Below are 144,179 nucleotides of genomic sequence, written 5' to 3'. Positions count from 1 at the left end.
GACAGTCCTACCAGAAGGCAGGGGCTAATATCTAGTTATGTCTTTGATTGTATGGTAACTTAGAGAAAATGTAACAATGTCTTAACATAACATTGTCTACTTGTAGCAATTTTTTTTTATATTCTTCAGTGTTTTTGCACAGGTATGACCTTGACAGAGTTCAGATGAACCTGCATAAAAATATTGGAGTGTGTAACTCTGTCTTATCAGACATTGTATATTATGCTGCCTGCACAAAAAAGAGTGCGAGAAATTTCACTGGAGCGTATCTGCAAGTTATAATAACTTGGTGTCCAAATATTGTGTGTCTAAAAATGTAAGTTAGCTGGTAATATTCAGATTTTCCCATTTTTCATCCCACAAATCCAAACCTCTCCTTGGAAACTGCAGGTTTTCCATGAATCGATAGTATGGTGCCTTTATAGTGCTACTGTGTGTGAGGTAATGTAAGTAATGTAAGTAATGCATCTGAAGTGATACATCTATCCATATATGACTTGAACATTTATATTGTAATACAGCCACTGTCCAGTTTGATTCAGGAGCGGGAAGCCTGACATTTGAAATGGATCTGCACTCCATTTATGTATGAAAAGAAAACTGGTCTCAGTAAATATAAATAAATCTCAGGGTTTCTCACTCCACTGCAGAGCCGTCTGCTCCAGGGAGGGTGAGGGTGCAGGAGGTGAGGAGCAGATCAGTGAGGCTGCGCTGGGACACGGCCACTGAGATGGAGGGAGTCTCTTACACATTCAGCATCAGCTACAGCTGTGATGGAGAGGAACCCAAAGAAGTGACGACTGTATCCAACAGCAACACAGCAGTCCTGTCTGATCTGAGACCAGGGGTGGAGTACAGCTTCAGCGTCTCCACAGTGCTTCATAACGGCAGCAGGAGCAGGCCCAGTTCAGCAAAAGAGTGCACAAGTAAGATTATATGGCTACCTTTCTTTGCACTTATTTACATAAAACCACTCACCAGTACACACCATAGCTTGTGTTTATCTAGTGGCTAAATGTGTTTACATAAGCTAAGTTAATAAAGGTAATATATGTGCAACAATGTTATTCAGATTTTTTCTGGCTTCTGTTTGATTGTTGAGTTGCTCCTCCCTCCTCTTCCTGCCATCCATTTGTAGATTTAACCCTGAAATAAGGGACACTGATGCATTTCCTGCTCTAAGAACCTGCCTGGTTTATTCCTCATTTATTATTACCTGAAATATGAGATTTCTTTGCATATGGCTAGTATGTATTTCTTTTCATTTTGGTGTGGATTAGCTACAACCAGTTATAGAGGTTCTTGTGTTTTTCTTGATTGGTTCATGATTTTTCACATTTTTAAAGCTGCTCTGCACTGAGTGAGTACAGGTTAGAGTACACAGTGTTTTCCAGAGAAACTAAAAAAACTAAAGCCCAGATCAAACAGTTGAAAATCTGGAAATGAATTCCTTCGTCCTATAAAGGTAACCCTATTTTGGCAGCCTTTAGCTACTATTAATTTATCTTTAGCTGATTTCACTGACATATAGAATTGTGAAGCATTTGTTTATCTGAATGCATGTAGTTACCTCAGATTAGTGCCCTGTGTAATGAATGCACTAAAGCCCCTATGGTTGAACCAAGCTGAATGACGTACTTAACTTAAGAGAGGATGGAAGAGTCCTCACTTAGCTGAACAAATTGAAATCTAGAAATGCACTATCCTCATTTAGCTCATGTTTATTTAATAATTAATGTGATTTAAATGAAGATAGAGTATGTCTCTTTTTAGGCCACCAGCTTTTTCAAAAGGGTGATTCGTCTGTCAAAGGTGGCACTGAAGTAAAGAAGCACTAGTTCACAGAGGCTGCTGGAGCAGACAGAAATGTCATTAACATTAACAAGTGCTGCCTCTATAACAAGGTCTGACATCTGACTTGGAGATAGAAATTGAATTCAGGAAAGCTAAAAGCTGTTGATTTACAGTTTTCTACAGAATTTCTGATAAAATACAGAGTTGGCATCGTCTTTAAGATAATTTATGACTCGATTGAGTTTCTTTGAAAGTGGCTTTACTACTATTAATTTCAGGGTACCAGGACATATCCAGGTGCACTGACAATATTTAGCATGGGCTGACAAAGCATTACATTACATTCATTTAGCAGTCGTTCTTAACCAGAGCGACTTCCAGTACAAAAGAAATAGGAGATGTTTCTTTGGTAGAAAATCGATGATGACATGACAAGTTGATGACATGGTCTTCTATGTGAGAAGATATGGCTCTGAATTCATTAAGATTCCCACTCCATTTTATGACAGACTTTTTTACAGCCTATGATCCAGTTTCCATGGAGGAGGGTTTTTTTTACTGACTCAGGGGAGGATAAATTACTGTAATGGTAGCCAACCTCCAGATCTGTCTGTATAAGTAAGAGTGCCTCCTACAGGATGTATTTTAATGTTGACAAAAACTCTGGTACCCCAGAACAATTTTTGGGAAACTGGACTTTTCCAAGGGAATAATAAAGTAAGAAGGACAACAGTAGCTAGCTGTGTATGAAAAATATCTGAGAAAAAGGTAAAGTAAAATCTTACCAGATTAGTGTTTTTCCATCCAGCGGTCCTCTGCATTTCCTCCAAATTGCCCATCCCAAGCCAGCCATATTTTGCCAGGCTTAAATGAAGAGGACAAACAGGACAAGCAGGGGGGGACTGTGGCAGCATTACATTTTTGTTACAATTGACATTAATATTAATATTAACATTATAAGAGCTGACTTAATTTATTCACCACATTCTTGTAAAAACAACTCAATGGGGGATGCTTCCACATGGCATGAAAGTAGCTATTAACATCTGCGTTGCAAATATGGATTTGTTAAAATGTTTCATTTTAAATAGGTTAGTTATGGGGTGTACCCTTTGAATTGTTTCGTACTATATTCATTGAATTTTAGGGTTGGATTATGTAAAAAAAAAAAACACTGAAATTGTTTTCCATGATTAATGATCTGTTTGATTTCCATGATTCATGATCTGTATGATCCATGATTTCCATCTGTAATTTTTAAGTTATTTTTCTCTTGGGTAGAGGTTAATTCAGGCAAGTCCAGTGTAGCTATACTGCTGTGTATAATTATATTTGGAGATTTTCCATATTTTATGACATGTTTGTGGAAATGTGGTCAGGTCTATATGTTACAGATTCATGACTGGTTAAAACAGAGTAGTATTCTGATGTCCTGCTTCAGTCTCTTGTGCATCGTTAATGAACCTTTGTCTTTATCACAGAAATCACTGCTCCAGTGGAACTGGCAGTGGAGTCAGTGGATACAACATCATTGACTCTGAGCTGGAGAGAGCCGCATGGACTGGACCAAACTCCACACAGTTTCCTGGTGTCCTACAGCAGCCCTGGGACAGAGCTGCAGTTCATCTCCACAGCCTCCCACAGCACTGTCCTCTCGAACCTGCAGCCTGGCACCGAGTACACTGTCAGTGTCTGCACTGTGCTGGAAAATGGGAGACAGAGTGAGGCCGTCTCCAAATCCATCTGTACAAGTAAGAGCGCCTCCTTCAGGATGTAATTCATTGTGTTTTCTCTCATTTCAGAAAGCTATAAATCACAGAAAAGGTGCACATAGAAACCAGCTTTCTGAGGGCAGTCATTGTTAATGCATCTGTACTTCTAGACCTCTGTCCTTGTAATTCAGTCTCAATGTTCACCACAATTTCAGCAGAACTTGCCACCTTAAGTTTTATACTGCTGTGCACCTGAGTAATGCTAAAGGAAATGGACTGTAGTTATCATCCTGTGAAGACAGTTATGTTGTGTAATTTCTCTGAGAATCCATGCATCTGAGTAAGGTGCCTCCAGGGTCTGACATCATGTAATTAGAATATAAATACAGCTCAAAGTGTTGTGTTTCAGCACTCGTGGATATTCTCAAACCTATGATACGTTTCATTGACACTGCCATGACACCTGACGTTGATATGGTAACAGTTCATCTATAGACATCTATTTATGTGTATGTGGTGTCATGAAACAGTCAGATACAGGCTTCCCATTAGTCTACTGTTTCAAGTGTGATGACACAGCCAGTCATTCATTAATTTAAATGTATCCACATGTTTGTACCACTGCTGTCATTGTTCTGGAGTAATGTGTGATAATAGCCCCAGAATGATGCAGAGAACACCCTCACCACTCTCTGTGTCACTTGAAGCATCTGCTATTGCATGCGGTTTTTTACTCTTTCCAGTGTAAATGTGAATATCATGTTCCACACACAATTCTGTTTATAATGCAGGAGTCTGTAATTTCACTGAAATTGCATTTTGTTACTAAAGTTCTCAGTTAAGATTAGTAATTGTCTAGACTGTCTTCTTGGCCTTGACCATATATGAAAAAGTTATCTGTTTCATTTTTATTTGAGTCACAAACATATTTGGCTTTATGTGAGTTATCCTTCATTGTAAAGTCAATTAAATTCTGCTTTCCATCTCTTCCAGTAAATAATGAGTTATAATCATCAAAATCAATTTCCATGGTGATTCAGTTGCATTAGTTCACCATGCAATGGAAAAAGAAGACATACATCATTCATATTCTTTACAGTTCTGTTTCCTCGATGGCACTACCTTAGAACATTGGCTATTCTAGATGGCTCACTTGCAGGCTACTCAATGTGTCCTCCTGCTCATAAAAGGAGAAAATGGAAGTGAATTCTGATAGAAATTTAATGTAAATTTATATTTATAAAGAGCATTTTGCACAGTAGTAAAGCCTGCATTTTACCTAATTGGTTAATGTTCCTTATTGCAGTTTTACAGAGTAAACTCTATGGTAAGCCTTACATGGGGTGGCCTTGATTCACACATTACTGTAGGTATGATGTGCACGAAAGGGCTTTGGTCCAACACATTCCATGAGTCAGCAGTTTACAGAATGAATTATGTGTCATGAAATCGCACAGGAATAATTCCATACACTAAAGCAAATGCTGGTTGAACTTTTGTAGACAGAACTGTTTGTTACATTCATTTGGTCACTTATGAAATACATGCAGTGTCATAACAGCTATCTTGCTCATGATAGTTTTCTTTCTCAACTGTTAGCTGACTCACGGAATGTATTGGACCAAAGCCCTTTCATGCACATCATACCTTCAGTAATATAGCCTATGAACATAATTAATTTTATACTTTATTAATTTTGTTTAGCAAAACACTGATATCTACAAAGGTTCAAGCAGCCTTTGCTTTCGTGGACGGAATGCCTTTTGTAACTGGGGAGTCACGGAATATATTGTGCTAAATCCCTTTCGTACACATCATACTTTCAGTAATATACAGTAGCACAACAGTTAAGTGGACAAAATGAACATTCGATGGCATGGAATGATGATAGTACAGCACATTCTGCATTTTGTGCCACAACAGCATAAATGCTGGCCTAGCACATCTATTACGTGGACAGAATTACTTTTGTCTACAAAATGAGTTTCTTTTGTCCACATAGTGCGAAGTGCATTCCTCCTTTTGTCCACAAAATGAAAAGCACAACAGTCAATTCAGTGCACGACAGGAATCATCAGTTTTGTTTTCTGTGCACGAAAGTATGTACTCTCTAAACGCGTTATGGTGTTACATGGTTTTGTAATGAATGCATGCGTTTCATAGCACAGAAGGCATTCTGTCTATGAAAAAAGGTCTGTTACACTTGGCGCCCCATAAGAAACAGCCACTGAGCCTCTTGCAGCATTGTTTGTAACAGAAAATCAGTGAGGTTTCAATTAGACTGTAGCCATGTGCTCTCAGTGAGCCTCACAAAAGGAATTTGGTTAATACAGGTGTTGAACAATTTTCATTATTAAATTTCTGTATTTGCAGATTTTTTGCTTAAAAACACATCCCCAGTGCAAAGTGAGGGTCTTCTCTATTACAGCTTATTATATTACTTGATGTTAGTCAGGCTATCAGGCAGTGTGAAACTTTACATTTCTTGTTCAGGCATAGCTATCCCTTTTGTATTACAGTCAATTTGTTATATATCAGACCATAACTTTTGCAGCTACAGCATGTATCTACCATTTAGGCGAGGCTTCATGCAACAGCAAAAATTCAAAATTCTAATATTTTAAAACTTGTCAGGGTTTGCCGGGAAAGGACTCAGACAATACAGGGAGTTCGAGAAGATATCCTTTAATTATGGGTCCAAACGCACAGGCAAAAATCATAGTCAAAAGAACACTCCAAATCGGTAGCCAAAAAAATCCAGAGCAAAAAACAGTTAGTATGAAAAAACCGCAGGCAAAAGAGTAAATCTGGGACAGGCAAAGAAAAAGGATCAGAAGAAGAAACTTATGAAAGACAAAAATGACACAGGAACAAAACTGAGACAATCCAGCAAAGAACAAGGGAAACAGCAGAGTATATATACATGGGCTGGTGATGAGAGAACAGGGACCAGGTGTGCAGGATGGGCTTCAGGTGGTGGGCGTGGCAGCAGGGCAGATAGGCGGGACAGGGGGTGGGGCGATGGGCTTCAGGTGGTGGGCTTGGCAGCAGGGCAGATAGGCGGGACAGGGGGTGGGGCGATGGGCTTCAGGTGGTGGGCGTGGCAGCAGGGCAGATAGGCGGGACAGGGGGTGGGGCGATGGGCTTCAGGTGGTGGGTGTGGCAGCAGGGCAGATAGGCGGGACAGGGGGTGGGGCGATGGGCTTCAGGTGGTGGGCGTGGCAGCAGGGCAGATAGGCGGGACAGGGGGTGGGGCGATGGGCTTCAGGTGGTGGGTGTGGCAGCAGGGCAGATAGGCGGGACAGGGGGTGGGGCGATGGGCTTCAGGTGGTGGGCGTGGCAGCAGGGCAGATAGGCGGGACAGGGGGTGGGGCGATGGGCTTCAGGTGGTGGGCGTGGCAGCAGGGCAGATAGGCGGGACAGGAGGTGGGGCGATGGGCTTCAGGTGGTGGGCGTGGCAGCAGGGCAGATAGTTGGGACAGGGGGTGGGGCGATGGCTGAAAACAAAACAAAAGCACATGCATGGAAAAAAAACACAAACAAAAGACACACCCACACTGACAGACAGGGGGAAGCAAGCAGCTCAAGCTGGAGTGCTGACATAAAACAATTTATCATTCATGTAGAAATCCCTGCTCCAGTGGGACTGGCAGAGGTGTCAGTGGATACAACATCACTCACTCTGAGCTGGAGAGAGCCGCATGGACTGGACCAAACTCCCCATTTCCTGGTGTCCTACAGCAGCCCTGGGACAGAGCCACAGTTCATCTCCACAGCCTCACACAGCACTGTCCTCTCGAACCTGCAGCCAGGCACCGAGTACACTGTCAGTGTCTGCACTGTGCTGGAAAATGGGAGACAGAGTGAGGCCGTCTCCAAATCCATCTGTACAAGTAAGAGCGTCTCCTACAGGATGTAACTCATTTCAGAAAGCTATAAATCACAGAAAAGGTGCACATATTGGAAACCTTTATATACCTAATAAGAAAGAATTAAATACTTTAGTGGTGACATTATTGCACAGAGCTAGTTCATATACATAACAAACTATTTTATTTTGAATCAGAATCAGAATAGACTTTATTGTCATTGCACGGTGGGGGCACAACAAAATTGTGGGTGGTCTGCAACAACAGTGCACTGTGGAACATTTATATAAACACAATACAAATAAGGCACATGACAGAACCTCAAGAAACAGTGTCATCCATACAAGGGAGGATCTAAAAAAATCCTAAATACAGGGGTGTGAATAATGGGACCCTTCTGGATTAAAATTCATTCTTTGTAAACATTTATTATCATCAAAGGTTTATCATTATTTGTATACTTTGCTCATGACTGCAGAGCAATAGAAATTTAAGTGTACCATTTTTATATGTATGTCCTTTCCTGTTGTTTTTTCTGAATTTTATGGTAATTCAAAGCAGTGGCAAGCAGAGCACATATGATAAAGCATGTCTTCAATCTGAAAGTGAACAAAAAGTAAAATCTGTTGAATGTGTATTGACTGTTAGTTCAACATCTCATTACATTATAATACAGCTTTCTATATTTTAATCGTCAGAAAATTAAATTGAATTTTTAATTACAGAAACTTGCTTGGAGGAACTGGTGTGTGAGTTGGAACTGCAGCATCACCTGAAGGAGAAACTAACCCTGAGTGAAGTGCTGGAGATCAGTGATGAGAGCCTAACAGACCCACCCATCCAGTCTTTAGCATCCCTGCCATGGTGCTTCCTGAGGAGGCTGATGATGATGAATGTGACAGCCAGGAGTGTCAGATGTGCTGGACCTCAGGATGTGGACAGCTTGCTGTGTGGTGATGATGATGATGATGATGATGATGATGACACTGTGGGTGAAAATGAGGTGAACCCCCTGGACCTCGTAACTGCTCTGTTCCTGTGCTCAGACAGCTTCCTTCAGCAGGAGATGGCTTTGAAAATGTCCATGTGCCAGTTCTCTGTTCCTCTGCTGCTGCCCAACTGTGACACCCAACAGCCCACTCTGATGCTGTGGGCCATGAGGGACATTGTGAAGAAGTTCAGTCCACATTCGTTAGCAGAACAAAAAGGGTTTGTAGAAGGAAGTATCACACACACTAAACTCCCCATAGTCTCTTTTGTCAAACTGGGCAAAACCAGCTTGTCCAAGTCACACATTTTAAACCAATTGCTGAAATACAACAGCTTTATTCACCACAACATGGAATGTGGACATGTTCCAAGGAGGATTTCTGATGGGCTGGTGGAAGTCAGCTGGTATCTGCCCTCTGGGAACATTAACAGTGACATCTTTCCTGAGCCAGTGGCAGTAGCTAATCTCCGTGGAGACATCAGTGCTTTTGAGACCCAGTTCTCTTTTCTCTGTCAAACATCAGCTGCTGTGTTTGTGTTCTGTGATGACTTGGCGTCTAACAGCAGGTTTCTGAAGGCCCAGAATGTCAGTGACAGGTTGTATTTAGTTTGCAATTCTGCGGGCACAAATTTCAAAATGGACAATGTCAAAAGGTATGCTAGTGAACTGCTGATCCAACCTGGTCACATCCTAAAGAAAGACAGGAAGGTGAACGATGCAGAATTTGTCAGAAGAATACGTGTCACGGTGAATAATGTTATGAAAGGGAACTGTAAAAAAACCAGCATTGAGCAGATGTCTAGCACTGCACATGGAATAGGAATACCTGTGGATGAGGACAGTGTCCACTGTAAGGAGGCCAAGCAGAAGGCTGATGAGATCACAGCTGGAATTACTGACATTCTGCAGTACAAAGAGAGCCAGCTGCCGCTGCAGGGGGAGACCTGCAAACAGCTGGCCAAACTGGAGAAGGAGGAGTGCAGGCTGAAAGAGGCAGGGGATACGGATATCGAGCTGTACAAGAGTGAACTCTGTAAGAAGAAGGATGAACTCAGGGAGGAGCAGAGGGCTCATGGCATGTCAGACGCCATGTCCCGTTTCACCTCTGCATTATCGAGTCCCAGAGAGGAGCGCTCCTATTTCCTCAAGTGGCTGAAGTTCAACCTGGACACCCTGTCCCTGACGCACCTGTCAGGCCTCCGGCAGAGGTACATGGAGCTCTGTCTGAATTCCTCAGAAAATAGAGGACTCATCACTGACTTGGACAGACAGATCTCCAGCAGCTCCTTGGGGGTAGAGCACTTCCTGAGGGAAATGGGGCAGCTCTATGAGGCGACCAGCTCACTGCCTGAAAACCATCCCTCCAGGCAGCAGATGCAGAACCTGCCCAGACTCTGTGCTCAGCTGCTGCTGGATGGGTTTCCAGTGGAGCTGGTAGATGGTGATGCTTCTAACATCCCTCTGCAGTGGATGAAGGCAGTCTTGACTGAGCTCCACAGTCTGACTCAGTCTAACAGTAAGATCCGTGTGGTCACTGTGCTGGGGGTCCAGAGCAGTGGGAAGTCCACTCTGCTCAACACCATGTTCGGGGTGCAGTTTGCTGTCAGCAGTGGCAGGTGCACAAGAGGTGCCTTCATGCTGCTCATTAGACTGAAGAAGAATTTTAGAGAGCAGCTTGGCTGTGACTTTCTCATGGTCATTGACACAGAAGGGTTAAAGTCACCAGAACTGGCCCAGCTGGCTGACAGTTATGAGCACGATAATGAACTGGCCACTCTGGTGGTGGGACTGAGTGACATCACAATCATCAACATCGCCATGGAGAACTTCACAGAGATGAAGGACATTTTGCAGATTGTGGTGCATGCCTTCCTGCGCATGAAGGAGGTGGGGAAGAAACTCTGCTGTCATTTTGTGCATCAGAACGTGGCAGATGTTTCTGCCCATGAAAAGAACCTGAGGGACAGACAGCTTCTCCTGAAGCAGCTGGATGAGATGACCCAAGCAGCTGCCAGGATGGAGAAGGGAGAAACCATGAAATTTACAGATGTGATGGATTATGACCCAGAGAGGAACACCTGGTACATCCCTGGCCTTTGGCATGGTAACCCTCCAATGGCACCGGTCAGTTCAGGTTACAGTGAGGCTGTGAAGGAGTTCAAGAGCAGCATGACTGAGGCATTAAAAGAGCTCAAAGGCACAAGACCTGCACACACAATTCCTGAGTTCCTAGAATGGACCAGGAGCTTGTGGAAGGCAGTGAAGTACGAGAACTTCATCTTCAGCTTCCAGAACAGTCTAGTGGCTGATGCTTACACCAAGCTCTGTACAGAATTTAACAAGTGGGAGTGGGATTTCAGAAAACAGATGCACTACTGGGTGACAAAGGCTGAAACTAGAGTGTCAAACTTTGGTGCAGTAACCCTAACTGCTCAGCACAATTCCAGCCTGGATGGCCTGTTGACCGATCTGAAAAAGGAGGCTACTGTTGAACTGGACAAAGAGGAGAAACAGATTTTAGGCAAGATAACTGAATATTTCAAGAGACAGGAGGGCCATATATACCTAGTGGAGAGGTACAGGGAGGAGTTCATGAACAGTGCCAAGAGCCTGAAGAGAGAGATGCAGCCTGTAGTGGTGATGAAGCTTGAGTTAGCTGTGGACCTTAAAAAGGCAATGGCCATTGTGGAAGACATCAAGAAACAACACAAAACCATCATGGAGGAGAACGTGCTGAAGTTACTAGGTGTGTGCAGGGAGGCTAAGACTCAGATGTCAGACCAGCAGCTGGAGCAGGAGTTTGAGCAGATGTGGAAGGAGATGATGGAGGCGCTGTCTTTCAGAGGCCTTCACAGACAAAATGTTGGTCAAGAAATTTACAGCCTGTTAAGATTCAACTTGAAGACAAAAAGAGGCTCTGTCCATGAAATGCTGTCTGAAGTCAGTCGTTTGGATGAATGTGGAGAAGAAACATTTATTGTTAGTGATGGACATTTTGCAGTGAAATTTCAAAGTGACTTTAATAAAAATGACCATACCAGGAAAATACAAGTAATGGCTGACCGCTTGATAACGCTAAGCAGGCAGTTCATTGCAGACAGTGTTGGAACAAAAACAGACTTCCACAGAACATACATCATGAGGCTTTTGGAAATGATAGATGAGCACCTGGAGACCCACAGAAACCTGCAGCTCACTGCTGACTTTGAGGCCTCTCTGAAGATCCACATCTGTGGGCATGCAGCCAGGGAATTCCAGCGAATGCATGATGCTTTCATCAGGGACAATGACCCACAGCAGTGCCTGGAGAAATTCAAACAGCAGCACTCCTCAGACTTTATGGACCATTTTCATGAAAGACAGCAGTGTGAAAGAACAGCTGAAGAGTTCACAATAAAATGTCTGGAACCTGCAGTGAGGGAATATGTCACTAGAGCTCTGGGACCAGATATAATGGATGAACTTCTGACAGGAAATAAAGCCATTAAATTCAGCACTCGCTCCTTTTTCCAGTTCTCTATTCTGAATCAGCTGCTTACAGAGAACAATTTTGACAAGCTTGTTCAATACATCTGGCACTATGAGGACTTTGTTAAGGAGTGGATATTTAGTCAGATATTGGATAACTTCTCCAGAGAAGAATGCAGCATTACGAACATTGAATCCAGACACCTGAGGGAGGCCATCACGAAGATTAAGGCAGCAGTTGAGAGTAAAGCAACAAGAAAGAGTGAAGAGGACATGAATATCTGTCACTTCATCCAGGATATCTGCAGTAATCTGAGTGACATCCTGATCATCCCCAATGATGCACTGGATGCAGTTACAATCCTAAACAGTGCTAAGACCGAGCAGTTTTCTGATTGGCTGCTGTGTTTCATAGAGAATATGGAACAGTCCCTGAGTGCAGAGTTTCACAGTAATAAGGATGTGAGAACCAGGCTGACCACACTGCCCTTCAAACCCCAGCATGAGCTCTTCAGGAGGCTGTTTGGTTGTGGGAAGCAGTGTCCATTTTGCATGGCCCCTTGTGAGGCTGGCGGGGAGAGTCACACAGAGCACTTCACCTCAATGCACCGTCCACAAGGGCTTGGAAGATTCAAGCAGACACTCCCACAGGAATTAGTCCTTGCTTTCTGCTCTTCTTGTGTAGCTAGTGAAATGACATTCTGCAGCAGTGAAACAAAGGGAGAGTATCATCCATATAAGGACTATCGGAAATTTTACCCTGACTGGCGCATCCCGCCTGACACCAGCACCCAGGCCTCAGCCTACTGGAAATACGTCTTTGCCAAGTTCAACACACGGTTTGCAAAGGAGTATGAAGCAGAGCCTGCTGCCCTGCCAGCAGAGTGGAAATCTATAACCAAAGAGCAAGCCATGGAGAGTCTGGAGGAGACATTCAAGAGGAAAAGACAGGAGAAAAAATGAAACAGTTAATATCTTTCCATCAATGACCACAGGGTGTAACCTCACGTGATCACTTTGTACTGTTAGTTACAATCAAAGAAAAGCTGAAACATGGACAGAGTACAATATTCTTAAAAAATGGATATAATTCTTATTCTAATATTATAATTAAGCTCATGAGTGGAAGTCTCAACAAATTCACCTGTGAGTTCTCTGCAATTTTGAAGTTCAATCAAATATTCAAAATTTTATTTTGTTGGTGGATTAAAATCTAAAAAAATCTCATGTATCAGCAGTTTGAGAAATAAAAAAAGAAAGCAAGAAACAATAAAGAGTTTTTTATACCTTTGCCACGCAAGTTTTTGTACAGCTGTATGAAAATCTTTTTTTTCCTCATTTTTTTGCAGATCATATTCTAGTTTTGTATATCTTTATAGTAATAACTACTGCTATAGTACTAATTACTGCTTGAAAATGTATGAGTTCATTACTGATATTAATTTGCATATTTTACTTTGCTACATCTAATGAGGCTATCAAATCTGATGCTTAAGAAAGGAAAATCTGCACTTCTGCTGAATGAGACCAGTTGCTATCATTCTGAAAAGGAATGAGGAAGATGAGTGATGATGGGTAGAAGAAATCTTTCTTCACAAAGAACTGAAAGATGGAATGAAAAAGAGGAGTGAAAGACAGTGATGGGGAAGACTGATGTAAAGTATTTTATGCAGTGTGGCGTGTGAAATTCCTGTTTTTGTGACTTCATACACAATCACTGTATTCAAATGAAAAAATAAATGGGATTAAGATTAAAAATGTTTCTTTCTGCATAATTAAAATGGTCTTGAAATTGATATGTGCTTCATGTATTAATTCACGCGTGTTGTAATGGATTTGAATTTTCGACTGTTCAATAAAAGTGGTTGAACCACAATAATTTTTCCCTCACTGGAAAAATGTCTTCCTCTGAAAAGCGCTTTGCTATCTCCTACCGCACCAGCTTTACACAGGACTCGAAAGCTGGACCCGAATATTCGACTGTTCAGATATTCGTCCGTTGGATAGGTATTCGGTTTTCAATTTTGGGATTCAGATATTCGGATTTTTTTTAATGCTAAATGTAGGCTATCAATAAAGGTGAACTGCAAAATACATTTTGTCAGCACATTCTTGTACTATATTTATACTTTTTAAGTGCACTGTTAAAATGTGGAAATATATAGGCTACCATCTCAGCTTGACATCCCTCTCACTCACAGCAGCGAACGTCACAGTGATGGGAAAGTAGCCGGCGATCGCCGAGCTCGAGCTTTGGGACTCGAACGGAGGGTCTTATTGTTTCGACCGCCCCCTAGCTAAATTAGTCACCCTGGGAGGATGCTAGCTGCAGCGATGCCATGCTTCTCTCTGCTTCCGGAAGGGCGTGAGACCATTTTTAAATACCGCGGCTCCATCAGCAGATGGCGATGGGAAATAAAAAGTAGCCAGCGATCGCCTTGTTCCAACTTTGGGACTCGAACAGAGGGCGTAATGGTTTCGACCCACCCCTAGCTAAGTTACTCACCCTGGAAGGATGCTAGCTGCAGCGATGCCATGCTTCTCTCTGCTTCCAGTGGGGCGTGAGACCATTTTTAAATACCGCGGCTCCGTAAGCAATGACGGCGATGAGTGTATAGGATGGGTTAAATACAGAGGACAGATTTCGTTTCAATGTATACGAATACTGAGAAATGATAAATAAATATAAATCTTATGAATATATATCTCAAATTCACGGAGATATAGCTGTTTAAGAAACGTATTTATCAAACGCAGAAGTGAAGTCCTGAATATCAAGCTTGCTGTCTCCCTCTCCCCCTCCCTCTCAGAGCAGTGACTTCATGAGAACTGTCTCTTATTGGCTCCATTGACATTGTAAATGTCTGAATGCGAGCAGGAATGTCAACATTTAACTTATGGCGGAGAGTGAACTTGTATGCCTCATAATTCAAAAAAACCGCTCATCACGGCACTGAACCAAAGACATGGTTAGAATTGCACAAGCAGTTTTGATGTAGGCCTATAATTTATGCGTGTAGAGCCAGTGTTCACAGAGATGCGGTAGTTTCACAAGTTTGTAACAAAAGAGTGTGGGTCAAAGGCTGAATAATTGTATATCAGAGAGAAACAAAAACAGATTTGACGAATGTGAAAGAGGTCTGCAGCTCTGTGAGTGAGCTCCAAATCCCTGTTCTCATTGCACAGCCTGACTCTAATGACCAAAATCGTTACCAGTGATGCTAAAGGCAGCGTGCCACTAGCTCCCACAGGCAATGATGCTAACCGGAGTCTTACAGAGTGACATCACTGCTTAAAATGCTCTGCTACCTGCTACTGTACCGGCTTTAAACAGGACTCACACAAGCTGCTACTATCAGCTCTGCTACATGTGCATGTATCTGAACTTGCTGTTGTATGATTCTGCATCATACTATTGTAACTGATGCGTGTCATTAATTTGGAAGGTTTCACAATGCCCTGTTAAAGCATGTTGTGTGCATGATCCTACATGAGTGTGTGTGCTTTGATAGTGTTCCACCCTGTTGTGCGTGTGCATGTACTGTGTACGTCTGTGTCTGCACACTGTGTAAGTGTGTATGTGTGTGTGCCCCTTGCATCGCAGCCAATTCCACCACCACGGTTAACTGTGGTTTTAAACTATTCTTTAGGGTCAGAACATGACAAACACTTGCCAAACAGTGGAACATTTCACAAATCTGAGGTAGAACATTCAAAACAATAATAATGATAAAATCTTTTTTCAACACTAAAATATGCATGAGTAAAATTAAGTAAAATCCTTTTCAGTCCTTTTTCCTCAACAAAATAAATATCTCAATAGAAAAATTACGTGCTGCAGTGTGATACAGCACACATGTAAGATGGCTCAGACTGCAAAGTTTAAAAGTGTTTTAAAGGATAATGTCAATAAATAAATAGACAAAGAAATCTTAATTCTGGACAGCATGCCAAACCCTTTGTACAGACGGGTTGAAACATTTTGTAAATGTTTTAGCTGACAATGTCAACAAAATAAATAGGCAAAAGAAAAATCTCAACTGTGGTCAGTATCTTCTGTACAAGTTTTAAACAAGCAAAGCCATTACCCTACAAGTTATGAGCAAGAAAGACAAGTCTGTCTACAGTCTCAGGTTTTAAAGTTGCCCTGTGACAGCTGATAAGCTTCTCGAATCCCTCATTTTCAACAGCGCTAATGGGAAGCATGTATTTTGCAATGCAATATGCAATCATATTTGTGATGTGATGATTTACCCTGGTAGTTTTAACGATATTGTGGCATGGGCGTCTCGCATAGAAGAATAGAAATGCAGAAACACCTCTGCTTCACGTCCTGTTGCCGCTGTGTCTGTCAACACTCCCAAATCTAAAGTAGTTTCATGTGGGAATGCAGGACATTATGATTGTGCTTGTTACAATGGTAGGCGTGATTCTGACCACCAGCAAGGGGATCAGCGTGTATGTCGGCGCTGTGGGGGTCAGGGACACTGGGCAGCTAAATGTCTCACCCCTACACCAAAGGTACAGCCTTCCAATGATGGTTACTCACACCTGAACAGAGAACAGCTTATCGCCATGTTGGAAAATTTAAAACAATCTCAATAGTCCCACACTCTTTCATTGTGCAATAGCTGAGGTTCTTTTCAACAGTTTCATGGTCTCAGTATGGAGGGACACAGTGCCTCCAATATGTTGATGACATTCTGCTGGCATCTTCTGACTCTGACTCTCATTTTCAGGCTCTACAAGCAATTGGCAGAAGAAAGCTCAAATTGTGCAGGAGACTGTTCGGTACTTGGGCTTTGCTGTTTCTGAAGGGTCAGGGTGGCTCCCTGTTGGTGTGGGAGCTGCCGTTGCCACTGCTCCGCACCCCTGTGCTGTGCATGGTGTCCAGGGGAATCTGGGTCTTTTCAATTTTTGCAGGAGCCATATTCCTGACTTTTCTGATACTGCTGCGCCAGTCAGTGCACACTTGGGGTGCCCGCGTCGCCCCCTGGAGGAAGTTGACTGGTCGCCTGGATGTGGTGTTGCGTTTGCTGCTCTGGAGGTGGCCCTTGCTTCTGCCCCTGCTTTGGGGATGCCTTGCTCTGACCTGCCATTCATTCTGTGGTCAGTTGGACAGGGCCATGCTGCAGCCGTTCTTGCTCGTCCTCATGGAGGTGTGCAACACCCTGTTGCATATTGTTCTTGGCTGGGCCCTGTGGTCTCTGGTCTTTCTCCCTGCTTGTGGGGGGTGCTGGCTGCTGATGCTGCTGCAGTGGCAGTCTCTGCTCCGCTGGTCTTGGTGGCATCACTCTCTGCTGCTGTGCCACATGCTGTTCACAACGTCCTGGCCCATCCCCGGTTTTCCCGCGTCTCAGGAGCTAGGTGGACTCGATGGGAAGCCATCTTACTGGTCCCACATATCACACTCATTCACTCCCCTGCTGTGAGTCCGGCCAATCTCTTACCTGTTGAGGGTGATGGTGAATGATGTGGTTCATGATTTCACGCTTAACTGGTCTTCTCTGGGTTTCCTGTCTTCATCAGGCACCCTGATAAAAAATGGGGGGGTGGTTCAAAATCTCATAAATGCCTCAAATCACTCACTACCCACCTACCAAATGACTACTAAAGTGTCGGGCCCGACTGAATTGGACATTGCCAAATTACAGAATGACTGTACCAGAGCAGAAAAATGGAATTGGACTGAAAATGCAACCACTCATGCTGTGTCATTACAGGATCTGAAGGACAAACAACAGGAGGGTGAACAACATGAGCAGGAGTATGAATCCGGACAATGGGATATGATAAAAGCCCATCATCCGAAGTCCTTCCAACCCCGATGGCAAGGATCATACCAAGTGCTTTTAACCTCTGAGTCTGCCCTTCAAGTTGCAGGTATTCCAGTCCAGTCCACCACTCTCGTGCCAAGCCATGTCCATTGCTTGAAGACACCTGCGCTGAAGGACATCTGATACCTGACTGACATCTGCTGCTGCTCTGGACACACCTGACATCTGCTTCAGAAGATCTCCACCGCCGACGCAGTCTGGCACCCTAAGTGTGGAACCATCTACCACACCAACGCCTTCTTTTATTTTACACTATAAGTAGAGGTGCCTATACTCAGTATTAGGCTGTGTATATCCCAAAAAAAACAGTACCCACCCCCCTCACTACAGGAGTCCCACAGGGTTCAGTACTGGGACCCCTACTCTTCTCAATTTATATTAACTCTCTTGGCTCAGTTATCAAATCGCATGGTTTCTCCTATCACTGCTATGCTGACGACATCCAACTCTTTTTCTCTTTCCCTCCCTCTACCCCCCAGGTCAACGAAAGAATCTCTGCATGCCTGGCTGACATCTCCAAATGGATGACATCCCACCACCTGAAGCTGAACCTCAGTAAAACGGATCTCCTCTTCATCCCAGCCGGCCCTTCCCCCCTGCATGACCTTTCCATCATCTTCGATGGCACCACAATACCATCCTCTCGGACAGCAAAGAGCTTGGGCATCACCCTCGACAGTAACCTGGACTTCAAGGAGTACATTGCTCGCACGTCACGGACCTGCCGATTCCTCCTCCACAACATCAGGAGGATTCGCCCGTTCCTAACCACATACGCGACGCAGCTCCTTATCCAGGCCACAGTTCTCCCTCGACTGGACTACTGCAACGCTCTCCTTGCAGGCCTCCCAGCATGCACCACCCACCCTCTCCAGCTCATCCAGAATGCAGCTGCCCGACTGATCTTCAACCTCCCCAAATTCTCCCATGTTACTCCCCTGCTGAAATCCCTCCACTGGCTTCCTGTCGCTGCCAGGATCAGATTCAAGACCCTGACCCTCGCCTTCTCTGCAGTCAACAGGACAGCCCCTGCCTACCTCCAAGAACTCATCCAGCCCTACACACCAGCCCGACCCCTACGCTCAGCAGCAACTGGACGCCTTGCTCCCTGCATGGTCAAGGCAGGAGGTGCTCGTTCTGCCAGACATCGGCGTTTCGCATACATCGCTCCCCAGTGGTGGAACGAACTCCCGGTCTCGCTACGGACAGCTCCTTCACCCCAGTCCTTCAGACGGGGCCTGAAGACGCACCTCTTCAGACTCTACCTGGACTGACCCAGCACACATTTGCTGCCCCCCCCCCCCGCCCATCAGTGCTGTCGTAAATTGCTGTGCTTTTTAAATTGTGCTTTTAAATTTTGTCTCTTGTTGCCGCCTTTACCCTGACGCTCATTGTGCCGTTTGAAGTTGTTGAAGTTTGCCGCTCGAAAGTATATCGTACTAGTTGCCCTTTAGGCTGTAATTGTAAAAATCTGATAGTACTGCGTCCTCAAACAGACCTTGCTCTCAGCTGAGAACTGTCTCATTGTGGAACTGTACACATCCTGTCCCCGTACTGTCGCTGTACCTACTGTATGCACTTTTGTAAGTCGCTTTGGATAAAAGCGTCTGCTAAATAAATAAATGTAAATGTAAATGTATATGATTAATATCGACATATTTAGAAGACTTCCGTTTTCCTTTCTTGTTTTTCCTTGTATCACTGTTTTTTTTGTTTTTCCCCATTCATGTAATGGAACTCCTACTTATGCACAGTTGGTCACAGTTTTTACATTGGACTATTCCACTCATAGTCTGCCCAATGCCGGCCAGAAGCAGATGGGCTTCCCCTCTGAGCCGGGTTCTGCTCAAGGTTTCTTACTATTAGTCAGGAAGATTTTCCTTGCCACTGTCGCCTATAAGCTTGCTCTGAGGGGGTCTCAGGCCTGGGATCTATGTAAAGCTATTTTCCTACACACAACCACTGGTCAACTTATACTGCCTCTACATGTCCCCTTTTCATTCTGTTAAAGGTTAATCATAAGGTTGACCTCATCATTTGTTGTATGTTGGGTCAAACAGGAGGGACTGTTAGGAGACAGTTTTGTGGAATGGCATGGCGTTTGACCCGGAGGCACGCGATGTGTATTAGAATACAAATTGGTGCCTCTACATGCGACCGGAGCCAAAAGCCGCCTCTTGATGGTAACAGTCTGCGGAACACGGGGTTCCCCATGACCATATATGGACCTCACTTCCGAAGTTTGAACCCTACAGAGCCAATTAGGTTACGAGGTTCAGGAAAGACCCAATTAGAGAGGTAGCTGTTTAGCTATGCACAGCTCCACAAAACCAATCAAACAATCAGCACCCCCTCTGGTCATTGCAACTCACACATACCTACTGTAACAAAAAAAAAAAACTATATCCTATACCTGTTGAACTTCTGCTCCATGCTGATGTTCCCACGGCCGGCTGTGCAAATAAACCTTCCTGTCTTTCACTACGAACATCGGATCTGCCGCTTTGTCGGAATAAAACTTATTTTGATCCTCTGGGAGTTGACTAACAGTAGCTAGCTAGATAGTTGTTCATATTAGACTAGCAAGAAAACGTTGTTCACAATTGCAGCATTGCTACTGGCAGTCAGCTACATTTTGTCAGTCATTGTAGCTACCTTACAAACCAGCTTTCCCTGAGCTAACTAATGCAAACACACTGCTGCTTCGTGTCATTAATATAGGCAATGATACAGGTTGGTTTTGTTTTTAAGGAACTGTACCCATGTGTTCCTCAAATAAAAACATTTTGGTATACAAGCCTTTGGCTTTTTCTTTAGTGGTTTTCACAATTTGTTTCCAGTGACTCTGCATTTGTAAATTTGTGTTCCCTTTAGAGCTTTTTAAACATCTCTCCAAATATGGAAAGCTGCTATATAGTATTTCATATCTCATTCCTATCGAATCGGTATCAAATCGAAATCAAATCGGATTGAATCGAATCGTTAGCATGTGAATTGTAATCGAATCGAATCGGGGCATCTGTGCCAGTACCCAGCCCTAGTTGTGACCCATTCCTAACAATGGTTGCATGTTAGTTCAGAATGTAATTTAAAATTAGAGACCATGTTTAGCTTAGAACCTGCTCCCTCAAATCACAGAGAGACGTGACGGAGGTCATGTTTAGCTAACAGCTTGCTCCCTCAAGCCACAGAAAGACGTGACAGAGTTCATGTGTAGCATCTCCCAACCGTGAACGAACTCTTCAATAAACACTGCATCCGGTGTGCAACCTGCATTGCCACAGACCCCTCCCACCCCTCCCATGGACTGTTCACCCCCTTGTTGTGTGGCAGAAGGTACCGGAGCATCCGCACTGTCACTGCCAGACACTGCAACTCCCTCAGGCGGTCAGGCTCCTTGCAGCCCCCTCCTCCCCTCCTGCACCTGTACAAGAACGGAGCCACCCCCTTGGACTGAGCACCCCAAAATTTAAATGCACAGAGCCACTTTAAAAAGGTGTAATTCTGTTTACAATTTACTTGCACACTTCTGCCTGCCACTTTTCCATTAAAAGTCTTGATATTTTGTTTGTTTATTGTGTTGTAATTTTGTCTATTTATTGTCTTGTGTATTCATTCACTGTCTGAATGTTGCACCACGGGTCCCAGGGAAACGTTATTTCAACCCTGCTGTATTATTGTGTAAGGATGAGCCAACAATAAAATCTCTCTTGATTCTTGAACTTGCTCCCTCTAACCGCAGAGAGACGTGACAGAGTTCATGTTTGTTGCCATGGTGAAAAAGAAAGTAAAACTGCTTTTCTCAAACCACAGAGAGACGTGACGGAGGTCATGTTTAGCTAACAGCTTGCTCTCTCACACCACAGAGAGACGTGACAGAGTTCATGTTTGCTACGATAGTCAAAGAGAAAGCAAAATGGCTTTTCTCAAACCACAGGGAGACGTGTCTGTACGCACAGCATCGGTGGCCTGCTTCTGGGGTGAAAGCCTCTGTGTGAAATGGCAGTTATATGGCGCTGCTGTAGCAGCAGTTGCACTGATGTTGTTTTCAGTTTGTAAGGATGATTCATGCCTTCTCCATTTTCTGCACAGGTCATGGCTGGAGATGCCGCCACCATGGCAGCTCAGTCTACCAGAAACTCTAAGGTCTCTGTCAGTGTGGCAAGCTTATTAGCCGACATGTCAACTTCCAAAAACTTTTTCCAACTGAATAATACAGTTTTTTTACAACCATTTTCACACTTAGGTCAATACCATGGCCACTTTGTCAAAACTCTTAATAAAGTGTGCTTAACAACCATGCATATGAGCACATCAGTTAATCTTTAGTGCAAAATGCACTACAACCACCAAAACACTTCACAATTCACCCAAAAGTGACTCATGCTGCCATAACTATAGCAAATGCTCTCTCCCAGCAGACTACTTTGTCACTCAAAGTACAATGGACTGAAAAACAGAAACAACTTGAAGCATTGCAAAATGCATATTATGTGTTGCCATATCCTCTGTTTTTGCATAGATTAGTGCTGCATTGCAAAAAAGTAAAGTTTACAGTACATATTGTAATACAAAACAAATAAATCTGAAATGCTGCAATATGCCTCATGACAACTCTGTGCTACAATTTCTGAGGTATACTACAGTACAACAAAAAGTCTGCAGATGCTTTTCATTTCTAGTACAGTAAGTGAAACAACAACACATGATACTGCCACTAGAAGTCTGCTGTAGCCCTCATGCTGATCCATGGTGTCCTCTGTGTTTTGAATCAATTTTTTATGAATTTCACATTTACTGCAACATTCTTCCTTGCCTTGAACCTTAAGAAAAAAATGTTTAGCATATCTTATCCGCCCCTACAATCCCCCACGCCCCATAAATCGAATCAGGGCATCTTTGCCTATATACATGCACACTTCAATGCAAATAATAATAACCTTTCTGCTAAAATGAGAATAATCTGTCTTATTTCAAGCGTATAGTTTCATTTGTCTGTCAAAATGCAGCATATTTCCATCTACAGTGTGTCCTAACACGCAAAATGCCAAACTACTCGCTCACTAGACCTTCATTCCTGTCTGTAGTGGAAGTGCTAATTCTGCTAAAGTGGCGTCCTGTTTCTGTCCTCAGTCTTAACTCTACATGATCTCCCTGTAGCGTCTAATACAGGTAACCATCAGGACTTTCAGTAACCCTGCCAGAACTGAGAATCTCACACAATGCAAATCCTATCAAATAGCCAGGAATTTCTGCATCTCACACTCCTGTTTTAAAGAATTTCCTTAACTAACTGTAAATGTAATTTGTAAATTAACTGTAAAGTGTAATTTAAAGCAATCTAATGTAAACCAGTGGGGAGGGTATCTGGATAATAATTAGATTAGATTAGCTGTAACAGTATGGATCTCTTTTCCACAGTGTCCAGTCCCACCAGCACTGGGCACCCCAGTCAGGACTTCCCTGGGTACATTCTTCTTGTAGATGGTTATGCTTACTGAGACAGACATTTTCCAGTCTGTAAACATGAGTCACTGAAAGAGCATAATGGCAGCATTAAATGAACAGTGAAGATGCCTCAGTTTGAGTGTTAAAGTGACAGCAATGTGTGAATTATATAAGAAAAATATTCAATTAAAATCCACATGGAAAAAAATTTCTTTACATGTACACTTGTGCTAGATAATCTTAATGATTATAGGCAGATGGAATTTGATTTGGTTCTTTAAAATAATGTCTTAGAGGTCCAATGCAGCTGATAATGACATTTGTTTCTTGGTCTTTGTTGACTATATGCCTTCCCCTAACTGGAGTCCTGTGTAACCACTGTTATATCTGTAATACATTTTGAGATCCTGGAATATGTATGTAGAATATTTTTCTGGCTCTGCGAACAAATTAATTTCTTAATTAATAATAGTATTATTGTGGTTATATAGAAACTCCCAATTGTACTACCACACTGAAGGCACAGCAGAACTTCGCTCTGTTCTGCTTCAAAGGGGAACTGAGCTCCAAACAGTTACGATACATTAGGGGAATTTTTTTTTTAATAAATTTGTTTTATTGGGACATCATATTGTACACAGTATCTGAGAGACCAAACATGTCCAGTTTTATATTTGTTCAAACAGAGACAGAAACATACATACAAATGAACAAGGGAAGAGAAAAATAAAATAAAATAAAAATAAAAACCCCCCACCCTCTCACCCCCAAGTTGGTCCACTTTTTACAAGATGAACTAGTGTTTCACAGCATATATAGTATATAGCTAGCATACATAAAGAATGTACTGAACAAATATTGTTTATTGTTTATTGTCAAGGCAGTGATAATTATAATATTATGATACACATACATGTATAGAAGTGAGTGTGTGCACTTATATACACATTCAAAGAGAAAAACATGGACAATATGGAGCAAATTACATTGATGTATCCATACTGGAAGGTGGTAAATTCTGAAACTGGGGTCAAAGCTACCACAGAAGCCAGCCCCCCCCTTCTGTACGGTGCAGACTGAGATCTTGTACTCAGCCCCAGGTCTCAGGCGGGGCACGGCTATGCACAGCTATCTCTGCTCTCTGGAGTTACCCGATGCCACCCTGAATGTGTGGGGGACTCCCTCCATGCCTGTGATTCTGTCCCAGGACACAGAGACTGATGTCTCATCCACAGAAGAGATGTGCAGCTTCCCTGGAGGGGAGGGATCTGGGGGATATCAGCATAGTTAGCTTAGTGTTGACATCTGGCATCATTTCCAGTGTATTTTCAATATATTTAGATAGTAGTGGTGATACCAGAGTCTGGGAGTGAGAAGACTAGTACCTGAGAATGAAATGGTTATATCAAGTGTAGAGGAACAGCCTGTGAACACCTTTATGTGCACACTGTAACATAAGAGAAAATTCCTGAGCACACTTTCATTTACACTCACTCTAGCTGATGGAAATGACCTGAGACTGAAAAACTCTGAAGAGTAAACCTGCTGATATTCCTCACTCATGTTGTTGTCCCTTGTAAGCATACAGTCCAGATATAACTACAGACAACAAAGTAGGTGCAAATGGATTTCGGTTTGTATTCATTACTGCCATTTTTCCCATCCATTACATTTGTTTGCTTTGTATGGTTAATTTTCTGTCCTCATCACACACCTCAGCAACTCTACCTCCAATCACAGAAAGTTTCCACAAAACATTACAGGAACTAAGACCACAGTAATGTAACAAATAATCAGGGGAATGTGGATAATTTATTAAAGTAGGCATAGCAGAAGTTTGTAAATTCTACTGAAAAAAGTGATGAGCATTGAGACTGAATTACATGGAATGGAGGCCTAGAAGTTGAGTTCCACTAATAATTAATAACTTTCTGATATATGAAAAACACACAAAATCACATCCTGAAGGAGGCGCTCTTACTTGTAGAGATGGATTTGGAGACGGCCTCACTCTGTCTCCTGTTTTCCAGCACAGTGCAGACTCTGACAGTGTACTCAGTGCCTGGCTGCAGGTTCGAGAGGACAGTGCTGTGGGAGGCTGTGGAGATGGACTGTGGCTCTGTCCCAGGGCTGCTGTAGGACACCAGGAAACTGTGTAGAGTTTGGTCCAGTCCATGCGGCTCTCTCCAGCTCAGAGTGAGTGATGTTGTATCCACTGACACATCTGCCAGTCCCACTGGAGCAGGGATTTCTACATGAAAGATACATTGTTTTCATTGTTTTTGTATCTTGCCAACTGTTTTCTTGATTGTATTTGACAGTTCGTCTAAGATATTTTAACAATGCTTGATGAAGTATTGCTCCTCATTGTGCAATCTCATCCCAAAAGCACAAATAAATTCATTTTGATCATTTAAATAACCAAGAAAACAAGTCAATGTAACCAATGTTGAATCTTTCACCACTTTATCTTAAAAGGACAATAATTCTCATTTGATTTTGCATGAACCTGGCTGAGACTTTAAAAGGGTACTTCAGACAGCCGCACCAATTACTGGACACCCCTGGCATGCTAGCAAGTAAGCTTAGGTGGCTGAGTGTTAGTTACATGTCCTACTGGCATGTACCTAATGTTAGCAATGGAGGTAACATTTCTAAGCCAGATAGTTTGAGACACATATTGTGAGTGACATTTTATTTTTTAAATATGTTGTAATATGTAAATACAGAGCTAAAGCTGACATCAGCACTAATCTATTGCAGCGGGATGCTCACTGATCAGAAATGTCAGACAAGTTGGTTCAGGCAGTGACTCTGTTTTCAGATGAACGGAGTGAACACAGTTGCACCTCACTGGAAACTGTATCAGGTGCCTCAGTGAGCAGTGCCTCAGAACCCAGACTCTGGCGGTACGTGAATCCAAGTCAGTTAAACTATACTTGCTGAAAGTGACCTTCTGTGATATAAAATAAGCTGCTACCTGGTCTGACCATTACACACAGCCTGCTAGCAGGCTGGCTATTTATCAGCTGCCTAACGATATAATAATTAGCTGCCTGGCCAGCTGGCTGGTTAGCCAGTGAACTATCTGGCAAGCTAAGTTATGATAAGGAATTACCTCGAAAACTAACTTAGGGCTCATCACACCTGTAACTTTCTGTAAGTCAATCAGCCTCAACAGGTTCAACAAGTTACTCCTATGACAACAGTAGATATCACTGCTGGTTGGTTGCTTACCGTACCTGCAGAATAACAGCCTATGAAGGTAGCATATAAGGCCAACTGAAGGCATTCAGTGAGTGTAGTTGCTTTGTGCTCATTCACATGCGCACACAACTACATCCATATGAGATTCCTTTATAACAGAAACATCTGTGTGTGATTTATGCAACTCAAATTACCCAGCCTGATCATACATTCAGGTTTAGTATGAAATCTACACAGTCTGTAAATGAGGGCCCTAAATGCTCAGAAGTGGTTCAGTCAATAAAAGCGCTTGACATCTCAACCAAAAGGCTGAGCTGTACAGAGGGAAAAACTGGCTTAGTTCTGTCAGGGATATAAGAGCGGGTAGGTCAGTCAGGTCCCTGTCATCCTGTAGCTCATGAGTGACGCCTGCTGGTTAGTTAGATGCCTACAGTCTGCCTGATCAAAGCTGTACACAAAGTGTCCGCAAAAGACATAGAGACTGTGGTGTGTGAGGAAGCAGTGGCTGACATCACGTGTTTGGGAGGAAGGCATGGGTATGTCTGACCCTCCCGGACTGTCAGCGGGGCTGCAGAGGGGCTCACTGTAACTGATAAAGCTTGCCATAAAAGACCAACTAGCTGCGATTAAGCAATAATTCATTACTTAAGCAGACTGTAGTTTGATGTGATCCATTATATTGTTGTGTAAGGCTGTTTTTGCACCGGTACTTGGCCTACTTGCAGCTTGGCAAACAGTATTTATTCTGGGACTTAATTTTTAATGTGTCCTCTTAATGAATGAATTAATTATCTGTATACATAAAACACTGTATGGGTAGTTCATCATAGAGATAATATTCTTATTCACCCACAGAAAAGTACATATCAGAAGAAACACGTAAAGAAAATAAAGTATTACAGTTATGGTATACAAAGAGACTTACCTACCTAGACTTACCTACCTTTTTAATGATAGAATCAACAAAAAGCCTGCACTGTAAAATCCCTTTGAAGTTAAGCAATGATAATAATACAAGAAAAACATCTGAAAGAAATGCTTATGGGGGAAGTTTCTCTGCCAAGAGATATAACATGGATTTCACAGAAATATGGCAAAACACCGACACAATTAAATGCTGATATTTGCACAACAGTACAAAATCCCCTCTTTCCATGTCCCCTTTCTTAGTTTCTCTTTGCTGTCTGGCCTTCTCCACACTCCTCAGTATTTTCTGAATGTTTACATCTGTGACCGTTAAAACTGGATAATCCGTCCCTTTCAAATATGATTAAAAGTTGTGTGACTGTTGATCAAGTCAAACAAACAAAAACAGGTGAAATAATCAGCTTCCTGCCCTGTAGTGTAAGCTGTCTCTCTGTCCTGCTCCACACAGACTGTGGAAAATGCAAACACACCCACACTAAAACATTCTTGGGCAAGCAGCATGTAGGAGGCGCTCTTACTTGTGCAGATGGATTTGGAGACGGCCTCACTCTGTCTCCCATTTTCCAGCTCAGTGCAGACTCTGACAGTGTACTCAGTGCCGGGCTGCAGGTTCGAGAGGACAGTGCTGTGTGAGGCTGTGGAGATGAACTGCGGCTCTGTCCCAGGGCTGCTGTAGGACACCAGGAAACTGTGTGGAGTTTGGTCCAGTCCATGCGGCTCTCTCCAGCTCAGAGTCAATGATGATGTATCCACTGACTCCACTGCCAGTTCCACTGGAGCAGTGATTTCTGTGATAAAGACAAAGATTTATTAATGATGCACAAGAGATGGAAGCAGGACATCAAAAATATACTTTTACCGTTTATGAGTCTGTAGTATATAAACATGACTACTTTTTATTACATTTCCTTAATTTGCGTGAAAAAAAAAATAAATTTTACAGTTGTTTATCTGTTCAGAGAAGGATAATAAGTCTGCTCATTGGCACAGAGATGTCAGACACATGATAGAGATTTTATGGAAAGCATGCTGTCTCACCTGTGCACACAGGTGCTGAAACACACTTGCTTTGACTGCCATTTTCTCTGACTGTAGCCACACCGAACAGGTACAGTCACTCAGACCAGGGAAAGAGTATGTCCATGTGAGTCACGCCTTTCACTCTGAGGCAGCGCCGCTCTGTGCCACTGACCCAGGTCACTTCATAGCTGAGAGTCTGACTGTCCATCCCCTCCGGAGCCCCCCAGCTCAGCGACACCGAGTCCGATCTCACTGCGAGGAACTGGATCTCCCCTGGAGGAGGGGAGGCTGAGAGAGATGGGGGGGAGAGTTTTGGGATACGGATCTGACACCAATACAAAGACAGAAGTATGAATTTCTGAATATTGTTGGTATCATAATTGGATACTGCCAGGAAACAGCTGCCTCTTTACTACTTAAAGATGGGTATAATCTGAGGATACTGCCATATCAACGAAAACATGATAGTACCTCGCAGGAACAGCAACATGGGTTAATGGGGGAGAAACAAAACATATAAGCATACTCGTTACATGTATATTAAACACTTGGTTTACAGAGGTAAGAAAACTGCATGTTTTCGAAATAGAATAAACTCAATAACATTGCATGCATGCTTTTGAGAGATTTTTAAACCATTTTAAATGTATATTTCTGTGAGCTGAAATGAAAAATTGAAATGCTTGAGAATGTAAGCCTGCAATTCCACCTTGGTCTCCATCGGCCTCCACCAGAGTGTGTCTCTGCAGCGCTGCCACCGTGTAGTGCTGTCTGACGTGCGTCTCGCAGTAGGAGGCAGTGCAGGTCTGACAGTACTTCATAGCTTTGCGCCTCTTCCCAATGCATAAGTCACAGGCAGGGCTAGCGCAGAAATAATGTTAGAAATAAGAGAACTGACCAGGGACACAGAAGGATTGAGCAGTGACAAGTTTCAGATGGGAAACTTTAACCAAATCTATCTTTGTGTCAGTACGGCGGCTTCTTAGCTGGTTTGTTTTAGTTTTCCCTGTCCATGTGCTCTTGTTTACTGTTTTTCCCTGTGTTCCAGCCCTGTCCTGCTCTCCGCCCTATCTCCACCCACCTGATTACCTGACCAGCTCCACCCGCCTGCCTGCACACCTGCATCCCATCTCCTCATTAGCCTCGCCCTATATCTTCCCTGCTTGTTTCTTGTATTGTCGCTAGTTCGTCTCAGCTCATCTGTGTCACTACAAGCTGTTTCCCCCCCCGTTCTACCTGCCAGCCTGTTTTGCCGATCTTGCCTGTTTCTCTCGACTGTGTTTTTGGATCTGTTTTTTGGTATTGTTCGCTGTGCTTTCCTGGTTTTGACTTCGCCTGTTTTGACTTCGTTTTATGGATACCGTTTTGGAGTTGTTAAACATCTTTGTGCATCCTGTCACCCTGTCTGCGCCTTGAGTCCCTGCCTGAGTCGTGACACTTTGATCAGACACTTATTTTTGTAGAAACCTACATATGCAAATGAAGCCTGTTATTAATGCAACAACACCAAAAGCAGTTAGTCAGTTACATTAATGATGCCCCCTCCCCCCCTTTAAATGAAGAAACAAACGTAATATCTTGGGAAGGACATCCTCCTTTGAAAACAATTGGTTGATCCATTGACCAGTCACTCTTCACAGACTGACAGCTGGGTGCTGGTGACGCTGCTCCCCTGTGAACAGCACATGGAGACACAGCTTCCAGTTAACCTCATCCTCTTACTGCGGCTAACACTCACAGCACAGAGACACAGCTTCCAGTTAGCCTCATCCTCCTACTGCAGCTCTAACTCACAGCACAGAGACACAGCTTCCAGTTAACCTCATCCTCTTACTGCAGCTCTAACTCACAGCACAAAAGAACTCTGTGTGAATATCATGCTCTACATGAGTTATTTGTCATTTGTTGCATTCTTGATGCACAGGAAGTGTGCTGTGCTGGGAGTCGCTCTGGATAAGAGTGTCTGCTAAATGAATGCAATATAAGGTTATGTAACAGGGCGGAAAGTTAGTTTAGAATGAAAAGAAAACAGAAATAGAACACAATGAACTGACCGTGGATCACAGGTAAAGCCTTCCCTGGGGTTGGGTGGTTTCTCCATGGCTTTTTCTTTTCTCCAAGGGGCTGGATGTATATGAAGGTGGACTCTGGCTGGAGTCTATAGATCACATGCAGATGTAGGTGTCTTGTATCCTGATGGACACTGGGTTCAGAAACAAAATGACTCCAAAAGGTAAGCATAAACGTTCAATGAATGAGCTTTCTTCAATATCACCTCTACTCTGCACAAATTGGGGGTGAAGAAGGAAGCTAATCTTTTGTAGTCAGGGCGGATTACATCATGCCTAAGCTTTTTATATTACAACATTTTGAGATCCTTAACCTAAGTTATATTTTTTCTTTAGTCTCATTACACAACATTCCTATACATGTTGGTATTTTCTCTTTTTGTTTCAACCTGTTACATCATCTTATTGTTTTCCAGTGTAACTTATTTTTAAGTAAGTAACAATTACAAGTCTAAGTGCCCTCCTTAGGTGATCAGGTCTGGTGATAATTTTGGAGGGAATTTCCTCATAGGCTGGTCCTCGTGCCACCGCTGGTATCTGTCCTGTGCCTTAGGTTCATACCTGGCACAGTCTCTGGTAAAGTGTCTGCAACATCACTCCCTGACACGCATTCTGCACTTACGCTTGCAGCTTGTAATGCTCCCTCCACATTTCCATGGTGTGTTACAGTACCTCACCACCTTCCAGCTGTCAGTCCCTCCCTGCCGGAAATGTTTCGCCAGCACCCTCTGGCTATGTTCAAATGCACACAGCTGCACTTGTCATTTTATAAGAGGCTTTTATATGAACATTATTGTCATTTAGCAGACACTGTTATCCAGAGTGACATACATAGGTAACGTTATTCATTTATACAGCTGGATATTTACAGAGGCAATTGTGGGCTAAGTACCTTGCACAAAGGTTAAAGCAGCAGTGTCCCAACAGGGAATGAAACCAGCAACCTTTTGGTTACCAGCCTGCTCCTTACTGCCCCACACTGCCGCTCCTTACTGCCCCACACTGCTGCCCTGCTCCTTACTGCCCCACACTGCTGCCCTGCTCCTTACTGCCCCACACTGCTGCCCTGCTCCTTACTGCCCCACACTGCCGCTCCTTACTGCCCCACACTGCTGCTCCTTTCTGCCCCACACTGCTGCCCTGCTCCTTACTGCCCCACACTGCTGCCCTGCTCCTTACTGCCCCACACTGCCGCTCCTTACTGCCCCACACTGCTGCTCCTTACTGCCCCACTCTGCTGCCCTGCTCCTTACTGCCCCACACTGCTGCCCTGCTCCTTACTGCCCCACACTGCTGCTCCTTTCTGCCCCACACTGCTGCCCTGCTCCTTACTGCCCCACACTGCTGCCCTGCTCCTTACTGCCCCACACTGCTGCTCCTTACTGCCCCACACTGCTGCCCTGCACTCTCTGTCCTTTTGCTTCTCCAGTGACTGCTGTTTACACAAGTTCTTCTGTTAACCCAATGGAGCCTGAACCTCCAGGTGTTTTACTCCCCTCGTGTATAAGAAGGTTTCAAACTCTCTTGACACAGGTTGTGGGTCATTTGAAGCTATCCCCCTGTGCAAAACCATAACTTGCAAAAATGCTTCTCAGAGCTTCAGCTGTGGAGGCAGTGTGTTTGGGACTGGCTTTGTGCGTGGCCATTGTGAGCAAACATCAGCCACCCGGAGGTTTTGCCGGTTGTAATGAGGTACACAGTGCCAAAGCAGATACATTATCCGCTGCATATTGCTTATTGCATATTGTCCCACTTATATCATTTTTGTTCCTGTACGATCATTGGTATTAATAAGTAGTGAATGCACTTCAAACATATGAACATAGTGAATTCGGATTCAGTTTCTAGTGACTGTGGCGGTGATTGTATCTATCTGCAAGTGGAGCTGCGCGCACCTGTACTCAACGCGTTCAGATTTCGCGCATGAGGAGCAGAACCCAATATGAGGCCATGCGTTTGACAAAGAGATGAGCAAACAAATTAAACAAATGAATCACCAAAATATCCAACGACCACGCCATACTCGCCATGGCAGACGCTAGCATAAAATTACTATTTGCATCACGCGTGGCGCAGGCGCGCGTCAGGTGACATGATCCTGTTCTGGATGAGTGGCCGCCATCGTTGCGCACATTTCATTCATTGATTTGCGCGCGGATTTTTAAAATTATTATTATTATTATTTCGTTCATTGCACTGCTACAGAAATGCCATTCTGTCCCAATTCATAAATCACACTTTTATCCGCAGACTGCCTGTGTTCTAGGGTGTCTTATATGGAGAATACAAACCGCTGGCGAGGCACGTAAACTTTCCTCGCGTTTTGCTCTGTATGGTACTCATCAATATAATGAGTTGAAGCTGTTCTGGAGAACAGCTAAGCAGCTGGAGTGGTGCCATTATTTCACAGCCAGTACACAACAATACGTACAGTTAACTTGTGCCAAGATTTACGCTATCGTCCAGAAATGCTTACCGGGATACTATTCGGAATACTTCCATTACAAGTGAATAGGGATATTAAAGCAAAACCCGATCTGGCGATACATGAAAGTTACTTCTAAATATAAATACATGTTTAAGTGTGAATAATACCCGGAGTACTGGTTGCATGTGCACATGGTACATTATGTCATTCTTTTGCAAGTCCGTCGTAACATCAAATGTGGACCAGGCCGACATAAAATGTAGTTAATTAAAACAAAGTTTGGCTAGAACAAATATGGTTGTCCCATTTGCTTCGCTGTATCGACTATGTGATGCGCCATGTTTTTGCAGACTACATTCTACTGTATGTAGTTCCTTGGAATGGATGAAAAAGCTAGGAGATGGGTGGCTTGAAAGCCGAATTTACGAGTGATGCCGCACGTCCTGGCATGAAGAAATCGCTTGTTTTAATCTGCTTATTTTGTATTTTAACCACACAGTCTAGTTCATATCATCTCTACTCGAATACATCGCTTACCGCCACCGAACGTCTTTCGCTTTCACCAGCCTTCAGGACATGTTACACAATAACACATGCCCTAACAGGCTAATCATCATAAGTGGGCATTGTGTTAGGTAAATATTTTGGTCGAAATCTGATCCAGGCGCGGTCTTAATCTCGCTTTATATTTGGTTATCAGCAGCATATTTCACTTTAAAAGGAGTTTCTTTTTCCAGTGTTCAGAGTATCCTAATATTAAGAATTCAATATTAGGATGAGCCAGCTCAACTAACAATTTTAGTGCGTTGTTTTTTTCTGTACGTTTTTATAATTGTGTGAAAGTCATGTTCAGATAGTTATAGACTGTTATAGACGATAATTTTTAGAAATCTTAGTAAAAGTAAAGAAAAAAGTTTCACATAGCTATCCGAACAGTGCTGGTACGATCCGCAGTCGTGGACAGAGATCATACACCACCCCCTACCCCCTTTTTATATGAACTGTACCATGTTTATGACAAAACATTTTTACGCAATAAAACTTCAGAAAAATATGCACCATCTCAGCAACTTAGGAGGTGAGAATACTAAAGTCAACAGTAGAATCCGAAGTATTATACGAACAGCGAAAGTAACGTTTATAGTTGAAATAATCCTTGAACTTACTTTTGGCACGGCAGTCCTCTTGTACATTTGTACAGCGCCTTTGTCCGGGCTGCGGTCGCCAGTACACCGCATGACCACCCAGTCAAAGAATAGAAACCGGATGAACAGTCGTTCTAGATACGAATATGAAAGCTTGAATACAAATATTGCAACATTTTTCTTGTTCAAATAGGGTCTTCATTGAAAATAACGTGTGGTTGCAAACAATATCGTGTAATGCAAGTTATTGCATGCAATTAAGCATGTGATTTGGCATTTTAGATTTTTTATTTCTTTAAGTTTTATAATACTGCAAGACTGTTAGGGTTGCACATGAGTCCCTAACGTAATAACTAAGCATTTCCCCATATTCATTTATACTTTCTTTAAAAAACCTCACAAAGAAAGAAAGAAAGAAAGAAATTATCACAAATCAGCAGTGATATAACACATGGAAACAGGTTTGTGTAAAATCTCAAACATAAGTAACGTTCATATTGGAATATTACAATCACTCTTCTGTGAAAGATCTCTGAGTATTGAGAGTTTAGTGTCCTGCTCTGCTCCATTAGCCTGGACCGAGCTGCAGGGACTTTCCCAGGTTACTCTCCCTTCTCACTCACAGACACGCCTTGGAGATGACTCATCACATCATTAAAAATTACTTCAGGTATGTGGTCAAACAGCTGCGATACGAAGGCATGCCAACACTTCTTATACTCAGAAGTCTGTTTTACACATTTCATATTTTCATATATTCAGGTTTTTTTTAGAACCCAAAACACTACACTGAGAAGGTTGTGACATGACCCCTCCTGGCTGAATGGGATGCTGCTCTTACCAGAAGCACTGTGTGAAGCTGCTGCAGTCAGAGAGGGAGGAAATGCTGTGTGACAGAGAGAGGCCTGAGGTCTGCACAGTTTCTGCTCTGATGGCACAGGGGGAAAGGAACTGCTCTGTTTGGGACAGTCACAGGGGGAAAGGAACTGCACTGTTTGGGACAGTCACAGGGGGAAAGGAACTGCTCTGTTTAGGACAGTCACACGGGGAAAGGAACTGCTCTGTTTGGGACAGTCACACCTGACTGTGTCTCTGCCACACAGAACCACATCTCCCACTATAGCATGAAAACCTCAATGCCTGTGGCCGAACAGAATTTGTATCTATTCATGTTTAAATCCAAAGTGAGGCTGAGATGGCTGCCCTTGAGGTCAAGAAGGAAAGTAAGAAAGACCCTGTCTGAAGTGAAAGTCACAGTGAGTGTCCAAAGAGGGATTTTCAGACCCTGGCATGAAATACAGGGGTTTTCCCTGTTTTTTCTTTCAGGTTTTTTTCCCCTGCAGAAGCCGGAAGTGATCAGACTGATGCTCAATGCAGGACCCTGAGCAGAGCAATCAAACAGGTTTGACTGCTACAAGCAGAGTCATTCTGTTGAGCAAACAGGCAAATAAAATGTTTGACATAAATAGAAAGATGATTCTTCAGATGGAAATAAACACAACCCATTAGGAGCAACTTCAACACAAATGACACCCACTGCTTTACAGCATACACATGTGTGTATACATGATTATATACCTGGGGGTATGCGGGTATATTGATACCATATGCATAAGTGCATGCACACATCTGTATTAAACGCATATCTTGTTGACATTTTGCTGCCGTTGGCACAGAGCACTGGCTTAGCCTGCTGCACAAGGCTCTTCTCCTTAAGCAGCATGGCACCCACCCATTTTTAACTCAAAATAGGTTTTAGCCAACGTATGAAATCGGTTTCAACAGATGCACCAGGCTCCAGGAGAAAATACAGGCGGGGGCACAAAAAGTCAAATATTATGTAGACATGGGGGTATGAAGAGCCACCGGGGGGTGCAAAGCACTTCTAAGAACAGCCATAGCACCCCCTCAGCCTGCATCTCAGCTCCCCGGCTGTCTTACAACACAAAGTATTCCATTTTTATGTATTTCACTGTAAGGTATTTTTGAATTTGGCATCATTATTATTTTTATTGTAGTCCTGTGTCCAGGGTGGCAGATAATTTCAGGTCATTTCACTCAGGCAGAAATGTGCTGTAGTGAAGCTTAAATATTTGGTACAATCCCCTTTCATTTCCGCTTTCCCCAAACAGATGTCTGTAATTCAGCCGCTACGCCCGCAGGACCACAGCGGGGCATCCAACCAGTAACAACATAACGACATCAGCGCGGTAATCTAACCCTCCTACGCTTTGTTACTAAGAGCTCACGAATATCTGAAACACGGAACACACACCTGGATTAGCTGTGACTTCTCTAATATATTAATAATGAGTTATTCCGTACTCCAAGTAGCGCAAACAACCTACTACCGCTATGAGTACATTCTCCTGCCAATCACGTAGTAGGACCCGCCTTCTAGCAGACGCGCTTCCATTCCCGGGAAAAGAGGACGCAGCCGCTCATGATTGGCCCCTGCAGTGTTTAGACAATCTATTTGCCGGAAGAGGCGTCAGTCAGCTTTCGAGTTCCAATCGATATATCCAATCGGGAAGGTCGGAACTCCGATGGCAATGTAATGCAATTGATTGCAAAGCAAAGCGATTGTCGAGTGCTCCGGGAAAAGAAATGTCATCTTAGCAGTTCAGTGGTGCAGTTACCCAGTGGAAAATAGCCCGTTAGCGCAGGCGGTTGGTTAAAACGAGGAAACAAGTGCGGATCCGATTGTATTCATAGTAGCCTACACCTCGTTGTTTACAAATCGGCAGCTATCAGTTTGGGTTTTCCAGGAGCAGCAGGGAAACTCCACCTTTAAACACAATCCGTAAGTCGCACGTTAAACCTCCGAAATCCAACATTTAACATTCACACCCTAGTCTGCTATTATAAAACAACGGAGGGCCGTTACTGGTAGCTTTGTGTACAGAATCAGCGGTGTAACTTCGATAAGCAGGACAGGGAACTCGCTGGCTACAGCATCTTAAAAGAGGGATTAGCAGCAATGTGACGAAGGAGGGGGTGTCGCCGGACGTACACACACAATCGCCATTTCCCCTCTACCGCACCCTTTTACAAAGGAAAATATTCGACACATTCCCACCAGTCATGATTTTTATTGCAGCTGGACTTTTATTATATTTTCTTTATTTGATTTAATTGACAATTAACTCTGACTTCTTAGATGTCGGTGAAATGGGGTAATTGCTAGGCTTCTAGCGCCAGGGTGCTGAAATGTAAAGACCAATACAAATAATCAGCTTGTCAGCTTTATTGACCGTCATTTATGCGTTTTTGAGTTAATGCAGTCAGGCCTTATTCTGAAGCGCATGCACGCTGTCTCCAAAGCTGCCTTGTAGACAGGGCGTCGGACCGCGGGTAATGGTGGACCTGACTAACCAGGGCCCTGCCTAGATGGGGGGGGGGGGGGGGGGGGTGCTCCAAAAGCCTCGGAAAATAAATTAATTTTGGTTTCTAATTTTGATACTTTCTGTTATTGCAGAAATAAATTATAATTGCCATGACAAGTTCTGCTTATCTGCCTGCTGTTTCCTTTATCTGCTTATCTGCCTGCTTCCTGCCCCCACGCTACCCCCCCCCCCCCCCCCCCCCCCCCCCACCTCAAAAGCAAAAGTGGTTTGATCCACCGGTGCGCAAATCTCTGTCGTGTAGGCTAAATAACGTGGCTAAAGAGAGCAGTCAGTGGCTTTGGCCAATTCTGTAACCAAAATGAAATCAAGATCAAAATCAGTATTTCAAAAGCGCAAGCAGCGCAGAGAGCGAGAGAGAAAGCTTAAAGAGTGCAGGCAACTGCGGACGAGTTTCTTTCAGAAAACAGGTGAGCCTTAAGTGCCAAATAGTAAGTATGTTGCGGTAATGTAATATAGCTTGCTAACAAGCTATTCGCTAGTTAGCAGTCACTCATGACAAGCAGAAGCTGATAAAGAAGCAGGATTTGATTCAGTGCAGCTAGTATGCATTTTATTAATAGTTAATGTAACAGTGTTTTTGTGATCATAACCCAGCGAAGTTAGCCTCAGCCCAGCAGCTAACCTGTAAAACGCACACAGAGGATTTAACATTAGAGTTTCAAAATGAAATCTTGCGGTGGTCCCTCCTTATCCGCGGTTTCAGTTACCCGCCGTCCGAAAATATGAAATGGAAAATTCCGGAAATAAAGAGTAAGTTTTGAATTGCGCGCCGTCCTGAGCGGCGTGATGAGATGTCGCGCCGTCCCGCCCGGGGCGTCAATCCTCTTTGTCCAGCGCGTCCACGCTGCGTGCGCGGCGCCGTCTCCGTTATCTGATCGACTGCCGCGGGATCGCAGTGCTTGTGTTCAGTTGCTCTATTTTATTGTTAGTTGTTGTTGTTAACCTCCTTTTTTTGTTTTACTAATTTATAAGTTAAACTTATCGCAGGTATATAAGAGTGTGTGTATATATAGGGTTCGGTACTACCCGCGGTTTCAGGCATCTGCTGGGGGTCTTGGAACATATGCCAAGACTACTGGTATTGTGCAGCGTTTCCACTTGGTCTTCCCACACTTGAATTCTCAATGCCATCTACAGCATGCAGCTAAAGAGTATTTTTGGAGAGGTGTGCACTGCCTTGAGAATTTTTTGTACATTACCTGTAACAGTTGCTGGAGGTGAACGGGCTTTTAGCAAATTGAGATTTGTGGAAAAACTGCTTAAGATCAACAATATCCCAGGAAAGACAGCCTGGCACTCCTCTCAGTTGAAAGCCAGTTAGCAAAAAAAAGTTGGACTTCAACGATCTTATACATGACTTTGCCAACAAGAAGACCCGACAGTGGGCTTTAACTTGAGAATCAAATGCCTAATAAATGCAGACAGCTGGCACTGTTTGAACAGATATCAAAATTTGAACAGATAGCAACTGTAAAATTCTCATTTAACCACGATCTGATTGATGAAGCATGCTTACTTTGTTGATTATTAGCTGTTTATATTGTACTTTATTTTTTTGTTTTTCTTTTTTGAATTTCCCTAATTACATTGTTGCGAACAGAGACTAAGTTGAAGTCTAATCCTCACTGAAATAAAGCAAGATATATGATTCAAAGCACATTTACCTTATTGATTGATTGTTTAAGCCTTAAATGCATACCAACCAACCTAAATAAATATAACATAATAAATACATTATATATTTTTTCCGTCCCTTTATTTTCTTGGGAAGGGGATGGGGGGAGGTAGGGGGGGGGGTCAGTCTACAGCAGAGTAAAAACATTAAATGGTAAAGGTACGAATGGGTCATCCAGCCCATATTAACCCTTTATTTGCCTGTAATCTAGAGTGAATATCCATCACTGTTTGACTTTCAAGCATCCCAGTCTCTAGCTACAATTCAAATCCTAGCAAGTTATTTTGCATTTCTAAAAGTCTGCAAGGAGTGATCTATAGTTTTAATCTGAAATGTACTTTAACATTTCTAATATCAATCAATCTGTGCTCTCTGGGTCTGAACGAAGAGCTTAACTTGAAGTTTAACCTGATTGGTCCGTAATATCAGTAAAGTATTTAGAGTTTAACCTGATTGGTCCGTTATATCAGTAGAGTATTTAGAGTTTAACCTGATTGGTCCCTTATATCAGTAAAGTATTTAGACTGAGTCATTCACTGGAAAAGGTAAAAAGATTCTCTCATCTTGGCAACCAGCCAGTTGCAGTGGAGGCTGTAATTCTGACACCTGCAAGTCTCTGCAGTGCTGTGGGAATTTCAGGTTGCTGCTGAAGGCTGTGTCTGATTGGTCCATCTCTTATGTTTCTTAGAAGGGAAGATGCAAGCTGTGGAGGACAAGCGTCTGTGTGAGTATCCCATCATGCCGTGCGGTAGGAATGGGGCTGTTGGCTGGTGAAAGCATGGTGGTGTCTGTCTGCAGTCTCACTCTGTCACTCAGTGTCTCTCAGCAAAGCAGGATGCTTCTGTTCAGGGCTGATTGCAGTTTTGCAGGGTAAGTATCGGAGCAGCTGGGAGTGGTGTAGCAGTCACCTCAGGGTGGGCCCTCAGGTGTGAGGATTTCAGTTCCAGAGTGCAGAATGCTAACTGCCCTCAGGCCCAGCACTCTAACCCCTGCTGCATCACTATATCACCACTCCAAGGCCCTCTAACTCCTACCCTCTGTCTCTCCCTCTCTCTCTCTCAGTCTGTGAGCAGTGCCGGCTGTATTTCAGTGACTCCTGCCCCGCCCACGGCCCCCCGCACTTTGTGAGAGACAGCGCGGTGTCGGAGGGGGCAGGGCAGGTGGACGGGGCCTCCCGGGCGGTGTGCAGTCTGCCGCAGTGCCTGGTGCTGGTGGAGCACTCGCAGGACCCCGCGGGGGAGCTGGGCGTGTTTGCACAGACTCTGCTGCCTCAGGGCTGGATCTTCGGCCCGTATGAAGGAGAGAGGCTCCTGACCCCGCAGGCCTGCACCAGGTACTCCTGGGCGGTGAGTACCACACCCACACCGGAGGACCGGAACGACCCACAATGCACTGCAGTGAATACCTCAGCAGCGTGCACACAGAGATGACAGCTCAGTTCTCTCCTCTTTGTCCCCAGGTGAAAGATAAGAGTTTCTTTTCCTATGTGGATGCTTCCGATGAATCTAAATCCAACTGGATGAGGTGAGAATGTTGTGTGTGTTATAGTTATGTTTATTGCTCAGTTGATTGCTGCAGCCTGATTTTCAGATGTGTTTTATAGTGTAGTGCTGGAGGTGGAGCTCTGCGCTCAAAGCCTGTGAGCTTTGGATTCTGAATCCAGGGCTGTAATCAATAAATGACTGCAGAGCCAAATGTCCAAAACCAGTTTCTCTTCAGGCCTCTGTTTCTGTGGATCCTCTGAGTAATTGTTACATAAAACTCTGAAAATTCTGCATAAAAGGTACTTGGCCCCCCACTCACTTTTACTATGAACAGAGTGAAAGACAGGGTTTATCTTTCACATCTTGGAAAAATAAAAAATAATAAAAAATCTGTCAGCATAATAGTTTTGTAGCCAAAGCATGTTGGGGCCGTCCTCTCCCTTCTCCTCTCCCTTCTCCTCTGAGGCTTTGTGATTCAGGGTTTGGGTTAGGCAAGCCACTGCGTGATTCAGGGTTAGGGTTAGGCAAGCCACTGCGTGATTCAGGGTTTGGGTTAGGCAAGCCACTGCGTGATTCAGGGTTTGGGTTAGGCAAGCCACTGCGTGATTCAGGGTTAGGGTTAGGCAAGCCGCTGCGTGATTCAGGAAGCCTGGGGGTGCTCTCTGGTGTTTTGCTAAAGGTGTGTACAATGTGCCACTGTCTGCCTCAGGTGTCCGACATTACCTGAAATTTAGTGGAGTCCCAGTAAAAGAGCCTAAAATACAAAAACGCAAAAACACAGTGTTGCATGGATGTGGTTTTGCACATGTTGGAGGATATGTACAGCTTTGCGGTACTGTCAGCATGCAGGTTTGTCGTAATGTCAGTGTCGGGGGGGTTCAGCCTGTTTTCACTGTCCACCCACAACACAGCCAGAGAGCATTAGAGTCTCTGACCGCACACAGCCAGAGAGCGTTAGTCTCTGACCGCACACAGCCAGAGAGCGTTAGTCTCTGACCGCACCTCCCTGTCTCCATACAGGTACGTGTCATGCGCCTCCTCGGAGGAGGAGCAGAACCTGACCGTGTTCCAGTACCGCGGTCGAATCTACTACCGCGTGTGCAGGCCCATCCCAGCCGGCACCGAGCTGCGGGTGTGGATCGGGCGAGAGTACGCCACCATGCTGGGGCTGCAGCTGGGTGAGTGCGGGAGCGGGGGTCGGGGGTCAGGGGTCGGAGGTCAGGGGGCAGGGGTCGGAGGTCAGGGGGCGGGGGTCAGGGGTCGGGGGTCAGAGGGAACCACATTTTCAGTTCTTTGAAATGATGGAGACGAGCAAGATGTGTCTGTGATGATTTGCTTTTTTAGTATTATGATGATGATGATGGCTTTTGCTGCTTATATTTTTTGGATGTTTGGCCAGTTGTGGCATTTAGTAGATGCATTTGCATCTGGGGCAGCACAGAATGCCCTCAGTACTGAAAGCGAAGACTTTCACACACTCTGGCTCTGCCCCCTGTTTGTAGGACTTCAGTGAGCGCAGGACTCTTAAGGCAAACGGGCAGAAGTCACAGGAAAGCTTTCCTACACCTGCACACGCAGGGTCAGCTTCCACTTCTGTTAATGAACTTTCGCATAAACAGTAACATGGTAACAGGAAGGACTGAGAACAGTGTATGTGATGAATGTGTGTAATGTTGGCTGATTTTCTTCTGAAGTTGTTCTAAGGATAAAGCATGTTACTGTAATGTAAGTGCCCATAACAAGGAGATACCCAAAACAGTCTTGGGATGGTAGCTGTGTGAACCCCGCGGTTATCCTACCAAAGCGATTCTGCAAGGCTTTATCTCTCTCCAGAGAGGAGAGAGAGGCCTTAAGGCAGGCCGGATTGATTTGCATTATGGGCTGTTTGCTCACTATGACCGCTTTTGCTCTGTTGCAGGTGACCACATCAAGTTTGAGTACGGGGAGAAGGAAATCCTGATGAAGCTCTTCCAGGACATACAGGTGGTTTCGGTGAGCGAGGGCAGCCAGCCGGCCGCGGCTGACGGCAAGGACGACTCCGGGGGCTCCCCCAGCGAGCCCCAGCCTGGGGGCACCCCGATCCTGATCAGCGAGGTGCACAGCAAGGCCCCTCAGGGTGACAGGCGCTCTCCTCAGGGCCAGGTGACCCCGCCCGTGTCCTCCACGGCCTCAGGGGTGAACCCGGCCCCCCCCCAGCAGCACCCGGACTCCTCCGTCACCCCCAGCCGGGTCGCCCTCAAGTTCAACTTCGTGAAGGGCGCCGAGAGCCTGGTGAGCCTGAGCCGAGCCCAGAGCCGCTACTGGACCTTCTTCGGGTTCGAGTCCAACCGCTTCGGTCAGTTCTTGGACAAGACCAAGATCATCTGCAAGCTGTGCGGGGGGCGTCTGGCCTACAGCGGGAACACCACCAACCTGCGCCAGCACCTCATCTACAAGCACCGGCAAGAGTTCAACCAGCTGATGGAGTCCGGCGTCGCCTCGGCCAGTCAGGCGTCCTCGCTCCCCGCGGGCGTCACCTTCAGCTCCGGCAGCCCGAGGGTCACGCAGAGGTCACCCCAGCAGCCCACTCCCCCCGGGGAGAGCAGCGGGAGCGTGAGCAGCAGCGTGGTGAGCAAGGCCCCGCCCCTCACCACCGCGGCGGAACCGGTGAAGCCGCCCCCCGTGTCCTCGCTCCAGATCACCAACGGCATCGCGGACTTCCTCATCCGGGACTTGCTTCCTCCAGAAACTGTGGATGGAGAGGGCTTCAGGCAGCTGATGTCCACCCTTCTGCCCTCCTATGAGGTTCCCTCCGGGGAGTTCCTCGTGCAGACCGTGCTGAGTGAGACCTACCGGCAGGGCAAGGCCAGGTGGGGCAGGCTTCTGCAGGAAGCCTTGGGGGCAGCAGCCGACCATTCCTCCGAGAAGTCTGAGGACGCTACGCTTTCCCCTGAGGCGAATGCGGACTCTGCGCGCGGTCGGTCCGGCTCGGTTTCGGACTCGAGCAGCGCCTTCCCCGCTGACGCGCTCTCTCTCTCCTCTCCTGGCCTGTCGGAGGTCCCCGCCCGCTGCCGGGTGGCTGTCAGCGGTGACGTTTGGTGCCACGGTTGGCGCAGCGAGGCCTGTTACGTCACCCTCTCTGCGCACTTTGTGGATGAGGACTTTACCCAGCACACCCTGACGCTGGCGTCAGAGCGACTGAGAGAGGAAGCGGAGGAGACCGATGGAGAGGGAGGAAGAGCCAGGGCTGCTGAGGCCAGAGTGAGAGCCATGGCCAGGGAGTGGGGCATCGCCGAGCCCAGCTTCCTCCTGCTGGGGGGCGAGAGGGGGGTGTGGGAGGGGCAGGAGAAGAGGCGGGGCACAGGGGACGAGGGCATCAGCACCCTGCACTCTAACGCTGCAGCCGCTTCAGACGACTCTGCGGGCTGGGAGGAGAGCTGCGATCTGGGCTCTGAAAGCTTCCTCAGCGGAGATCACCACAGCTCCCGTGTTCCCGGGCCAGATTCCAAACCGCGGTCATGTGCAGAGGGACGGGGTGTTTCTGCCCAGCGGCCGCCCGTGTCCTGCGTGTTCACGGTCCTGCGGGAGTGCGCAGAGGAGCTCCTGCAGCGTCCCGACGTCTCCGGGGCCTTGAGGAGGTGCAAAGCTATGCTGGCACAGCTCCTCACCATCACCCTCCCGGAGAAAAACGCCTCTTTCCCCTGCTCCTCCTCCCCCTCCCTGCCCCCGCGGCTCAGGGAGCTGCTCGCAGACCCCGCCACAAAGTCTCTGCTGAAATCCTGGAGCGATGGGGGGCTGCTCTGGAACACACTTTACTCTGTAATACAAACGCTGTGTGACAACCAGCATGTGTTCACTCAGACGCTGGAGGGGGTGGCTGATGGGACCAGCGGCAGGGTGAGGGCTGGGAGGCCGCAGGTTAGCTCACACACTAACACACCTGCCGCACCTGAGCAAGAGGACAGCCTCAACGCCACACCTGCCTGTGGGAGTGGCGCTGACGCTCGAGCTTCCCCGCCCACCCTCCCGGAGCCCTCTGATTGGTCGTTGCTGCGGGAGCTTTGCGCCTTGCTGCGGCCCCTGGGCGTGGCCTGCAGCACCCTGGCCGGAGAGCGCTTCCCCCGCCTCTCATTGGTCAAGCCTGTGCTTACCAGTCTGCTCTCCCGCCATTTTGCCGTTCACCCGGACGACTCCGCCTTCCGCCGGGCCGCCAAACGGGCCGTGCGAGACCGCCTGGCGGGCCGATACAGTGACCCGGAGGTCCAGCGGGCCCTCAATCTGGTGTGCGCCCTGGATCCCCGCTTCCAGGGCCTTGAGTTTCTGGAGGCGGAGGAGCGGGTGGAGACCTTCAGCTGGCTGAAGAAGGAGGCGGTTAGGCTGGCAGAGAGGCAGAGGCCTGGGGCGGGGGACGGGGGCGGGAGGCGGAAGGAGACGCTTAAGAGGGCGAGTCCCAGCCCCTCGTTCGGAGAAGCGCAGTCGTCAAGGAAAAAGACGAGACAAGCTGGGGGGGCCAGCCGAGACCCTGGAGGCCAGACGGGAAGGGGTAGTCCTCAGCTGGATCTGAAGGGAGACTCTGACCTGCAGCAGAAGCAGTCTGAGGCCACCATCATCCTAGACGACGATGATGACACTGAGAGCAACAGGGAGGCGTCCCGCACCGCGCCGTCCTCGGGTCCCTCCACCCAGGAGAAAAGCCTCTCTGACATGGAGTTCCTGCTGGGGGGTCTGTGCACCTCCCGGCCCCAGGCCTCCCACTTCTCCCTCATTCAGCAGGTGGAGCGCGAGGTGGCCATCTTCCGGGCGGAGCCGGGGGCGGAGCTGGGGGAGGAGCCCTTACTGTGGTGGAGAGCGAGGGCGGCCCAGTTACCCCTCCTCGCCCGGGTGGCCCGCATCTATCTGGCAGCTCCTGCCACCGCGGGCCACGCCCCCAGGCTGTTCTCGCAGGGCGGGGGCGAGGGGGGGGCCATGTTCAGGAAGAGGGCCAACATCCCCCCAGAATTCCTCAACCAGCTGCTGTTCCTGCATGACAACCGTCTGAGTGTCGCATCGCCAGAGAGCATGGGTCCCCTGAAAAAGTGACAAGAACCAGCAGCGCCCCTTCAGGAGAAAAAACTTTCATAGAAATAATATTAAACTCATCTGCTTTTGCAGTCTTACTACTGGTGGATGAAGTTCTGTTTCACATACAGTCAGTACCTCTGCTTTGTGATGACCTCTGCTGATGATCTCTGCTGATGATCTCTGCCTGCTCTGACTCATTTCGGATGTGTGTAAATTTTGATATATGTAGGTGTTTGTCTGCATATGTGCCCCCTATATTCATATATACACACATCGCTGGCATGCATGTGGGCCTGTACTCATACATGCAGTGAGTGGCAACACTTTGAGGGCGAAGAGCCAGTGAGGTCTGAGCTCAGGTAAAGCTCGGGTGGTGTCTCCCCTCGTACCCTGAACCCGTGGTGATTCTGGCCCTCATCCGGTTCGCCCTGTGGCTCAGTGATCGGGGAGTTTCCCTGCCACAACACAGACACAGGAGGCAAACACTGAGATCCTGTGTGCCCACTTTCACCGTTCTTTTTTTAATAGCCTTGTTAGCGTTTCACCCAACAAGTATACATGTGAAAATCTGTTAGAAAATTCTCACAGCACTACTTCCCCAAGCACTGACCCGTGAACATGTTTTTGTCGGGTTTTTCCCGACAGGCAAGGCTTGTGTTGGTTTAGGGTAATCTGCTCCTAGATCAGCTGGTTTATAAAATGGTTTCAGTCCCGCTAGGCTATGGCTTTGCAGTAAACTAGCAGTGTTCAGATGTGTTGAATGCATGCATTTGCGCTGTTGTGAATTTCTTACAGAAATAACCATTTAAGCTTCACAAAATATCTACACAAAAAGGACTACTGGAAAGCCTGTAAATGGCCCTGTAATTACCCTCACAGTGTTGTTTGTATATTTACAAAAGCATATATACAAAAGGGAATTGTTTGTAAGGTAAAGCATTTTTTTGAAAATTGTGAGTTTATGACCACAAATTGATTTGTTGTAGTGTGATTTGTGTTTGAGTACATATAGTTTTCAACTTTAAACCCCATGATGAAATGAGCCAGCTTGTTTCATTTAATCATTAAACCAAAAATAAATATTTTTTCTAGAAACTGACTCCTTATCAAAATAGTCAAGTGTTACGGACCAGATAATCATCTATTTCACGATGTATGTCTAATTTAATTCTCACTGCTTCGACAATAAGCAGTAATCTTTGAATATAGCAAACATCCGCATTCTACTGATGACAATCTCCTTCACTACAGATTTGACACCATGTGCAATCACGCCATCATGTGGTAATTCTCAGTATTGACCTGTGTGGCAGCCAGATGGAAATAGGCGACATTGAAGGTCAGACTTACTTTCATATCTGTTCTGTACTGCAGAAGCAACATGGGTTGCAATGTGCTTTGCTTTAGCTGTTTTCCTCTCAATTTTCATAATTTGAGTTTTCATAATTACGTTTTTTCTGGGGGATCATGAAAGACCCCCTCCGATGGTGTTCTTAAGAGCATCAAATATCTAAATACACCATTGCCACATTCCACACATTTACTTTAAAAGAGGTCAGTGTTCTTTTGAAGTAAATGTGCGGTTGTCTGATGGGGTGTAAGATCTCGTGAGATGAAACGGCCAGAAGAAAAGGTGAACGGCTAAGAAAAGGATTTTCCTTTTACATGAATAAACCCCACTGGGCTGCAGAAGACTGTGTGTCTCCGGGCTGCACCTCCCTGCCTCCGGGCTGCACCTCCGTGCAGCACCTCCCTGCCTCCGGGCTGCACCTCCGTGCAGCACCTCCCTGCCTCCGCGCATGCACCTCCGGGCTGCACCTCCCTGCCTCCGCGCATGCACCTCCCTGCCTCCGCGCATGCACCTCCCTGCCTCCGCGCATGCACCTCCCTGCCTCCGGGCTGCACCTCCCTGCCTCCGGGCATGCACCTCCCTGCCTCCGCGCATGCACCTCCCTGCCTCCGGGCTGCACCTCCGTGCAGCACCTCCCTGCCTCCGGGCTGCTTGCGTCGCATCGTTGCATTATTCAGGGAAACTGCCACAGTGCGCATCTGGCGTTTCGGTTTCCCAGCCTTTTGTTATTTTGAAAGGTTTGCTGTTTTGGTCGGGCTATTTCTGGGGGGCCAGTTTTCTCTCCACCAAGGGGTATGTCACTTTCACAACAGGTCTGTGCTGTTTTTCCAGTGAGCACATATGCATGAGCAGCTCTCTTCCTTCACCGCTCTGGGTCAGGGGTCAAACTTAGGATTCCCGACCGATAATATCCAAAAAGGTGAATATAAATATACTGTGTGTGTGTATGTGTACGTGTGTATAAGATGTGTATTCTTAAAGATTCTTTGCTTTGAAATGAAAGGCACAAATTTCTAACAAATGTAAAGATAAAAATTGTTTATTTACAGGTCTTCATTTGGCAGACGCTCCCTTTCAGAGAGAGTTCTAAAAAACACATTCAGTATGTTGCCGTAGGGCAATCAGGTACTGCTACTGCCCTTTTCCAGCTCGATGTTTTAATCTAATCTGACAATGAGAACAAATTCAAAACAATCCTCAGCAATATTCAAATCTAAGGAGGAGGGCTTGTAACCAAAAGGTTGCCAGCTCGACTCCCAGCTGGGCCACTGTTGCTGAAACCCTGGGTATCCCACCACGTAGATGGGTAACACATTTAAAAATGATTCCTGTAAGCTGTGGTAGCCATTGTGGCTAAATGTAGCTGGTGAAGAAACGTCGTGAGCAAAAAAATCACAGTGACAGCCGCGAGTCAGCCGGGGAAACTGCGCAGAGCCGGGGAAATTGCGCAGAGGCGCGTCCATGCGCACCAGATGGACCGTTTCCTGTCTGCAGGACGCACTGGCTGGAGCGTGCGCGTGTGACGCTGCCAGGGTGCTACAGTTTGGGCTCCTCCTCGGAGGTGTGGGCGCGGTCCTCCCCAGCAGGACTCCTCCCAGCGGCCAGCTGTCGGCAGTGCAGGTACACATAGAGCGGGTGGGCAAAGGCCAGCACACTCAGCAGGGTCAGAGCCACGTTCACCTGCAGAGAGAGAGCAGTGGGGGGTGTGTACGGCCTGCACAAACACACACACACACTGCAGAGAGAGCAGCGGGGGGTGTGTACGGCCTGCACACACACACACACACACACACACTGCAGAGAGAGCAGCGGGGAGTGTGTACGACCTGCACAAACACACACACACACACACACTGCAGAGAGAGCAGTGGGGAGTGTGTACGACCTGCACACACACACACACACTGCAGAGAGAGCAGCGGAGGGTGTGTATGGCCTGCACACACACACACACTGCAGAGAGAGCAGCGGAGGGTGTGTATGGCCTGCACACACACACACACTGCAGAGAGAGCAGCGGAGGGTGTGTATGGCCTGCACACACACACACACACTGCAGAGAGAGCAGCGGGGGGTGTGTACGGCCTGCACACACACACACACACACACACACTGCAGAGAGAGCAGTGGGGAGTGTGTACGACCTGCACAAACACACACACACACTGCAGAGAGAGCAGTGGGGAGTGTGTACGACCTGCACACACACACACACACACACACTGCAGAGAGAGCAGTGGGGAGTGTGTACGACCTGCACAAACACACACACACACTGCAGAGAGAGCAGCGGAGGGTGTGTATGGCCTGCACACACACACACACACTGCAGAGAGAGCAGCGGAGGGTGTGTATGGCCTGCACACACACACACACTGCAGAGAGAGCAGCGGAGGGTGTGTATGGCCTGCACACACACACACACACACATACACACACTGATTCCCGACGCATCATTTACATTTACACAGCAGATGCTCTCATCCAGAGAGCAGTAAAGAAGAGCAGGCATGAAGGCTATGCTAACAGCTGAGCAGATACTGAGTCACACTTTTCACAGTGACAGTGGGAGTCATGACACATCTCATATTCTGCTATGTGCCACAGCAGGTGCAAGAGGATGTTTGAGAATATAAAAAATGTGTTTGAGGGTATAGCATGAATGAGGGTATTACACTGTTGATTTATTCTGTCATCATCTTATTCTTCAATGTGATTGGCTGGGTGGCTGTGACTTAAAACAGCCAAGGTCTCATCACAACAAATTAAATTTCAGCTATTCATTATTTCCTGTTGCTAGCTGTGTGATTATTGACAGAGTAGCCAGCTGAAATTAAAGTAAGTCTGGGTTGTGTGATTATTGACAGAGTAGCTGAAATTAAAGTCTGGTTAGAAAATTACAGCTTGCCATACTGTCCCAGGACAGGTTCAAAATTAAATTTGGATGAATAAAACACTGTTTTAATGGCCCTCTTTGCAGGGCCGGGATTTTCTGTCCCTCCCAGAGATCATATTCATGGCTGGACGTCTCAGGAATAGTTGCGTTAAGAAGCTATTTAGGCAGATCCATTCAGCTGGTGTCAGACTCACGTAAAGGGGGTTCCCCCTCAGAAGCCCCTTGACCAGGGTGAAGCAGGGGTACTGCAACAGAGACACCACTGCGGACAGCGCCATCACCAGGCCGTACAGCTTCCCGAAATGGCAGGCAGGGAAACTGCGGAGAGAGGAAAGGGAAAAGGCGACCATCGCATCCAGCACCCTCATGTAGTGTATAAAACACACCAGCGCCCTTATGTAACAGTCCACTCGATTTGGGGTGCACGATGCAAGCTGAGCAGCACTTACGCGATGCTGATGAAGGCGGCGTTGCCTCCGTACAGGAAGGAGCGATTGAGGACCTGCAGGACGAAGGTGAGGTACTGCAGAGGCAGGACTGGAATGGCAGCACAGATGTTGAAGAGGAGGCACTGGAGAGCAGTGAGGAAGAGGGAGAGAGCGGAGGAACGCAGGTCTGCCTCCTTCTCTGTCTCTCCTAGGACAGAGAGAGAGGGACACTTCATACATTAGTTGATGCTTTATTGCCAGTGTTTTAAAATTGCTGCAAATATTATCATACTGATTATTGCTATTATCTCTTCATGCTGATTACTCGTAATACCTGTACTTACCTGGGGCCAGCGGCTTCCCTTTATTACGGTCCATAATGAGTCCATTCCAGGGGGCACAGAAAACTCCACACAACTGGGTGAAGGCAAAGGCATTGGTGTAGCTACTCACTGAAAGAGAGAGGGGGTTACAGTACCATAAAGATACAGTGACTGACTGCATGCTACAGTACATTAGCACTGCACTGAGAGAGAGGGCTAACACAGCACAGTATAGATACAGAGACTGGTAGATACAGTATAATACAGTAACTCTGCACTGACAGAGAGAATATGAATGCGGGTGTTGTTATTACCCAGGGTGGGGTCTCCCTCAGTCAGGCGGTTGAGCGTGGGGTTCAGGGTGCCGATAAAGAAGTAATGTCTCAGCTGCATCACAGAGAGCCACAGCAGGTGCCATGCAAAGAACCAGGACAGGACGCAGCTCCTAAAACTGGCTACAGGGGGCGCTGCAGAGAGAGAACACCGAAAATAGTGAGGAAAGTGAGGTTTAACAAAATATCACAAGTTGACAGTTAAATAATCAGAGTCTGGATCAGTGGTTGGCCTGAAAAACGTGCATGATACATAAGTGAGTCAGGCAGGATGAGAATGATCATAGGTTCTTCACGCTGTGCAGGAGTTAAACATTTTGATCAGGCAGTAAGAATTTGTCTCAAGACTCAAGCTTATGTGTTCCAGGATGTTGCTGTATTGAAAAACAAAGTCTGACACTTGTAGCTGTCCAGTATAAAGTTAGTGGCTAGAAACTCCAAGTGCCCCAAAACATGAAAAAAATAATTATGCTCAGAATGTATTTCATCCCATATTTTGTCAACATCACCCCCACATAAAGGGGGTTCCCCAACATCACCCCCACAGAAAGGGGGTTCCCTAACATCACCCTCACAGAAAGGGGGGTTCCACCATCTTAAACCTCTCAGGATCCTCTTTACCTTCACTTTTGCACATGTCTATTTGAGGTTGCAGTAGTTATTTAATAAGCCTTCGATGAGGTTGGTGGGGTTTGGGTTGTATTTCTCAGGGCTGCAGCCGTAACTCTGAGCCTCAGCCACGGCAGACACTGGCCAGGCAGAAGCCCCTGAGTTCAGGTCAGGGAGGAGCCCTAAGAGAAGGACATGGCTGCCTCACCTGGCCCCTCTGCACTCTGCGGTTTATCTTCTGGCTGAAGCGGCACGCTCTCTCTCCCTCCATCACCTTCCCTCCTGGCTCCCTCCAGATTGTGGCTCTTGGATTTCCCACAGCTCATCCTATCAGAGTGCAGCAGATGGACAATGACCAGATGTACTAAAAAAAAGACTCTTTCCTAGGGCATTGTGGGAATTGTAGTCTTCTTTACCCATAAGTGTAGCCCTCAGGCAGTGGGTAGGGGATGTGAGTCTTGGGCATGAGGAGGAAAGTTCGGAGGAGGTGGATGATGCTGCAGACGGACATGAAGAGGAAAGACGAGCGCAGAGAGACCCCTCTCTCATACAGCACCTGGAACGAGAGAAGACATGAAGATACAATCTTGTGCAGAGAGGGATGATGATGCTACAATCAGAAAATCTTGTGCAAGTGCAGAGCTGCCCTGTGAAAGCGCACAGCACTGTGCCCGTACAAGAGCAAAGGGAGGAGGTCTCAGCGCTCTCACCTTGATGATGAGGAAGACGGCGGAGGAAGAGTCGAAGGCTCCGTTATAGAGAGTGATGATGGTGGAGCGGCGAGAGCCGAACAGGTTCCCCACCTGCAGGGCAACAGGAGAGTTTCACCTGCACGCTCACACATATATCCATCATCACCTGGAAGGCCTTCTGCTACGACAATGAAGATTACAGTTTATTACAGTTTCCAAAATAAACATGATGCCAACGACTGTGCAAGATACATACAGTACACAACATTACAGTGGAGTTATGACGATCATGGCAGATCATTATCATCTGCTGCTAAGAATGTCCACAGGCTTTGCAGCGTTAGTTATGTGTTCATTTAGCTCAGAATTCTCCTTATATTAACACTTTTTTTTCAGAACAGATTTGCCTTTGTGTTATTTTGCAGCCAGAGGAAACAGCAACCGCTGTGGTGGACTGCTTCCAAAAGCAGAGCTGTCGAGCTCGGCTTCCTTCACTACATCACAAGACAGCAGCCCTGAGTGAATCAGCCAGCGCTCGGGATTCAAGGAAGCAGAGGATGCTTCGGAGAAACCACACCCTCGTACGTCACATCAAAACAGCGCTGTGTTCAGCCTGGTAAACTGTAGCATACCGGAGAGGAGAGGACAGAAAGTCCCAGCACTCAGCAACGGGAACGTCCCGCAGAGAGAAACGTGTGTTTGGCAGAGCTGGAGTCAAAGTGCCCCATTGACGTTACCCTGAAATTTGAATTACAGTTCAGATAAGCAGGACCAAGCAGCGGGAAGCTGCAGTCACGCTCGTTTCGAATGCCCTCTAAACTCCCAAGCAAACAGGCGTCTGCCAGCTTCAGACGGTTGTCTTTACTGGGTGCAGGTGTTTATTGACTTGGTAGATGCCCGTATTCAGAGTGATTTCTGTATCTTGCATTTCACATTTTACAAATCCAGCCATTCAGGTGGATATTCATCAAAGCAATTCAGGTGAAGCATCTTGCTTAAGGGTAATAATAATAATAATAATAATAATAATAATAATAATATAATATAATAATCAGAGAAAGGAGGAGGAGGCAAAAAAGTATAAAAACGGTGAAAGCAAGAATAATTTATTTCCCTCTGATGACGGGGGTAGAGAGAAGGGTCTCATTTGCAGATCTGAGAGTCAGCTCTGGAACGTAGGTGGTAGAAAGTGTAATTTACAGGTTTCTTAACCAGCGCGTGTGAAACAAAGGCAGGAGGCACACCTGTATGTTGGTGATGAGGAATAACATGCCTCCCACTGTAATGAACGACAGCGCCGGGAAGAGCAGCATGGATATCACTGTGAGAGAGAGAGGGGGGGGGGGGGGGGGGGGGGGGGGGGTGGGGGGGGGGGGGGGGGGGAAACAGACAGGAATCACTGAACTGAGATCAGGGCTGGGTCTCAAACCCTCCCCACAGCCTGGCCGTGCCACTTGCTGTGACACACCTTTGCTGCGTAATTCCACACAGGTGAGTGTCGAACATGGACTTACCTGCACCGGAGAAAGCAACCATCAGAGTGCCAGTGGTGTAGAGTGATCTGGTGGAGAGAACACATGGAACCTCATCAGTGTTTTAGCCAGATCCTTTCTCTCTGAGCCCTGCTCAGCAATGATCTACTCACAGGGTGACCACGCTGAGGCCTGGCCAGTACACTCTGTAATAACAGCAGGCTTTGTGTAATACCCAACACGTTTAATATACCGTCTTTTTATGCCAAGAGCCATCTCAGAAAAAAAATTCGAGCCAAGATTTTGAGAACGTCGCTGATTTTATTGTTAGTGGGAGGGAAGGTGGTTATAATGGTTTTCGATCCAACCAACAAATGGTTGACCTCATTCAGAAATTTAGGAGCAATCAGCGCACAAGAGCGCCCTCAAGGAACTAAGCCTGACGTCCCCGTCCTCAGCTTCTCTGTCTCCACGTCACTCTCAGACCCAGCTACTGCCAGCTGCCTCCTCCCCCCTGAAATACCTATCGCAGAATACCATAAAAACATCGACAGCATATCAGGAGGAGGTCACAGCAGGTAAATCACTGCATTTCCGACACGACTGGAACACGACTGTTGAGGAAATTAATGGTGGAAGCAAGGGAAAAGTGGAGCCTATGTGGTTTGCTGGTTGGCAAGCAGTTGCTAGGGAAGTGATGTCACAGGCTGCCAGCTCATCTTCTCCCATCTGTGGTGTCACGCGTTGGTAGTTCCCCCTCTCACTTCCCCCCACTGCTGCCCTGCCCGCCTGACTCAGTTCCTCAGTCAAACACTCGCTCATGCTTTCAGCCTGTACCCGCCTAATGGCACAGAGCAGCCAGCCTCTTTCCCCTCCGCCCTGTCAGTCTGTAGCTCTCCTTTAACCTCTTTCAGCTCTAAATGTACCCTGCAGATATGGAGCTGCCTGACCGCTGTGCTCTGCTACCGAACGGCGTCTGGTGTTCCCGACACATCTCGGCACAAAATCACTATCTAGAACCTTCTCTGCCATTGTCCCTCGATGGTGGAATGACCTTCCACACTTAATCTGTTCTGCCGGATACCTCACTATCTTCAAGAAACATCTGAAGACACAGCTCTTCTGAGCTCACCTTACCACCTGAGTCACTACCATCTAAAGTAATTTCTTATGCCCTAAACTCTGTTTTCCTTGAAAAAAATAATAAATAAATAAACATAAAAATAGAATTTTAATGGTTTAATGCACTTGTGTCTCTACCAGCTAGCTTGTACCTTGTCTGGCCAATTATTGAAACTTACACTGTGTCATGCATACCTCTAATATTGTGTACTCCTTGTATGGCTTTTGCTTGTGTTGTACTCTGCCTCACTTGTAAGCGGCTTTGGATAAAAGCGTCTGCCAAGTGCAGAAGTGTAAATGTAAATGAGAGGCAAAGCTTACACTTCAGAAAAGGAACATAGCATCTCGCTGGATGAAAGTGATCCTTTCAGACTGTCTTTGGCCTGACTCCCCTGAACACTGACGATTTGTGCATTTAAATCTGCAGCGTTTCCATGGCAGCAGGGCCGGGACATTGTTTGACTCACATCGCCAGGATCCTCGCTGCCATGGTGCCGAAGCGGTCGTATAAGAATCCGTTGGGAAGGGTGAGGAAGTTGTTCATGAAGGAGGCGATGGTGAAGACCAGGGAGAACTGCTCGTCCTGTCCACTGCAGTCTGGGAGCAGGAGAGAGAGGAAGGCCTCACAGAAACCACACATAAAGCAGGAAGCACTGGAATTACAGGCCTGAAGCTTTGCCAGGACTTAAAAACATCCGTGGGAATGTCAGGGACAGAAGCCGTGCCAGGATTCAAAAACATTGGTGGTCTATGTAAATGAGCACTTAGCTGTAGCTGGAAAAGGCCTTCTGGTACAGCTAAGCTTAACACTGAAACTTTAAGTGCAAGGTTTTACATACACCACAGATGATTTTAAGTCATGGCACAGCCTCTGTCCCTGATAAGGCCTAAGTGCTGTACAGCAGACTAAGACACTGGTAGCACCGACCATGGTTGTGTAACACACTCACCTGTGTACACAGCGCTGCTGGCTGTAGGGGTGTAACACGCTCACCTGTGTACCTGTAGGGGTGTAACACACTCACCTGTGTACACAGCGCTGCTGGCTGTAGGGGTGTAACACGCTCACCTGTGTACCTGTAGGGGTGTAACACGCTCACCTGTGTACACAGTGCTGCTGGCTGTAGGGGTGTAACACGCTCACCTGTGTACCTGTAGGGGTGTAACACGCTCACCTGTGCCGGTTTCGTTGGCTCTGTTGGTGCTGACACAGGAGCTGCTGAAGTAGCCCTCTGTCTTCAGGACAAACACCAGCGAGGCCCAGCCGAACACGACGCCTGCGAAGCACAGACACTCCACCAGCCCTGAGGCGAGCGTCAGCCAGCTGCGAACTCTGGCTCCGCCCTGACATCCCAGCATCCTCTCTGCTGCCCAGTGGTCTGTCGGCAGGACCCTGTGTCTCTGTCTATCTCAGAGATGCTCTTTGCCTGCCTCCCTGTGTCTGCCTGTCTGCCTCACTCTCTCTGCGTCCTCCTGTCTGTCCTCTCTCTCTCAGCCCACCTGTTTATATGGACACACTGACTGTCTAAGTCCACCTGTCTGTCAGCCTCTCTGCGTCCCTGTGTCCGTCCATACGCCTGTCTCAGTGCTTTCCTCTTTATTACAGAAATGGCAGAAGATGTTTGGGGAGGAGGTATGGGGACTGAGCTTGTTGAGCTTGAAAACAAACAGCCAGTTTGTATGCAGGTGGTGTGCGTGTGTGTGTGCGCGTGTGTGTGTGCGCGCGTGTGTGTGTGTGCGTGCGTGTGTGTGTGTGCGCGCGTGTGTGTGTGTGCCAGGAAAGAAGAAGAGTTATTGAATCATGGCAGAGAGCTGTCTGTGAGGGCTTGTCTCCCTGGTTTTCTCTTGTCTCTTCTTTCCCTGCCTGTCCCTGTGAATTTTCTTCTCTTTGCCTCTTGTCCTGAAAAAGAGAGAGAGTCCAAACAGTCAGAATATAGCTCTGTTTATTAGACATATTAATAGAAATCATTAGAAATATTATCAGTTATTAGAAATTTTTTGGAAATACATTTCACAGAAGTAATAACTTCTTGGAAATGAGTGAGCTGTGCAGAATAAGTGAGATCATGGGAGGAGCAGAGATCCTGACAGACAGAAGCACAGTAGTGAATAAACGTCAGTGCAAGCAATTCAAACAGCACTGAAGCTGTTACACAGATACCACTGCTACCAACTGCAGCATGTACCTGCTACCACACAATTCATTTCTCACGTCATCCATTCACTTTAATTTCTTTCTTTCACCGTTAAATACAGTTGCAGTGGTGAAACAAGCGCACTTGACACTGCTACAGATGTACCCTGCAAGTGTTTTTAGATAAAACAAAATATATACTGTTGCACATACTGTAACACATACTGTCACATATACTGTAACACATACTGTCACATATACTGTCACACCTACTGGCCCGTGTATAAATGAGTCCATGCATCTGAATCAAACAAGGATGACTCAATCAAAAACTCCAGTCTCCAAAATGTGACGTTGACATAAACCATGACTCATGAACAAACGTTCACACTGACAGATGACCTCTTTACCGCTGCATAGACCTGTGGCTCCCTCCCCTGCCTCGGGCACATGGCTTCACTTTTAACACTGCTGTTCCCTTCATAGAGAGTTAAAAATGCTCTGTCTCACCGGGACTGGTCAGAACCGCTCAGAAGCAGGACCGGTCTGCTCAGCACACTCTGAGCGTTCAGGACCAGGCTTGGCACAGCTCTGTGCTCGTTCCGCTCGAGACACAACGACGAGGCTGCAGTTCCTTCTTGTGTTTATACAGCGCTCCTCCTCACGACAGCTCACTTCCTATACAGCGCTCCTCCTCACGACAGCTCACTTCCTACCATAAGAGGAAGTGGAATTTGCATGTGTGCACGTGTTTGCTTGCTTAATCGCGCACGCATTTAAGGTTCTGAGCTATGCGGGTGCCAGACTCTTGTTTGCACACGCATACTGTTGTATGACCTCTTGTTTTTTCTTTTCCAAACTACCTGAAAAACTACTGAAATACCAAGTGATTCAGCTGGTGCAGAACAGCATGTTAGCTGCTGCACAAATAACGTTTCATGCAAACATCTGCCAGGTTAAAGGCTCTTTTCCCCAGAGGAACAGGTTCACTGGCCTTCAGATTAGCACCTCACCGGCTCTTCTGCTTGTGATGCTGTATCTGAAGAGGGGGCAGCCAAGGGGGTCCGCTTCTGGAGGGGTGTGGCCAGCGCATTTAAATTTAGGGCAGCTCAGTCCAGGGGGGAGGGAGGATAATCTGAGGGGGGTAGCGGAAAAACCAGGACAGTTCCTCATTAAATAAGAGGAGTGCAGATCCGCAGTGATGTCAGGTGCCATTGGCACAGTAATGGCAAAGGAGACAGTGTGAATCTGGTTAGAGGAGGCTGGTCACTGGGCAATGGTCACACTCACCTGCAGTTAACCTATTTTACACACCACAGATCCCACAATGCACTGCAGAAGAGCCAACACCTGTTGGAGGATTTGACACTTCTCTCACTGACATCATCAGCTCAGCAGCTAAAAGGCAGCTGATGATAGGACCGCTCTGACGGTTGGCCAATGAATGCGCTGGAGCAGGAAGGCATCACAGCGCAGAAAGCTTAATGCTCAAGCTGTAATTCCAAAGTCACGGATAAAAATGATTAAAATAGAAATATGAGTAATACTTTTTTACTCTTAAAACATTACTGTCATTATTAAAAACATTATTAAAACATTTCTGTCATTTAGCAGAAGCTGTTATCCAGAGTGACTTAGATAAGTCCCAGTTTTTACATGTTATCCATTTATACAGCTAGATATTCCTTAAGGCAATTGTGGGTGAAGTACCTTGCCAAAGGGTACAGCAGCAGTGCCCCAGCAGGGAATCAAACCAAGCCTTTCAGTTAAGTCCTGCTCCTTAGCACTATGCTACCCTGCCTTCGAAAAAGAAAAAACTTCCCTTATATTTGAGCCATCACTGCACGTACGATTGGCTTAACCAGGCAAGCCTGCATTGTTTGTCAGTGACCTGCACCTATACCCCTGGACCCTGTCCTTTTCTGTTACACACCTTCAGTTAATATGCTGCCTTCTGTCTCTCGTAAGGGTCATATGGGCCATGTGAGTCTCTTTATAGATTCTTGCAAGTTAACCTGGTGTCTCAGGATGGCTCATTTACACGTCTGCAGGACCGTCTGTCTACAGGAAACCACATGAGCCGTGTGTAGACTAACATTCACCCTGTTCTTGCATTAGGAGAGAGACTGGGCTTATCAGCCTCTCTGTTCGTGGGCCGTGGGCAAACCTTCATGGTGAGTCCTGTGAGGAGTAAAGCCATTCACTCTGTAGCATTTCTGGGTATTCGCTCTAGCTGGTGGTAGCTGGTCCACTTGTACCCTCACGTTCATTGTTTACGCTCTTAAACAAGCCGTAGTTATTTGGAAACTTGAACTTTGAACGTGGACATATCTCACACACTCTGCTACCTTTGAACCTGCAGCCCAGAAAAACAGCCTTCAGAGGCACCATTACCTGATAATTAGATGGCAGAGAGGAACTGACCCCCAGGCTCTACGGTTCCTCCCTTATCTCCCTGCTGGAGGGGGGCTTCGGTTGCCCCGTCCAAGTTGCACTTGGCTTGCTTTTCTGTGCCTTCACTGCATTGCATCACCAGATTTAGCTTTCATTTCTCTTTCAGTCTTCTTTAATCTATGGATCCTGATGCTAATTCTTTCTCTGATAAACTGACACAGTTCCTGAATTATAATCCGTTTCATCACATGTTGCCTTCACAATGTGATACTCTGTGTATTTTTTTTATGTGTGTGTGATTGTTTTTATACAAATCACTATGTGATGAACTGATAAAAAAACACAATCCATCAAATAAAATGTGATTGACTGAGAGCCAGAGAGCAACATAATTTTTACGGGTTATTTGGGAAAAAGAATTTTCAGATAAAACTGACAACATTTGAAGGACAGACACACCATGCACCACTGGAAGGACTGGACTTTGCTGTGCTGGAGGAACAGGGGCACCAGGCACCATCGGAGTTTGGCTTCTGGGGTGAAGGTTGCTGAGGGAACCCTTTCTGGGGCGAAGGTTGCTGAGGGAACCCTTTCTGGGGTGAAGGTTGCTGAGGGAAGCTGTTAAATCTGTTATGCTCTGTTGCTTTCATGCAATTCCATAAAAAAGACAGACCCACAATGCAAAATATAGTTTAGTCACAGTGGTCAGAAAACATAAAATTTCTATAAAATGTAAAACATCCCCTATGATTAGGGAGGCTGACTGCAGGGCACCCGCTACAGCAACACCGCCCTGGGGCCTCTCTGCTGTGGGACTGCAGCTGGTACACCCATGAGATGGACCTGCAATTTCCTCTCCTCCACCCTTTCAATTATGCATGATATATTACATTACATTATGCTAAATAATGTAATGTAATGTAATGTAATGTGTGATATAGGCTGACACATGCTCTGAGCCAGCGACCTTCCAGCTAACGTACACACAGATACGCGCGCGCACACACACGCATGTACACACACGCACGCACCAAAAATATATTTTGTTTTCAAGACAACATTATGGTTTCCTTTGTGAACCCTCGCGTGTCAGTAATCCAGGTTATCTGACATTAGACCTGTCACCCTCGCGCATCTACCCCGCATGCATGCACGCGGATAGTGTATTTAACATGATCAGATCACATGTTAAATGATCAATAAAGTGACGATATTTTTTTCCACATAACCAGTTTTATCAGATAATAATGTGATGTTTTTCCTGAACCTAATCTATGTCATAAAAATGATCACGTTAACTGGGAAAAATTAGGGGTAAAGTGAAATACGAAATACGAATCACCCTAGCAGTGTGTTGAAGTGTGTATGTGCGTGCGCTTTTCAGAAACGCGTTTTCTGCATGTTTGCATACAGATGAAATCGGTGATGTGGGTCGTGCATATTGAAAAGCACAGGAGTACAGATAGCATTGCCATACACCTACAGAACAGATTAAACTAATCCAGATTAGCGTTCGGATCGGACCGTACAATGGAACACAACCTTTGCAACACACAGACGAGCTCCCTCCTGCTACGATGTACTGGTGCATAGAAATAAAACAAAAGCACCGTATAATAACTGCACATTTGAGCGGTACAAACACTAACCTTCCATGTCCCATAAAATAAAAATAAATATGATGAACTTCTCATCTACGACGTACAGCAGACCGTAATTCCCGTCTATCGCTTCTCGCCGGTAGAGGAGAGTATTTATATTTATGTGAATATCCTTATATCGTACGTGTTGAATCGTATTCAATGTCTCTCAAAGATAACAGCTGCCATTCTGAACGTGAACATATAAACGCTCCTTGGAAAATTAGAAACATATCGCAAATACCCACCTGCGCTTCTTTTTACTTCTTTTCCCTCCTTTTGGCCCGTTTAGCACATTGGAAGCCCACAGCGCCTCTGACGCGCACACAGGCTCGCTCACGCTATGTCTCACAGGCACGCACGCTGTCTGGCCCGCCGATGCGTCCCGGGAGAATCTCCGGACTGCCCGCCTATACCGGCCACAAGCTCGCCAATGCGCTGTCTTCTTAACGCCTCCAGATTCATGGCAGCTTCCCGATAATGACTGCAGCGTCAGACAATGTGACGTACATACTGTGCTCTACAGAAGGGTATTTTGCGTTTATTTTTTTATTTGAGTTGTACCCAAAGTTTACTATTGCATTTCTGAATTAACAAAAAAGGTTCATAAAACCCTTTTTATTATTAAAATTATTTTATTCTTTTATCCTTTTTTCATTTAATCACGAACTTCGTTGTATTAAATGCCTCAACCAAAAGAAAGCAGTAACTTTATTCTCATCCCATCTTTCATTATTTTAACTGGTAGTAGTACCACTTCTAGCTTCAGTAGCAGTACCCAAATAATCATCATACAATTCATGCATAAACAGTCCAGATATCTTACTCACTATAGTCTATCTGACAACAAAGGATCACCCGAAGAAAACATGTTTCAAATTACACTAAAAAAGAAAACAAGAAAAACCCGAACGACACCTATTACTTGGAAAAAAAGAGTGTTTATTTGGGAAAATACAGTACTCTGGAATCTGGAATTTGATTGGTTTAAAGCAACCTTACTCTCCGATGTGGTGGCTATAACAAGTTTACAGTAATGTTTACGCACGTTTCGGTTGAAAATGTAAAGATATGCATGCGGATCAGTTAGTGTAAACGCGTTCCAGCGATAGCAGCTGTCAGGGAGTGGCACGGCGGTTATTCTTGTCTGCATCCCGGCGCTAAAGGTCAAATAAGGACTGCAATCAATCCTTCCTTTGAGAGGAGAAAGAGTGTGAATGAATATGAAATTATATATCAAAACTACTTTACATAAACACTGCACTGAGAGAGAGGGGTAATACAGTACAGTATAGATACAGAGACTGACTGGACACTACAGTACATTAACACTGCACTGAGAGAGGAAGTTAATACAATACAGCACATTAACACTGCACTGAGAGAGAGGGTTATTACAGCACAGTATAGACACAGAGACTCACTGGACACTACAGTACATTAGCACTGCACTGACAGTATAGATACTGGACACTGTGATATAAAATGTCTGCTTTTGTAGCATGTCATGTTGCATTAGAAATATGAACATTTCTCATAATATATAAATTCTAGCTAATATGCTGTCCATAACCTCACATAAGTCCCACTCTGCCTTACCCAGCTGGCCACAGACCACCCAGTTAGCGTAAGGAAAAGACACACAGACACTGTAAGCGGATTATGCATGCATACAAGGTGGGTAACAGCAATGGGCTTTCAGGATGGCACCACCCAGGTGAGCCGGAAGTGACTGAGTTAGCATATGGAGGGGAAACTCATCAGTTTCCTTCACACCTAGGACTGAACAACAGTGTTTCATCGTAGACTGATTATTTTATACTGATGGTCATAGCTGTGGGAATAAATTTAGGTGATATTAGCTAGCTATCTATTCTGTTAAAAATGCTGAGTGTTTTTCTCTCCCTGTTGTAAGTATGTAGCAAACTAGCTAATTAAACTATATGGAAACATCAGAAAGGGGGTGACAGGGAATTTGCATAATTTATTAATGTATTGGGAATATTGTGAAATTATAGCTAACAAACTAGCAAAATTGTAGACTAACCATGATTACAAATAAGTGTCTCTCTCTCCATCATTCTTTAAATGAGCAGTTAACCAGCCTTACAGCCAGAGACCAGTTTTTTTTCTCGCTAATGTAAACTGCTTCAGTGATCACTCCACAGTTCACTGCCTCTGAAAAACCAAAGATAATTAAGATCTAAGAATCAGACAAAGTAAAAGTGAAAATATTGAAGACTTTGTTAGAGATGTAGTATCTCTGAACCAGGACAGATTCCAAACCCACCATTCAAAATGCCTGGGAATATCATTGATGAGGATTTATGAGAATCTGCAATACCCATGGAGAAAGGTTCAAGTAAAAAAGCACATACTCACCCTGCGTTATTGCAGATGTCCCAGCACAGGCTTCAGCTAAACGTGAAAAGACTAGGAGTCCTGTACACTGGGAAATTTACAGGTGCCTAAGAAATAATAGCACGACAACGACCAGGAATACAAAGAATGTAAACTATGCCAATATCTCACCAAAAATTCTAACAATCCAAGATTATTGCAGAGATGTGGAAACAACCTGTTGAGCAACGCCTGTCAATCATCCACCAAACCATACAAGCACCATCACATCCTGCAGATGGCTTTACCCAACACTTCTCCCCCACCTCAGGACACTTACCCAAGAGCATCATGGGAACACAAACTCAGCACAGGAAAATATGGTGGTAACAAAGAGGAAGATTACCTGTAGATTACAGGTAACATTTTACCTGTAACCTCATCATATATTATGAGGATAGCACTCAGCCCTAAAGTATTGAACATTTGAAATATCTGGGGTTATGGACTGACAATGAATTGTCCTGCAAAAAGTGTATTTACCATCTTCAGAAAACAATTAATGGCAGATTGAAGTTTTCATACAGATCTGGGAACAGTTGTAAAACAAAGGTTAGAAAGAGGTTGGTTACACAGATACTGCTGCTGTCAGTGCTAGATTATGGTGCTGTCATCATGACACATCAAAAAACCTGCACACATGCATAACATTGTTTATAACAATACATTCGTTCATTCATTCATTATTGGCTACACCCAAAGCAGACACCAACACTGAAGGCATCAGCAGTTAAATTTGTTCTCTCTCCAAAACATACTTCAAGTACACTGGTATTACTGGTATGGCTGGTAAAACCATCCCTTTTAAATGCATCTGTCTTCATTAGCGTTTGCTGTTGCTTTTTCTTTTTTGTAACCATGAATATCCTCCAAGACAATCTATTTCACAGTAGCAGGCGGAGTTTGGAGGAAAGTTCAGGGCTGGAGTAGCATGCCAGCTGGCCTAAAATCTTCTACGCCATCTGGTGCATTCAGATATTGCTGCCTTCCTACAGTCAGGCCATTCTAATAATCGCCTACACCACCTTTCTGTGAACTCACAGGGTTGTGTTTGTTTTTTAACTCTTTATGTCAAAAGGAGAGACCCATCCTTTCCCTTTACTTAAATTTACTGCCTTTTCCCCTTCTGGCTTTCCTTTATTTGCATCCCTGTGTGTAACTATTGATGCTTGTTTCCTGGCCAAGAACTCCTCAAAAACAAGATGAAGTATCCCAAAGGGGGTATTCCAAAATGCATAATGATAAGAAAGACAGGTTTTTCAGGAGGAGCATCTCTTCAGTGCATTTTTTGCGAGCAACACCTGTACTTTGCAAAGCATGTAAGAAATGAAAATGAGGTATGTAAATTACTTAAGTGCCCAGGGCAGCATCTAGCGACCAGGTGAAGACTGCACAGTGACAGAATATTATTATATTATAGTATATATATATATATTATAGTATTATAGGGATGCCAGAGGTCTCATCCATATGCTTCTTTATGAAAAAGTTTCCCATCTGTGTGAACTTTCATGTGTGTCCTAAGATGACATGGGCTCCCGAATGAGGCAAAACACCTCCTGCGTGGCATACAAATGAATGGTCTCTCCTGTAAGAGGTTTCTGGTGTCTGTTCAGATCATTTCAATGAATCAAACCTCTGCCACACTGTGTGCACCTGTATGGTCTTTCTCCCGTATGAATTTGCCAGCGTTGTTTGGGCCATCAGAATGCTGCGGCTGCTTTGCGGTATAAACCATGTCTGCATGCTTTGTGTCTGTGCCCCTGGCCGGCTCCTTCAGCCATGAGGCATCCAGAGCACTGCTCATTCAGCCTTCCTGTGTTCAGACCCCGCGTGTTGGACGGCCTGATGCCTCTTCTCATTCGCTGGCTCCGCCCTGAGCGCAGACTCAAAGGCGCTCAGCTCCTCCCCACAGACCTGCGTGGGAGGGGCGACTCCTCAGCGGCCCCTGCAGGTGAGTGCTGCACCTCCCGCTCCTCCTCAGGGAGCTGCTGAGGAGCTGCCCTCCCCGAGAGCGCCGTGCACTGCACACCGCCGGCAGGAAGAGACAAAGGGGAACATGCACAACCAAAGGCCGTCTGAGCTGTCATTACCTGTCATTACCTAAAGCGAATCCTAATCCGTATTACTCAAATAAAGAGACAAAATGCAATGAAAGCAAGTTCATTACCTTTTACAAATTTTTTACTAATGCACACACACACACATCTAAAATAATTTCTTTCACATGTGACGACTTATGACATACACGCCAAGGGCTGGCCAATCCAGAGCTGCGCATTAATCAAGAGCAGATTCATCAGATTCAGCTAGACACTCAGGTAGGAAAGAGACCGTTGGCTGTGACTGGCTCTGTGATTGGCTGGGGCTGCAGACCATATCGTAACAAGCAAAATGAGAATGCTTAATTGAGTTGCATTTGAATTGTATTATCAAAAAGAAAAAGAAATGTATACTTTAATATTGCACACTTTAGAACCAGTTGTCTGAATAAGTACTATATCAAAGTTATGAAAGATAGTTAAGGAACATAATATTTCTAATATACTATTTTCTTAATACATTAACAAATATCTAATTAAATCTGAATATTTTTTAACATATACATTGTGTATACCTATACCATATGAAAACAAAAACACCGGTCTTACAAAACATGTTCACTTGGCACCAAGATTGAAACTATCATTTTCACCACTGTAAATTCCTTTACAAATAGGCTACGGTGACGTATATTGCGGAAGGTGTCTTTCAATTCTTTTAGGGAAGGATGTTTGACAAATTAGTTCTCATTCTATACACCGTCGTAATGACGGCATGCACTCTACCGGCCGATACAAACACTACAGTCGTTGGATCTGCGCAAATACGGTGCTGACCAGCAGTTAAAACCCGTCTTTAACGAGCACTCAAACTGTTCCAGGGGGCTGGAGTTTACCGTAATCACCACCAATCGAGCGCATCACGTTTTCAAACTGTTCGCAAGCGTCTGCTCCAGTCTGTGAACTCGCTGAGACAGGTTTCGCTGAACATCACGGCTGTGAATGTATTCCAGAAACAGTTATAACCAGTGCCTACTGCAGTGAGTATAGCTCACCACATATAGTGTTATTTCAAAATATATAATATTTTACATTGTATATGTCTTAAAGTTGTTTTAGTATTAGGTTTAGTATTTTCTATTTTACAGTAAATTCTAAAACAGAAAGTATTCTTCACTCAGAGAGCTGTTAATACATGAAATATCCTACTGGGACTCCCACTGGAAGAGGAGACCACAGATTGTTTGAGTCAGGTCTGGCACTGTGTGAGGTACACAGCAGACTTTGGACAAAATGGGTTGGCTTTAGCTGATGAACCACACACACCCATCCTTCCACACTGTCTACAATACTGACCTAAGGACATTTTAGCTGCTGACAGTTAAAGTTTTCCCAGTTAGAGAGATTTAATGTGTCTTTTAAGATGACTTAGCATAACACCTTTGACACAGTGTACAAATGCGTAGTCTCTCTCCCTTCTTCCAACAGGTGTCCATGGGTCTTATGAATGTGCCATCTTATTTTTTTAAGATAATGTTTGCAAATAAAAAAACAGCTGTAGGGACCTTCCATTTTGTGTCCTCTTGAAGAAAGAGATTTTTCTTACACATGAGTACTCAGGTGTCTCTCAAGGTGACTTAAACGAGCAAATTTCCTCCCACATAATGTACAGTCGAACGGTTTTTCTCCAGTGTGCACCTGCTGGTGTCTGATCAGGTGACTACGTCGAGTGAAACCTCTGCCACATTGGGTGCAGCTAAATGGTCTCTCCCCTGTGTGATTTTGCAAGTGTCTTTTGGGGTAACTTAAATATGGAAAACATCTCCCACAGTACATGCAACTTGTCCGTTTCTCTCCTTTGTGGTTCTCTCCCAGGGTGTACAGGTTTGATTCTGCTGCGGTCTCTCTCACAACTGTTGGATCTCCCACAGGTCCGTATTGCTGCTGTGGTGTGGTGTGAGGTAAATCACTGGGTTCTCTGAGCCGGTACCATTGACTGCCTCCCTCATGTATTAGGTACTCGGAGCACTCCCCACTGATACTCGGTTCTTGCTGTTGGTGACAGTTTCCCCAGGTCTCTTCCAGTCCCTCCTTCTTGATAGTTAGTAATTCAGGTCCATTTTCCCCCAAGACTGCAAACTAACATAGCAACCAAAGGCATAGTTCTTATAGGAACACAATCCAACTGCGTTATTAGCATCACAGCAGTACTACTAAAACCACTACTACTGATAATGAATTATTACAGGTTATATTATAGTTATTCTACTGTGTAACAATATGATTGATATAATAATCACCATCATCACATAAGATCACAATAACAGTGTAAACAAACACACATGTTGAAACACGTGCACAAGAATGCAACTTTGCAACAATTTGGCTTCCTACGATAACGAGAATCTCAGAATACATTTACATGGTCTTGAGAATTAATCGGGGAGATACGCTTTGTTTAAGTAATTACTCAGTCAAACTGAAGAGTAAATTTCTGTGCATTCTAAAGATATCCAAAGTAAGCACATGGCACACTGTGATCACTGTTGTTATTATTAAATAACGGTGGCCAGAACAGCCCTACGATGTTGTTACCTCGTGCCGCTTTGCCTGTGGCGGTGCGTTTCCCTCGTGTTTTGGCTCTCCAGCTTCTCTGAAACTGTATCCCTGATTTCCAGAGACTTCCCCCGGAAAGTGGAGATTCCACCTGTCTGTTACAGCATGCGTCACTCAGGGTCACATTGCAATGCACACCGACACCGCGCGATGCTGCACACACTCACCAAACGCAGCGCGCTCTGCGGCGCGCGCTCCGCCGGACGCGTCCCCGGTGCGGTCTCGCGCTGCATTTCCATCCACCAGGCGCGTGCTCTCCATGACCTCGCGTTTTTCACTCTGTCCCTCGTCTTCGTTTCGGCTTTCGGACATTTCCCAGCGTAGCATGGCAGCGTAGTCCTCTACCAGTCTGATAATCTCTGCCGCTGCTGTTTTAGCCAATTTCTCCATGACGGAGGCCAACTGCATTTGAAAATGAGCAGAAACCGACATAGCTAGTAGCTATCGAGCTTGTTTAGTTTACACTCTCACATCACCAGCATTAAATTTTTCTCATGAGAAAATGCTCTCGGTTAGCAACATCGCTCCGTAAATGTACAAGTACAGCATTACACATTACGAATAACTAGCTATTTGCGGTCAATGTTTGGATACGGTAGAGTGGAAAGGAATACACATCCGTAAACAATGCTTTCTCTCCAAAATATTCAAAGCCAGAGGCGGGCATTGAGAATTTACCGTAAATACGTTAATCACCGCGTCCTTGTGTTTCTTGCTTTGAAGTTACAATCATTACCATGGGCACATACAGGCACTGCATGTCTTATTCAAACGCTAATCGAACCCTTAATTGCTTTGTTAACAATTTTCGACACTCAGAAAGCTTGAGATGGTGGCGCGATTTGAACAGATGCTTTTATTTTACATTTTATCGAAGGTGATTGTCTTTGGTCTTAAAAATGTTTTTCTGCACGCTAGTAAACAGTGGATCATTCAGTGATCAATAAGAATCACATAAATTTCCCCGCTATGTCCTAAAGACTGAATTTGCAATTTTGAAGATGTTGAGAGGATAGTATTTCTTTATTCTCTTAATAACGTTATTGCCAAGAACACACGGACACATTCAATTTTGCAGGAAAATTGCAATGCATGTAGCCATTCTGTTACGGCAGCTGACCTAATATTGTTTTAGTTAAATCTCATCAAATGTCATTCAGGTTAACAGCAATATCTTAGATCGACTGAATTTTCTGCCAATGGTAAAGTTAGTGTGATGAACTGTGAATAAGCCGACTGATTGTGGGCGTGGTATGGGGGGGGAGGGGGGTCTTGTGTAAAATCACGAGATCACAACTCTAGGATAAACGGTTCAAAAGTTATAAGCAAAAATGTACCTTGAAGTTTGGCCTGTTGGTGGCGCTACAGAGATGGATGGATTGACCCCAAATTTGAGGCCTGGATTCTTTGGACTGTCCTCTATCAATGTGCCAAATTTCATAAAATCCACCAAGGGGTTCTATGGGCTGGCATAGACTCCCAGAGGAGAAAGTATAATAATAATAGTGAAAAATTTTAACAAATACAAATTGAGTATTATCAGATATGATTTTACCTTTGTTATAATAATTCCTACTGGGTAACACATTACATGTCATGAGTCAGATCTGTGCATGTGAGCCCCATGCCAGGAGTAGCTGTAGACATGAGAGACTGTGAGAGTCTCGTCTGAATGCATGTCTGCCAGTTTCTCCCTGAGTGAAAGAGTTGAACACATTCTGATGCCGGATTTCTAGCACATCGTCTTACGAGCACCCCCCTCCCTGACAGTACAGTACAATGCAAGGCCTGGGTTTAGACTCAAAGCCTAACACCTCACCCATGCTTCTGTTGTTCATTTTCATAAGGGTTTAAGGGTGACCATGACACCCCAAACACCCCCTGATCCCAGTGACTGTTCAGAGCCTTAACCCTGCTGTCTTCATTTGTATACATTAACTGATTGTCAAAACACTGAGAAATGGGCAACTGCAAAATTTGATAAAAGTGATTCATTTGCCACCTGTCCAAGTACATTCCCACCATCATCCTTCAGCAAACTTTAAATACAGTGAAACTCACACTTCACTCATTCCTGCACTACATCAGCATATATAATGACAGTGCTGGGTGGAAAAGCTAGAAAGGCAGTCTCTACTTGCTCCTTAGCTGCAGAGCTCCTCAGGTGGGCCATCAGAGATTGGTATTCAGATCACCGTGACCATGAATGCAGCTCTTGCCAGAATATACCGCTCGTGTTTCAGGCTCATGCCACAGGGGGAGTGTTCCAAAGCAATGCTCACCGACAACTCCTACAAGATGTTCCTCTCTGTCAGTACACCATCTCTGTCAGATCACATCCGTTAAACCCCAATACAGTTATGATCCTACATCACAAGTCACCTTATATTACTTAAAATTCTCACTGTACACGGCAGAGTTTATTTTGTGCAGTGCCCTGTACCATTAAATTGTGCTAAAGTGCCTTGCAGTAGACCATATCCACAGAAAAAATTAGACTGAATGGGAGATGGTGAAAAATCATCCAAAGGGCAACTGAAATACACAATATGTGAGAAAGGATTTATTATTACACACATTGAAGTCATTGTGCCTCAGGCGGTAGACACTGGGGGAGAACAGGGGTTCAGGTTTTACGCTGTTCCTGGCTGAGGTCTGACCCTTGCCACATCATACCACCACTTTCTGTCGGGGGAGGGGCATAGCTCTCATCCTAACATATCATATCTCACATCTCATCATATTTTGTAGTAAATCTCTCTCTCTGAAGACCTGTTTGGTGAAAATCTCTATCTCTGAAAACCAGTTAAGTGTTCATTAGCCCAAAGGAAAAGAACCCTGATATGCACTATGAGTTTAAAAGAATATCTGGGACTCATTTTGGTGTAAATATCTCTCTCTCTTAAGTACAGATTGATGTAAATCCTTCTCTGTATCTCAATGTTAGGCTGGTGTAAATATCTCTTAATTTCTGAAAAATATCTGTAAATATCTGAACTTAATTTTACAGTGGACTACTCACCTGGTGTTTATCAGGAAAGCACTACTGGTAAGTATTGGAAGAAGCTGCTAGCTAATGATGTAACTAATGATATTACTTGACAACATAAATACCATTACAAATGTATCTGCCGGGGAGCTACCTGGTAACAACTGTTACTTAATAATCAGATAGTTCCTGTGACAAATTCCAGAGGCAACTTAAATCCCTTCTTTAGATTATTAATGTTAAAAAAGGCCAAATCCCTTTGTCCATCTATGTTTGTGTACACCACCCCTACCTCTCACAGACCTTTGTTTAAAAACCTGCCCAAACCTGTTCTGCTGCTCCCCTTATCAGCAGCACCCCCACAGGTAACCCGAGGCACCAACACACCCCGACACGCGCTCTGAACTGCCCATATCCACTGGCCACCAACAGGAGCCCCAACAGAGCGAAAGATTTTGGACATTAGAAAAGTTCTGGTGACTTCCCCTACTTCAGTGTTGCAGTGAAGAACTGGGGTCAGCAAACTCCCTGAGAGAAACTGCTGTGTGTGTGTGTGTGTCCATGCCAATAAAACCACACACACACACACACACACACACACACATCTCTTAAATAAAGCCCTGAACTAGTTACCTGACTGCTGTGTTCTGACCATCACATCACTGAGACAACAACATCATTCCTGAACCCAGTGTCCAGGTGAAACTGCCCCCTCAGTTTCAGTTTCAGTACCAGAGCTTCCTGGCTCTGGCAGTGAAAAGATCTCAGAGTGTGGGCATATTAACACCTATGATCTTTCTGCAGTCCTGATGGTGCACCGTAATCTATTGATGTCCTTTCCCACAGAAGGAAACATGATATGGGCTCACAGAGGCCTGGTAATTATTCTTTAATATCCAGATTAAAGTCATCAAAACTTTATACACCAGTTCTTATTAAATTGTTATTAAGTTGCCAAGTTAAATTCATAGTAATCGGCATATAAACCCATTATGCAATCACTAAATACTAAAATGTGTAATCATGTCATTGATACTATTTTTGTAATTATTCATAATTACCTGATAATGTAGTAATTGCGAGAATATGTTGGGATGTGACAATGTTACAAGGCATTTTGAGGGAACAGAATGTAACTATAGAAACAGAAACACTTTAGCATTTGTGTTCATACCAGTTTCATAAAATTTACGCGCTGAGTTCTGTGTAATAAAATAAAATTAAAATAAAATTTAATTACGTGGTAAGTACACAAAACAAGGCCAAAATACTTGTCACCATGTGAAAATGGTGAGTAATTACCAGTAACATTGATGAAATTTCTACAAAAATACTGACTGATTTCATGGGCATTACCAGGCATCAGCTAATCTGTTAAAAACAGTTGTTACCAATGAATTACTTTTAGTTTCATCAAATAGTTTCTTAAAATACTTGCCATTAAGTTGTTACCAAATTTTTACCATGTGTTTCCCTGATAAATCCCTGGTGCACATTGTAGCCTATGGTAAAATAAATAGCTACCATGCCAGCCACTGCAGAATGTCAGTGAAACTCACTGAGTGGGTGTGTCCTTACAGGAGTGTATAAAAGCAGACACACTTCTAATGGTGTGTTCAACAGCTCTGCTGCACAACACCTGAAACTTAACCTGCTGGGTACAGAAAACCTGTGCCAATCTACACACTACAAAGTACCATGGAGAGACTGCAGCACCAGCATTGGTAAGACTGTGTTTGATTCTTCATTGAGAGGGTCTGATTTGCCATCATTTCTGAAACTCCAATAGCCTGACACACCAAATTTTGCGAACACTCGTGTGATACTTTTGAAACAGAAGAGGTCTAAAGTAGAGGATTACAGGTCCTCCCCTTACTGTACTTCAGTAGTTTTGTTCTTTTCAGGTAAGAAAAAATATTTCCACCGGGGCCAATCATAATTATGTTACGATACAGAATACCAATCAAAGTCACAAATCACAAAGTGCTCAACAGTGCACGATTTACAGAGATGTGATGAAAGACATTTTCCCTGGATTTGGAGTTTTGCCTTGGTTTGAAGAAAGAAGGCCTATTCATGTAGTATTCTTAATTCAATCAATAGTAGGCTAGTTTTTGCACTGTAATGCAACTGGTTTTCATTTGAAAAGTCTTGCAGTATGGACAATTTACTGTTGAGTTCTTTTCGTTCATGGACAGAAGGTGGTGATGCCAAAAGTTCTATTTTGGTCTCAGTAAATACTCTGCATGCTACACACCTATCAAGAGTAAAAAAAATGATCAATTTTTACAACTGGCACACTCTTTGGGTTACTTTAACACCCTGAATTAGTTAATTGCTGCAAGCAAGATCAATGGAGATCAGTTTCAGTTACTCACAGTGCAGCTTGCTGATTTCCATGAATCACTGTTGTATGAGTGAAGTGCATCCTTCATATGCATGCTGTTTAATCTCTCTCTCTCTGTCTCTCTCTCTCTCTCTCTCTCTCTCTCTCTCTCTCTCTCTCTCTCTCTGTCTCTCTCTCTCTCTCTCTCTGTCTCTCTCTCTCTCTCTCTCTCTCTCTCTCTCTCTCTCTCTGTCTCTCTCTCTCTCTGTCTCTCTCTCGCTCTCTCTCTCTCTCTCTCTCTCTCTCTGTCTCTCTGTCTCTCTCTCTCTCTGTCTCTCTCTCTCTCTCTCTCTCTCTCTCCATCTCTCAAATAGACACACCATTGTTCTGGAAGTATGAGATGAAACACACAACCAAGCAGGAATAATAAGGGACAGTGCCCCCTCCTCACTGGCTGCTACTAAAGAATGCTAAGATCAACTTGCTTAAAAGCAAGTTACATCAGTGCATATAAAAAAGCCACATAAACAAGCGGAGCACATTTTAACAAAAGAGTCCATCATAAAATAAAAATGTTATTATAATATTTATATTAATATAACCCTACAGAATATAGCCACACAGAGACAGAAAGACACAAAGAAAGCAGAGAGAGGCACTCACACAGCCACTGAGAGACCACCAGACAGCAGAGAGGATGCTGGGATGCCAGGCTGTACACCTGCTTCACTGGCTGACGCTGGCGTCAGGGTTTGTGGAGTGCCTGTTTTTCAGTGCATTCCTTTTCGGCTGGGCCTCCCTGGTGTATGTCCTGAAGATGGAGGGCTACTTCAGCAACTTCTGCGTCAACTCCACTGCGGCCAACAGCAGCATGTACACAGGTAAGTGTGTTATACCGCTGGGGCCAACAGCACTGTGTACACAGAGTGTGTTATACCACTGGGGCCAACAGCACTGTGTACACAGGTCAGTGTGTTACACCGCTGGGGCCAACAGCACTGTGTACACAGGTGAGTGTGTTACACCATATTCAGGGCAGCACGTCTCTTATTCTCCTGTACAGAGTTCAGGCCTGTAATTCCAGTGCTTCCTGCTTTATGTGTGGTTTCTATGAGGCCTTCCTCTCTCTCCTGCTCCCAGACTGCAGTGGACAGGACGAGCAGTTCTCCCTGATCTTCACCGTCGGTTGCCTTGCAGCCAACTTCCTCACCCTTCCCAACGGATTCATACTGGACCGCTTTGGCACCATGGCAGTGCGAATCCTGGCAATGTGAGTTCATCCACATACAGCTGATAGACTGCAGAACATGTAGACAGAGAACAGCACAGAAACAGTTCCTGAGTGGTATGCTGTCTGTGTTTTGAGGTTTCATCAGCCTTGAGTTTTAAGCTTTTGATACATTTCTCAACATTACACATTGCAGTGGCTATTCTCAATTTCTATCACTAGCGATTTCTATCACCATCACTCTTATTTTCATTTCATTTTGCAAATGAAGTTAAAGAGGTTACAGCTTGGTAGTGGTTGGAGGGGAAAAAGTCTATGGAGCTGCATTTACACATTACGAATCTGTGAAACCAGGCTAGTCTGGGGTGCCGATGGGAATATAGAGTGGAAGGATCAAGGGATCAGAAGTGATTGGTCTAGCTTCAGTCCATGACAAGTGTGAACTGACTGGTTTAAATGCACTCTGTAAACATGCAACCCACCTGGCTGTGTAGCATAGTGGTAAGCAGCAGGACCCGTAACTGAAAGGTTGCTGGTTCAATTCCTGGATGGGGCACTGCTGTTGTACGCTTGGGCAAGGTACTTAACACAGAGCTGCCTAAGTAAATAATGTCCAGCTGTATAAATGGGTAACATGAAAAAAATTGTAACCTATGTAAGTTGCTCTGGATAAGAGCATCTACTAAATGCCAATAATGTAATAATGAAATGTAATGCATTCATTGGTGGTGCCAATGAGATGTGATAACAATGATTAAAAACCAGTCCGTCTGCGTTGCTTTTGCAGATCTCTTTATACCACTGGCACCTTGCTGATGGCCTTTTCAAGAGCAGGTAAATGGGGGTGTGGGGGGTTGGTTGTTCTGTTAATGGCATGAGGATACAGCGCCACCCCTGCTCTATGTGGTGATGACGAGTATTACACAGAAATTGCTAGTGGGATGGTCCCCCTTCCATAATGTTTCAAAATTATCGTGTTACTGTATGTCACAATATTTGAATTTCTAAAAGAATGTACATCAACTTTGTTAGTTTTTATGAGCATAAGGGGTGAAGTTCATCTGTCTATTTCTCTGTCACACACAGACTTCTCCATCTTAGTCTACCCTGCTATGTTATGCATTTCTGGGGGTGGCGTGTCACTCTTTATCACTAACATGCAGGTAAGTCCACAGGTCTACACTACACTGACACCACATCAGGGAAGGGAATACTACATAAACATGCATACTAGGTGAGGATTACGATGAGGATTAAATGTTGAAAAAACTAAGTGACTTGAAAATAGCCAGCTACCTATCTCAGCATCTCAGTCAGTTGTTAGTGATCATTATGCTCTAAGATGTGGCTACTTGAGCTCTTCTGCGGGAATTAATAGGTAGCTGTAGCAACTTCTGTAGCTAGTTGTCAGTAATTCATGCTGAAGAGCGATGAATTCAGTTCTGAAACACTCTCGCAGGCAGCCAATGGCTATGTTTCATACTGCAACTTATACAGCACACTCCAATGGAGTAGGTGCTCACTAGAGGAGAGTCGCTACTCTGCTAACCCCAAAAGAGCAACTTGCAACTTACTGACATTCACATGGTGCCTGAGAGCAGTGAGATGAGCTGCCTCTGTAGACGTACCCAGCCCCGTCTCTGGAGGACAGCTTGTTCCGCTGCTGAACCCCAGGTGTATATGTTTGCACATTTGGAAAGGTCAAATCTCAAGTCTCCTCAGCCTGCCAATGGAGAACATTATTGACATGGAAATATGTACATTTAGACGGAGTTTATGCATTGTCTATTTTTAAGAGGGTTTAATATTCCATTGATAACAGCAACTGAGTGTCTGTAGCTGCTTCTGTCCCCTGCTAACTCTGCTAACTCTGCTAACCTGCTAACTCTGCTAACCCTGCTAACTCTGCTAACCTGCTAACTCTGCTAACCTACTAACCTGCTTACTCTGCTTACCCTGCTAACTCTGCTAACCTGCTTACTCTGCTAACCTGCTAACTCTGCTAACCTGCTTACTCTGCTAACCTGCTAACTCTGCTAACCTGCTAACTCTGCTAACCTGCTAACTCTGCTTACTCTGCTAACCCAGGTGGGGAACCTGTTCTCCTCTCGTCGGTCCACCATCATCACTCTCTACACTGGAGCATATAACTCCACTGCTATTGTCTTCCTGATCATCAAGGTAAGAGCTCTGCTCACATAAACTGTGAAAATCTTTATGTGACTGTGACTCTCTATACTGTTACTTTCTATCTTTGTCTTTTCTATCTTTCTTTTACTCTCAAATTAGTTCAGTTTAATTCAGACATGAATGGACTTTCTGCGTATACTACAAAAGGCCATAATGTGTATATACAGACACACATTATATATACATATATATAGTTAAATAATTAAATAATACAGATAGATCATTAAAGATAGATAACTTTTAAAAATGGGTTTTAGCTGCAAGTTATGAAACCAGTTTCAATGGATGTATGCTGAAAATTTCTGCAGACCATGTGTATCGTAAGCAAGGGAGAGCTCAAATCACTGATCAGTGGCCAACTGCTCAACAATGCAGAGATGATTCCATGAGATCATTCTTAAAAATGATTTTATTACTCACAAGTCCATGTGACCATAATGAAGTGTTTTCTCTTTCAAACCTTTGTTTTCAAACTGCCTTTTCACATACACACTTCACACACAGGTATACGATCAAACATTATGTGTTATGCATGGCTTTATTGTACTTTTAACCAAAGCTTTTAAAAATTTAAATATGCACAAATCTGTTTAAAACATTTTAAATTTGAGAGTTCTCTCTCATTCCAGGTGCTGTATGAGAGAGGGGTCTCTCTGCGCTCCTCTTTCCTCTTCATGTCCGCCTGCAGCATCATCCACCTCCTCCGAACTTTCCTCCTCATGCCCAAGACTCACATCCCCTGCCCACTGCCTGAGGACTACACTTATGGGTATGGACTACATTTCCCACAATGTAGCCTGCCCAGGCTGCAGTGTCCAGTTTCACAAGAACCATCATTTTCTCTGTCTGTATTTTACACCCCTGCAGAAAGGGTCTAACATGAGACTAGATGACATGACATGACATTAGATACATGCGCTCACTGCTCTTATTTTGTTTCACCCACAAGTGGGCGTTTAAACTCTCCCACCTTTCCCTCTCTCTTTAGAGAAAGGTGGTTGGCCTTTTGCCAACTTTGTGGTTCCTGCAGTCAGGAAGTGTTGATGTTGAGGCGCCTCCAGTGAGAGGCTTAGGGGGAGATCTGAGATGCAGCACTGGTCTCCATGTCTTTTATCCTCCTATGTGCATATCTGTTTCTGCAACAGAAACAAAGTTAAATGTGTGACTCATCTGTAAGTTGCGGTCCATCTTGGTGCAGACAGGCTCTAACTGCAGTTTCAGTCTGCAGTCTGCAGGGTGCATCTCCTTGTCTGTCAGTATCCTCTGTATATCACTGTTGCTGGAACAGAGGCGGAGCCAAACGTCAGTCTCATCTCAAACATCATTGGCTACTTTCTGACAGATTGAGCAGCTGTGGCCAATCCAAGAGACCAGAGCAGCAGGGGGCGGTGAGGACAGGCACCAATGGGAATGTGTTACGTGAGGAGCGGCTGGAGAGCGCCCCCTCTCAGCCTGAGGACTCACAGCAATCTCCAGACCCGGCTGTGAATGGTGTGTATTTTTGCTTTCTCTGCTGATTGAATTTCTTACTCTTCTCTGTTGAAGAGGAGCAGTTTACTATGTACAATCAAACTGTTCCGTCTGCAACATCAACAGCAGCCCAGTCTTCAAGAGCTGTTTTTACACAAAAAGATGCAAATGGGAATTAGCTGTAATAGAATAGAATAGAATAGAATATATCTTTATTGTCCACCAGGGTGGAAATCTGTCTTTGGCTCACCAAAACACAAGAACAACAACATAAGAAACAGACAGGCAGCTAATAAAACAAACACGCAGACAAGGTCACATTGCACATTAAAATAAATAAATAAATAAATAAAAACCGTTCATGTCAGTGTCTGTGGCTTGAATCTTATCAGTCACTTGTAGAGTTAAGAATGGTAATGGCACTTGGGATGAAGGACTTCTTAAATACATTTTTATTTGCCAGAGGGACTCTATAGCCCTAGAGTCCCATGTTTGAACTCTATGTAAGATTCAAACTTGATTTTGAACATTGAGCACTTATTTTTAGAAAACAGAGAGGGGGTGTAGTTGAAACTTAAAAAAAAATGCATGACATGAACAAATCATAAATTGGCTTGGATGGATTCACAGATGGGACAGAGAACTCATCAGGTGAAAATTCATTCCACAAAATCAGATTTCACACTCTCCTGGGCTGTATAAACATTCTGAACTTTTTTCTACATACATTTTAACTATCAGAATTTAAGCAAAGTTATGGTAAAAACTGTGTTTGAACCATTTAAGAGCGATTCAACATTTCATCCTGACTGGCCCTAAGATGGGTAAGTCATACCCCTGAAATGGGCTGTTGTCTGCGTCCCAGTGTAAGTGAGCAACTCTTCGTGAACGTCACATGACGTCACCTAACTACACTGCCCACACAAAAAATAATATGTTGAGAATATCAGTAGACGCTCATACCGTGGTAACAGTAGCAAAAATAAATAAATAAAATTAAGGCTAAACAAACAGCAAGCCAAAACTCTTTACCACATCTCTGGATAGCACGCAAATCAGTTTCACACCCCGTCAGACCTTTCTTCCGTCATGCGATCAGCGTTAATGCTACACTACACTACACTCATCCGAACATCACTTGTAAACATACTGCACCCTTCTTAGTGAAACGAACAATCACCTCGTAGTGCACTTTATTTTTATGCTTCTGCTGTATGAGAAGCTCCCTTGCATCTGATGCCAATTTCCACATCTAGGTTTGTCCAGCTGTTTCCCCGCTGTTCGCCGTCGGGTCCGCTTAGCGTAGGCAACGGGCGCTGTCAAACTAGACATGGAGTGAGGGAAAAAGTTTCGCGTCAGCATTTATTCTCTGACATCATTCATTGTGTTTCTTAACGGAATTTTTACTTTCGACAAAGAGTGGGTGCAAGTTATGCGATCGCTTTTAATACCTAGCTAGCATGTGATTAAAGACAATCTCACAGAGTGCTGTTTATGTTGGCAGCTGCCTAGCGATATACCTCTCTTGTGCCACCAAAACAGCAAAATCGTAGGATTTACATTCATTTTAGTTTCAGCTAACCTAAAGACCACAGACAATAACCAATACAATAAAGCTAAATAGCCACCAAGCCAGCCAGACGGCATTTAACCGTGAAAGCCCTCTGCCGCACTGCAACACCGCTCGCTTTGCTAGGGATTACAAAACGGTCCCACCCATCGCAAAGATGATTGGTTAAGGTAACTATTACTCAAAAATATATATTGTGATTCACTTGAAATTTTGACATCGCAACCAATGGCTGAGCTAGATTTTTCGCACTACAGTCTACCATAGAAAAATTATGATTGGATAATTTTTCTCTTCAGCGTTAGCTTCCATTTTCAACGCAATCAGGAGAGACGCAAATGGAATATTGCAAAGATGAAATAGAATTTAAATAAATAAAGACGTGACAATACATTAAGTAAAGAAAAGTAGTAATTGTTATAACATTTTGACAAATGTTTGAAGACCCTGACAGTTCCCCAGGAGGGGAGAATATAAATTAGAGAATTTTTAGCCCAATCAATATATTTAAAATATGTGTGTTATTGCCATTTTGGTATTTTTCAGTATACCTCTGCTTTGCATGTGTAATAACAGTTTTTACAATATATTCTTGATCTGAATAACATTTTATGACAAACTGTATATCATTTCTGAACAAGAACAGACAAAGAGGAACTTGGAAGTGTGTTGTTATAGACATTTACTGTTATCATTCCAGCAGCTTGGCTCATGACAAAACAATAGCAGCTCAGAATATGAGCGCGAATCCACATAAACCGATGGAAACAGCAGAAATGGTGACATCTGGAAATCGTGTCTGAGTCATAATGCTAGGACTGTTGATGCTACAGACATTACTAAGTGCTTTGCTTCATTGAGAGATATATTTATGTTTAATTTCTGCATTTCGTCAGAGAGCGATATTATATGATATTGCTCAGGAAAATCACTTTAATCACATTTTAAAATCACAAATTACTGTTTTGGACAAAATTACTTAACAGCAGGCAGTGCTGAAAGATAACAATACTGATTTTTGGAAAAATCATGTCTTCCTCTAGACTCATCTTTCCCCTTAGTAACAAACTAAACAACAAAAAGTTAATTTTTGATCCCTAAGCAACACCCACTTTCAATTTGAATTAATTCACAGTTTGTTTGAGCCAACACTACAGTCATTCGTTGCACCAGCTATTCATGTTTAATTGAAATGCAGTGAAATAATCCTGCTTGGTGTAAGCACTGTGTTCTGTTTTTGTGTGAGAAACACTCTTCCATACAGTGATGATCAATACCATCTGTGATAAGTTTGGTTAAAAAATGGTGCGTTTTTAGGAGCTGAGGTTGTGAAGCTGTGAATAAAAAAATCCTGGAAATCCAGACAAAGTGAAGAGTACTTACAGGTCCATTTGGTCAAAGGGAGCAATCAGGGATGAGTGAAAATTGTTTGTGTCAGTTGAGACCCCCCTCAACCATGTGCCTAGCCACCATTATGAGGGCAAGTGGGAAAAAATGTTGTTTACGAAACGGCTTAACAGCATCTATGCACAAACCCTGCTAGCACATTATAGGACCTTCAGGGAGCCATTAGAGAAAAGGATAGCAGCCAGGCTCTGGCAGCTCCCCGCTCTGTCCACCAAAGCGTGAGAGCTAGTTATAAACAATGTGTACAACAGAGAGGGGCTATTAAAGTGCATGAAGTAGCTTTTATTACAAGAGATTCTTAAAAAGCTGAAACAACATTTCACACTTCCAGTGCTTAAAGAAGTATTGAAATATTGAAATTATTTCCATCAGAAACCAGTTTTAGGAGCTGCGTCCTGTCCTGGTTCTTCGCATGGCACCTGTTGTGGCTCTCTGTGATGCAGCTGAGACAGTACTTCTATGTGGGCACTTTGAACCCCACGCTCAACCGCCTGACTGAGGGAGACCCCACCCTGGGTAATAACAACACCCGCATTCATATTCTCTCTGTCAGTGCAGAGTTACTGTATTATACTGTATCTACCAGTCTCTGTATCTATACTGTGCTGTGTTAGCCCTCTCTCTCAGTGCAGTGCTAATGTACTGTAGCATGCAGTCAGTCACTGTATCTTTATGGTACTGTAACCACCTCTCTCTTTCAGTGAGTAGCTACACCAATGCCTTTTCCTTCACCCAGATGTGTGGAGTTTTCTGCGCCCCCTGGAATGGACTCATTATGGACCGTAATAAAGGGAAGCCGCTGGCCCCAGGTAAGTACAGGTATTACGAGTAATCAGCATGAAGAGATAATAGTAATAATCAGTATGATAATATTTGCAGCAATTTTAAAACACTGGCAATAAAGCATCAACTAATGTATGAAGTGTCCCTCTCTCTCTGTCCTAGGAGAGACAGAGAAGGAGGCAGACCTGCGTTCCTCCGCTCTCTCCCTCTTCCTCACCGCTCTCCTGTGCCTCCTCTTCAACATCTGTGCTGCCATTCCATTCCTGCCTCTGCAGTACCTCACCTTTGTCCTGCAGATCCTCAATCGCTGCTTCCTGTACGGAGGCAACTACGCCTTCATCAGCATTGCGTAAGTGCTGGAGTAGGAGAAGCATTCACGCTGAGTGGGAGGCATGCGTCTCTCTCTCTGTCCCTCCCTGTTACCCCTCCTCTGTCTCCCTCTCTCTCACCTTCTCATGCTCTCTCTGTTTCTCTCCCTCTCTCTCCACAGGTTTCCCTCCTGCCATTATGGGAAGCTGTGTGCCTTGACGCTTTTAATGGCATCTGTGGTGCTGCTGTTGCAGTTCCCCATACTGTTCCTGGTCAATGACGTCCTGCAGGGAAACCCCCTCTACGTGAGTTAAGCCCCACACGGCCAGCCTGCGTGCTGTCTGACAAGTGCAAAAGTGAAAAGTGCAAGCACTCAAACCAAACTTCACCACAAGGGGTGTGGGTGCTGTCATAGGGCACCTTAAAGTATTTCCATTAATTTCCAGCCACCACAACATGTTTAAGGCTCAGGCAGCCCATTGCACCACTCGGTGAGAAGAGGAGAGAAGAGATGCTGAGATGAGTAACATTCCCAGGAGGGGACTTCTAGGCTCCCAGAGACAGGGGAAGAGAATGGATTATTGGGAGGGTAGGGGGGTGATGATAGATTATAGTACAGAGGGCCTTTTTGTTGCTGCTGGGTAAGATAGATCCAGAGGTTTTGGAAAATTTTTTCTGAGCCATAACAAGTGGCCAATGAAGAGAGATGAGTAGAGGGCTGACACAACATTTTGGGAGTTTGTAAATCAGTCAAGCATCTGCGTTTCGAATCAGCTAGAGGGGTCTGATGTGATGTCTGATGATGGTCTAGTGTGGAGAGCATGACAGCTTGGACCAAGAATCATGCTGAGCTGGTAATAGGAATTGGCTGGATTTCTCATGTTTAATGTCACTTCCTAAACACAACAATAACTCTCATGTCCCCTCACTCAAAGCCTTATTGAGTGATAGTGACAGCTCATTAAGAACGCTCTAAGTTTTGAATTACATGCCAGTGTCAAGTGCTTTTCTCTTACAAAAACCCAATGCGATGTTGCATCAAAAATGTGTTCCAGAATTGTTCCACTACACAGAAGGATGACAGGCACAGTTACCTGAAGTGTTCTCACAAGCAGAATTAATATTTGTAGATGAATTTAACCCTGTTGGTTCAGTTCTAAGATGACATTAAAGAAAGTGACTCTGCTGTGCATCCCCCAAGCTTCTCTGTGTCACTGTGCTTCTCCCTCCAGGTGGATATCGCTCTGACTCTGCTGAGTCTGTTGGCCTTCATCCACCCTCTCTACATCTACCTCCACTGCCGAAGACTGGCCGCACGCCGCCGCGGTTGAAAAACCTTCTAAATGCAAAACCAAAGTGCAAGGGTTCATGGGAAACATCTGTGGATCTTTTTAAAGAATCTTATTTCATTTTAGCCCTGTGAGACTTAATGCCTTTTGAGTTATATTATTCCTGTACAGCAAGTTATTCAGTGAAGTCAGTCAGGATACTTACTATTCAGGCTCGGAATATTGTAAAAGTGATTTTTAAGAGTTTATAAGAGACAAGATGTAGTTATATTTATATATATATATATATATATATATTATATATATATATATGTGTGTGTGTGTGTATGTATGTATACACGTGGCTATGTATTTTATTTATTTGTTGAAAAATATTCTGTAAATATTTTACATACACTATATGGACAAAAGTATTCGGATGCCTGACCATTACATTGTACTGACATTGTATTCAAATACATATACTTTAATATGGAGTTGGTCCCCCTTTTGCAGCTATAACAGCTTCCACTCTTCTTGGAAGGCTTTCTACAAGATGTTTGTGTTTCTGTGGGAATTTGTGCCCATTCATTCTGTAGAGCATATATGAGGTCAGGCACTGATGTTGGATGAGAAGGCTCGCAATCTCCGTTCCAGTTCATCCCAAAGGTGCTCGATGGGGTTGAGGTCAGGGCTCTGTGCGGGCCAGTCAAGTTCTTCCACGCCGAAGTCACCAAACCATGTCTTTATAGTCCTTGCTTTGTGCACTGGGGCACAGTCATGTTGGAATAGAAAAGGGCCTTCCCCAAACTGTTGCCACAAAGTTGGAAGCATAGCATTGTCCAAAATGTCTTGGTATGCTGAAGCATTAAGATTGCCCTTCACTGGAGATAAGGGGCCTAGCCCAAACCCTGAAAAACAGGTGTGGCCAAATTTAAGTTGCTGCTAGTGTCCATGCATTTTGTGGTATTGTGTTCAGACTGATCACGGCACCATCGATGCACCACAGGCACTCCAGGGCAGGCGTCAGCGTTTTCATTCACACCACTTGTAGCTTCACTTTGACACCCTGTCATTCCCATCTGTCACAAAGTGAAATTGCTTGTAAAAACAGAAAATTACAGAAATGCACATATCCTGGCTCATCCATGTTTTCAAATGTGTGCAAAAGGTGGTTTGGTGGAGCTGCTAGACAGCAGTTGTGTCTGACACAGAGTAGCAGATATGAGGTCAAGGACTGAGGTGTTCACTGTAAGACTGAATCCAGACTGTTTCAGTAAATTTCCAGCTGGGATGGTGGATGTTGAGTAAAAATTTCAGCCACGGAATTTACTCTAAACGAGAACATGTAATACCTGGCTTAAACAAAAAATAAAGTGTGAAATGTTACACATGTTACACATGTAACGCATATACTACAGACTGAAGTCTACCAATTTCATTAAACCTGACTCCACATTCAGCACTCCCACCCCTGCAATGATCATGAGATTTTCTGAATGCCACGAACCTCTGTCTGGTGATATGAGAAACACCAGCCCGCAGCTGAGGACAGCCATACGCTATCTCATTTTCCTATACACAGCTATCCGTTGCCTGTTTCTTTCAGAAAAACATATGAAGCAAAAAAAAAAATGTTTCTGGGGTGATGAGGGAATTTATTTGCGTGTGCTGTTACAAGCTACGCAGTGTGTAACCTTGCTTTGTTATCTACACTGATAATGTTGTATCATTAAAATGTATTTATTGAACAGAAAAAAGGACAACGATATGACCCAGAGTGTCTTTGTGATTTTAACAAGCTTCTTAAGAGTTTCAGCCATTCTGTCATAAATGGTTTTCAGTGATGTCTTCAATTATGATGAGCTGGTTTAAAAAACAATAAAAATCTCCAAATCTCAAGCCCATGTCTCGACTGCCTCCGATATGATTTGTTTTTGATTTTTGATTTGTTTTCCGTTCGTCCACATTCATTCACAGGTGTGCAGCACAGGTGGGACGGCGCTCAAGATTCAGGTGATCCTCCCCGTTTCAAGAGCTCTCCCTCAGCCTGCACTCTAAAAGTCTTATCAACAACAGTACTGTCAAAAGCCTCGGTGTAATGCTTGATACCCAACTGTCCTCCTCCTCTCACGATGCAGCAGTGAGCTCTCTTCAGACACGATCCCTGTCTGTACTGGTCCCTCAGAGGTGGAATGAACTCACCGCGAGGGTCAGGACAGCGGAATCGCCAGCCATCTTCTGACAGACTGAAGACCCACCTCTTCAGACTGCATCTCGGTTCCACCTCAGTCCCTGGCCCCTAACACCTCCAGGTATTTCTTGCTGTTTATTTTACGTGTAGTATCACTATGTGTTTTGGGCTCTGTGATCTAGTGACTGATGTATTGCAGTATACTTGGCTTCCCTTGTCTAGTCAGGTTGTACAAGCTGACATGTGGCAGTGCTTGAATGGTGTTTTGCTCACACTCACTGGTCTGGGAGTGTTGCTCATTCAAGTTGAATGGATACATCTCTGTTCTGTTGTGCTGACGTCACTCTGGATGAGTGAATGTAGTGTAAAAGAGACTCTGCATACCACTAATATCCCACTGACTAATAGCAATGCCTGAAACTGAGGGGGCCGTTTCACCCGTGAGTGTGTGTGTGTGTGTGTGTGTGTCTGTGTGTGTGTGTGTCTGTGTGTGTGTGTGTGTGTGTGTGTGTTTGTGTTTGTGTTTGTGTGTGTGTGTGTGTGTGTGTGCGTGTGTTTCTGTGTATGCATGTGTGTGTTTGTGTGGTTTCATAGGCAAAGACACACACAACACAACACTCTGTCCCCAAAGGGTGTGTGAGAGGTGAGGTGATGTGCCCTTCTTAACAATGCCTGCAGATATCCAGACGTATTTCAGTGATGGTTTGGAGGTCACTGTTTGGCAGGTTTGGCAGCCTCTAAGCACGCTCTCAGGACCTGGGTCTCAGTGACTGGGCTCCTGATATCAAGAAGGACTGAATGTTCCTGAACATTTGCGTTTGAGACTGGAAATACCAAGGCAATACTGACAAGACAAAGGCTGGGTGTCAAAACCACGCCAGAACAGCAGAACAGATCAAGAATGAAGTGGAGAAGAGAAGACAGGAATATGTGCAGTTAGAAGCTAAGTTAACATCAATTAGGTTTAATATTTGAAAAATTCTCATAACATACCAGGTAACTGTCCTGCATGCTGATTACCCATCATTGACTGGTAGATGAAGTCTTTGGAGGGAAGGAGTGTGTGTGTGTGTGTATGTGTGTGTGTGTGTGTGTGTGTGTGTCTGTGCGCTTGTGTGTGTGTGTGTGTGTGTGTGTATATGTGTGTGTGTGTGTGCGTGTGTGTGTGTATATGTGTGTGTGTGTGTGCGTGTGTGTGTGTATATGTGTGTGTGTGTGTGTGTGTGTGTATGTGTGTGTGTGTGTGTGCGCTTGCGTGTGTGTGTGTGTGTGTATATGTGTGTGTGTGTGTGTGTGTGTGTGTGTGTGTGTGTATGTGTGTGTGTGTGTATATGTGTGTGTGTGTGTGTCTGTGTGTGTATATGTGTGTATATGTGTGTGTGTGTGTGTGTGCGTGCGTGTGTGTGTGTGTGTGTGCGCTTGCGTGTGTGTGTGTGTGTGTGTGTATATGTGTGTGTGTGTGTGTGTGTGTGTGTGTGTGTGTATGTGTGTGTGTGTGTGTGCGTGTGTGTGTGTATATGTGTGTGTGTGTGTGTGTGTGTGTATATGTGTGTGTGTGTGTGTGCGTGCGTGTGTGTGTGTGTGTGGAGGGGGATTATAAAGGCAGGGAGAGAGTAGTGAGGCAGTGCTGAAGAGGAGCTGAAGGTGGGCAGGAACAGAACCTTTCCTCAGTGGCCAGCAGTAGGGATCGTTCAGCAAGATCTCGTCCTTCTTCTGCACTTCCATCGCGACCCTCTGTCTTCTGACACGGTTTTCTACGTTATTCGTTTCTGCTGCAGCTGATTTCTGTTCACTCTGTAACAGTCGTGTCATCTCTTCTTGCCATCGTTTATGCTGAATTGTGCGTATATGAGAGTGGGAACACGTATGTATATTTATGTATATATGCATATTCTTATTATAGATGAGGTTCATTCTGAATCAGAGGGCTTATTCTGTGTTGCTGATGAAAGGCTGTGCAGGTGACACACTGATCTTTATAATATGTGGATTGAATTATGCATTAGGCACAGTAAAGGGTCTGAACCATCCATATGATTTGTCGATTGGTGAATCGGCATAGCATATGGTGCATTAACATCCTGGCTCAATACCTAAGACTGAAGACTGATATCAAATACTTCAGAGGCAAAGCAGTAGGAATGTGGAAACAGTGGATGACCCTTATTTGACATGGAAATGCTGGTTAATGTAATGCTGGTTAGTGTAAAACAATGACAAGTTCCAGATGAATATCCAGTGAAGGTAACTTTGCCCCCCTCCCTGCCTATAGCTCAGACTGTCCCTGTGATTATGTCTCATTTCTACCCATTTCCAGCGCCTGTTCAGTTATTTTCTGTTATCTGCCCAGAATCGTCTGCGCTAAGAACACCTTTAAACTATTTGTGGAAGCATGATTCTTGCTGTTGGAATGATTGGTTTGAGGTTTAGATATTTAATAAAAGTGGATTTCACCAGTCTAATTGGATTTCGCCACTTTAACGTCATTGGTTTGCTCCACACATATAAGAAATATAAAGACAATTTACTTTGAAAACTATACTGGCCACAACCTGCTTACTGCACATTCTGTAAATTCCTCCTTGTTTTGTGGGAAGGCGTAACTACAGAGAAAGGCTGCAAAGGGCATTTATGATCACCTTCTCCATGTGTTACCCCCATTTATGATCACCTTCTCCATGTGTTACCCCCATTTATGATCACCTTCTCCATGTGTTACCCCATTCGCATCACAGGCATCACAGGCAGTTTGTTCTGAGTTGTGACCTGTCTGCTATTCTTTCCCAGGATGAAGAAAGAGACATAAGGGAGCGGCCAGGACAGAAACAGAGACGGAATGACAGAGAGACTTAGCGCACTGACTGAGAGGGACAGAGAGATGGAGAGAGAGAGAGACGGGTGCACACAGATATCAGTGAGGCTGACCAGCATGGAGGAGCACAGACAGAGAGATACATGTGGCCAGGACGACGAAAACCTGAACTTCTCCCCCGATGGTCTGACATGTAAACTCATTTTGGACGACAGACAGAAAGCTAAGAGGATACTGGGATGTTGCTGTGAGTTCAAGTTTTGCGACTGGCTGACGTTGGTGTCAGGGCTGGTGGAGTGCCTGTGTTTTGCCGGAGTCGTTTTCGGCTGGGCCTCCCTGGTGTATGTCCTGAAGATGGACGGCTACTTCAGCAACTTCTGCGTCAACTCCACTGGGGCCAACAGCAGCATGTACACAGGTAAGTGTGTTATACCACTGCGGCCAACAGCGCTGTGTACACAGAGTGTGTTATACCACTGGGGCCAACAGCACTGTGTACACAGAGTGTGTTATACCACTGCGGCCAACAGCACTGTATACACATAGGTAAGTGTGTAAGTACATTGCAGAAGTGTTCGTAGTGCTTGCACTAGTCTCCACAGAGGGGTGCTGTGTTATAATAATAGGGTTAAGATTTTGATTGAGCTGGGACATACGGGGATAAAAATCATTACTGTTTTTATTATGGTAATAATAAACAATACTGATTGCAACTGAAGAACTTTGGGTGATTTATAAAATTTTAGTTTCAAATTCAACATTGAATATTTCACTGAAATCAAATTTTGTAACTCAAGCATTTCAGAGGGATACATTTCTGACGTATTCATTTTATTATTTATTATTATGACAATTACCTCTCTAAAGAGGTTCCATGTTGCTCAGGGAGTAGTTGTATAACAGCTTATATTTCTCCCTGTTTATCTGGTAAGCCCTGGAGAATGAATGTGTCTCACAGTATGTGTTTTAGGGTTTCTCTCTCTCTCCTGCTGGCAGACTGCAGCGGTCAGGACGAACAGTTTGCCCTCATCTTCACCATCGCCTCCTTCCTCAACAGCTTCATGGCGTTTCCGCTGGGACACGTCTTTGACCGCTACGGAACCATGGCCGCCAGGATTCTCGGGATGTGAGTGCGTCATCATCACAGCAGAGACAGCCAACACTCACAGTCAGAAGAGAGAGTGCCCCCCCCCCCCCCCCCCCCCCCATCCAACAGTAAAACTGAGCGTTCTCCCTTTGCTGTTTTGCAGAACACTCTACACCACTGGTACCTTGTTGGTTGCGTCCTCAAGTGCAGGTAACTCCTCATTGTTGGCCATTTGCTGTTTCATTGTCATTTGCTTTGCAAACACTCTTATCCAGAGTGGCTTCCACAGCTTACTTAAATCATATTGTATCTTTAAACAGCTGAGTATTTTACTGGTGCAGTCCTGGTTAACCTTTATGCTACAACTGCAGTGTGTTACAGTAATCAGTGCAGCCCACTGCCACCTACTGGTGTCTACACCACACTGCCACCTACTGGTGTCTACACCACACTGCCACCTACTGGAGTGAACACCACACTGCCACCTACTGGAGTCTACACCACACTGCCACCTACTGGAGTCAACACCACACTGCCACCTACTGGTGTCTACACCACACTGCCACCTACTGGAGTCAACACCACACTGCTACTTCCTAGTGCATAAATTTATGCCAAAGATGACCTGAAGACTCGCTGCATACTGTAGTGCAGCTAATGGCTCTGAAGTGCAGAACTTTGCCAGCCTGGTGTCTGCAGCTTGCAGCTGGAGCAGTGAATTACCACAGTTCCAGCTATGTCATAAATAGTCAGTCCACAAAGTGTATATATTCTCACACATCAATGTACAAACAAAATCAGATTGTCCTTTCTGTAAGCAGGCCTGGTCTTTTTCAAGTCAAAGGTATGCATTAGCATTTTGACCCTTTTTCTCAGCCTGGATTGAAAGGTGAGGTTTGGGGCCCATATGATGTAGCACAGGTAGCAAAAAGTAAAGCTAAGGAGGTTTGGTTATTGAAACTGAGAGTGAAATGTGCTCCTGTTGCTGGGCTTATTGCGACGCAGCAGCCTTTTCTCTCTGCTGACGATCTGCTCATCTCTCACAGAAATGTCCTCCATGCTGTACCCAGCTGTCTCCTTCATTGATGTGGGAGGAATTTTATTCCTCATGACAAACATACAGGTACGCCTCTCACCCCGCCGCCTTCCTGCGCCTGGAACAGGGGCGTGTCCCGATGGACGACGCTGCCTCTTCCTGCTTCCTGTCCGCTCGTCGCTCATGCTCTGTGTTCTGCACGGCCGCCGGTCGTGGCCGCCGGTCGTGGCCGCCGGTCGTGGCCGCCGGTCGTGGCCGCCGGTCGTGGCCGCCGGTCGAGGTCGCCGGTCGTGGCCGCCGGTCGTGGCCGCCGGTCGTGGCCGCCGGTCGTGGCCGCCGGTCGTGGCCGCCGGTCGTGGCCGCCGGTCGTGGCCGCCGGTCGAGGCCGCCGGTCGTGGCCGCCGGTCGTGGCCGCCGGTCATGGCCGCCGGTCGCGCCAGCTCCAGGATGTGCAGGTCTGCAGACACCCGTTTCTCTCTTCCTCTCTGGCACGGACGCTCAGACGAGCAGAGACCAAGAGAACGGCGTAACGATGATCCCTCTCTGAGGACAAAGCACTGACGCTGGAAGGATAAGCCACAGTGCTCAGTTATCACAGATTTTGTCATCAGATTTGTAATCCCGGAATCATGAAAATTGCATTTATGTTCAGTACGGCATATTGATTTGCAGATGTTATTATATACATAAGAGGAATGTATGTGCTCATCCAGGGAGACTCAGAGTTCATACTTGTCACATCCTTCATTCTTTCAGCTGGGTGTCTGCTGAAGCAGACCACGCTTAAGGGAAGAACGGCAGGTCTTCGCCTGGGAATCAACCTCACAACCTTCTGCTTACTGTTCCTCACTGAGGGTCACATGACCTCGCAGAGAGGGTCACATGACCTCGGTGCGTATTAGGCTCTTTGTCACAGTTTGTCTCACTTCACACAGGTGGGGAACCTCTTCGGTCCTTTTCGCTCCACAGTCATCACGCTCTACAATGGACCTTATGACTCCTCCTCCTCCATCTTCCTCATCATTAAGGTGACCTCTGACCTCAAACACTGTTTTTAGATTTAAATTCATATATTTTTTTGTATTTGCACTTTGGAATAGAAGAGGTAACCATGTTAATCATGGCATTAAATTATGTGTTGATATTCTACTGTACATCTTGATCACCCAAACGGTTATGAAACTGGAAATATGCAATAAGTGATGAAAAACTGACAGATTGGTTTTGTGACAACTAAAAAAAAATCAGTCAAAACTTGAAATAATAACGAAAGTAGAGAGGCAGAGAGCAAATGAGTGTAACTCAGGGAGAGCCTGCATTGATGTCACTCAGAGCTGCAAACAGCCCCCGGTCCCAGCGCGTTGCGATCTGCACGGTTCTGCTGTGTGTGTTTTCCAGCGTTAGCGTTGTGAGAGCTTGTACAGCCACAGCACTCTCCCTGCATCAGCTGCTGTGGAGAGGACAGTGCACAAGTGGGTTGTAGCGACCACTAGCGGTAAAAAACTACAGGTAATTTCATTAATGAAGCATTTTACTGTGTCCTTGTATCCTCTCTCTCTCCTCACATGTCAGGTGCTGTATGAGAGAGGGGTCTCTCTGCGCTCCTCTTTCCTCTTCATGTCCGCCTGCAGCATCATCCACCTCCTCCGAACTTTCCTCCTCATGCCCAAGACTCACATCCCCTACCCACTGCCTGAGGGCTACACTTATGGGTACGGACTACAAGTCCCATGGTTCTCCGGGGAATAAGAATGTTTCCTGAAGGCTTGGCCTTAATTTTCACGTTTCCCAGCTGTCTTTAACCGTTCTTTCTGTGGTAGGGTGAGCTGCAGAGGCCGAGCTGTGAGCACCGAGCTGGAGGAAAGAGCAGACAGCAGCGGGAATGTGCAGAACGAGGGCGGCGTGGAGGGAGTTCAGCAGGAGGGCTCAGGGCAGTCCCAAATCACGCCACAGAAAGGTGAGCTCACCACTCATCTACTGTGAAAGGTCAAGAAGCTTCCTGTACAAAACAACAACAAAGTGCATAACGAAACAAGAAGTATTGTCTTTTACTGACTGTGAGAATAAAAACTACGCATGGGAACTCCTGGCAACAAACCAACAGCATTTGATACACTTTACTACAAGGAAAGGTAAGTCACATTGTCAGGGTTGGACTAAAGATGCTGTAGAACAGAAAATGTAGCATTTTCTCCAACCTGGGCACTGACCCTGTCGTCATGGTTACATCCACAAGCTGGAAACCCTGTCAAACACAGCGGTGCAGATAGCAGACTGGATGACCTTCGTTGTTTTCAGACAGACAGCACTGTACCTTACACTGATAGGTACCGATAGGTGTACACACCATAAACATTCCCTATCTAGCAGAGACAATGGGCTGCCCTCGGTCAAAAAAAAAATTCCCTTTCTTGCAGTACCTGGTCTGCTTGTAAGTCATGATCATCATTTACTCTCCTAAATAAACCACACCTTGGAGCTTAGAGCTTGGAGCTCTGAACTCAGAGATCTGCCTGGACTGAAGACCAGGCCAGGACTGCTGGCAGTTCCTGACAGGGGGCCTAGGATGGCTCTACAGTCTCTGTTCATTGGTCGGTGATGTAACCTGATAACTCATTCTGCTCTGTCAGTGGCCAGTTTTAGGAGCTGCGTCCTGTCCTGGTTCTTCGCATGGCACCTGCTGTGGCTCTCTGTGATGCAGCTACGCCTCTTTCTCTTCATCGACATCCTCAACCCCATGCTGGCCTGGCTGACTGACGGAGACTCCGCCCTCGGTATTAACAAACCCCCCTCATTCAGATCCTCTCTGGCAGTGCAGAGTTACTGTCTTACACTGTATCTACCACTCACTGTATCTATACTGTGCTGTGTTAACCCTCTCTCTCAGTGCAGTATTAATGTACTGTAGTATCCACTCACTGTATCTATACTGTGCTGTGTTAACCCTCTCTCTCAGTGCAGTATTAATGTACTGTAGTATCCACTCACTGTATCTATACTGTGCTGTGTTAACCCTCTCTCTCAGTGCAGTATTAATGTACTGTAGTATCCACTCACTGTATCTATACTGTGCTGTATTAACCCTCTCTCTCAGTGCAGTATTAATGTACTGTAGTATCCACTCACTGTATCTATACTGTGCTGTATTAACCCTCTCTCTCAGTGCAGTATTAATGTACTGTAGCATCCAGTCAGTCGATGTAGCTATACTGTAGCCTACTGTCACTCTCCCTCTTTCAGTGAGTAGCTACACCAATGCCTTTGGGCTCACGCAGTTATGTGGAGTTTTTTGCGCTCCCTGGAACGGACTCCTCCTGGACCAGCAGAGGAAGAAGTGGCGGGCTCTTGGTGGGTACCGATGTGTCCAGTACACAGGGACACAGTAACCAAGGGAGTAGAACTCCATTGAAAGAGATGTTCAGTTAGAAACCGCATAATTATATTAAGTAGTTATAATGCGTAATGATCATGCTAATGTAATTAGATAACGCTACATGTTAAATCCCCCCTCTCTCCGTCTCTCAGTAACAGAGAGGGAGGCAGACCTGCGTTCCTCCGTTCTCTCCCTCTTCCTCACCGCTCTCCTGGGCTTCTTCTTCTCCGTCTGTTCCACCATCCCAGTCCTGCCTCTGCAGTACCTCACCTTCGTCCTGCAGGTTGCCAGTACGTCCTTCCTCTTCGGAGGTAATGCCGCCTTCATCAGCACTGCGTAAGTCGGGACCAATAAGAATGAGAATCATAGTTCACTTTGTGTGTGTTACACCTTTCAAGAACACTTCGTGCAGCCTGTACTTAGGTGATGAACAAAAATGGTAACTACTCAAAAGCCAGCTGTGCTGTGAAAGTGATAAATGCTATCTGTGGTGTGAAAGGGATTAATGCTAGCTGTGCTGTGAAAGGGATTAATGCTAGCTGTGGTGTGAAAGGGATTAATGCTATCTGTGGTGTGAAAGTGATTAATGCTATCTGTGGTGTGAAAGGGGTTAATGCTATCTGTGGTGTGAATGGGATTAATGCTATCTGTGGTGTGAAAGGGATTAATGCTAGCTGTGGTGTGACAGTGATTAATGCTATCTGTGGTGTGAAAGGGGTTAATGCTAGCTGTGCTGTGAAAGGGATTAATGCTATCTGTGGTGTGAAAGGGATTAATGCTAGCTGTGGTGTGAAACGGGTTAATGCTAGCTGTGGTGTGAAAGTGATTAATGCTATCTGTGGTGTGACAGTGATTAATGCTATCTGTGGTGTGAAACGGGTTAATGCTAGCTGTGGTGTGAAAGTGATTAATGCTATCTGTGGTGTGAAACGGGTTAATGCTAGCTGTGGTGTGAAAGTGATTAATGCTAGCTGTGGTGTGAAAGGGGTTATTGCTATCTGTGGTGTGATAGTGATTAATGCTATCTGTGGTGTGAAAGTGATTAATGCTATCTGTGGTGTGAAAGTGATTAATGCTATCTGTGGTGTGAAAGTGATTAATGCTATCTGTGGTGTGAAACGGGTTAATGCTAGCTGTGGTGTGAAAGTGATTAATGCTATCTGTGGTGTGAAAGGGATTAATGCTATCTGTGGTGTGACAGTGATTAATGCTATCTGTGGTGTGAAACGGGTTAATGCTAGCTGTGGTGTGAAAGTGATTAATGCTATCTGTGGTGTGAAAGGGATTAATGCTATCTGTGGTGTGACAGTGATTAATGCTATCTGTGGTGTGAAACGGGTTAATGCTAGCTGTGGTGTGAAAGGGGTTATTGCTATCTGTGGTGTGATAGTGATTAATGCTATCTGTGGTGTGAAACGGATTAATGCTATCTGTGGTGTGAAAGTGATTAATGCTATCTGTGGTGTGAAACGGGTTAATGCTATCTGTGGTGTGATAGTGATTAATGCTATCTGTGGTGTGAAAGGGGTTAATGTTAGCTGTGGTGTGAAAGTGATTAATGCTATCTGTGGTGTGAAAGGGGTTAATGCTAGCTGTGGTATGAAAGTGATTAATGCTATCTGTGGTGTGAAAGTGATTAATGCTATCTGTGGTGTGAAAGGGGTTAATGCTAGCTGTGGTATGAAAGTGATTAATGCTATCTGTGGTGTGAAACGGGTTAATGCTAGCTGTGGTGTGAAAGTGATTAATGCTATCTGTGGTGTGACAGTGATTAATGCTATCTGTGGTGTGAAAATGATTAATGCTATCTGTGGTGTGATAGTGATTAATGCTATCTGTGGTGTGAAACGGGTTAATGCTAGCTGTGGTGTGAAAGGGGTTAATGCTATCTGTGGTGTGAAAGGGGTTAATGCTAGCTGTGGTGTGAAAGTGATTAATGCTATCTGTGGTGTGAAAGGGGTTAATGCTAGCTGTGGTATGAAAGTGATTAATGCTATCTGTGGTGTGAAAGTGATTAATGCTATCTGTGGTGTGATAGTGATTAATGCTATCTGTGTTGTGAAAGGAATTAATGCTAGCTGTGGTGTGAAAGTGATTAATGCTATCTGTGGTGTGAAAGGGGTTAATGCTAGCTGTGGTATGAAAGTGATTAATGTTAACCATCTTCCACTTTAGTCGTGTAACGTGCAAAGTCCCTCTCACACTCTCCCTCCCTCCACAGATTTCCCTCCTGCCATTATGGGAAGCTGTACGGTCTGATGTCTACGTTGTCAGCTGTGGTGCTGCTGTTGCAGTTCCCCATGCTGATCCTGGTCAATGACGTCCTGCAGGGAAACCCTCTCTACGTGAGTGTAATCCCCAAACAGACGTGGCATTAGCCTTATGGTTATGCCAGTAAATTCACATGGGAACCAGCAGGTTTCTGGGTAGAATGCCATTTGGTAGTAGAGGCAGTATGGTGACTGAGTACCAACGATTTACTGCAATGGACCCAAACATAACTGGCATGAGCTCAACTTTAAGAACAAAACCTGTGAGTTCAGATAGTGGTGGTGAGGGACGGTTTTTGCATGCGCTGTAGGGAGAAGAGGCAGGTAACGCTGATGGTGCTGCAGTGTTTCTGATAGGAGACACTGTAAACACTAACGCACCGCACCGCCACTCTCTCCTCAGGTGAACATCGGTCTCACCGTCCTCACCCTGCTGCCCCTCATCCATCCGCTCTACGTCCGCATACACTGCCAGCGACTGGCCGCCCAGAGAGACGACCAGCGGGACGGCACGAAACTGTGGACCGTTTACCCCGACTCAGGCTACATGCCTTTCTAAAGGGCACAGCAACTGTGCCACACCTGGGACTCAAACCTGCAACCATGGCCCAGAATCCCAGCTCCAAAACTGCTATGCCACACTACCACCCCTTAGAGTCAGGAGCTATGGAGCAATGTGCCCACTGCACAAGCAAGGAATACTTAGCATTTACACACAGGCAAACATTATGATGGTTGAACACAATATTTATGTGGAATAGCTCAAGAATTATTCATTCAGTATTACGGAAATACTGTATGTGTTTTAAATATATTGAGCAGCAATACATACTCTCTAAAATATATTTTCAATATGTAATTTATTTGTAGGGGGAGGCAGAGAAAAATGAAGATGAAGGAATTACTGTCCATTTCTGAAATCAGGACCATTTCTGAAATCCTTGTGAAAATCTGAAGTATAAAGTGCTGATGATTCTGAACTGCAGAATGTTCTCACGCCTCTGTGGAAGTGTCACATGATTACACTGCATGAGCAGAAACTGAGATTCCAATGAGAGTTCTCTGCTGATGCAATGATTTAATGCACTTTTTTGTATTTGTAATTTGTGCCAGGTTGACGAGTAACAGCACAAGTGATTCTTTACAAATGATACCTTTTCTAATGTAGTGTAGGTTTGGCATGATATTTGATGTGTAGGAACTTTAGGTACTCTCTGTCAAAAGTGGTGTTACAGGAAACAGAATTAATCACTGTCAATGAATGTCAGTGAAGTCACAGAGGAGGTAAAAGGCTGAAAGTCTCATACAATTAATTAAAAACTTTGCAGTGTTTTAGCATGCAAGGCCTCCTTAACATTGTAAGTTTGTGGATAGATTGCACGGTTCTGGCATGAAACTGAATGAGTACCGTACCAGACAGAAATGATTACTATCTCATTAATAAGGGCAACAAAGATAACCGGCTTAGGTCACATGACTTGGCAGCCATTTTCAATTTAGTGTCAAACTTTCAGATATCAGCACTTTGTAAACCAAAATGAATTTTATATTTTAATCCTTGTACAAATCTCCAAATCCATGTTTAAATCCCATGAATGACACAGGAACAGGTATCTTATAACTTGAAGAGTACAGTCACCACGTGGTGTTCAGATAAGTGGTGTGAATGAAAACGCTGACGCCTGCCCTGGAGTGCCTGTGGTGCATCGATGGTGCCGTGATCAGTCTGAACACAATACCACAAAATGCATGGACACTAGCAGCAACTTAAATTCACTCTTAAAAAAAATGGAAATCTCCTCAAGAATCCCACACCTGGGTCATGTAAAATTGGGCCTTCATGAACCTTGGGGTGAGCTGCATGAAACTGTCCAAAGAGTGTGGGTACCATCAGCCAATCAATTTTTACTGTTAATTTTGTGTAATTGTGAGTAGATCATCTCTGAAACATGGCACTTTTTATACAGGTCTATGGGATGTGTCACCATGCCAGCCTTTGTGGTTTAGTCATATGGTAGAGATGCAATATTCGAATTATTCCTATAAAAGAGCTGTATACGTGTAAATCATGACATTTCCCGAATATGATCTATTCACACCCGTATAACATCTGTCATGCCTGTAAGTGGCCAATTTATGCATGGTTGTCAGTCATTGCTGCTGTCAGCTATATCATACATAATTATTGTCACCATAATCACAATTCGTATTTGCCATTCTACTCATAACCTGTATCTTACAAGGTCTGTATGTGCCTCTAACTACATATTGTGAACAACAAGGGTCAGCAATGTCACAATACATATTATAACATTAATATATGTGTGCCATTATGTATTTTGTAATCAGTAGTCATGATCAAGTCCAGCTACTGAATTAAATTCAGTTACTTACTGCAACTTAAATGTATTAATTGAATTGGAAATTCATTCCCTGACTTGATCCTGACTGACTTCACTGAATAACTTGCTGTACAGGAATAATATAACTCGAAAGGCATTAAGTCTCACAGGGCTAAAATGAAATAAGATTCTTTAAAAAGATCCACAGATGTTTCCCATGAACCCTTGCACTTTGGTTTTGCATTTAGAAGGTTTTTCAACCACGGTGGCGTGCGGCCAGCCTTCGGCAGTGGAGGTAGATGTAGAGAGGGTGGATGAAGGCCAACAGACTCAGCAGAGTCAGAGCGATATTCACCTGGAGGGAGAAGCACAGTGACACAGAGAAGCTTGGGGGATGCACAACAGAGTCACTTTATAATGTCATCTTAGAACTGAACCAACAGGGTTAAATTCATCTACAAATATTAATTCTGCTTGTGAGAACACTTCAGGTAACTGTGCCTGTCATCCTTCTGTGTAGTGGAACAATTCTGGAACACATTTTTGATGCAACATCGCATTGGGTTTTTGTAAGAGAAAAGCACTTGCCACTGGCATGTAATTCAAAATTTAGAGCGTTCTTAATGAGGCTTTGAGTGAGGGGACATGAGAATTATTGTTGTGTTTAGGAAGTGACATTAAATATGAGAAATCCATCCAATTCCTATTACCAGCTCAGCATGATTCTTGGTCCAAGCTGTCATGCTCTCCACACTAGACCATCATCAGACATCACATCAGACCCCTCTAGCTGATTCGAAACGCAGATGCTTGACTGATTTACAAACTCCCAAAATGTTGTGTCACCCCTCTACTCATCTCTCTTCATTGGCCACTTGTTATGGCTCTGAAACATTCTCCAAAACCTCTGGATCTATCTTACCCAGCAGCAACAAAAAGACCCTCTGTACTATAATCTATCATCACCCCCCTACCCTCCCAGTAATCCACTCTCTTCCCCTGTCTCTGGGAGCCTAGAAGTCCCCTCCTGGGAATGTTACTCAACTCAGCATCTCTTCTCTCCTCTTCTCACCGAGTGGTGCAATGGGCTGCCTGAGCCTTAAACATGTTGTGGTGGCTGGAAATTAGTGGAAATACTTTAAGGTGCCCTATGACAGCACCCACACCCCTTGTGGTGAAGTTTGGTTTGAGTGCTTGCACTTTTCACTTTTGCACTTGTCAGACAGCACGCAGGCTGGCCGTGTGGGGCTTAACTCACGTAGAGGGGGTTTCCCTGCAGGACGTCATTGACCAGGAACAGTATGGGGAACTGCAACAGCAGCACCACAGATGCCATTAAAAGCATCAAGGCACACAGCTTCCCATAATGGCAGGAGGGAAACCTGTGGAGAGAGAGGGAGAGAAACAGAGAGAGCATGAGAAGGTGAGAGAGAGGGAGACAGAGGAGGGGTAACAGGGAGGGACAGAGAGAGAGACGCATGCCTCCCACTCAGCGTGAATGCTTCTCCTACTCCAGCACTTACGCAATGCCGATGAAGGCGTAGTTGCCTCCGTACAGGAAGCAGCAATTGAGAACTTGCAGGACAAAGGTGAGGTACTGCAAAGGCAGGACTGGAATGGCAGCACAGATGTTGAAGAGGAGGCACAGGAGAGCGGTGAGGAAGAGGGAGAGAGCGGAGGAACGCAGGTCTGCCTCCTTCTCTGTCTCTCCTAGGACAGAGAGAGAGGGACACTTCATACATTAGTTGATGCTTTATTGCCAGTGTTTTAAAATTGCTGCAAATATTACCATACTGATTATTACTATTATCTCTTCATGCTGATTACTCGTAATACCTGTACTTACCTGGGGCCAGCGGCTTCCCTTTATTACGGTCCATAATGAGTCCATTCCAGGGAGTGCAGAAAACTCCACACATCTGGGTGAAGGCAAAGGCATTGGTGTAGCTACTCATTGAAAGAGAGAGGGGGTTACAGTACCATAAAGATACAGTGACTGACTGCATGCTACAGTACATTAGCACTGCACTGAGAGAGAGGGCTAACACAGCACAGTATAGATACAGAGACTGGTAGATACAGTATAATACAGTAACTCTGCACTGACAGAGAATCTGAATGGGGGTGTTGTTATTACCCAGGATGGGGTCTCCCTCAGTCAGGCGGTTGAGCGTGGGGTTCAAAGTGCCCATATAGATGTAATTTCTCAGCTGCATCACAGAGAGCCACAACAGGTGCCATGCGAAGAACCAGGACAGGACGCAGCTCCTAAAACTGGTTTCTGATGGAAATAATTTCAATATTTCAATACTTCTTTAAGCACTGGAAGTGTGAAATGTTGTTTCAGCTTTTTAAGAATCTCTTGTAATAAAAGCTACTTCATGCACTTTAATAGCCCCTCTCTGTTGTACACGTTGTTTATAACTAGCTCTCACGCTTTGGTGGACAGAGCGGGGAGCTGCCAGAGCCTGGCTGCTATCCTTTTCTCTAATGGCTCCCTGAAGGTCCTATAATGTGCTAGCAGGGTTTGTGCATAGATGCTGTTAAGCCGTTTTGTAAACAACATTTTTTCTCACTTGCCTTCATAATGGTGGCTAGGCACATGGTTGAGGGGGGTCTCAACTGACACAAGCAATTTTCACTCATCCCTGATTGCTCCCTTTGACCAAATGGACCTGTAAGTACTCTTCACTTTGGATTTGCAGGATTCTTTTCATCACAGACCTCATACCTCATACCACGGTATGATACTGATATTCTAAACATATTATTTTTTTGTGTGGGCAGTGTACTTATGTGACGTCATGTGACGTTCACGAAGAGTTGCTCACTTACACTGGGACGCAGACAAGAGCCCATTTCAGGGGTATGACTTCACCATCCTAGGGTCAGTTACGATGAAATGTTGAATCGCTCTTGTATGGTTTAAACTCAGTTTTTACCATAAGCTTGCTTAAATTCTGTTAATATGTTTAAATTCAGATTTTTGATAGCATGAAACCCATCTGATTTTGTGGAATGAATTTTCACCTGATGAATTATCTGTTCCATCTGTCATTCAGGGAATCCAACCAAGACAATTCGTAATTTGTTTCTAGCTCCGTAACTCCTTTCTAAAAATAACAGGGGCGTTTGGCTCAATGATTAACATCAAGTTTTAACCTGACAGCTAATTCCCATTTGCATCTTTTTGTGTAAAAACAGCTCATGAGGACTGGGCTGCTGTTGATGTTGCAGACGGAACAGTTTGATTGTACATAGTAAACTGCTCCTCTTCAACAGAGAAGAGTAAGAAATTCAATCAGCAGAGAAAGCAAAAATACACACCATTCACAGCCGGGTCTGGAGATTGCTGTGAGTCCTCAGACTGAGAGGGGGCGCTCTCCAGCCGCTCCTCACGTAACACATTCCCATTGGTGCCTGTCCTCACCGCCCCCTGCTGCTCTGGTCTCTTGGATTGGCCACAGCTGCTCAATCTGTCAGAAAGTAGCCAATGATGTTTGAGATGAGACTGACGTTTGGCTCCGCCTCTGTTCCAGCAACAGTGATATACAGAGGATACTGACAGACAAGGAGATGCACCCTGCAGACTGCAGACTGAAACTGCAGTTAGAGCCTGTCTGCACCAAGATGGACCACAACTTACAGATGAGTCACACATTTAACTTTGTTTCTGTTGCAGAAACAGAGATGCACATAGGAGGATAAAAGACATGGAGACCAGTGCTGCATCTCAGATCTCCCCCTAAGCCTCTCACTGGAGGCGCCTCAACATCAACACTTCCTGCCTGCAGGAACCACAAAGTTGGCAAAAGGCCTCTAAAGAGAGAGGGAAAGGTGGGAGAGTTTAAACGCCCACTTGTGGGTGAAACAAAATAAGAGCAGTGAGCGCATGTATCTAATGTCATGTCACGTCATCTAGTCTCATGTTAGACCCTTTCTGCAGGGGTGTAAAATACAGACAGAGAAAATGATGGTTCTTGTGAAACTGGACACTGCAGCCTGGGCAGGCTACATTGTGGGAAATGTAGTCCATACCCATAAGTGTAGTCCTCAGGCAGTGGGTAGGGGATGTGAGTCTTGGGCATGAGGAGGAAAGTTCGGAGGAGGTGGATGATGCTGCAGGCGGACATGAAGAGGAAAGAGGAGCGCAGAGAGACCCCTCTCTCATACAGCACCTGGAATGAGAGAGAACTTGCAAACTTTCAATGTTTTAAACAGATTTGTGCATATTTCTTTTTCGTCTGACACAGTGGACCACACTATACTTCTGTCTACACTGGCAACATTGGGTATCGCTGACACCTCTCCTCTTTGGGATGCTCTTTCAGGGTGTCCTGGAACAGTCGGTTGTCTCAGTCAGTCTATGGGTGTCCCTAAAGTCTCTGTTCTCGTCCTCCTCTTCTCTCTTTACACGCAGTCCCTTTACATTACAACATGGTTCTGTGATCTCCTCCCAAGGCTATTCATACCACTTCCATGCAACTTTTTCTGTCTTTTCTGCCATCTGACATCCGGGTTTCTGCACACATCTCAGCTTACCTGAAATACATTCGACAGTGTATACTGGACCACTGCCTAAAGCTCAACCCATCCAAGTCCTCCCAGTTTCAAGACCTCTCCCTCAGCCTAGACTCTACAAGCCTTATTACCAATAGTACTGTCAAAAGACATGGCGTAACACCTGATAGCAAACTGTCCTTCTCTTCTCAGGTTGCAGCAGTCAGTCCAGGTGGAGATTCTTGATCCTCCCCTACCTCACTATGCATTCTACACACCCCCTAATTCAGGCCCTGGTCCTCTCACACCTGCAACTGCAACTCAGTTGTGGAAATCATACATACATATATATACTGTGTGTATATATAAATATATATATATATATATATATATATATATATATATATATATATATATATATATATATATACATATACATCATGGAAAGAAAGATAAAAGTAGACAGATGGTGACAGAAAGAGTTGCATGGACACACAGAGCTCTTACCTTCATGATGAAGCAGACAACGGCGGAGGAGCTGAAGGCTCCGTTGTAGAGATTCATGATGGTGGAGCGACGAGAGGCAAACAGGTTCCCCGCCTGGGTTAGCAGGTTAGCAGAGTTAGCAGAGTTAGCAGAGTTAGCAGGTTAGCAGAGTTAGCAGGTTAGCAGAGTTAGCAGAGTTAGCAGGTTAGCAGAGTTAGCAGGTTAGCAGGTTAGCAGAGTTAGCAGAATTACCAGAGTAAGCAGGTTAGCACGTTAGCAGAGTTAGCAGGTTAGCAGAGTTAGCAGAGTTAGCAGAGTAAGCAGAGTTAGCAGGTTAGCAGAGTTAGCAGAGTTAGCAGAGTTAGCAGGTTAGGAGAGTTAGCAGAGTTAGCAGAGTTAGCAGAGTTAGCAGGTTAGCAGAGTAAGCAGGTTAGCAGAGTAAGCAGGGGACAGAAGCAGCTACAGACACTCAGTTGCAGTTATCAATGGAATATTAAACCCTCTTAAAAATAGAAAATGCATACACTCCGTCTAAATGTACATATTTCCATGTCAATAATGTTCTCCATTGGCAGGCTGAGGAGACTTGAGATTTGACCTTTCCAAATGTGCAAACATATACACCTGGGGTTCAGCAGCGGAACAAGCTGTTCTCCAGAGACGGGGCTGGGTACGTCTACAGGGGCAGCTCAGCCCACTGCTCTCAGGCACCATGTGAATGTCAGTAAGTTGCAAGTTGCTCTTTTGGGGTTAGCAGAGTAGCGACTCTCCTCTAGTGAGCACCTACTCCATTGGAGTGTGCTGTATAAATTGCAGTATGAAACATAGCCATTGGCTGCCTGCGAGTGTGTTTCAGAACTGAATTCATCGCTCTTCAGCATGAATTACTGACAACTAGCTACAAAGGCTGCTACAGCTACCTATTAATTCCCCCAGAAGAGCTCAAGTAGCCACATCTTAGAGCATAATGATCACTAACAACTGACTGAGATGCTGAGATAGGTAGCTGGCTATTTTCAAGTCACTTAGTTTTTTCAACATTTAATCCTCATCCTAATCCTCACCTAGGATGCATGTTTATGTAGTATTCCCTTCCCTGATGTGGTGTCAGTGTAGTGTAGACCTGTGGACCTACCTGCATGTTAGTGATAAAGAGTGACACCCCACCCACAGCAATGCATGACATAGCGGGGTAGACTAAGATGGAGAGGTCTGTGTGTGACAGAGAAATAGACAGATGAACTTCACCCCTTATGCTCATAAAAACTCACAAAGTTGATGTACATTCTTTTAAAAACTCAAATATTGTGACAAAAAGTAACACAGCATGAAGCATTATGGAAGAGGTGTAGCAGAGCTGAAGTGATTAGCTTGTGTGAGTCCTGCGTAAAGCCTTACGTAGCGGGTAGCAGGTAGCCCAGCAGTTGCAGCGGCTACGTCACTCCCCAAGACCTGGTCAAGTAGCGTTGTCGCCGACAGGCTAACGGCAATTTGCCTTTAGCTCAACTGGTAACGGCTGGCTGCAAGGAGCAGTGAGAACCTCGGTTCGAAACTCGCTCACTCGCCGATCCATGTAATCCATCTAATACACAACCCAGCAAGATCCCACCCGTTACAGGGGGACCATCCCACTAGCAATTCCTGTGTAATACTCGTCATCACCACATAGAGCAGGGGTGGCGCTGTATCCTCATGCCATTAACAGAACAACCAACCCCCCCACACCCCCATTTACCTGCTCTTGAAAAGGCCATCAGCAAGGTGCCAGTGGTATAAAGAGATCTGCAAAAGCAACGCAGACGGACTGGTTTTTAATCATTGTTATCACAGACAGGGATTTCAACCAAAGTTTAAATCCCCATCTCTCTGCACTGTAAAGCACTGTAGAGTCCAGGCATGCATTCAATCTGTAACATACTGCCCTGTATACTGACCTGTATGTGGGCACCACCAATGAATGCATTACATTTCATTATTACGTTATTGTACACATTATTGGCATTTAGTAGATGCTCTTATCCAGAGCAACTTATATAGGTTACAATTTTTTTCATGTTACCCATTCATACAGCTGGATATTATTTACTTAGACAATTCTGGGTTAAGTACCTTGCCCAAGCGTACAACAGCAGTGCCCCATCCAGGAATTGAACCAGCAACCTTTCAGTTACGGGTCCTGCTGCTTACCACTATGCTACACAGCCAGGTGGGTTGCATGTTTACAGAGTGCATTTAAACCAGTCAGTTCACACTTGTCATGGACTGAAGCTAGACCAATCACTTCTGATCCCTTGATCCTTCCACTCTATATTCCCATCGGCACCCCAGACTGGCCTGGTTTCACAGATTCGTAATGTGTAAATGCAGCTCCATAGACTTTTTCCCCTCTAACCACTACCAAGCTGTAACCTCTTTAGCTTCATTTGCAAAATGAAATGAAAATAAGAGTGATGGTGATAGAAATCGCTAGTGATAGAAATTGAGAATAGCCACTGCAATGTGTAATGTTGAGAAATGTATCAAAAGCTTAAAACTCAAGGCTGATGAAACCTCAAAACACAGACAGCATACCACTCAGGAACTGTTTCTGTGCTGTTCTCTGTCTACATGTTCTGCAGTCTATCAGCTGTATGTGGATGAACTCACATTGCCAGGATTCGCACTGCCATGGTGCCAAAGCGGTCGAGTATGAATCCGTTGGGAAGGGTGAGGAAGTTGGCTGCAAGACAACCGACGGTGAAGATCAGGGAGAACTGCTCGTCCTGTCCACTGCAGTCTGGGAGCAGGAGAGAGAGGAAGGCCTCATAGAAACCACACATAAAGCAGGAAGCACTGGATTTACAGGCCTGAACTCTGTACAGGAGAATAAGAGACTTGCTGCCCTGAATATGGTGTAACACACTCACCTGTGTACACAGTGCTGTTGGCCCCAGTGGTATAACACACTCTGTGTACACAGTGCTGTTGGCCCCAGCGGTATAAAACACTCTGTGTACACAGTGCTGTTGGCCCCAGCGGTATAACACACTTACCTGTGTACATGCTGCTGTTGGCCGCAGTGGAGTTGACGCAGAAGTTGCTGAAGTAGCCCTCCATCTTCAGGACATACACCAGGGAGGCCCAGCCGAAAAAGATTCCGGCAAAAAACAGGCACTCCACAAACCCTGACGCCAGCGTCAGCCAGCGAAGCAGCAGGTGTACACTCTGGCATCCCAGCATCCTCTCTGCTGTCTGGTGGTCTCTCAGTGGCTGTTTGAGTGCCTCTCTCTGCTTTCTTTGTGTCTTTCTGTCTCTGTGTGGCTATATTCTGTAGGGTTATATTAATATAAATATTATAATAACATTTTTATTTTATGATGGACTCTTTTGTTAAAATGTGCTCCGCTTGTTTATGTGGCTTTTTTATATGCACTGATGTAACTTGCTTTATAAATCACTCTGGATTAGAGCAGTTGCTCTTAGCATTCTTTAGTAGCAGCCAGTGAGGAGGGGGCACTGTCCCTTATTATTCCTGCTTGGTTGTGTGTTTCATCTCATACTTCCAGAACAATGGTGTGTCTATTTGAGAGATGGAGAGAGAGAGAGAGAGAGAGAGAGACAGAGAGACAGAGACAGAGAGAGAGAGAGAGACAGAGAGAGAGAGAGACAGAGACAGAGAGAGAGAGAGACAGAGAGAGAGAGAGAGAGAGACAGAGAGAGAGAGAGAGAGAGAGAGAGAGAGATTAAACAGCATTCATATGAAGGATGCACTTCACTCATACAACAGTGATTCATGGAAATCAGCAAGCTGTACTGTGAGTAACTGAAACTGATCTCCATTGAGCTTGCTTACAGCAATTAATGACAACTAATACAGGGTGTAAAGTAACCCAAGGAGTGTTCCAATTGTAAAAATGGATCAATTTTTTACTCTTGATAGGTGTGCAATATAGAGTATTTACTGAGCCCAAAATAGAACTTTTGACATCACCACCTTCTGTCCAATGAATGAAAAGAACTCAACAGAACTCAATCCTTCTGTCAGGGTTTCAGAGACGTCTACCCGCAATAAGCAGGAGTCCTCCTACACTATATGGACAAAAGTATTTGGCCACACCTGTTAGTTATTGAATTCAGGTGTTTCAATCAGACCCGTTGCCACAGGTGTATAAAATCAAGCACCTAGCCATGCAGTCTCCATTTGCAAACATTTGTGATACAAAATGGGTCGTTCTGAAGAACTCAGTGACTTCAAGCGTGGTACTGTGATAGGATGCCATCTTTGCAATAAGACGATTCGTGAAATTTCATCCCTTCTGGATATTCCACGGTCAACTGTAAGTGATATTATTATAAAGTGGAAGCGTTTAGGAACAGCAGCAACTCAGCCACGAAGACCACGTAAAATCACAGAGCGGTGTCAACGACTGCTAAGGCGCATGGTGCGTAAAAGTCGCCAACGCTCTGCTGATTCCATAGCTGAAGAGTTCTGAACTTCCACTGGCATTAATGTAAGCACAAAAACTGCGGCGGGAGCTTCATGGAATGGGTTTCCATGGCCGAGCAGCTGCATGCAAGCCTCACATCACCAAGTCCAATGCCAAGCATCAGATGTAGTGGTGTAAAGCACACTGACACTGGACTGTGGAGCAGTGGAAACGTGTTCTGTGGAGTGACGAATCACGCTTCTCTGTTTGGCAGTCAGATGGGCGAGTCTGGGTTTGGCGGATGCCGGGAGAACGTTACCTGCCTGACTGCATTGTGCCAACTGTGAAGTTTGGTGAAGGAGGGGTAATGGTATGGGGCTGTTTTTCAGGATTTGGGTTAGGCCCCTTATCTCCAGTGAAGGGCAATCTTAATGCTTCAGCATACCAAGACATTTTGGACAATGCTATGCTAACAACTTTGTGGCAACAGTTTGGGGAAGGCCCTTTTCTATTCCAACATGACCGTGACCCAGTGCACAAAGCAAGGACTACAAGGACATGGTTTGATGAGTTCGGTGTGGAAGAACTTGACTGGCCCGCACAGAGCCCTGACCTCAACCCCATCGAGCACCTTTGGGATGAACTGGAACGGAGATTGCGAGCCAGGCCTTCTCATCCAACATCAGTGCCTGACCTCATAAATGCTCTACAGAATGAATGGGCACAAATTCCCACAGAAACACTCCAAAATCTTGTGGAACGCCTTCCAAGAAGAGTGGAAGCTGTTATAGCTGCAATACAATGTCATTACTGTCCCTGTTGGTATAATGGTCAGGGGTCCGAATTAGTGTATTGGCCTTTCGGGTCCTGTTGCCTGCTGCTTCCCCAATATTCCTCCAGAGGGCCCTTCTTCATGTCTGTGCCTTGCATAATGTAGTTAACCATTTTCACCTGCGTGTAGTTAAGCCCTGCACGCAACATTTAATGCTCAGTCTTGAGCCACTCTGTCTTGTGTGTGTTCCTGTACATGTGGTTTGATTGTCACTAGCCAGGAGTAGAGATTCTTAGTCTTTTATTACCTATCTGTGTTTTGGGTTTCTGTTTCTCTGCAACCGGATTCCTCCTTCTCAGCTGTTACACCTTCCCTCTGCAAACCAAGGTAAAACTCCGCGTCCGCGAAAATGTCTCATCACATCTCTGGAAATCGTGCACCGTTGAGCCTTTCGTGATTTGTGAGTTTGGTTGTTGTTCTAGAAACTAAACACCGATTTGAACCTGAATGTTGCTTTCAACAGGGATAATTTTAAGCAATAAAGTGAAGAAACGCAGAATTGTTGTATCAGGGTTCAAATATGAAACACGAACGGAATATTCTGGCAGGAGCTGAGGGAAAATATGCGGTTTTCAATCAAGAATACGTTGCGTTTGTGCTTATTCCTCCGAGCGCTTCCGTTATTGATGCTAGCTCGGAGTGGGTGATGACGGCCCTGCCCTTAAGTGTGAACCTACTGCAGGCTGTAGGCGTTATACGTTTACTTAAAGATTACGGTACTAATTTACTTTGAGAGGTAACTTTGGCGAACTTTGGCCATTTTTACATTTATGACAGCAACTTTACAAGCGTAAACCAGGGTTCCCGTCAGCCAGTGTATACCCGCTTTTGTTCGGTAACATTTACAGTGTTCGACAAATAGCCTAAGACTCTTACCGGCCATAATGGCTGGCGGATTCCTATGACAAAATATTGCATTCCTAAAATCAATCAAAATAAAAATCCACTCCCTAGGACATGAATACTACATGGATACTGGTCTAATGAAAGCGCGCAGGTATGTATGTAGTCGAGTACGGCGTGCTGATGACTTGTCTTCTCCCTCACACTGGCAACCACAGCCTTTCTTAAAAAAAAAAAAAAAAAAATTGCGGTGTTTGCGTTAGATTTAGGCTTGCAACTAAATTTATGCAGAAAGACATCATGGAGCTAAAATATATTTTAAGTCAAGAGAAGACGTTTGTGTTTTGGAGAAAAAAACAACGAGGGCGAATTCAGTTAAATGCGAGGTTTGTCACGTTAAATTACCCATTAAATAGGTTTTTTTTTGTGAAAACAACGTCTTTGTTTTTAAATAAGCATAAGAATGTATCCACATTAGGTACGCAATTTGTGTAGTTTTAGATGTGGCCGGTAAATTCCCACTGACCGGTAAATCGTAATTTTTCTGGCATTGTTGACTGGACCAGTTATGTCTCGCAAAAACTTACGATTGTAATGAGTGCACAGTATTCGTCTAGGTCAGGGGTGTGCAAACCTCTCCTGGAGTACCCCTTGAATCAGCTGTGTTGGAGCAGGGAGAGATCTAAAACATGCAGGACAAGTGGCCCTCCAGGAGAGGTTTGGACACCGCTGGTCTAGGTGTTTGTGTTATGAAAAAACACTACCAGTAATGGAAATCGGTGTCCTGTATTGACACTTACAGCCAAATTTGCTCTAACCTCCTGTGGAAGGCCAATAAAGATTAAAAATGTATATTTTTCTCGCTCGCAACAACGTTCAGTCACTGACAGATGATAGGAGCATGCAAGCACTGCCAATATGTCTGAACCGCAGGTAAAACCCGCTTTCCCCAGGTGCTGAAATGCAGCATGAAAATGTCTCCCGCAGCATAACAGTAAATAAGACCAGGACAAATGCATTTCTCATACGCTTCTTATGCTCTACTCGCAATGTATTTCAACTGCATGTCAGAATGTCAAAAATACATATGCACCAACCCGTAAAACCATGGGTATAGTCAGTCATTTAAGACATGCTAGAACTAGTGTTCAGCCTAAATACCACCAGGCACTTGACTGCATGAGCTGATTGTTTTGCATTGGTGGAGAGCATACTGGAAAATCCTACTCAAATAGAAGTATGGTTGCTTAAGAGAAAATTTACTTGTGCAGAAAATTCGCTTGTACCCATGCTGGCAGAAAATAAGATTTGAAGAAAAGTAGTGGAGTATCAAGTGATACTGGAGTAAAAGGATTGTCTTTTAAAAATGCAGAAAAAAAGAAATACCAGAAAAAACTACTGAAGTACAGTAAGGGGAGGACCTGTAATCCTCTACTTTAGACCTCTTCTGTTTCAAAAGTATCCCACGAGTGTTCACAAAATTTGGCACTGAGGATATTTCTTTGGTGTGTCAGGCTATTGGAGTTTCAGAAATGATGGCAAATCAGACCTTCTCAATGAAGAATCAAACACAGTCTTACCAATGCTGGTGCTGCAGTCTCTCCATGGTACTTTTTAGTGTGTAGATTGGCACAGGTTTTCTGTACCCAGCAGGTTAAGTTCCAGGTGTTGTGCAGCAGAGCTGTTGAACACACCATTAGAAGTGTGTCTGCTTTTATACACTCCTGTAAGGACACACCCACTCAGTGAGTTTCACTGACATTCTGCAGTGGCTGGCATGGTAGCTATTTATTTTACCATAGGCTACAATGTGCACCAGGGATTTATCAGGGAAACACATGGTAACAATTTGGTAACAACTTAATGATGAATATTTTAAGAAACTACGTATTGAAACTAGAAAGTAATTCTTAGGTAACAACTATTTTGTAACAGATCAAAGTGATGTCAGGTAATGCCTATGAAATCAGGTTTTGTAGAAAGATCCATGCTACTGGTAGTTACTGGCCATTTTGCACATGGTGACAAGTATTTTGATCTTGTTTTATGTACTTACGATGTAATTAAATTTTATTTTAATTATTTTATGAAACTGGTATGAACCTATATTAAATTGCTTCTGTTGTCTACAGTTACCGTTTCCACAAAATGCTTTGCAACATTATCTCCCATCATAGTCTGTCAATTACTATATTAGGTAATTATGACTAATTAAATATTTTCAATGCACTGATCAAAAATACCTCTTAGCATATAAGCACATTTCATGTTTCTCTCTGTGGGCAGCATGGGAAAGGACCCGCTGTAAACACAGTGGGTCCATAGTGGTCTGAGGAAAGCACTAGATGGGCACCAATGTTCTGGGATGATGATGATTTGAATACAGATGCACAGACCCTGAAAGTGGATTATGCATACAAGGGGGGGGGGGGGGGACTACATCAGGCTTTCAAGACAGCACCACCAAGGTGAGACAGAACTGATTGGGTTACCATATGGAGAGCAAACTCATCAGCTTCTTTCACACCTAGGACATCTTGTTAGTCCTGTCTCAAGCCCAGCCCGACTCCAGAAAAAGACACTTTTTTTTTTTAAAATGCAAATTTGCACATTCCTTTACTCAAAGGTTGTATTCAAAGGGGAGGGTCTTATGAGGTAAAAGAGGGGTCGTTCTTTCTATACTCTTGGTAATCGATCTACCTTGTGATACCCAGTGTATGCCTACACTTGCCTACACTGGGTATCGGTAAACGCACAGTGGGCCAAAACACCAGGTGAGTAGTGTGTTGTAAAATTAAGTTGAGATATTTTTCAGAAATTGAGATATTTACACCAACCTAACACTGAAAGAAATATAGGGGCAGTTGCTCTGTTGTAGCTTAGCTGCACTTTAGAGTTTAACACGGTTTTAAAGGCGCATGTTGCGGAAGAAGTCGCGTGGCTTCTTAAGCCCTGTTGCTGTGTCATCGGCAGTAGGCGATATATATTAGTGTATATAATTATTTTGTTGAAAATTGATGGTGCCACATGGCGCAAAAATCCGGGTGATGAATAAAGAATGCACCATTTAGATTAGGCATGTTTTCTCTGTCTTTGTGATTAGAAAAAAAACAGCCTACAATTTTTTGAAGATGTAGAGTGTTATCTCCACAAACCGTAATTATAGGACTATATAAAGAGATGTCTATATAGCTTTTATTTCACACAGTCAAAGTAAGTGCTGTCATGGGGGTAGAAATTAAAATATTACTACAGTTTGTGTGTAGGATGTGATGTAGGTCTCATTCTGCAAATGAGATGGTTTAGTCTCTCCTTAAACCACCTCAGTGTTGGGTTTAAGCAAATACACAGTGACCTCTAGTGGCTGATATGAAATTTCTTGAAGACACAGCAACTGGGATCAAGCTAAACCACAGCATAGGTTAAACCACTGTTTCTCAATCCTACTCCTGGAGGCCCACTGTCCTGCATATCTGCATATCTTCTGTCTGTCCTTGCTCTACCAACTTGACTGAACTTATCGGTGGCACTTTTGATTAGCTGAACACACCTGATTTAATCAAGCAGCAGGGATATATATATAATATAGAGTGAGAATATTCGGGGCTAGCCTTAAAATATTCCGAATGATCCGACCTACCGACATCACTGTGTGTGTGTGTGTGTGTGTGATATATATATAAAATTATAATGTATATGTGTATGTATGTATATGTGTATGTATGTATATGTATGTGTGTATGTATATGTATGTGTGTATACGTACACACAATAATTTAGCACACACAGTCACTATTATCCAAAACAAATGTCTATGCATGTCCCTGAGTAATGATAATGCAAACGCGATCCAGAACAAAATGCTTATAAATCGAGGGTTACAATAAAGTCGTAACTTTATTTCCTTTTCAGACACTTCAATGACGACAGGATCCAGGAAGGGTCTTATTTATTTATTGCAGGGAAATGAACTTTATTTTTGGTGGATGTGAAGTCAATTGTATAAGAAATGTATAAGCCTAATAATTACAGTAGCCTATAATATTTATATTACATCGAGTATCCAACTCACAGAGAATCATAGATCATGTCATTAAGTGGCATTTTTAACTCTGTGTTCTGGGAGAGAATATCTATATAGACGGGCTCTGGTTCTGGGTAGATCTCCAACTTCCAGTTTCCAGACAGTTTAACTGCGAATCAGCTGAACCCGTGCATGTTGTTACACAGCAATCACGTTCATCTTAACACACAGCTGCGCGTTAAACTGGTGATAGTTCCGGTTAAAGTAGTACAGTTCTAAAGCGCAGCTAAGCTAGCTGACAGATCAATTGCCCCATAGAGATTTACACCAAACTGTCCTTAAGAGAGAGAGAGATTTACACCAAAATGAGGCCCAGACATTCTTTTAAAATCATAGTGCAGGTCAGGGTTCTCTTCCTTTGGGCTAATGAACCCTTAACTGGTTTTCAGAGAGAGAGATTTTCACTAAACAGGTCTTCAGAGAGTGTTAGCCGAATAGCTGAGAGGCGATGGGCGAAGGGGGGGGGGGGGGGAGGACTGATGACACCAAAGGTTTGGTGATGGCCGTGCTGGTGTTTTATTCTCCCAAACCTGCGACAAGTGAAAGTAATGAAAAAAAGAAAGAAAAAATACTGGTGCAAACAAGAGAAAACAAAATACAAACGATAATTGCCTAAGGCAGGAAAAAAGAGAATACGTCAGTTACACTGTTGCACTAGACACCACTGCACTGTTAGCCAGCTCTCCCTACTGACTGAATACTGTTGCTTATAAAGGAAGTCAGCCCTTTTAGAATAAACTAAGAAGCAGCAAATGAATCAATTAACTGAGCAAAGGCAATAGGTATTAACATACAGCCATCTCAATGTTTCATATGTATTTTTCCCTCTTTCAAACACAATATGACTCAATTATAGAAGATTAAAAGGCAAACGCAGGAAACTCCCCACAGTCCCAGCCCATGTTGTTCAGCCCCATTTTCTGGCGCCCTCCCAACACTACAAATCCCATCAGCCCCCAGCACTCCGAGTCTTTCCTACTGGTGCCATTGAATGAACAGGTAGGCCATGTTCCTCCAAACCACAAACATTTAATTTACTTCAGAGGCTGGAAAGGTACACATTGACAATAAATGTCCAAGAATTTGGAAATTCTTAAGCATCCAGTTGGCCACCCTGCATGTTAAGATATTTCAGTTGGTTTGCTTGTTTGTCCAGGATATTCTTATTCTTTTTAAAAAAGTATATAACGGACACGCACTCCATTACAGAGAGAGAGATTTACTACAAAATATGATGAGATGTGAGATATGATATATTAGGATGAGAGCTATGCCCCTCCCCCGACAGAGAGTGGTGGTATGATGTGGCAAGGGTCAGACCTCAGCCAGGAACAGCGTAAAACCTGAACCCCTGTTCTGCCCCAGTGTCTATCGCCTGAGGCACAATGACTTCAATGTGTGTAATAATAAATCCTTTCTCACATATTGTGCATTCCAGTTGCCCTTTGGATGATTTTTCACCATCTCCCATTCAGTCTAATTTTTTCTGTGGATATGGTCTACTGCAAGGCTGTATGTTGGAGTCTCAGGTTTACATGCTTGTGTAACATGTTTCTATGATACAGCATTCCTGAGGTCAGGTTGGTCAGAATCCACTGGGGTAACATTGTTGGCCTCCATCACAGGTTCTTTAGTGCAGTTGGAGCAAATACTCAGGAGAAACCCGAGCAGCATATCTACAAACCAGGTGCAAGGCACAGCCTGTCTTTACTGATGAACATCTAAACCTTGCTGGATGTTATGGGCTGGTATGTCATGAAAACCTCTGAAATCTCCTGTACAGGTAGATAAGATCAGTCAAGACTTCACGCCATTATGGCAATATATTCATGTCCATTACCTAAGATAATCAGGATGGGACGGCTATCAGATAAAAAAAAAAATCAATAAAGGTTACGCTCATGTCTTCTGGAGCAAACCTTGATAACTGTGAACAATATGCATTTATTCTCTGATAGTGAGGTTAAAGTATAACATAAACAAAAAACAATAAATACACAAATTATTTCTCTAATATTTATTTTGTTGCTATTTAATCAACAGTAAGAATGTACATTAATTGAAACCGTAACTAGCTCAAAATGACATCAAATACATATTAAATTGTAAGAGGTTTAAGGTTACAGTCAGGTGCAACTTTTTCTCAGCATGTATTTATATGAAACCCCCTGACTGTAACAGCTGAGCAGGAGAGACCCAGATGCAGAAACCATACAAAAAACAGATCGGTTTCAGAAGACAACAAAGCTTTACTAGAGCTTATAAACAAGCAAACTTGGGGCACAGAAAAGCACATGAGGCAGGGTACCTCAAGACTGAACCAAGCCACAGGCAGGGTTTAAATAGAGCACCAAACACGTAGGGTAATTACACAGATGAAAACATTTAACTAGATTAGGCACAAACAGTTTTGGCCAAACAGGAAGACAGTCCCTCTGGTGGAAGTTCCAGTTGTGTCACTTAAAAATCTAAGTTGCTTACTCTGAGAACTTCATCAACAAATTAGTGTACATGTTGGGTTATAGGATCAGTTTGAAAAAATAATTCACTGAAACATACTATGTTCTTTTGAAAAGAGGAAAGATGGATGATGAGTACAGCTCACCCATTGGCTAATGAGTTTTTATAATGACTGTATATTTTATATTTGTTTTTATATATCAGTAATCATTGTGATAGTAAGGGCAGTGTGAAATGTCTCAATTTGTCATTTGTCATTGTCAGCTTTATTGGTGCTTCTAAACTGAATCTGTTCTTGGCAATCTGAACTGGCTCACTGAGGTCTTAATTCTTTGCTCAAGCAATTAAAATGAGTAAGACCCTCCTCTGCCATGTCTTTCAGCTGCTTGCAAATTCACCACAGCAGAGGGTCTCCTCATACACTAGCTTCTCCCGCAAGGCGAGATGTTGAGTTTTCTGATCATTTTCACTGGTTTCATACAATCATTAAAACAGTTTGACACAGACAGGCTGGATGTTCACATTCTGGAACATTGCAATATAATTTCTCCACTTTACTGTGTGAAAAACCAAACATGCAGTATAAAACCCAATGTTGTGTGAGAATACAATTCTCAATAACCCTTCAGCAATCGCAGTGATATAGCTCCTGTCTGCACTGGGTGACAGTAATGGGTATGACCCAGCATGCTGAGTAATAATAACCCAGTGTTTGGTAGGTAGGTGTAGACAGATCCCACATATTGACCCTGGATGAGTTTCAGCTTTTGAATAGAGAGGTCAGGTTTAGGATTAGGGTCTGGGGTAGCTGATCCTGGATCAGTAAACGGGGGAAATTAACCAAGAGGACTTCACCACTTTTATGGCGTGGAATCAGAAGCCATTGTTATCTGAATTACAGCCTTAGTTACTAAGAATGAAACCTGTAAAAGTCACTGTCGTCGGGCAGAGGACTCGCTCAGCTAAGGGAGGTGAGAAGGAGGCATAAAAACACAGTGATATTCAAAAAAGGCAGCAGTTTATTTACGTCCAGTGCAGTAGAACCAGGGAGGTGAGAAGTCATGTACAGTGACCAAAAACAACTAAATATATTAAATATTTTTAAATTAATATTAAATATTAAAAACACAAATACAGAAAATATAGGCAAAATAAACAACATGGAGGCAGTGTCCAGATATTATTTAGCACCTCACACATCTGAGTGCAACTATAACCAGTGCAGAACACACACCACAAAACTGGTCACTTTACCATATTTTAGAATTTAGAAATTGTTACATTTTATGTTTAGAGTTTAAATTGTATGTTAAGAGTGTTACTGCGGGAGTGAGTGGGGAGTAACAATTCCATTGTTACACATGGCAATAAAGAATCTTGAATCTTGAATCCCATGCATGCCATAACAGGCCAAAAGGAAGCGCTGAAATACATTTGGGCTCCAGCGTTAATGCCTGTCCCTACCAGCTATCACTGCTGTCACAGGCACCAGTATGTCAGCGTTACATTCATCTAAGTATCATTGCATATATTTCATGCCATGACTAACATAACAGTTAAAGGGATATATGGCAAACGCCACACAAATCTTCACCCCTGCAGAGTCATTACCATTCTCACAGAATATATTACATTGAAACATCACTGCAGCACAAATATTTCCCCCATGCCATAACAATGGGACTGAATTACCCTGTATAAATGCACTGCAGTGCAAACCCAGGCAAACATTTCACACTGATTTCTCCCTTAATCAACAAAACCGTAAATGAAACCTGTAAAAACGGCACAGTTAGCTTTTCCAATACAAGTTTATAGTTATACACGTGTTAATAGATGCTTTTGAAATGGAGCCTCCTGTAAATTAATAAAAGAGAACTGAGATGGAGACATTGTTGGGTTGACATGCTGCAAATGTATACGTTACATTGCATCAATGAATGCGGAATACGGAAATTAATCTTGTCGGCTATGAATCCTGTACGTCTCGCTGTACTTCTGCCGGGAATACAAATACATACACAAACACATCATCTGAGAGGTGAAGCTTATGAACAGATAATTCAAATGAGTTATATTTTAATAGAACACCTGCCTCTTTTGTATGAAAACCTTCATTCATGAATGTAACAGCTATTTCTGTATACACACATACACATGCACTAGACATGTTTAAACAACACACAGTAGCATTATGTAATAATAACATGGCAGTTTTAGAGTTAAAAACACCTGAGAATGGTAATGTTTTAAAAAAAGGCCAAGCTGTTACATGTGCATATCTATTAGGTGACAATGAGTGTCAGAGCTGGACACAGGGCACTGACACATACACACACTCCCAGGTGACAGTGCATCACAGTATTTTTTCTGATTGGCTTATCCAGGTTGACTTTAACAAGTCATATTTTCACATTTTCTTCTTCATAAGACATTTACTGAAACTACTGAGGTTTGGTGGTTCAGGTTTCAAAGGAAGGGCATTACCTGCTGGAACTTCAACATTTCATGTGATCAAAACTATGAAAAATAGTTCATTCTGGCTATTTATAGATTTCATAATACAGGACAGTGTAAAGCTCAGAAGGACTCAAAATGCCACAATAACATTCTGTGAATTAATCCATAATCAGGACGGTTCTCAAATTAGAATACAATATGGCACACAACATTTATTCACAAACATTTCAGTGAAGAATGAAAGTTTTGTTGCCTGCCAGAGCATCTGGGGTCCTGAAATATTCACACTGTTTCACTTGCTCCTTTCTCATTTCATGCACAGACACCTCACACCTTGAGCCTGAGGTGGCTAGATCATATATTAAAGGGTGAGTTTTCTTTCCTCATTTTCTTCCTTCATGAACTGTGCATTGTCTCTGAAAAGTATGGTAAATATTAAAAACAGAATCAAAGGCATTTTCAATCAAAGCTTAAATAATAAACACATGCAAAAACAGTGGCTCAGGAAATTGCCCCTGAGAAAACCTCTCATAATTACACCTTCATATTGTAGAGTATGTCCTCTTAATATTATTATTGCTTTCTACAGGAAAAAAAAATAGAAAAAAACAAAAATACACAAAAACATTAGAAAACTACATCCAGCAGGATTGCAAATTCAAATAGCACATCACACAGTTTAGAACATTCAGATTACTCATCAGGAACAAGTGCAAACAGGTGTTGGGCTGTTCCTGTTTCAAGTGACAGAACATGGATCAGAGTCGGCGTTCTCTGCTGGGTGCAGTAAGGTAAGGCTGCGGGTGTTACAGTGAGAGTCGCCCCCCCCTTCGGGGAGAGTGCAACACATAGGGTCCCATCTAGAGGAATCCACTGCTGAGGTCAAAATAAATGATGCAACTGTTCAGCTGCTCCTTATGAAAAGACTAAAACCCTGAGCTCTTAAAGAGTTAATTCAATTGAGCGTTAGATTTCCTACAGCACATATGAGCTGTTCACTTGCATAAGAACATATTATGAGAACAGGCCATTCGGCCCAACTAAGCTTGCCATTACAATTAAAGATTATCCAAAACTGCATCAAGTCTAGACTTGAACACAGCAAGGGTATCTGTGTCAACTACATGACCTGGCAACCTATTCCATGTATTGATAACTCTTTGTGTAAAATAGTACTTCCTTACATCAGTGCGGAACTTACTCTTAACTAGTTTCCATTTATGTCCCCTTGTTCTACAGACTGAACTCGCCCTAAAAATGTATTGCAGTTAACCTTATTGAATCCTTTTATGAATTTAAAAACCTCTATTAAATCGCCTCTAAGTCTTCTCTCGCTAAGTCTAAATAGGTTAAGTAACTTGAGTCTTTCCTCATAGCTTTTATATTACATGCCAGGAACTAATTTAGTTGCCCTTCTTTGAACTTTTTCAAGAACCTCAATATCTTTCTTACAGTGCAGTGCCCAGAACTGCACACAGTATTCCAGGTGAGGTCTGACTAAAGCATTGCATAATTTCAATATAACCTCCTTAGATTTATACTCAATACTTTTGGCTATATATCCTAACATCCTGTTGGCCTTTTTTACTGCTACAGCACACCGACTAGATCCTGTTTAGCTTGGGTCAACTATTACTCCCAAGTCTTTTTCAAATTGAGCACATTCTAGTTTTTCCCCCCCATGAAGTAGTCTTGTCTAAGGTTCTTATTTCCCACATGCAAGACTTTACATTTAGCTAAATTGTGTATCATCTGCCAGGTATCTGCCCACTTTTGGATGCTGTTTAGGTCTTCCTGTATTACCTTAGTTGATTCTATACTGTTGGCTAGACCCCCTAGTTTTGTATCATCTGCAAATTTTACTATTTTACTGCTAACCTCTGCATCAAGATCATTTATGTATGTAAGAAATAGAAAAGGCCCCAACACCGATCCCTGCAGGACTCCACTTTGTACAGGACCCTGCTCTGATACAATACCTCCCACAGTTAGTCTGCTTTCTACTAGACAACCAACTTCCAACCCAGTCAGTGATAGCTCCTGTAATTCCTGCAAATTTCACTTTCAATATGAGCCTTGCATGTGGTACTTTGTCAAATGCCTTTTGAAAGTCCAAATGGATATCAAAAGCTTGGTTTGAGTCTAAACACACTAGCTTCCTCAAAAAGTCCAGGAGTTTTAAGCGTGACCTCCCTCTGTGAAAACCATGCTGAGTATGATTTAAGATACCGTTTTGTTCCAGGAATGATTTCAAATTGTCCCTAATGATGGATTCCCGTAATTTACATGTGATACAAGTTAAGCTGACAGGCGTATAATTTCCTGGATCAGTCCGGTCTCCTTTCTTGTAGATGGGTACTACACTGCCATGTTTCCAGTCATCTGAAATTTTCCAGTTTTGAGAGAGTGTTTAAAAATAACTGTCAGATGCTTGTAAACCACTTCCGCTAGTTCCCTGAGAACTCTTGGATATATTCCATCGGGGCCTGCTGCCTTATTTGTTTTAGGTTTCTGAAGTTTATCTAGTACTTCTGCATCATTTAACTCAATTTCCTCCATAAGACTCTGTGAATTGAATGCACCTGAAGGCATATGCGAAAACACTTCACTAGTGAAACTCCACAAAGTAACTATTTAGGGTATCAGCAATAGCTTTATCATAAACCACAACCCCATCCTTATTTTTTATACCTCTTATTTCATCCTTAACTATCCTTTTACGACTGTAGTATTGAAAAATGCATTTAGAGTTGCTCTTTGCTTGTAGTGCAATCTGTCTTTCAAAACGCCTTTTAGATTCCCTTTATTGTTTTCTTGAGCTCGCGTGTTACTGTATTCAATCTTATTACTCTGAGCTGTCCAACTTGTATTTTCTAAATAATTTCCTTTTTTGTTTCAAACTGTTCCGTAGCGACTTATTCATCCACTGTGGATGCTTCTTTTTCAGCTTCCCTTTTCACACTTGCAGAATGAATTTACGCTGTACATCCAGAATAATCGTTTTAAATATGCACCACATTTCTTTCACAGTTTTGCCATCTAGAAGCAGTATCCAGTTTATATTTCTTGTATAATCACGCATCTTAATAAAGTCAGTCATCTAAAGTTCTAAAGTTACATTCTGCACTGTCATGAGCTTAAAGCCCAGAGCCTGCTAGTTTTGTTTAAAAGAGCTTAGCAAGACAATTATCACTTTAAAAATTATAAAACAAGGAAACAGAAAATATGACTAAAATGTACAATATACCTGAGACCTGAGAGTTTAACCAGGTAAAGGATGTAACCTACCCTCCCCTATATCCCTTGGTGGAACGAAGCCAATTTGTTCCTAAGGACTCGCGGTCATCGTCAGCTGATGACACGGCTGGGATCGAACCCATGCCAGTGTGAGAAATAGGCATACTGTGGCAAGGTCTGAAGATGTTAAAAAGCAGCATTAGTTGCAATATTAATATCAGACTGAAAGCCCAAAATCAGCGAAGAAATCAGACACTCAAATCTGCATCTAGAGGAAGACTTAAGCCACATATGAAAGGGTTAAAAGCTAAACCTGATGCTAAGAACTTATTTTATGCTATGCAGTGCGCGTTACATTACATGGTTCGTTATGTTTTCATTTGCATAATTAAGCTTCTCATAGTTTTCACGTCCGCATTTGCTATACTTTGTAACAGTAAATCACTGTCTCCGCAAACCTAACGTTAGCTAGAATTTTTCCAGTCTAGTGTGCTAATCACACCAGTTTGACTGTACATGCGAAAGGGTTAAATCCAATGACCCCAAGCTTTTAGATGCTTTGTCTCTCTGGGCCTTGTCTCCAAAAACTCACCTCCATCTTATCTTGGTTAAGGTGGTGAACATTTTGTAACATTCAAAGTTTAAGTCACACAGCTAGGGCATTGAATGAGGTTATATCCTCAGGTGAAACAGGGATGTATAAGCACCATACAGAGACATACAAGAAAGAGGAAACATGCAAAGACGTATGTCCACTCCCATGTGCTGTGGATATAACAGGAATAATCGTACTTTGGATAAATTCAGTGCTTATGAATAGTGTTGTCTCTCAGAGTCGCTGTCCCATGTCTTAGTCTGGTCCCATTGATAGAGATCTTTCTGTTGGGTTATGGGTGGGTGGGGATCACACTTCTGTGAGAGGAAGAAGAAAATTAATAAATACAGAGTGAAGTCTGACTGGCAGTGATAGAGAGACAGAAGCTGAACTTCCACTGACCTGCCTCTGCCTCTTCCCCGTCCGATCCACTGGCAGCTTAAAACAAAACAAAACTCGTCAATACATTATGACAAGTAGTAACTCAGCCTTAAACAGTTGTTGCACACAATGAACAACTTTAAAATTTATTACCATCAGAGTTTGCTTGCTGTCCAATGACAGTAGTTTAACAAATATCTTCCCCTACTGGTTAATAATTATGTATGTGCATGTGTATAAAAATGCATAAAATATGCATATTGATTATTTCACTCATTCAGAACAAAGTATCATCAATACCTTCCATTTGAATCTCTTTGTGGTAAATGATGAATTTTAGAACAGTAAGTGTATATTAAACAAGTAAAACAATGCTGGAAAGAATACTGCAAGCTCATAATCAATAACATGTGTTGCCTGTGAGGGAGCATTCGCCCTCGTGAGTCAGCATCCTGTCCAGCTTGCAGAGCAGACGTGCCAGACTCTGACCAGCTAGTAACGGAGTGCCCATGTGACCAATGTGACGGGCGGATATAACACCATACAGGAATGTGGTGAACCTTTCAGGAGACGGATCAATGATCTAGAGGTGTGAAAACCATATGATGACGACAACGGCGATAATCAGTAAAACAGGGGAAAGCAAACTACTAGGAATAACGGGCCAAATTTGCATGAAAAATCAGGGAACCCTACATGCAAAGTAACATACAGTTTAAAGCTGTCGTTACTTTTTAATAAAACTGGAATGCCCAATGCTTTTTCCCCCTTTTTCTCCCAATTTGGAATATCCAATCATGTCCTTGAATGGTGTCCCTATTGCTGCAGCCCCTACTGTCAGTGCGGGAGGGTGCAGACAAACACACGCTCTCCTCTGAACACGTGATGTCAGCCTCCGCTCCTTTACCCACTGCAGCTCCCAGGCTAAGCTGCTGCAGACCTGAGTCAGAGGAGGAAATTTCATATGCAGGGAGAACTGCAGACCCCAAACTGACCAGCAGGAGTGGCTGATGTGCCATACAGCAGATCACCTGGCTAACCTACCCTCCCCTATATCCCTCGGTGGAAAAAAATCAGTTTGTTCCACTGGTCAGACTCACAGTCATCGTTGGCTGATAACATGGCTGGGAATGAAGCCGGCCATAGTGCTTAACCTTGCACTTACCACAGCAAATGCTTTTAATGGCTGAGCGTCATGGCTTTAACATTCAAGTTTTTTATTCGCTTCTCAGTGAGCAAAGGGGAAATAGTAAGATCTCTAGAAGTTGCCCTTAACTGATCCTGGATCAGCAGTTTTTATTCTCACCTCATAATGGCTGATGAATAAATGAATAAATACAGAGTGAAGTCTGACTGGCAGTGATAGAGAGACAGAAGGGTGAACTTCCACTCACCTGCCTCTCCTTCCCCTCCTGGCTTCAAAGGCTGTCTCTCTGTAGACACTTCGCTGTCTGATCTACTGGCATCTTAAAACAAAACAAATATGGTCAAAACATTAAGACAAGAAGTACCTCAGCCATAAATAGTTGTTGCGTGCAATGGAAGACTTGTGGCGACACGCACACGCACGCATACACACGCATACACACGCATACACACACACACACACGCATACACACACACACACACACCCACACACACCACACACACACACTCACAGAACTTCCACTGACCTGCTCCCCTTACTTCCATCTCTACAGACTCTGCCCTGTCACATCCTCTGGCAGCTGAAAATAAAACAAAAATGGTCAGTACATTATGACAAGTACTGTCTTATGACATTATGAGTAGTACTGTATTACAGTACAAGTAGTAGTTACAAGTCTCGACCCTATACAGTTAGAAGACGATACAATACATGATAGAAGTTATATGCTTCTCTGCATGGCATTATATTTAAAGGCTCTCCATTATTAGGCAGCTTATGAAAAAAACAACAATGGTCAAAACATTACAATACAAGTAGTAGCTCGTTCCTATGTTTAATACAGATACTTTCTCATTTACTTATTTAAGTATTATGGAATTGTATCGTATCATAACTAGTTCTGGAATGATTGTAGCATCGGTAACTCAGTCGACAAGCAGATCGAAAACTGTTACCCTCTCCCTGTACCTGTTGATGTAACTGTAAATGCTGAATCAGGAACTATTTATGGCTGCTGTGACTGCTGAATTTGATTTTGAATTCTAACTATTTAAGTTGGAGGATGGAATTGTAATTGATTTTTTTATTGAATCAGTAAATATTTGTACCTGCTGATGGGATTGCAATTGTGTGGAGCATGTCTTATTATGCTGTCAGTTTGAGTGTTCAATGCCACTGCTCATTGTAACGCTTATAAGTCTTCCTTGTAACCTGAGTAATTCAAGACTATGATTCCCCAATAACTGGGAATGAATACTTTGTCTAATTTCTTTTTGTGTATTTTTAGTGTACTGACTAAGTTAATGATATTCTCAGGGGAGGGAAGTGATTGTGGAGCTGTTAGCTTTTAATGTGAAATAATTCACTTTCACAGATGTCCTTGAGCTGAAGGGAGGGACTTCTTCCAGCACATACAGAACACACACACCATCCATTGTCTTCACTTTGAGACTCCTCCCCTTCATCTGAGACCCAATGAGCTGTAGCGATTGGGACTCCTCCCCCTCTGTGTCAGACCCAATGAGCTGTATCGGGATGTGGAGAGGTGGAGTCCTACATTCCTCACAGATTGACCTGTCATCAGTGTCAATAACTGCATTTATTACTACTCAATATACAATTTTTATCTGTCCTAAGATAAAACTATATTGAGTGAAAGGGGTTTTTTTATATTTTTTGAGTTACATGTTGATATTAATGAGTTACATGTTGATATTCGTTACTGTTAATATTAAGTTTAGCTTTTTTAAGTTTCCACTCTCACCTGAGCATCTAAAACACCCCCCCCCCCCATCTCCTACTAAACTATTAAAAAATAAATAAAATGAAAAATCAAAAAAATGAAATGGTTTGGTTGTAATGGTTTAACGCACTCATTAGCTTTACCTGCTAGTTTGTACCTTGCCTGGCCAACCTTTGGCACTTTGTCATGCAGTGCTTCTAATATGGTTTTTCACTTGTGTTGTACTGTCACTTGCTTTGGATAAAAGCATCTGCCGAATGAATGTAAATGTAAGTTCAGTATGCAAATGCGTAAGATTTTCCCATTGATTTCTCCAGGACTACAGATGCTGAGAATTTGCATCACAATGCAGCAGAATTCTAGAATCTCTGCCTCTCAGCATTAATATAGGTTGACTGGGGTACAGTAGTTGAATATCAGGCCACTTAATGGCACAGATATCAGAATAAGTTCCACCTCAGTGACCCAGCTCAGACACACCTCCTTCCTGCTGCTTAGAAATGGAGGAATTCAGTGTGTGACACTGAGTTCAAAGCAGTTTGATACTTACTCTGCCAAAGACAGACAGCAAGTACAGCCAGGACAACAGTCTGCTTCTTTCTTACTTAAACTGGGATTTTAGTCATACAATAACATATTTGCATATGTCATAAATGCAGATTGTTGTAAAGTGTACCTGATGCTGAGGCTGTAACTATTGTACCCGCATCTGTGAGTGTAAATGTCAGGCTTGTCGTCCTGTGCAGAGTTTTCATGAGCATGATGGTGCTAATGATCTGTGCATTCTCCCTGCTGTTAAACCTGGTACTATTTATTCTTCTGCTTTTATCTGTCTGCATTCAATGTGATCTGAGTTTCCTGACATCACCTTTCTCTGTGTGTTTCACTTAGCCTGTAGTTAAACACACACACAAAGAGTGAAAAAACACTTACCCTCATGGTTAGGATGCTTTTCTGTAAGCAGAAAGACAGCAGTGTTAGCTCTTTATGCAGCGGATACAGCTAACAGATCTGAGTAAACACAGCACTGCTCTTAATCACAGTTTTACTTTTGAAGTGATTCCAGAGTGAACAATCAATAAATCCAAAGCCTTAATCTCAGCAAATAACATGAGAAAATTAAGTCCCCTTAACAAATGTCTTTTCAAGTCAATAGATTCACCTTTACATGTGTTAAATTACCCCAGAGGCTGATAGCAGGATTAACTAGTAGTATTAGTAATCAGATCAACAGGAAGATGGACAATATTACCCGTCTCACTATTATGCTGTTATATAACTTTTAATGAATGTCTTCCCCAAAGGCATCTTTCCCACTGTAACCCCTTTTCCAAACCATCTTTTTCACAAGCTGTAATAAAAAGCAGTGCAATCACACCAGGTAAGGGGAGCGAAAAACTTCTTGAACTTCTTGAAAATTCGGAATATTTTATTGTTTATCTTTCTAATAAATGGAATGTAATGGAAAATGTGATAAAATGTAATAAAATAAGAATTGTTTCCCAATATGTCCTTGTAGCAAAGGGCGAGAGCAGTCGCCCCGCCCGGCCTTGAACCCGGGTCTACGGGGTACCAACCATGCGACTTTGACCGCGACGCCAAAGAGCCAGGCTTGTTGGTATGGTAGTCAGAGCGCATACTCAACCGTAGTGACGGCACTCCGTCACAGTCCTCTCTTCAGATCAAATGTGCAAACCCACCAGCAGAACATTCCTATCAGATTACTGTCAGGGTGTGACACTGAGTTCAAAGCAGTCGGATACTTACTCCTATAAAGACAGTAAAAACCTACAGCCATGACTATGACAGCTACTCCGCCTATGACGCCACCAACAATGGCCCCCACGTTGCCACCTGAGAGAGAGGGAGAGAGGGAGAGAGAGAGGGAGAGGGAGGGGGGGGAGAGAGGGAGGGAGAGAGAGAGAGAGGATGAGGGAGAGAGGGAGAGAGGGAGAGGGAGAGAGAGAGAGAGAGGATGAGGTAGAGAGAGAGAGGATGAGGTAGAGAGGGAGAGAGGGGGAGAGGGGGAGAGACTCAGAATGCAGACACAGCATTAAACAATGCACTGCAGTGCTTATCCTAGCCTCTGAAAAACTTCCTTTAACAGAATATAAGGAATAAGACAGAATAAATTACCATGTTAATACACAAGCACACGTGTATTAACTGTGCTTGTGTAAAAGAAGATACATTTTAACCTGGAGTATTTCTAACATGCTCATCTCTAAAACTTTATTTGTATTTTATCCCATAGGCTGGACCATTGGAAAATTAGATTTTGTAAAAGGGATTCCACTAAAGACATGGCTGTCATTGCAGCAATAACTGATCCATTTGTAATACAAACATTGTGACACACAGGAGAATATCTAGCTATGAATATACCTATATTCCTATTGCAATTACTCTAACATACAATTACACATATTCACCTTTTTACACTCAAGCTGAAATGGTAAATCCAGCTATCATTGTAGCAGCATTGATGAAAACTGAAATCTAAACTGTCTTTAACAGCAGTGTGCAGGACCTCAGGGGAGCATGAGCAATACTGTGCAGGAATGGACTGCATTCACACACAGAAATGAAATAACTGAATTATTTCAGCAATTCTTATTGATCTTCCTCTGGACCCAACAGCTAATATGCATATCTATGATGCTACTCTCACAGTAGCATCTGCTGTTGCAGTTTGCTCTTAAAGTTCCCTTTCATTCATTTCAGTGAGAGCTGAGCTGGTGATGACCTGCATGTGACAGTATCTGGCTCAGAGACTCCAGTGTGCAGCTGTGGGCAGAGAGGGGCATTGTGGGAGTTCTTACCCGATTGACGTCCAGGGGCAGACAAGTCTACATGGGAAGGAGACACAAGTCAACAATGGTTAGCACAACTGCGGAGAGTTTTTTATAATGGCGATTGTGTATCTCCTGTCCTGTACATCACTGCCAGATTGTGTCTAATGCATTACACATGGTATTTACATACTTCCACTGCTGACACAGTACTGAGCAGATGGCTGTGTGTTTGTTGTATCTACAATTATGTCAGTAATCTGGCCCCCTTGCTGTTGTTTTGGTGTTTCTCCCCGTCTGTCAGTGTCATCCATGTGCTTTTGTTTACGGTTTTCCTTGTGTTCTAGCCCTGCCCTGCTCTCCACCCTGTCTCCGCCCACCTGATCATCTCCACCTGCCTGCCTGTACACCTGCTTCCCATCACCTAATCAGCCCAGCCCTATATCTACCCTGCTTGCCTCTGTCTTGTTGCCAGTTCGTCTTGGTAATGCCTGATTGTTTATCCCACTCTGACTTCTGCTCGACTTCTGAACCTGTCTCTGCCTGCTTGGTTTGATCCAGCCTGTTCCTGCTCTTTGATTTCTACTCTTTGTTAATTCTGTCTTGAACTGCCTTCCTAGTTTTTGGCCCTGCCTGTTCTCCCACTACGACCTTGCCCTACAATCTCAATAAACCATTTGGAACCTGAGTTCGCTTGGTCTGCATGTGAGTTTGCCTGCGCTCTGACAATTTCTCTACACTGCAAAAAGACTTGCTCTTTTGCTATCTGCACTACATGAATTACATGTTAAGGTCAGCATTAAACACATAAGATATTATGAATTCCAGGATTTGTGATTTTATGGATATTTGAGACTGTCTGAGACTGATGAACATCAGGCCAACATTATGCATCTCCAGGAGTACAGCGACACCTGCATCCTAACTGTTTAATGAAATGAAACCTGTTTAAAGGTAGGTACTTTGAGGAGTGAAGAGAAACCAGGAAACTCTGAATAATGCTATTAAATGCATGGTACCTTGAGGAAACATCAAGGTCTCGACTCTTAATTAAACTTGAATAAATTCTTAACATGTGATCTGTAAGTATGTAAGTTTCAGTGGTACTTACTGCACACAGTCAGGTGGTACACAGACTGCTGTAGCTGCCCATCCTCAATATCCTGCACTATGTACTCTCCAGAGTCATTCATCCTCAGGTCAGTGATGGAGAAGAGTCCAGTGCTGCTGTCCCACTGCAGTCTGGCTGTGAATGTCTTATCAACACGTCTAGGCTGACCACCTGTGACATGTTCAATGGTTGTATGTTTGTACATCAAACTCCCACTGTTCCTCACTGCAGCTGGGAAGGTGACACTGTTTCCCACAGCTCCACTCAGCTCCACAGGATGGCCAGAGGACTCAGACACTGATGGATATCAGGTAGAATCAATGGACAAACCACAGTCATCAATCACATAAACACACAAATCTAAAAAACATGTTTATTAAACTAATTCACAGGCATCCTTCTACAATCTGAAATGCACTGGCAATGACTTCTTTCCTACTGTTTTTTAGCACAGAGCAGTTTCACTGTCAGGATATGTTAACTATTCAATACATGGCACTACCAAATGTATTTAAAACTGGGGCATAAGTCAGAACAAAGTGTTAGTCTTGGTTAAACCCTACTTGGGGTATTTATGCCGGCTGATGGCTTAATCATTGGGCTGCCGTCTCTTCAGCACCTACATGAAGCAGTTAAAACTATGACAGCAGAACTTACTGGTCTTCCCTGCCTATCGATTGCTGCTCTGCACTAAAACCCCCATCTGCAGCTGGTCATGGTTGCAGTTTTCTCTATTGCCCTGCAAAGCACACCATTCTTTCAAAACAAACTCTGCTGCACAACAGCAGACACACTGAGACCGTGACACTTACCGTACACAGTCAGGTTGTAGACAGACCTCTGTATCTGGCTTCTATCATTATTCTGCACTCTGTACTCTCCAGAATCCTCCATCTTCAGGCCAGTGATGGAGAAAAATCCAGTGCTGCTGTCCCACTGCACTCTGCCTGTGAAATTCTGACTATAAACTGATGTGTGCTGACCGTCTGTGATATCGCCAATGATTGTATGTTTGTACATCAAACTCCCGTTGTTCTTCACTGCAGCTGGGAAGGTAACCCTGTTTCCCACAGCACCTACTAGCTGCACAGGCTGGAGAGAGGATTCAGACACTGGAAATACAGAGAAGGAAGCCATGTTAATGGAAATTCACGAGCTAACATGCATTACAATTTACATACACACAAATATATATTCATATACATACATACTAGTGTGGTAAAGAGCACTCTCTGCAGGAGTGAACTATGGCACAAGTCTTTTTTTGACGGAGGATCCGACACATTAGCAAATGTGTTCAACAGCTCATTACATTTGAAACAGTTTAACTGTAAGGAGATGTTATTAGAACACAAGAAGAACATAAGAACATATGATGATGAGAACAGGCCGTTCGGCCCAACTAAGCTAGCTATTTCTTAATTAAAGAGTATCCAAAACTGCATCAAGTCTAGACTTGAACACAGCAAGGGTCTCTGCCTCAACTACATGACCTGGCAACCTATTCCATGTATTGACAACTCTTTGTGTAAAATAATATTTCCTTATATCAGTGCGGAGCTTACTCTTAACTAGTTTCCATTTATGTCCTCTTGTTTTACAGACTGAACTCACCCTAAAGAATCTATTATAGTTAACCTTATTGATTCCTTTTATAAATTTAAATACCTCAGCTAAATCACCCCTAAGCCTCCTCTCGCTTTGTCTAAATAGGTTAAGTAACTTGAGTCTTTCCTCGTAGCTTTTATATTTCATGCCAGGAACTAATTTAGTTGCCCTTCTTTGAACCTTTTCTAGAGCTTCGGTATCTTTTTTATAGTGCGGTGCCCAGAACTGCACACAGTATTCCAGGTGCGGTCTGACTAAGGCATTGTATAATTTCAATATAACCTCTTTAGATTTATACTCAATACTTTTGGCTATATATCCCAGCATCCTGTTGGCCTTTTTTACTGCTACAGCACACCAACTAGATCCTGTTAAGATTGGGTCAACTATTACTCCCAAGTCTTTTTCAAATTGAGCACATTCTAGTTTTTTCCCCCCATGCAGTAGTCTTGTCTAAGGTTCTTATTTCCCCACATGCAAGACTTTACATTTATCTAAATTGAATGTCATCTGCCAGGTATCTGCCCACTTTTGGATGCTGTTTAGGTCTTTCTGTATTACCTTAGTTGATTCTATACTGTTGGCTAGACCCCCTAGTTTTGTGTCATCTGCAAATTTTACTATTTTAAATATAAAGATAAAAGGTGAAAAGGAGCAAACACAGTACCACAATCTCACCTGCGCAATGTTCCCTCAGATTGTCCACAGTGATTCGGGTGCTCTCGTTGCTGAAGGAGTTTCTGGCCTCACAGGTGTAAGTGTGTCCCTTTTCCACTCCCACTGATACACTCAGTGGGGCGTCATGAGAGGATGTCATGCTGCTCACCACCCTGCCGTCTTCCTGGTACACGGACAGGAGCACATCCGTTCCTTTCTTCACAGAACATCCCAGTGAGCACTTTTCCTCATCCACTCTGACATGAGGCGGTGACACAGCAACTGTCCGGAATTGTGAAAATGACATAATGAGCACACTACCCAAAACTTTTTTGTTCATAGTAATTCAGAAAATGGTAGGTTGTTTTTTTTCCCCCAAAACAGTTTTCATAAAGGTCAGTAGGTATAAAAATAATCTTAGTGCAAAAAGAGAATTCTACTAAAAAATCCTGTGAAGATATGACAGCCTCCTGGACTTGCTATGGATATGTATATATCAGGTTCAGATTCAGGTGTTGAAAAAAAGGCATTCAATGTAGCATTCATAGGTAATATTTTATCAAACAAAAATATTCTTTGCTTGTGCTTCTATCAAACAAGTGCTGTTTGCAATTATACTTATCTTTAACAAAACACTCTACATTATATATATACATTTTTTTCCATTCCTCCCAAATTTGGAATTCTGGAATTTCCAATTTGTCATCGATGTTCGGTCCCATTGCACAACCCCCACTGTCAATCCGGGAGAGCATGGACAAGCACGTGCCCTTCTCTGAGACACGTGATGTCAGCCGCTGCTTCTTTTCGCCCCGCGGTCCACAAGCTAAGGTAGCACAGAGATGAGTCGGAGGAAGACATTTTGTATGCAGCTTTGGCACCTGGACCAAAGAATTGATACTTCCTTATCTTCCATAGCCCTAACAACAGCTTTGAACCCAGAGAGGGAAACCAGTTCCTTTTGTTCCAAATCAGTTTGCAGGCTATTCCATGAAGAAGGTGCTGAGATCATTAAGGCTTGCCCATCTCTGTCCTGGCTTTGGGGATAGTCAGCAGAAAGGCATCTTGGAACCTCAGGTTATACTGACTTTCATATTTCTTGGTAACGTAAATAAATAAGAAGGAAGCTTTGGTATACATTTTGGTACACATTTAACACTGAAATCACTCTGCAAAAACAGAGATCAGAGAATAATGTAAAAATGTTGTTGAATTGCTCACATCCTCCTCTGTGGGGTCCCATTTTCCAAAATGTAAAATGCTATCTACTTTTGCAGTTCTCTCTATATATTCACACAGGGTATGTTTCAAGAGTCGAGGCGATTGACTGTGAATATGTACAAGATGTGAAAACTCTTCACAAAAATACTCACAGAACTAGTTACTGGTATCTTTCACTTTTGGGTAATGAGACTGATATGGATATACAGAAGACAACATTTTGTACATTGGTGTATAGCCATATATTGAAACAGAATGCTACACTGGGACCTTTAATGGAGAAATTAAATGGACCATTCAAGGGCATCATGCAACCCAGGCTAATTCCTGTATGCTGCTCCACACAATTAGACTAATTAGTAGTCAAATTTTAAGCATTTAAGAGTCTATTAAATATTCATCTAAAACATCATTTTTGATGTGTTCTAAGCAACTAACATCTTGGTCTTTTACTCAATTTCTTAAATGTGAAAATTTATTGCAGGTGTCAGAATATTATGCTATCATGAAATTTTGTAAAAATGGTCCTGTCATTTTGGTTGCTATAAGGCAAGAAGGTGTTTGCATTGTTTTTATGACGTAAAACAGCACTAAGAAAAGACAAGTAAGCAGCCCTAAGACCTCAACTCCAACTCCAACAACTTTGTGTGCCTGGCAATAAAAGTTTGCTTTCTATTGTGGCTGCATCTGTAGTTGGTAAAACTCACAGTACTTTCTAAGAGGCTACAATGAAAAAACAGACATTTGAGCATGATAAAACAGGCCGTTCAGACCAAAGACCCACAGTGAGACGTTTTTGGGAACTGGAGGATGTGATATGATGCTATCAAGAAAAGATGGGGAGGAAGAAATAGAAGGAAGAAAGTTTAAATTTGGTGTTACCCAAGTCAAATAAAGGGTTAATAAATAGTGTTGAACTGACATAATGCGAGTCATTGCTGAGTCTCAGGCAATCAGTGCATCGGTCACGCCTTCTACTTTGGTTCCACAGCCACTTGCATTCAGTGAGAAGGCAACGCACCATTTAAACAGACCTGGGCGCGCTGGCGCTACAAAGCAGTTTTACAGCAATGGAAAGAAAATAGAATATATAAAGCTAAAATATTATACCGTTTTTTTAAATGATCTAGCAAAAAAAAAAAAAAAAAATTCCTTATGTAACCCAGATAAGAAGATGAGAAGGTCAATTCGCCATGGAGTTGAACAAATGGTTAAAGTCAGTTGAATCGTCGGTGAGTCCGTTAAAGGCATGCTAACGAACTGAATGGAAGAAATGCTAATAAAAGTAGCAAGCTAGTCAAGAAAAACATACACTATAATTGTAATATTTAATATATGTAAGCTCGCTAGATAAAAGCATGCCGTTAGCCGCGACACTAACGGACGGAATCTCTTGCTCCCGCTTGCCGAGATGCTAACGAACAGCATGTTAACTGAATAGAGGACAGGGTAGAAGAAGTCTACACTGTGATTTCCGAGAATTTCAACGCAAACTACATACAGAAGGTTGAAGATCAAGATTTCAAGTCTTGAAGAAAACTCAAAACTCTTCACCTTCAATACTCCACTCACTCTGACAGTGCGGTAGGACAGAGCCACCCATTCTCCCTTTGCATACCTTCCTGTGTCAGTTAGAGTTGATTGGTTTGCTTCACTGGTTTACCTACATGTTTTCTCTAAATCTCCAAACTGTGCTTGTAATTAATGGGAGTTATCAGCGAAGAAGAGGACTCAAAAAATGTGTTAAACCCACATTCAGATTTGTCACTGAAGTGTGTCATGATTGGCATTAGGGTATCAGGTGTAACCGTATGTTTGTAGAGAAGCTGGCCAACACCTCTCCCATAAAAGAGAGCAAAGGTTAAAAAACACCAATAATTTATTTTAAAATACAATAAACCAAAGATGAAGAAACCAACCTACACCAACAGCAGAGACAAAAACAAGCCTTCTTCTCCTGCTCTGCAGCCTGTATCTAATTCACCTTCAATCAGTCAGGTGTGGCTTGTTACCCAATAGGCTGTTCCCTTACAAATCACCATCAGGTGCACACAATTAACAAATTATTGAAACACAAGTAGTTTCAAGGGAGAGGTGGTGAAGGCTCTCCTTCATATTTCCTTCCCCCTCTCCCAGTCTCACAAAAGGTGAGACAGCCAGAACTGGATCCAGTGAAATGTCCCTGGACTGTCAACACACAGAAACAGGCAACAGTAGAGCCAGAGTCCCCACCAACACAGGAACACCAGTCATCACATCGTTCCCTTTTACAAAGAGAGTGAAGAGAAGTGTTCCACAAACTAGTTCCACAAAATGACAAGTAATATGTAATAAAATCCTTCGGCTAAGGATTCCTTTTATGACATGTAGCATCACTCACTGCATTGTGCAATATGTTGTGCCTTTTATACCACAAGTTGCATGAATCACTGTGGTACGTGTGTAGTCTTCCAATGACAACTGCCAATAGCTGCAAAACCATAATCTTTCGCTGTTATTTCTGGGATAAAGCTGGATTCACAAGCCACTGCCCTTTGGTGGAGTGTAGGTAGCTCACTGAGGTCAATTACAAACAGTAGAGGGCTAACATTTAAATTGGTACATTGCTAGTTAAAAATTGGAACAATAATGGGAGCAGGACTCTTGTGTTAAAGTAAATTTTTTATATATTTCCCCATATTGATATTTTACATGTAGTTTATCTTTACTTCCTTCATATGAGGATCATTTTATCTCTGTACTGTACCTACATTACCAAATTGTACTCATAAATAACACAAGATCAGTGTGGGAGAGGACATGATTTCTCAGATTTTGGTAGTGTCAAAACCCTCTTTCAGACAGGTAAATGCTTTTTTCAACATTTCCAGCATCATGATTCTGATTTGAATTCAAGATGTCATTGCTTCTGCCTTTTTCATGGCTGCATGTGGTAGAGTCACCTACTGACAATGACAAGGAGCCTGGCTTCACCCTGCATTTGCTTCAGAGGAGAGCATGTGTTTGTCTGTACCTCTTAGGTGAGAAAATGGGGTAAAAAGCATTGGGCATTCCAAATTATGAAAAAATTGATACTGCACCAGTCCTGTATTTTAGCTAGAAAATGTGGACCTGTCATTAGCTGAAAACGTATTGAATTTCTGTATGATGTCTGTAAATCAGATCATTCTACCTACCTATACAAAGCAATCCCTGTGTAATGATTTTCAAATGAATGGAGTATTTTTATAATTACTTTCCATCCATAACCTGTGTCCCTGTGATATCATGTGTTTGTTAGAGCTGTGATATTGTTACACTGTATTAATCCACATAAATACACTGCTTGATTATATTTATTGCAGGGCGATATATATGTGATTTACTCTATTTCAAATCTGTGTTTATTGATATATAGTTTATCCATAACTGCTAATGAAATGATCTGTAGCAAAAATAATGACAATTTAACTTTGTGTACATCATATTGTCACTTTAGTGGTGTGTGGAAGTTTCTCCTATCCATGAATTTGGTCCTTATTTTCTCATAATTTCCTGGTCAAATGTTATTACCCTTGGTTATACTGCAGCAATGATACAAGAGAGGATGTGCATTATTGCGATTATCACTGCGTGCCAATAATCACAATAACATACATCCTAAAGTTTATTATTGCTTTTATGAAACAGATTCACATTTTATCAAAGAGTAGAGGCAGAGTTCATTGTAAGCTTTATTGAATAAATAACGTGTTCATTACACCAAAGAAATTAGTCCTCTACATCAATTACATAGCAGCGCTACCCAGCGAATTAAAATAAAACCAAGAAGTAGGGCTGGGCGATATAGCCCTCGTGATATATCGAACAGCTATTTTTAGCGCAATAACAGCTATCCCCGGTATGTGGCATTAGGTTTTTTCCCATTCGTCATTCCTGATGCAGGAGCACACCTCCAAAGTTCAGTGAAATGCTTCCGGGGCAGACGAATATCACTTGTATCTATATGTTGGTTAACTTACCTATTAGCTTTGAAAAACACATAGCATATGTCTTCACTAGGGGTGTCAAATTACGTGTTAATTTTGATGAATTAATTATAAAAAAATAACACGTCAAAAATTTAACGCAGATTAATCGCACTCTATGATGCCCCTTGACCCCATGCATCACTGTGCATAGAAGCATTTATCATACCCAACTGCAGGCTAGCTAGGTTCTTTTATTTCATACATGAAATGTATCCACATTTGCACTGTTGCTAAATGCGAATTAAGTTTGCATTGGTGTGATCAATGATTGCATCGGAATATCTGTGAAGCGGAGTGATATATGTATAGTTAAAAGTGCAGGTGCTGTTATACTGAATATCAGCACTCATGGAATGCCTCTTGTCCAATGAAATTACTTGGTCAAAACTAACTGTTGTAGAAAGCACAATTTGAACATAAAATGCTTCTCACGGCAACTTGATATATGCGATTAATTTAGATTAATTAAACACAAAGCATGTAATTAATCAGATTAATTTTTTAAAATCACTTGACAGCCCTAGTTTTCGACAGCCCTAGTTTTCATTCTTTATCTTTGCAGCCATGTGTTTCTATCTACCACATGGAAGCAGCATAGTGCTGTTGCTGTGATATCAACATTGAATAGATACGAGTGGCGTTTTTTCCCTGAAGCATTTCACATGGCCTCGGAAAACTGGAGGTGTGCTCCTGCATCAAGTATGACTAACGGGAAAAAACCTAATGCCACATACTTTCCTGAACCCAAGTAAATGAATGTAATGTAACATGAAAAGTTATCCAATAATTTTTAATAACATGGCTACAAACCCAGTTGACCCATCAGGTCAAACCTGTCCATTTTATAATTTGCAATGCATTTCCCTTAATGCCATCTGTCACCAGTGGTATTTTTGCACCACTCAAATACACAGAGCATTTGGCCATTTCCAGCGTTCCTACAGCTTTAAGCAAGTTAGATTTAGGACTTTTTAAGACTTTTTTAATGCCACTCGGAATGAAATTTAAGACCATTTTACAATAACCAAAACCGAAGAAAAAAACGGCATCAATTACTTTGGGTTAGGGACAATTTTGCCCAAATGTTTATTGTTCCATGTCCCATGAACTGTGATCCCAAATATCTGGACTGGCTGCGATCTTCGCACCAATAGCAGGCATGCAGATCCAGTTGTTTGGTTTTCATAGTTTAGTTGAGGCGCTTGTCAAACATTAAAACAAATGCGTCCTTGTTAGCATCCTCAACAAGCTGAGATGTACGGGGCTAATCCAAACTTGCTGATGTACGGCTTAGCTGTATACAAGCAACCCGATCGGGGTCAGAGCGGACGGGTTACAGTTGGTTTGGGGTCGATATCTCGAAAACAGTGGGAGGAGAAGCGGGACAAAATTTGGTGGAATAAGAAGAAGACAAAAGAAGAAGAATAAAACTATTGGATAACAATAGTTTGCTTTCAATGCTGCTCTGTACTTTTGCAGAAACACTGAGGTGAGGTGAATGCAATCCTCTGATACACTTGCACCTACACAAACCTACAGCTACTTTTCATAATTCAGACTCATATAGTACAACACAGTGACATTGTTGCTTATTGAAGGATATGCACTACTCAACTATCCAAGCAACTCTGACCAATATACCCTCTTGTGCTGTGAAGTTGCTAGCTGCAGTATGAATACCTACACAGACACAATGACAAACACAAATGTAACACACAGTAATTTTGAATAGCCTGTCCGCCGCTGGTAAACTTCACGCTGTCATATCCATATTTACAGGCACAAACAAGTGAAAATGACCATGCAAATGTGATGTTGAGGAACCTGACTTATAATGACTGGGAAAATATACTGTATGTGCATATATGGTATTAAAGAGTCACATTTAAATAACCCTAACCCTAACCCTAAATACAGGACAGAAATGAAACTGCGAAATGAAACAAATTTTCTTGCTTTCTAGCCTTCTTTCTTGCCGTTAATAGCTCCATTTGGAACAGGTACAAACAGGTATGTACAAATGTTTACATGGGTTTGAATACAGAACTGTAAACTCACCTGAACAGTGATCGGCTGTCAGATTGACTGAGGCTGTCTGATTGCTGACGGGGTTCCTTGCCTCACAGGTGTACAGGCCTTTCTTCGTTACTCTAACTATCTTTCTTATTGGGGCACAATCAGCAAAGAAGCTGTGGAGGTAGCCTGTGTCTCTGTGCAGGGTCAGGTTCACCACCTCCCCTGCCTTCACAGAGCACTCCAATGTGCAACCGTCTTGCAGAGAAACACTGGGCTTTGACACAGGAGCTGTGCAGAGAGATGAGAGTGACATAACGACTGAAGTGGTGAAACCCTTGGGTTATATGATATATTACAGGTTCAACAAATTCAAGAAAAAAATAAGATGGATAGTTCAGTCATTTTCTCCACTATCACTGTACAGCTCTGTCATCTGCAAGGATGCACATGTTGCAAACACAATTTATCACAATTAAACTATCACACTTAATGTTTTGCATTTGTTTTGCTATAAGAAAGTTTGCTTGATAAATTACATCACACGGAGGGCTTATGGTAATGACTGTAAGCTAGTGTTTGTTCTGCAAGGAGCATTTCTTACAATTTAGGACTTTTATTACTAAATTGTGACATTTACTTAGTGTGTAACGTAGTGTGTACTTACCTAGTGTGATTGCAATGCGAAGCATTGAAAGCAAACTATTGTTATCCAATAGTTTTATTCTTCTTCTTTTTCTTCTTCTTATTCCACCAAATTTTGTCCCGCTTCTCCTCCCACTGTTTTCGAGATATCGACCCCAAACCAACTGTAACCCGTCCGCTCTGACCCTGATCGAGTTGCTTGTATACAGTTAAGCCGTACTTGCACTCATCCTCCGGTTTTTGTTGTTTTTTCATCCCTTTTTTCCCATAGACTCCCATTCATTTTCAAAATCACCCCCCTCACACTTCTTGGCCTTCCCACTCGGTCACTTTTCACCCCATAGCCACCGTACCTCACATGTTGCCTCAGGACAAATCACTCAACACTCCCTCCATCCTGCCATTGACTTCAGTTCAGTTTTCAAAGCCCTATCACACGGTCACACTTAGGCCGTCAGCAAACGTACCTCATGTGCTGGCTCAGGTCATGCCACCCAACACTCACTGAAACCCGTACTGACCTGCACTCATCTTCTACTCATTTATTCATCCATCCTTCCATCCTCCCATTCACTTCAGTGAATTTCTCAAAGCCTTACCATTCGGTCACCATTTGACCAATAGCCACGGGACCTGATTTGGTGCTTTGGGTCATGTGACCCAGCACTCACCAAAGGTGGGTGTGTCCCTAGCAACCATATTGTTTACCCTGGCAACCACCTAGCAATCACTTAGTAACATCCTAGCAACTGCCTAGCAACCACTTAGCAACACCCAGGCAACCACCCAACAACACACTAGCAACCAAATCATATACCTTAGTAACCATCTAGCAACGCCCTAGTAACCACCTAGCAATACCCTAGCAACCACCTTATATACCTTAGCAACCACCTAGCAACAGCCTAGCAACCACCTAGTAACACCTTGGCAACCACCTATAAACAGTAGGCGACCATCCAGCAACAACCTAGAAACTGCTTAGCAACATCCTAGCAACCACCTAGCAACACCCTAGCATCCACCTAGCAACAGCCTAGCAACCACTAAGCAACAGCCTAGCGATCGTCTCATATACGTTTCCACGTTTTCGCTGCTGGGTTGCAAGCACACTTTGCATTTTCTTCAGGAAATTAACTTTTCTAGGTTTTTTATTATCCAGGGCAACTTACAATTGCATATTTACTAAAGTCATGATGATTATCTTTACTGTCCCATTCAAGACACAAATCTGCTAATTTCCGGTTATAAGATTAGATTCTAAACCACAACCCTGAACTGCTGTATTGGTAGTATAGTGGATGGAGAGACGTGATACTTACTGTACACAGTCAGCTGGTACAAAAGCACTGCTCCATTGTCATCATTCTGCACTGTATACTCTCCAGAATCATCTCTCTTCAGGTTGGTGATGGAGAATCCAGTGCTGCTGTCCCACTGCAGTCTGTCTTTGAACCTCTCATCAAGATCAGCTACACTCACACCATTTGTAACATCATCAATGAGGGCACCTCCAAACCTCAATTCCCCATTCTTACTCACTGCAGCTGGGAAAGTGACATTCCCTCCCACAGTGCCATTCAGCTGCACAGGTTGGCCAGAGGACACAGACACTGCTAGAAACACACAGAAACAAGCTGCCATCAGGAAGACAATAACATAATACAACACATAATACACAAACAGTATATATATATATATATATATATATATATATATATATATATATATATATACACACAGTGCCTTGAAAAAGTAATCAGCTCCCAGTACTGTTTTCACAATTTATTGTCTCAGATTCCACATTTAAAATATATTAAAGTAAGATTTTTTCCAGCTGGTCTACACACTATTGCACATCATGACAAATCAAAAGGAGGAAAAAAACATAAAACTAAAAATTTGAGATTTAAAAAGTATTCATACCCTCCATAATTATAAGGCAAACCTTGCTCAGGTGCAAGATATTATTATGAGAGATATAACTGTGGAGAAGCACAAATCTGGGGAAGGATACAAGAAAATTTCAATGGCACTGAACACACCTCAGAGCTCAGTGCAGCCCATCATACAGAAGTGGATGAAATAAGGAACTCGTCAGAGAGGCTACTGTGATGCCAATTGTCACTCTAACTGAACTACAGATGTCAGTGGCTGCAGCTGAAAATGATGTCCATGGGTCAACAATCTCCAAGCTATTGCACAAAAAGGGCCTTTATGGAAGTGGCAAGGAAAAGCCCTTGCCCATCCCTTGATCATCCCCACAGTGAAATACGCTGGTGGTAGCATCATGTTATGGGGTGCTTTTCAGCAGCAGGGACTGGCAATCTGGTCAAAATTGATGAGAAGATGAATGCTGCACAATGCATGGAGATTCTGGATAAAATACCTACTCTCCTCTGCCAGAAAGTGTAAACTAGGGATGAAGTTTGTGTTTCAGCAGGACAACGACCCAAAGCAGACTGCCAGAGCAACACTGGATTGGCTTAAAATGAAGAATATTGATGTGCTTGAGTGGGCCAGTCGGAGTCCTGATCCCATCGAGCATCTGTGGAAAGACCTCAAAATTGCTGTCCACCACTGCTCCCCAACTAACCTGGTACAGCTTGAGCAATTTTGCAAGGATCAATGGGCTAATATTGCTCCATCACATTGTGAAAAATTAATAGAGACTTATGCAAAAAGACTGATGGCTGTAATAGCTGCAGAAGGTGGTTCAATCAAGTACTAAGGAAGGGGGATGAATACTTATTAATTGCTGACATTTCAGTTCTTGATTTTTTTATTCTTTAATGGTTTATAATTTTATTTCTTTTTTGGGTTGCACTGTTGAAGAGTTGAGTGATTCACAAACAAAAAAATCTATCTAATTACTCAAAATCTCAGGTTGCAGAAATTATTTGTGTGAAAAACGGGTTGGGGGCTGGATACTTTTTCTATTAGGACTCTGTTATACTGATGTTAACCTGCTGGAGTGCAGGTAGGACTCTGTGAAAGTGTGAAAGGTGTGAAATACTGCACATGAGATGAATGGCTTAATTTTCTATATCTTGACAGAATACTCAACAGTGTATGTACACATACATATATACAGTATATTGTTTGTTGCTGTTAATTCAGATAATGTGCTGTGGTGAGAATGAAAATCAGCAAGAGTAGACTCAACAGACCTAACAGCTCTCATTTACTGCATTTGAGACAAACACAAACTACACCCGATTAACCACACATAGCTATGAATGGAACAGCTAAGGACATAAATTTAATGTGGACTAAGAGCAGCCAATTTAATTTTGTGATTTTGGAATCTGATGTGATTTTATTCTTTTTATTAACAGCAGCCTACCACAAAGATTTTAATGGAATATAGGCTAGCTTAAACTAAAACACACATGTGTAAATTACAATTTGAAACAAATATAAATCAATATTTGGGGGAAAGTTTCACATTAATGCCATTCTCTGCTAATTGGTTGATATTCTTCACTGTTCTTTTACAGCATATGTAGAAGTATGATATGACTGTGTGTCCTGGGTTCATACATAGTAGGTTCATATTTGCTTACATGTTACTGCTAAACAGTGAGTTCAAACAGCAGCAACAGGCACATGAGGATTTGGTGTAGTCTAAATACCAAGCACACTCATCTTTTTTGTGTCATGACTTTTTACCATCTGATCACACAGCCATGTCAGTGAAACTGTAGACTAATGAGCATTTGGCTTGTTCATGACACTTTGAAACAGGCAGTACCAGCGAACCTTGACAGTGTCATGACGCCTTTGAATTTCCAGTCCCACAACTGTATGAATTTAACACTACAAATGGACCTTTGCTGTGTTACGACACTTTTTAACTTCCTGTCCACTGCAGATTCAATGAAAGAGTAAACTAATGTGAAGATGGTCCTTGGCTGTTTCTTGACACCACATTTGCACAAATACGTCATACGTCGAACTCAGGTGTCAATGCAGTGTCGGTGAAACGCTGCATAGTGAAGCGTGGGTTTTAGAATTTATGAGAGTGCTGTAACACTACACTTGATGTTGTGTGGATTCATATTTGAGGTAAACGACGCCAGACTCCCTGAAGCGCCTCGATCCGATCGATGGGTTCTCAGAATAATTACTCAACATAACTGTCTTTTACAGGACACAATAAATTGTATGTTTATAAATTGTATGTCTATTTAGCTGTTTTTGGTAGCAGTAATAATATTGACCGCAGTACTGTATTGCAAATAATTATTATAATTACAAGTAATTAATAATGACTCAACATAGATTTTTGTTTCTCTTATTTCGGAAGTAATCATTCAGC

General features: G+C 43.7%; 7 protein-coding genes and 1 long non-coding RNA gene across 10 annotated transcripts in view; 3 read left to right on the top strand and 5 right to left on the bottom strand.

The window, feature by feature from the left end:
* The window catches only part of LOC118769537 (interferon-induced very large GTPase 1-like), a 17,772-nt gene extending 4,945 nt beyond the window's left edge, over positions 1–12,827 (top strand). Inside the window, exons 4-5 of the mRNA XM_036516667.1 lie at positions 651–926; positions 8,101–12,827. Coding sequence (XP_036372560.1) covers positions 651–926; positions 8,101–12,797 — 4,973 coding nt within the window. The 3' untranslated portion in view covers positions 12,798–12,827. The remainder of the gene's footprint in view (positions 1–650; positions 927–8,100) is intronic.
* Positions 12,828–28,367: 15,540 nt separating this feature from the next.
* Positions 28,368–33,301, bottom strand: LOC118769536 (tripartite motif-containing protein 16-like). The gene is made up of 5 exons (XM_036516666.1): positions 33,197–33,301; positions 30,328–30,476; positions 29,844–29,945; positions 28,983–29,134; positions 28,368–28,561 (listed from the first exon to the last, which is right to left on the bottom strand). Exons 2-5 carry the CDS (start codon positions 30,372–30,374, stop codon positions 28,368–28,370), a joined length of 495 nt encoding a protein of 164 aa, XP_036372559.1. The 5' UTR covers positions 30,375–30,476; positions 33,197–33,301.
* A 14,623-nt stretch (positions 33,302–47,924) lies between these two features.
* On the bottom strand, positions 47,925–61,378 carry LOC118769926 (solute carrier family 43 member 3-like). 3 transcript variants are annotated; one of them, XM_036517345.1, is made up of 14 exons: positions 61,163–61,378; positions 57,894–58,015; positions 55,922–56,646; positions 55,214–55,343; positions 53,667–53,713; positions 53,397–53,473; positions 52,171–52,263; positions 51,877–52,016; positions 51,669–51,787; positions 50,834–50,986; positions 50,541–50,648; positions 50,218–50,404; positions 49,963–50,086; positions 47,925–48,552 (listed from the first exon to the last, which is right to left on the bottom strand). In XM_036517345.1, exons 3-14 carry the CDS (start codon positions 56,103–56,105, stop codon positions 48,409–48,411), a joined length of 1,506 nt encoding a protein of 501 aa, XP_036373238.1. In that variant the 5' UTR covers positions 56,106–56,646; positions 57,894–58,015; positions 61,163–61,378; the 3' UTR covers positions 47,925–48,408. The 3 variants fall into 3 exon arrangements, with proteins under 3 accessions (XP_036373238.1, XP_036373237.1, XP_036373239.1); XM_036517344.1 differs by lacking the exon at positions 57,894–58,015; XM_036517346.1 differs by lacking the exons at positions 57,894–58,015; positions 61,163–61,378 and adding an exon at positions 57,391–57,738.
* Positions 61,379–66,617: 5,239 nt separating this feature from the next.
* LOC118769935 (zinc finger and SCAN domain-containing protein 2-like) lies at positions 66,618–68,575 on the bottom strand. The gene is made up of 3 exons (XM_036517360.1): positions 68,140–68,575; positions 67,952–68,067; positions 66,618–67,495 (listed from the first exon to the last, which is right to left on the bottom strand). Exons 1-3 carry the CDS (start codon positions 68,402–68,404, stop codon positions 66,959–66,961), a joined length of 918 nt encoding a protein of 305 aa, XP_036373253.1. The 5' UTR covers positions 68,405–68,575; the 3' UTR covers positions 66,618–66,958.
* Positions 68,576–73,984: 5,409 nt separating this feature from the next.
* Positions 73,985–83,575, top strand: LOC118769535 (solute carrier family 43 member 3-like). The gene is made up of 12 exons (XM_036516665.1): positions 73,985–74,168; positions 74,428–74,557; positions 75,303–75,349; positions 75,602–75,678; positions 76,604–76,696; positions 77,335–77,474; positions 78,048–78,196; positions 81,525–81,668; positions 81,854–81,961; positions 82,098–82,284; positions 82,426–82,549; positions 83,477–83,575. Exons 1-12 carry the CDS (start codon positions 73,985–73,987, stop codon positions 83,573–83,575), a joined length of 1,482 nt encoding a protein of 493 aa, XP_036372558.1.
* A 5,060-nt stretch (positions 83,576–88,635) lies between these two features.
* On the top strand, positions 88,636–96,843 carry LOC118769534 (solute carrier family 43 member 3-like). Its single transcript, XM_036516664.1, has 12 exons — positions 88,636–88,936; positions 89,515–89,644; positions 89,769–89,815; positions 90,652–90,728; positions 91,577–91,669; positions 92,214–92,353; positions 92,462–92,598; positions 93,263–93,415; positions 93,882–94,001; positions 94,167–94,350; positions 96,236–96,359; positions 96,688–96,843. The coding sequence occupies exons 1-12, from the start codon at positions 88,636–88,638 to the stop codon at positions 96,841–96,843; spliced, it is 1,662 nt and encodes a 553-aa protein (XP_036372557.1).
* A 2,039-nt stretch (positions 96,844–98,882) lies between these two features.
* Positions 98,883–106,831, bottom strand: LOC118769533 (solute carrier family 43 member 3-like). The gene is made up of 12 exons (XM_036516663.1): positions 106,645–106,831; positions 106,259–106,388; positions 105,348–105,394; positions 104,748–104,824; positions 103,634–103,726; positions 102,665–102,804; positions 101,954–102,102; positions 100,764–100,907; positions 100,473–100,580; positions 100,150–100,336; positions 99,885–100,008; positions 98,883–98,981 (listed from the first exon to the last, which is right to left on the bottom strand). Exons 1-12 carry the CDS (start codon positions 106,829–106,831, stop codon positions 98,883–98,885), a joined length of 1,485 nt encoding a protein of 494 aa, XP_036372556.1.
* A 17,471-nt stretch (positions 106,832–124,302) lies between these two features.
* Positions 124,303–126,776, bottom strand: LOC118769963. Its single transcript, XR_005004527.1, has 3 exons — positions 126,735–126,776; positions 124,584–124,637; positions 124,303–124,376 (listed from the first exon to the last, which is right to left on the bottom strand). It is a non-coding gene; the product is annotated as an uncharacterized LOC118769963 (long non-coding RNA).
* Between the last annotated feature and the right edge of the window lie 17,403 nt (positions 126,777–144,179).

This window comes from Megalops cyprinoides, chromosome 22 (assembly GCF_013368585.1).
Source record: "Megalops cyprinoides isolate fMegCyp1 chromosome 22, fMegCyp1.pri, whole genome shotgun sequence".
Lineage (NCBI taxonomy): Eukaryota > Metazoa > Chordata > Actinopteri > Elopiformes > Megalopidae > Megalops > Megalops cyprinoides.
Note: the sequence above shows the minus strand (reverse complement) of the source record. Positions and strands in the feature narration are given on the sequence as shown.

Coding starts and splice junctions, on each gene's coding strand:
- LOC118769536 (XM_036516666.1), bottom strand. CDS start 30,374: ATGGAGAAACCACCCAACCCCAGGGAAGGCTTTACCTGTGATCCACG. Junction 29,946..30,327: donor GGCTTTACCTGTGATCCACG/GTCAGTTCATTG, acceptor TGCTGTTCACAG/GGGAGCAGCGTCACCAGCAC. Junction 29,135..29,843: donor TGTCCTTCCCAAGATATTAC/GTTTGTTTCTTC, acceptor TTTCTGCGCTAG/CCCTGCCTGTGACTTATGCA.
- LOC118769926 (XM_036517345.1), bottom strand. CDS start 56,105: ATGCTGGGATGTCAGGGCGGAGCCAGAGTTCGCAGCTGGCTGACGCTC. Junction 52,264..53,396: donor TCCTCATCACCAACATACAG/GTGTGCCTCCTG, acceptor GTTGCCCTGCAG/GTGGGGAACCTGTTCGGCTC. Junction 51,788..51,876: donor CCTGAGGGCTACACTTATGG/GTAAAGAAGACT, acceptor GCACTCTGATAG/GATGAGCTGTGGGAAATCCA.
- LOC118769935 (XM_036517360.1), bottom strand. CDS start 68,404: ATGTCGGTTTCTGCTCATTTTCAAATGCAGTTGGCCTCCGTCATGGAG. Junction 68,068..68,139: donor CGCAGAGCGCGCTGCGTTTG/GTGAGTGTGTGC, acceptor ATGCTGTAACAG/ACAGGTGGAATCTCCACTTT. Junction 67,496..67,951: donor CACAGGCAAAGCGGCACGAG/GTAACAACATCG, acceptor TTGCTATGTTAG/TTTGCAGTCTTGGGGGAAAA.
- LOC118769535 (XM_036516665.1), top strand. CDS start 73,985: ATGCTGGGATGCCAGGCTGTACACCTGCTTCACTGGCTGACGCTGGCG. Junction 81,669..81,853: donor TGAGGGAGACCCCACCCTGG/GTAATAACAACA, acceptor TCTCTCTTTCAG/TGAGTAGCTACACCAATGCC. Junction 82,285..82,425: donor TACGCCTTCATCAGCATTGC/GTAAGTGCTGGA, acceptor CTCTCTCCACAG/GTTTCCCTCCTGCCATTATG.
- LOC118769534 (XM_036516664.1), top strand. CDS start 88,636: ATGGAGGAGCACAGACAGAGAGATACATGTGGCCAGGACGACGAAAAC. Junction 94,002..94,166: donor GGCTCTTGGTGGGTACCGAT/GTGTCCAGTACA, acceptor TCCGTCTCTCAG/TAACAGAGAGGGAGGCAGAC. Junction 94,351..96,235: donor GCCGCCTTCATCAGCACTGC/GTAAGTCGGGAC, acceptor CTCCCTCCACAG/ATTTCCCTCCTGCCATTATG.
- LOC118769533 (XM_036516663.1), bottom strand. CDS start 106,831: ATGCTGGGATGCCAGAGTGTACACCTGCTGCTTCGCTGGCTGACGCTG. Junction 106,389..106,644: donor CAACAGCAGCATGTACACAG/GTAAGTGTGTTA, acceptor TCCTGCTCCCAG/ACTGCAGTGGACAGGACGAG. Junction 103,727..104,747: donor TCTTTATCACTAACATGCAG/GTAGGTCCACAG, acceptor CTGCTAACCCAG/GCGGGGAACCTGTTTGCCTC.